The sequence below is a fragment of the Leptodactylus fuscus genome, chromosome 3 (genome assembly GCF_031893055.1).
Source record: "Leptodactylus fuscus isolate aLepFus1 chromosome 3, aLepFus1.hap2, whole genome shotgun sequence".
Lineage (NCBI taxonomy): Eukaryota > Metazoa > Chordata > Amphibia > Anura > Leptodactylidae > Leptodactylus > Leptodactylus fuscus.
The window spans coordinates 191,192,735-191,319,351 of NC_134267.1; the positions used below are offsets into that span (position 1 = coordinate 191,192,735).

The window sequence follows — 126,617 nt, forward strand, 5'->3', positions numbered from 1 at the left end:
GACTCCAGCTCCCTTATTTTTCTACAGTCCGACTACGACTCCTGCTCTGTTACATTCAAAAATGTCTGACAGCCATGGTCAGATAGAAGCAATAAAGATCCTCTAATTCTTTAAACAGCTAGTGATTGAATTCCTATGAAAGTAAATATGTAACAGACTATATATCTAACTAATTACACTATTAAAAATTGTATAATATAATTAAAGTTAATTCATAATTTTATTACAAAGCAGAGCGGAAACTGATAATTTTTTGCTGACTTTGATCCCGACCCCAAGTCTCTGACTAACTCCACGTCCCTATGTTGGACTCTGATGGAATCCTTCATACAATGGATTGACACTGCATTGTGGCTTTAGTTAAAAATAGATGGTAAGATGCAGATGTGAACAGAGCCCAAGACAAAATAGTCAGGCAAGCAAGATAATGCATCATTCTGTCCAGTAACATGATGAACCCCCAGCGGATCCTATTGCAGTGGCATGTTTTGTGTGGCATTGATACAATAAAGCAAAAATATTGGTTCTGATGTGAAAGTAGCCATAGGGGGCGTTCACAATTGGGCTGCTATCCGCCTTTTTTGATTTTGCAGAAAAGCAAATAAACTGCTTGGGGACGGCTTTCTGGCGGTCAGCTTAAAAACCCGCCAGTGTCCGTATGCAGCCTCTCCGGCGTCAAACCATTTTTTTTTTTTTGCACGGACACATATTCCTGGATGTCAAAGTTTGTGTTTGTGCAAAAAAACCCAAACAAAATAAAACCGGTTTCACAGCGGACTTGCTGCATACAGACACTGGCGGTTTGCTTTGAAATGAATGGATTTTTAAACTGCCAGCAAGCCGTCCCCAAGCAATTTTTCCTGGCTTTTCAGTGGAATGACAAAGGGCAGACAACAGCACAAGTGTGAACGCCCCCTTAGCAATATTTTGACAAAATCCCCTTCAGTTTTCAGACAGGGTTTTATGGTTGTGCTTTTTATAATCCAAGTTTTAATTTTTTTTTATAGAAGTTAATACAAGAAATCAATACATTTTATTTTTTATACACCTTTTCATTCAGTATAGGTTCAGTTCACACTGTAGTAACAGGGCCTTCAGCAGCAGTTCAGTCACATTTGATGGAAGGAATAATGAATGCAGCATGCCTCATTGGTCTAGCCATCAAACCGATAGCAACACTGATGGACTATGCGGTGGGTTTGTGAAGAGGTAAAAAGTTTTGCTTTAGGTTTACAACAGATTTCCTCTTTGTAAACTTAGTTGTGGTTCAGGAGTTCAGGAGGTCCGGTAAAATCTCTGAGGATTTTCTATTACTGCTTATTTCTTTCTTTTTTCATTAGCCCGGCCACCTAATGCTCTAGCTCTCTACTATTATTGGTCTTGCCATATGGGAACAATTTACCAAAACTAAGGAAATGTTCACAACAACATGGATGACTATTAGATTGGACGATCACCATGTTCTACAACAAGTGTCCCAATTAAAAAAAAAAAAAATCAAAGATAAGTTACTCAGTTTCCAATGGCCAATAATTGTAAGGTTGCCGACTCGTACATGCAAGTCAAACAAGACAAACCAGAATGTCATTGATTGTCTACAAAGACGATCCATCTGTGGTGATGGATCAGCTGAATGCAAGCTTTGGAATGTTCTGTAGTAATCTTGAGGAGCATAAGATACAATTCATATGTGATAAGATCTACTCACACAGGTATGTGACCTAAACCCTGACAGCATCACCAATGCAATTTTCTTCAGTCAAATTTCCCTGGTCCCAACACTTAAAAAGGGTCTGCACATTTTCTTTGTCCACAGGGAGGAGCTTTGGAAGTCAATAAGTTGCAGTTCAAAGGAATTCATATTCATCCATTCAAAAGCTGGCAAGTCCATGTCATTCATATTCAGCTTGTCTGGATGTAGAAGAAAGGAAAACATCGGCCATATTTCTGAAAATCTTGAAATCTTTTGGAGAATTCTGTCTGTAGCTCTCTCATGTACATACAAATATTAGCTGTCACTAGCCTTCTAGACCAGTTCAAGTGCAAGGAGGACTTTTTTTCTCTGCTGGGCTCAATATAAAATTGGCAGAAACCCAACTGACCCCATTAAAGTGTGAGGTCTGTGAATTTCCCAGTGTAAGTACTTTATTAAGCAGACAGGGTTTCCAGTTTTTGGATCCCCATGTAGACCTGAAGGACGAAAACCTGAATGCTAGTGTGAACCCAGCGTGTGCTGAATAAATGTCGAGTGCAAAACCCTCTCAAGTGCTTGAAATAGCCAAATATGCCCTTTTTTGTATCTTCCATATAAATATGAAGTTTGGGAGTGGAAATACTTTCCATGTCTCATACAGCTCCATTAGCTACAGCTTGTCCAGACATTGAGCTCATTCAAGTGTGATGTAATATCTATCAAAACCATACATTTTTCAAGCCACTGGACATGCTCTAGCTCTGGATAATCCTGGGCTTTTTCAACAAGAGAGGTTTTGATTACATCAATGCTGCTCAGGCCTCGTTCACATCTGCGTCGGTAATCAGTTTGGGGAGTCTGCATGTGGACCCCCGAATGGATTACCGAACGCCTTTGCAAGCGGTGTGCAGTGATAGCACACGGATCCCCATAGACTATAATGGGGTCCATATGCTTGCCGCGAGATCTCCGCACAGAACAGGCGGACAGGAAAGTACTTCACAATCTACTTTCCTGCCCTCATGATTTGTGTAGGCAGCGTGCAGCAAGCACACGGACTCCATTATAGTCTATGGGGTCACTGCACACCAATTGCAAATGCGTTCAGTAGTCTGTTCGGGGGTCCCCATGTGGACTGCCTGAACGGATTACTAAACACAGATGTGAACCAAGGGTGACAAAGCTTTCATGCACTTTTTTAGCCACCTGACATTGGAGTGAAGTGGTATGTCTTTGTACGCACACTCCATTTTTTTTTTTTAAGGAGTGCTTAGAACGACTCCTGGAAAAAAGAAGCGAGACGCTCATTCTTCAGGCCAAGTCGCCTCGCAATTCGGCCTGAAGGGACTCCCTCCTCTGGACTAGGCCCATTCATTGGCGCGTATCACATTGAAACCAATAGGGAAAAAAGCAGCCCATTCATTTCAATGGGGAGCGCACGTATGCTGGCTCCCATTGAAATGAATGGGATCTGCTTTGTACGTGCTGATTCTGCACCCTAACAGTGTTGAACCTGTCCCCCTAACATTAGCTGGGGGACTAAACGCCCCACAAGCCATGCCTTAAAAAGGCCTCCCCCCTTCCCCAAAGCATCACACACCATTTTCTATTGAGGTTTATGAACTTAACTTAAAGATATCAATACCTATTTGAGATAAGTGGAAACCCTCCGATCTGTAAAACCCAGGTAATACACCTTCAAGATCAGTATGTCTGTAAAAGACCTCCCAGGGAGGGCAAGTGTTTGAACATTGGCCTGTTCAGCCTTTTCTAATTCTATCTAAATAAACAGACTCTTTCCTGACCAAACCATTCTACGTATAATCTCTGAAAAGATCAGCAATTCATCAGGGAACATGCACTTGATTAAAGCCAGATCCTTCCACATTTGCCACATTAAATTCAGAGTTTTCACCTTAGCAAGGTCATTACCTTCTAGATGAAAAACAATTACATTGGGTTTAGGCCACAATAGCAAAAGCTTATGGATTTCTTGTAATAAGCCATTCCAAGAGAGCTCTCTAAAACCATACCTGTGAAGGAGAAAACAAAAGGAAGTTGGGGTAGCTCCTCATCTGTGCCCTCTATATGGCCCAATAAATAAGAGTAGTCCAGTATTGTCCATTAAATTCCTCATTCCTCATCCACTAAATTCTTCATGTTGCACCCATTGCAAAAAGCTAGAAAATGCTTCAAAGTAACAGCAGGAAAGAGAAAAAAAAACATTGGCAAACACTTACCAAAGTAAAATTGATTATTAAACTGAAAACCAAAAGAGTTACCGTATTTTCCGGACTATAAGGCGCACATAAAATCCTACGATTTCCTCAGAAATTGAAAGTGCGCCTTATAGTCCGGTGCGCCTTATATATGGATGGAAGCGGCGGCACGCGAGGAGTTAAGCGGCGGCCGCCGCCAAAGTCTGCGTGCCGCTTCCATACATTGCAATGGGAGCGTGCTATTCGAATAGTATTCGCTCATCTCTAACTTCAATTGTAACTTCTTACAATTGAAGTTAGAGATGCGCGAATACTATTCGAATAGCACGCTCCCATTGCAATGTATGGAAGCGGCACGCAGACTTTGCCGGTGGCCGCCGCTTAAAGGGATTCTACCATTAAAAGAAGTTTTTTTCTCTTGACCACGTCGGAATAGCCTTAAAAAAGGCTATTCGTCTCCTACCTTTTGCCATATCCAGCGCCGCCTTCTTCCTGAGCTGCGTCCTCCCTTTCTGTGTCGTCTTCTTTGGGCGTGTTAAATATCTTGTATTTGCCGGTGAGACTTGTGTCCACTGTTAAATATCCGGACCTGGCCTTGTCCACGATAGGAAGAAGTCAGCTTGTTATAAATCAGTGTAGAGGTTTATTAATATCTTGAAGGAAAACACAGGAACAGGGAAAATGTCCAAATAACACAAATATCAGTCAATTGTCAATAGCTTACATCTTCAGAGAAGTTAAATCATCTGGATATCTTGTAGTTACAGCTTGGTTCATGCTTGTCATCTGGTTGGTGGACTTGGGCTGGTTACGACGTCCATGGATGTCCATCTGCCTGGACCACCCACCCTGGTGTTCCCAAAGACAGACCTCCTGGTCTTCCCCCGGTCTTCCCAAAGACAGACCCAGACATGTGTATTTCTTACTCATTTATATTCATGAGTGGGTGTTACCTTCCATCTTGTAGCTATGTAAGGAGATTCCTAAAATGGTCTACTCTAACCGCACCCATGCACCCAAAATATAAGACTATGATGTCAGTAGAGTGTTAACCCCATGTCTGCTAGAGAATATTGTAAATATATAATATTTAACATTTCCCCCTTTTGAGAGTGAAATATCTGTTTGAACTCTCAAGATATACCATACAACAATATTCATTCAATTAGATTATATCTTCTTTCTTCTTTGCTGAATACTGGAACTTAATTTTCATTAATTGTCCATATAATAATTTCATCAATTTGCGATACATTTTGACATTAGTAAACGTTATGGTATGTTATGGTAAACTGTGATCAAAGATGGAAACAATTTGATCCACTATCTAACCTACACCTGATGAAGGCTCTTCTTTCATCGTCTGGTCTTCTGGTCATCTCTTCTTCCGTCATAATAGAAGGCTTATTACCACAAATGTAGTTCTTGACTTAAAGTCCTTTAGATTTCCTCCGTGTTGTGCAGATATTATAACATTGTCCATTAAAGTTCATATTGTGAAGATATTGATATAACAGCAAAGTCCATATGTTATGTTTCACTTTACCAAGACATAGACTGTAGTGGGGTTTCCTTTGGTAATTCCCTTGACCACCTGTCACTGTAGAATCATGTGACACTTCTGGAGCAATACTGCAAAAGCAAGGCAAGTGTGAATTCTGACATCATCCCTGCTGCTTGTCAGTAAGGTTCAGTCCTGGAATCTCAGTCTCTTGGATACACAATATCTGTATTCGGGTTTTATCATTCACAACCCTTTTGCTCACCAAACAACTTGAAGTCTTGAAATAGAGAGGATTCCACCAAACATTGATGAGGAGGACGTCTTTATATCTGTCCAATCATCCGCTGATCAAAGGTTCCAAACTCCAGTAATAGTTTTTAAACACAGTCCTTGGCATAAGCTTAAGCATATAGCATCATACCTTCAGATTTTGTCTTTTCCCGCACATCTTCTTCTTGTAACTGTTAAAGTCTTTTTATTAACATTTGATATCAAACTTTATCATAATCTTGGACTTGATTGAAGATAAGTTTTCTTTCCCTAATAGCTAAGCCAAACTAGGCAATTTACTAAACTATAATATCACAGTGTACCATACCACTCATTTATATATCATACTTCTCTTTATATTGTATCACTATTTATATTTGACTTTTAAAATATTGATATTCAATACATTTATCAAACTATCAGATAATAGTACTTTGGATACAATAATCTATATAAACATCATATATCAACATATATCTTTATATCTATATGTATGAATATATATGTGTACTTTACTTGTGATGACAAATTGCAACATGACTTTGAAATATAATGTGATTATTAATTACCATTCTATAGACAATCACTATATTTATTCTTTAGTTAGAACTTTTCACCAATTATACTAAACATATGTTCCTATATGAATGTGTTATCATACTTAATCATACATTTTCCTAAAGTTTAGTCACTTTATTTACCTTTTTTAATAAGAAATAATTTTATTTTGAACATTACTTTATTAAATATCATTGTGTTCTTTATCTGAGACACAATATTAACCCTTTATTCATAAAACGTATGTGCCTAAAGTTTCCTCTTAACACCTCGTCTCTTCACAGATTCCTGTGACCTTCTTAACCTTTCAGATACCTCCAATACCAAGAATAGAGACAACACTTGTGCCAACACACTCTTGTCTCTGTCTTAAACTTAACTGTATATATTCTTGTGTACTGGCTGTATATGAATACCATATATATGAAATAAGTATATAAACATAAACTTTTCAAAATATGTCACATCCTATAATCAGAAGTTTGAAGAATAAACCAGAGACTATCTCTCTTGATATCCCATATCCTTTGATGATATTATGCTTCTCCTTTCATGAAGATGATTAGCTTATCTCATTTGCATATAAGACATATTTTTCCCAATGTTTGTTTTCCCAATGTTTGTTTTCCCAATGTTTGTAGATGTTGATGTGTGTAAGTGTATGCAAGTGTGTGTGTACATGTAAGAATACATAATGAATAATAATACAATAAATCAATACTGCAATACTGGCTATAGCTAACTAGATTTTCCCACCATAACTAATATATTTATTATCCCATGATCCAATTACCACAATAAACCTTTATTATTTGTCAGGTTTGAACAAATATATTGAAGATTATCTGTATCTTCTCAAAAGCTACTTTTTCCTACAGAATGTTCACCTAAAATAACCTTGCTTTGTAGTGCAGCTGTCACCTTTTCTCTCAGCTCATGTGACTTAAACACTTGGTTTTCCTGTAGGTATAAACATATGAGGTTCCTTTCAATGGATTTCACATATATTTGCTAATTTCCCAATTTAATATAGAGGATCATATAAGATAAAAAATAGAAAAAATAAACAATAGAAAAAGAAAATAGAAATAGACGTCTTTTTGTTGGATAGATGTTTCTTTTTCCTTCTTGGATGCATCCTGATTTTCTTAGGCCTATTTGTGATGTCACAGATCTGTTGTATACACGAGTCGACTCGACACATAACACTTAACACTTATACTGACCAGCCCATCAGGGTCACAGGTCACAGTGTGTTGCTGTCAATCAACTGACCACATGAACGAACACTTAATTCACAGTAAGTAAGAGCTCCATGCCTAGTTGCATGCCTTCATACATAATGGATTATAACTTGAAAATCCTAAAAACATGGACTTTACATGAAACTATTGAAAAACATGCTTGAGGTAAGTTAGAACTTCTATCACTTTATCATGCATTGTTATTAGTCACACCATGTTAATTTGTTTACTCATTAATCGTTAGACACTCCATGCATTCTTTTAGCTAGAAGGAAAGAATGATGAATGAACGGACATCACTGATTGAACTGATCCATTTTTCCATATATGACATTTCTGATCTGAAAAATAGATAAACTTTAGCAAAAACCAAATTAATACAATATTGATTTTAACCAATGGAAAGTTTAATAACTTTATGGATTCCTAATACTATTTGATCATATTAATATATTGTACATATATTCATATACATGTCATATATTCATATATTGTATATAACATGCTCCTTCTCTCTCTGCATCTAGAGAGTGGACTATGACGAAAATCTGTCACCACACATGAGACTCTCCTCCTGTGTGTATATATATATACTGTATATAATATGATCCATAGTATTATTCACAATAGCATAATTAGGATTATTTATAAACATCATCACATAATCATGTGGATTATACCTGATCATTGGACTTCTCCTCATATAAAAGGGATTTCTCTTTATATAGCCAAATAGTACGTAAGTAAAACTCAGTAGACAGTCATTCCTTCAGAGATACTTTTAAATTCGACCCCTGACCTCCTTTCAGATATATATTTTTAAGTTAAACCCATGAACTTCCTGTCAACACGTCCATCCATAATAGCCTCGCCAGGTCATGAGAGAATGCCAAGCTTGCCCTTTTCCTAAGAATATAAGACAGGTCAGATGCCATTGGGTTACTGAAAAGATCTGACATTTTGGAGACAACTGGTACATTCCCAGATACAATCTTTTGACTATCAATAGATTTGGTTGGCTGCAATTCTTTAATTTCAGTTAATACTGGAATTTCAATTTGTGGACTTTCCTGCATGGCATATGGTTTATATGCAACATGTAATTTCCTACGTTTCTCATAGATTTTGTCACTTTGCCTCCTATAAATAGGGGACACTTTAACATGATTTGACAGATGTCTCTTAATAGGCTTTGCTTTTTGCTTTGGACATACTCGATTTACATTTGACATATGTTTCTGATGTCTTCTGGCCATGTCCAATAAACTAGCAGCTTCAAATAAAGTCTTCTTATCTGAGGCACTGGCAAGGGTGACTGCATCCAAGAATTTGAACTTTTTAACAAAACTTTTCACCATAGATGAAGAGTTCACCTTTTGAATGACAGTTTTGTATGTTCTCTCAAATTTAGACATGAATGCATATGTACATTCTTTTCTGCCAATCTTTATCTCATTCAGTATATCAGGTGTTGGCATGCTGTCACCTCTAGTGCACCAGATTAGTTTCTTTAATCTCTCCACATCACTGTCTTTTAACCATTCATTTGACTCATTATCATAAGACATTTTTGCAGACAAACGTTCTGTAAAATCAATAGGAAGCCATAATTTAAACAGTTTATTTCTCTGTTCAATATTTAGATCAAATTTCTCTGCATGGCTTTCAAAAATTTCTGAGTTTCTACACACATGGATCTTTACATCATATGTGGGAATGGCTTTACTCAGATTGATCAAATATTCCTGAGATTTTAATTTCAATTTAGTTTCTTGTATCATTTGTTCCTCACCATCTATGGCCATTACTGCCACATGGTGCTCTTTATCAACATATTGAGATTTCTCATCTGTCTGAACAGATTTATGCATACTATTACTTAATTTCTTTTCTGTTACCATGTCATTAAAAATCTTTACCAAAGAAGCTATATTCCTAAATACCTGCTTCTCTTTTGTAGAACAAATTCTATTTTCAATCTTAGAATTTGCCTGCTCACATTGTGTATACAAATCTTGCCATATACTCGCTAAATTGTCACTAGACACAATTTTAAACTCAACGTTACACTTTTTAGACAATGACTCTAATTTTTCCATACTTTAAAAGTAAAATCTTTACTCACCACTGTAGAAAGCTTCACCTTTAGCTTGTCCTTGGAACAGTTGGTCCCTGTCGTCAGAACGTCTCAGTACGTCTGGCACTTGTGGTCCTTCTGTATTTCCTCACAGGCTTTCCTCACACAGGCTTCCGTATAATATCACGTACAACAGTCATCTGTATCTCACCAATATAAGTTCTTTTTCGAAGTCTTCCTGAAGCTTGCAATTCATACAACTTGCAAAATACTCCTCTCTTCCCCCTTAATTGCAAGTGAACGGAACGAGAAAAACAGGAAAAAAAACGACCGTGCTGGCTCGCCACTGTTAAATATCTTGTATTTGCCGGTGAGACTTGTGTCCACTGTTAAATATCCGGACCTGGCCTTGTCCACGATAGGAAGAAGTCAGCTTGTTATAAATCAGTGTAGAGGTTTATTAATATCTTGAAGGAAAACACAGGAACAGGGAAAATGTCCAAATAACACAAATATCAGTCAATTGTCAATAGCTTACATCTTCAGAGAAGTTAAATCATCTGGATATCTTGTAGTTACAGCTTGGTTCATGCTTGTCATCTGGTTGGTGGACTTGGGCTGGTTACGACGTCCATGGATGTCCATCTGCCTGGACCACCCACCCTGGTGTTCCCAAAGACAGACCTCCTGGTCTTCCCCCGGTCTTCCCAAAGACAGACCCAGACATGTGTATTTCTTACTCATTTATATTCATGAGTGGGTGTTACCTTCCATCTTGTAGCTATGTAAGGAGATTCCTAAAATGGTCTACTCTAACCGCACCCATGCACCCAAAATATAAGACTATGATGTCAGTAGAGTGTTAACCCCATGTCTGCTAGAGAATATTGTAAATATATAATATTTAACAGGGCGTCATGGATGACGCATGCGCAGTCGGCTCTGGCTGCAAGAGCCGACTGCGCATGCCGGCCGGACTGCCGCTTTCAATTACATATAAGGCGCACCGGACGGCGCTGCGCCTTATAGTCCGCTGCGCCTTATATATGAACCTAGACAGGACTATAAGGCGCTCATGGGTAATGTGCCTTATAGTCCAGTCAGGAAACCAAAACCGTCAGGGTGCACTGGAAGCAATCTGAATGCAGATTTAATGTCTGTTTTTACCAGCAGTGCACCCAGACCAAAAGACCTCAATAATAACAAGGCATCATCAAAAGGTGATAGTGGACCGATGTCTCAGACTGTCATTCAATGAATTCAACGAAAAGGGTAAGACAAATGGTGTATCAGCCTGAAGTCACCTGGCTCTTTTTAGGCACCATGCCCAATGGAGACTATCTATAATTTTTCAAGGGATTCTATCATTAAAATTGTATTTTTTCTGCCTACCAAGTAGGAATAGCCTTAAAAAAGGCTATTCTTCTCCTACCTTTAGATGTCTTCTCCGCGCCTCGGAAATCCCAGTTTTCGTCAGTATGCAAATGAGTTCTCTCGCAGCACTGGGGACCGCCCCCAATGCTGCGAGAGAACTCTCCAGCGCCGCCTCCATCTTCTTCAGGAACGCCCTTCACGCGTCTTCTTCTGGCGCTGGGGGTCAAACTTCTAGGCCTCGGGCAGAGCCGACTGCACATGCCTGCGGCCACAAGAAAAATGGGCACAGTGCACAGTAAGTAAGCAGCCATTTTCATGTGGCCTGTGGGCATGTGCAGTCGGCTCTGCCCGAGGCCTAGAAGTTTGACCCTCAGCGCTGGAAGAAGACGCATGAAGAAGCCATTCCTGAAGAAGATGGAGGCAGCGCTGGAGAGTTCTCTCGCAGCATTGGGGACGCTCCCAGTGCTGTTTGAGCAACTCATTTGCATACCGTCAAAAACCGGGATTTCTACCAAACGGCGGTGCGGAGAAGACAACTAAAGGTGGGAGAAGAATAGCTTTTCTTAAGGCTATTCCTATGTGTTAATCACAAAAAATTGCATTTTAATGATAGGATCCCTTTAAGTAAAGAAGGATCACAAGAATGACATTCAAAAAAAAATGTTGAGGAATCGGTTTTAAGTGTCCAACTGGTTGGTAACAGGCTCTACCTCTCCTTGCAGGTGATACACTGCTGTTTTTTGGACTGGTTTCTAAGGCACCAGGACCCTTTAATGCTTACTACTTGCTTCAGGGTATAGAAACAAACTGTAGGCTATTGTTGCCCCCTCACTAGGCTAGCTCACAGCCAACTCCTTAGTAACAGGATCTACAACTCTTTACGCTGATGCTGAGTTTTTTTCTGCTTTTTTTCTTTCTCCTTTCTAAGGCATATACTGCTACGCTTTTTCATATTTTTTTTTACCGCTTCTACTTTCTGATGCATTGATTATCTATACAGAGACACTGCATGCCAGCAGGTTACTATCACGCAAGAAAACCTCAAGAATAAAATGCTGACCAAGACTTGTACTGAATTTTTGTTGTGTAGTTGTGCCAGATTATAAAAGTTCATTGAGGCAATGGGGAAGGTTTATAAAATGAATATGCACTGATACTTAAAGGGGTCTATCAGCAAAATCATGCTGATAGAGCCCCACATATGCGTGCATAGCCTTTAAAAAGGCTATTCAGGCACCGTAAATGTTATATTAAACTACCCCCCCCCCCGTTTTAAAATAATAACCTAAAAAAGAATGTTCTCTACTTACGGATCGTGCACGCTAGGCGGGCATTCAGGGTGTGTCTTCATCTTCTTCCCCGCCTCTTCTTCCTCCGATGTCTTCGGGTCCCGTCCTCCTCCGGCGCTCGCTCGCGGAGACTGATAAAAAAAAATAGCCTGGGCGCATGCGCAGTAGCCATAGTAGAAGCCGCATGCTACTGTGCATGCGCCCAAGCTATTTTTTTTATCAGTGTCTGCGAGCGAGCGCCGGAGGAGGACGGGACCCGAAGACATCGGAGGAAGAAGAGGCGGGGAAGAAGATGAAGACACACCCTGAATGCCCGCCCAGCGTGAACGTTCGGTAAGTAGAGCACATTCTTTTTTAGGTTATTATTTTAAAACGGGGGGGGGGGGGTAGTTTAATATAACTTTTACGGTGCCTGAATAGCCTTGCACGTATATGTGGGGCTCTATCAGCATGATTTTGCTGATAGAGCCCCTTTAAGCCCAGTTCACATCTGTGTTCGCTTGGAGACCCCCTGAACAGAAACCTATACACATTAAAAATCAGTTACCTAAAGGAAGCCCGTGGATCCCATAGACTATAATGGAGTCCGTGTGGTTTCCACACAAAACATGTGGAGAGAAAAGTGCTGCTTGCACTCTCAGCTGTATACTGAAACAGCTCTATACATAAACTGTGTTGGAGGTGACAGCCTGCCTGGCACAGAAAAGCAGGGGTGCATGTAGAGTGCTTTTATAGGCCCTACATTCACACAGCTATTTTGCACCCTAGGGGTGAATATACATATTAAAGCAGATATGCCATACCAATTGCCCACGTGTCATCTTGACAAGGGTTTCCGATTCCTCTTCTAAGACCATTAGTGCCAGGATACTTCTGATACTTCTACCTATTAATGGACACCCTGTCTATACAGCTATAGAATTATGTCTATATAACATATAATGATGGTCTTATTTATTAAATAGGAGCAGACCAAAGGCTGTAATAATAGCAGGCGTATTAGTTGTTATGGGCACAATCCGTGATGCCTATGGATGATGGAAAGAGATATTACTTTTTGTGATTTGACTTTGTATGTTCTTAATACTTGCATGGAGACATTTTCTTCCCTCTGCTGTGTTGTCACAGTGTCCATGGTGGTCTGTATAATTTCTGTCCAGCCACCTCACCCACTGGATTATCCCTGTACTGTGACATCACTCTGCACATTATCCCTCTGTTGTCACATAATGGTGCACAATATCCCTCTATGTGACATTGATGTGTACTGTACATTATTTCTGCACTGTAACACAAGCTCGGATAGAGCCAAAGGTGAATCCCCAGTGGGCCCCTGAGCCAGAAGGGCCCCTGCTCACCCTGGCATTGCACAGTGCACTGACTGTACTTCAAACCGATACCGATGTTCCGCATCTCACCCAGGTTGTGAGTTATTGGTTTATTTTTACTCAGTTTATCATGTGCTGTAAACTCACTGCATGGCTGAGGTCACATCTAGGTGCACAGTCAGGCCAACCATTATCCTTCCTCCCTTGGGCCCAGCTTTTCAATCACATTGCAAGGGCTATGCAGCAAACTACTACTGAATAATTTATCTATATTGCCCAAATTTTAGAAATTTGAGTGTGTCAAGTGATATTTGCATGTAGCTGTATAGTGAGCTCCAGAATGAATTTAACTGGTGGTCACTGCGGTGACATCACTGTCTGCATTGTCCCTGTACTGTGACATCACTGCATGCATAATCCCTTTACAGTGATATCACTGTCTGCATTGTCCCTGTACTGACATCACTGTCTGCATTATCCCTGTACTGTGACATCACTGTCTGCATTTTCCCTGTACTGTGACATCACTGTCTGCATTGTCTCTGTACTGTGACATCACTGCATGCATGATCCCTTTACTGTGACATCACTGTATGCATTATCCCTGCATTTTGACATCACTGAGTACATTATTCCAGTACTGACACATCACTGTACACATTGCCTCTGTACTATGGCATCAGTGTATGCGTTATTCCTGTACTTTGACATCACTATATACATTACTCCTGTACTGCTGCATCAGTGCTTGCATTATCCCTTTCCTGTCACATCTCTGTGTGCATTATCTCTGTACTATGACATCACTGCACATATTATCCCTTTATTGTAACATCAGTGTAAACATTATCCTTGTATTATGACATGACTGTGTACATTATCTCTGTATTGTTGACATGACTGTGTATATTATTCCTGTACTGTAATATCAACGTAAGCCGTTGCTCAAAAGCCACATGTGGTGTGCAAACTCCTTCTGTGCGGCTTGCAATGGTTACGGCTATAAGCACTGGTTACAAAGCAGAACTATTGGCAATAGTCACAATGTATCTGAACCACTAGTATTGGCCTATTGAATATATACGTTAAATACACTCAAACCAAATGCATCAAATGACATAGTGGAGATAACTGTATTAATAGTCCAGAGAGTTTCTTCTTTATCCAATGATGTCATGTTTATGTCACTTCCTTTGGTTTATATCTCATTGTCTGTATTTTTGTGTCTGTTGAAGTCAAAGGGATCACAAAACGCGTTGCACTGTATTGTATATAGTTTTTATTTTTGTTCAATAAATAGTTTTAACTTGGTTTACAAATAGTGCTATTGGTTGTGTTACGTCTACTGCAATGGGGCATTGTGACATTACAATAGGACACTGAGACATAACATTGGTTAGTTGTGACATCACAATGGGAGACTGTGACGTCACCAGGAGGCATTGTGACATCACAGTGGTTAACTGTGACACCACAAAGTGGCATTAAGAGGTTTGTAAGAACCAACTCTCTTTATCTCCTCTATCCTTGTGTCCTAGTGAGTTGATACTTGCTGGCATCTGCTCAGAGTCCTACTGTGGTGAGCACCAAGTTCCCCTGCACCTAGAGGACTGCAGGGGCCATGGAATACCTTTGGCGCGTTCTTCTACTTTGATGTGCTGAGTTACTAAGTTTGACTGATTCAGAGTCTCATATTGTTTGGTGTGTGTTTACATTCAGCAGTAATTTACTACAGAGCGCCCTCTTTTTTTGGGCTTGCACAGTGTGACATAGTGACTTCACAGTGGCGCACTTAGATATCACAGTGGTTAACTGTGACATCACAATAGGGCATTATTACATCACAAAAGGGTATTATAACTTCACAATGGGGTTATAGAGACATCACAATAAGGCACTGTGACATCATAAAGTGGCATTATGAAATCACTATGGTTAATTGTGACCCCAGTATGAGGCATTGTGTTATGCCACTGAGATATATGACTTGTAGCAGAATACTGGAAATATTGAACCTCTGTGCCAATGTAGATATCATTATAGTAAAATATCTGCAAGTGTTTGCAATTTTGGAATTTATTTCTCCAAATTAACTTTTTTTTAAATTTAAGATGGCTCTTGATCACCAGTCCATGTTGTAGCTCACATTGTTTTTATTATCCCTGTTCTACCATATGACATAATTGTTTATTAATCCATGTCCTGTGACATCATTGTTTATTATTCGTCCTATGACGTCATTGTTTATTTAGAGATGAGCGAACACTGTTCGGATCAGCCCATTCGAACAGCACGCTCCCATAGAAATGAATGGAAGCACCTGGCACGCAGACTTTGCCGGCGGCCGGCCGCTTAACCCCCCGCGTGCCGGCCGCTTCCATTCATTTTTATGGGAGTGTGCTGTGAGCGTGCTGTTCGGAACAGCTGTTCCGAACAGTGTTCGCTCATCTCTATTTATTATCCCTGTCCTGTGACATCATTGTTTATTATTCGTCCTGTGACATCATTGTTTATTATTCGTCCTGTGACATCATTGTATTTATCCCAGTCCTGAGACATCATTGTTTATTATCCTTGTCCTGTGACATCATTGTTTATTATCCGTCCTATGACATCATTGTTTATTATCCCTGTCCTGTGACATCATTGTGTTTATTATCCCAGTCCTGAGACATCATTGTTTATTATCCTTGTCCTGTGACATCATTGTTTATTATCCGTCCTATGACATCATTGTTTATTATCCGTCCTGTGACATCATTGTGTTTATTATCCCAGTCCTGTGACATCATTGTTTATTATCCCTGTCCTACCATATGACATCAGTTTATTATCCCAGTCCTGTGACGTCATTGTTTATTATCCCTGTCCTGTGACATCACTGTACATCTTTGAGCACATTATCCTTGTGCAATACAAAAGAAAAAAAAATATTGTCAAGCTTTTTCATTCCTAAATTTGGTAAAGTTAGTCCCCATTCCAAACTCTGCGGCCCCACGTTTGCATTTGACAAGGAGGCCTATACCAAAGTATGTTTGGCACCTAGGAACCTAGGTCAGTGGCCTCCTCACCACAGTAACTAGCCCCGGGGGTATCACAGAGCCATAATGGCGTCATTAGGTTACTGAGGTAATCTGCACCGCTTGTGGTAGTTGCGCTGCCCGCCCCGGGCCCTGCGCTCTCCTCTCCGGCCCCTGCGCCCTCCTCTCCCGCCCCGGGCCCTGCGCCCTCCTCTCCCGCCCCGGGCATTGCGCCCTCCTCTCCCTCCCCGGGCCCTGCGCTCTCCTCTCCCGCCCCGGGCCCTGAGCTCTCCTCTCCCGCCCCGGTCCCTGAGCTCTCCTCTCCCTCCTCATCTCCGCTCTTTCCCGCACTCTATTCCTAACTCCGCCCACCAGCGCTGCAGACAAACCTACAAGACCACGCCCACAGCCGCCATCGGCTTGGTTACTGTGGGGATAGCCCCGCCCCAACTGCCAATCACTGTCGCTGGCTTCCCTGTCCCCCTTTCTGCCGCCGCCGCCGCCGCTTTCTGTTACTAGGGTAACGGCCGGGGCTTCGGCGTCCGCTCTTACCATGGTAACAGTTAGCTCCGGCTTCTTGGCCCGCAGCAGAAGGTCAGAGCGCGGCGGATGGCGGAGCAGAGCGCAGCACACAGTGACACTATGGCCGGCGAGGAGGGTTCACCTAGGAAGCTGGAGGCAGTCATACAGGTAACGGAGCAGACTGTGGGATGAGGTAGTGATTACATAGCTAGACAGCCTACTCCATGTGCTCTTACTGTATTGGTGCTCCCCATAGTCCTACTGTGTTCATTTCAATAAACTTTATTTATAATCCTTTTGCAGTAGACAGGTGTGATTTGTAACCATTGGGGGTTCCTTTCCCTGGAGCCCCTTCATTGTCTTATGCGGACTCTGTGTAAGACCAGGTTCAGACCTGTATGAAAGTCTTCGATGTCTGTCAGAACTTGTCCAACGAGTCCAACTATTTTCTCTGTTGGTTTCAGTTACAATAGATACCCAGTGGACCCCATATAGTCAATGCCGTCCGTCAGGCTCTGATAGTGTCTGCCATTTTAGCAGTCCATTTCCGTGTTCTTCTGGACCTCTGAAGGACCAGAACAACGGACACCTAATATTAGTGTGAACCTAGCATCACATGTATAAAACTTTGGAAATTACCAACCAATGTCGGAGGCGTCCTAGTCCTTTAAAGAACACGACTTGAGAGTCCAGTTGTATTTTGTGTTCAATGTTATTGAGCAGTGGGGGGGGATATTGAACCGCAGAATAGGGGCTATTCAGGGACTTGGATATTAATGATTTGTCCTTAGGATAGGTCATCATGAGGTGATTGGTGGGGATCTGACACTAGGGACACCCGCAGGTCAGCTGAAGAGTCCACAGCGCTCACAATTTATTGGTCATGGTATAGCAGCAGCTCAGTCCCATTCAAGCTGCAGTACCAAGCAATGCCCTTACCTCAGTAGAGAGTCAGCAACGTTTACCTGAGCGCTGCAGCCTCTTCAATCCAACTAATCTGTAGGGTCTCAGATGTTGGACTCCCACCAATCACATATCCTAAGGACAAGTCATCAGTATCTAGGACAAGGACACTCTTTTATGTCTTATGCCTTGTTCACATCTGTTTTTGTATTCTGTCCGGTTAGAGCCCACACGGAGACCCCCCGAACGGAATACAAACACAATTGCAAGCGCTGTGCTGTAAAATCACACAGACCCCATAGACTATAATGAGGTCCGTGTGCTTGCCGCACACTGCCCGCACGAATTATGCAACTGTGCTTTCATTATTCTCAATTTTTTGTTCCTATAAAGTGACAGACAAGGGGAAATGATGGCACAGATGTGTACCTAGCCATAGGTGAACCTCTATAGGAGCAGTTTGTTTTATTCAGACTGATCAACTTTGCCTGGTGTAAAGAAATCACATCCTAAGGTATCAATTGTCATAGCAAACACAGTGCTGATATTGGGTCAGCAGGCATGCTGGGGGATTTCAGCTCTGAACAATACAGAATTGTGATTCCAACTGTGAACAATACAGTCCGGGTCCCCACGTGGCATAAACATTGCAGTTTGGCCACAGACAAAACTGAGGGGGTTTTACAGTCACTGCAAAGTGGATGACACCTTGTGGAAAAATACACGCAGCGGAACACACTACGATTTCCAAAGCCGTCGCTATTTTGGAAATCACAGCATGTCAATTATACCTATGGAAACGGTGGCTGTTTCCCTATAGGAAAACTCTGGACTTTCTCTGAAAAGTAGTTTGTCCCGCAGTGCTTTTTTGCTGCAGCCAGCTACTTGGGGCCTTAGGGTATATTCACAAATTTATTGCAGAAATTTCTTCCATTGGTCTAAATAGGGCTTGCAGAAATCCATATACTCAAAGCGGAAATAACCCCATTTAAATGAAAAGAAATGGTATTTAGTCACAAGATACTGAATCAGGTTGAGCTGCAATACCACACACCACCTTTGGACAGATGTGGTGCTGTTCCTGAAGGAAAGAAGACTTGATTTTCTAATCCTAAACACCCCTTTTTAGCGAGGAATAATACAACAGCTTGCAGCAGGCTAATGATTCACACCAATAAGGATAAGAAGGATAATTCACAAGTTAGGGGAGACATATAAAGCCAATGTAAAGTAACGTAGTTGCCGATGGTTAGGACACTACTTTCATTTTCCCAAATGGTCTCAGAAAAAGAAAGCTGCATTCCGATTGTTTGTCACGGCCAACTATTTTACTTTCCTTTGCTATGGTGTTCATATATTCCCTTTGAACACATTTTTTACATTAAGGCCTGGTTCACATCTGCGTTCGGTATTCCGTTCAAGGAGTCCGCTTGGGGATCCCCCGAATGTAATTCTGAACGCATTGACAAGCGGCGAGTGTACGAAAGCAAATGGACCCCCCGGAGTCCGCAAGGAACAGGCGGATTGAAGAATACTTTCTGAACTACTTTCGTCTCCACTTGATCAGTGCCGACACTGCGCGGAAAACACACGGACCCCATTATAGTCTATGGGTTCGTGTGCTTTCATTGCTCACTGCTTTTTAATGCGTTCGGTATTCTGTTCAACAAGCAGAGATCTAGAAAACTGTGAGGAATTGATACAGAAAATATATGGGAAAATTGTACAACTTTTTATTAGAGCTAGTTCACACAGGGCAAGAGGGGGCGGAGTTTGGCATGGAATCAACCTCAAAATCCACCCCCCCTCATAATAGAAGTCTATGTAGACCGCAAGCGATCTTTTTTTCCGCTAGCGGTTTGTTCCTGCTCGCGGAAAAAAGAAGCGAGCTGCCCTTTCTTAACGCATCAAGACAATCCATCCGGACTAGGCCCATTCATTTGGACCTACTCCGGAGCGGGAAGCCGCGACAGTCGCAGGTAGCTGTGGCAGGTGCATTTTGGTCCTGATTCTGACGCGCTTCCGGCGTCAAAATCAGGACCAAAATATGCGGTCACTAGCCCTTTGTGAACTAGCCCTTATACAAACAGTAACATTGGTCTCTCAATATTGGTTTGAAAGTGGCCAGCCCTTTTAAGTTAGTCACAGACTGAGGCAAGTGTTGGGTAAGTGGTCAAGAGGCCAGGAAGTAGAGACCAGTACAAGACCCAGGTAGTGTCGGGGGATTGCTGAGGTCAGTGTGACTTTTTTTATTGTACATTTTGTGTTGCATTTGATCATGTTTGAAAAGAAGAATTCTACAACCCCTTTAATTATGTATACAGTTTCCTTCTTTATGGAGGTTGTATACAAAGAACGCTAGCTTCCGGCTCTGCTTTCTGAAACCAAATTACTACCCTTGAGCATTAGGAGAGCTGAAAAAGTACAGTAAGCCTTATTGTAGCATGCCGGCCTGTTGACACCTGACAGGAAGGGTTCATTGGTTGACGCTGCTTCTGCCAAATTCTGCCCTTCCAATGTTTTTCCACTAGGTTGGCAGTTTTTTAAGTAATGGCCCCAGTGACCATGCCTCACTGAGATTGCATAATTTTCCCATTGTAACTTGGATTTACACTACAACTGATCCATGCAGAACTTGTTGAATAGTTTTCATTGATATAGGTTTCATGCTGCAATCCAGGTGTCTCTAATAAAGTGGCCATTGAATGTGTGTGTTTGTATATGTAGCTGCGGCTTGGGGCTGGTGTCCAGTTCTGAGAGTCAATGACAATCAGATGGGTACTTATAGGGGGTGCAGTGGTAGCAGCTGCTGCGGGGCTACCGCAGAACACCCTATACACTATACCACTATTCTAAATGGCACAAGGTAAGTAGGGGTCCTATTATAGATAATACATTGGGGCCCAGGGGCTTCAAACTATGTCTCTGCTAACAACTTAAAGTAGCAGTTCAGCATTTTTGAGGGAAGGGGGTTTAGCTATGCAAATGAGTCATTGATGTACATTGAAAATCTGCTATTACTGATAGAGCACCAATGTCTATTACCTGTACCCATGACTAGTTCTGGTTTCTTTAAAACAATGCAGAGCTATTGCTAAAATCTTTACACTAGGTTCACACTACAATGGTTACATCGGGAGACTAGCGGACCCCATGGATTATAATGGGGCCCCTCAGTTGTCTACTATTTTTAAACTGAAACTGGTGGAGGAAAAAGGCCTTTGTGCATGACTTTTCCTTTACCGATTGTTGGTGGACACTGTGATGGAGTCTCCAGCCCAGATGTGAATGTAGCCTTAGACTTAGACTATTAGGATGATATGACTTAAAGGTCCTGGAAGGACCTGCTAAAGCTTCACCAGTTGCTGCTGATATCACAGGGAAAGGTAATGCTAGAATGGGTAAAATAAGGTACTGCCTGGTATGCTGTAGATCCAGTAGGTGGCCCTGACAACTTTGACTGTTAGTATGAGGCACTACCAGCTAGGTCCCAGCTGGTTGGTTGGGTTTGCATATAGGAGGGGCATAATTAGCCTCTACTTGGACCACGCAGCACCCTAAAATGCAGAGGCTCTGTATACAGTAGCTGTGATGAGCTGATAGGTTTATCCTACACAGCTATTGCTCCTGAAGCCGAGACAGCATGATCTACTGGATCCAAACCACTCCATTCTAGATTCAACCAAAGGTAATGGGGCATAGTTGCTTTACTGGGAAATAGAGGTAACTATGGGAACGAAGTGATAGAGGAAGGCTATAGGTGGCAGATTATGTGAAAGGCAAGGGCAGAAGAATGGAGGGGGGCTTTGAAGAATCTGAGGTCACATGGTATTTCTCAATATCTCCAGAGAGAGATCTCCTGTTTGCACAGCAATCCATGCTAGAAAAAAATGGTCACACTGTGATCAATTATTGAAGAAGGTAAGATTAGGATAAGGAAAGACAGTCTGACAGACAGCTATTACTATTAAGTGGATGGTCTTATAAATTACCAAAACCCATTTAAAGGGTTTGTACAATTCTTTGAAGGGGTTTTCCCATGTCAGTGTTTCAGCCGCTTTGCAGCCTGCTGTCCCTTCTTCTCACCTCCTGTATTCCCCCCCCCCCCCTCTTGCTGAAGGGGCCTGAAAGGTCAAACAATACTTATGCAGGTCAGATAATATACAAATGTTCGTACAGAATGGACTCAGTGTTATCTGTGTGTTTACATAGATAACAGACCAGGCTTTATCAGCAAAACTGCAATTAGCTGAAGGATTGTCCTGCAGGCAAGAGCAGTAGTCACTTGTCCTATCGTATATATAGTGTCAGAAGGGCGTCATCTGTAGCGCTGTACTGTGAGAGGAGGCGTTCCTTACCACCTAGCGATGATGCTGAGCGGTGAGGAACGCCCCCTGGTATTACACCGCATGTACCTGAGTACGTGAAAGGTCCTCTTTCGAGTCCCAATGAAGCGGAATGATGTTTAACCAGACTTCACTCCTTCTAGTAAGAGAAAGCACACTAAATACAATATAACTTCTTGTTATTAAAGCTCGCTGACTCTGGGTACATACTGTCACCTCCATACAGTAGGGAGACAATATGTATAGCTGTCATGACCTCCGGGCTCAGTACGATCTTGCACATACTGCCTTCTACTGGAAAGGTGTGTTGGATTTGGGTTTACAGTCTCTTTGTTTATCTGTGTAGGCGTCAGACACTTATAGCTGATGTTCTCCTTGCTATATGCTTTTATCCTTGTGTGCGCTGCTGTATTAGCATGGTGCTATTGTTTTCAGTCTTCTGTGTCTTGGGAAATGGTTGTGCTTTTTTTGAATAAAATTGATCTTTAAAAAATAAAACAGAGAAAGCACTCAGTGACTGCTGAAAATTTTCTCAGGTGTCATCTGATAATAGAGAAGGGTATTTTTGAGTCCCTGCTGCTTCCCTGTCTCTTATATTATGTTCACATACATTTTGCTATAATATAATATGACTTTAGGGAAAGTGTCCCCACTAATTTCCTCCCTAGATTCAGACTTTGGTCTGGTAGGGTTCTATAGGGAAGAATGGCATGGTACTGCGCGCCGTTCCTCACTGCCCAGCATTGGCCCTGATGTGTAAGGCCGGCCAGTGGCGTAACTAGGAATGGTGGGGCCCCGTGGTGAACCTTTGACATGCCCCCCCCCCCCAGACGCTGAAGACCCCGACCAACCTCCCCCCCCACACACACACATTCCTGCATGCACTATTATGCCCCATAGTTGCCCCTGCACACAGCATTATACCCCATAGTGGCCCCATCACTCAGTATTATGCTCCACTGTGGACACCCATTAACAATTATTATACTCTGGGGTCTGAAAAGTATAATAATCGGAGACCGAGAAGAGGATACAAACATAAACACTGTTACTTACCTATCCCTGCGCTCCCCGCTGTCGGCTATCTTCAATGACGTCAGGGACGTCATGTGACCGGGGGCCTGCATCGCGACGCATAAGGACACAGGCCCCGGTCATGTGACATCTGAGATGTCACACAAGTAGGCCTCCTTCGCGGAGCGTGGAGAGGTAAGTAACACTGTGTGTTATGTTCGCTTACCTCTCCCAGGCCTCCAATCATTATACTCGGGAGCCTGAAAAGACCCCTGAGTATAATAATGATGTTTGTGGGGCCCGCGGTGTCACTTACCGATCCCGGCCCCTGCCAAGATCGGTAAGTAAGTAGGGCCCGTTACCGGCTGGAGTAACTCTAGCCAATAACGGCCTATTAAAAAAAAAAAAACCGCAGCGGTAGCGGCTGCTGCCAGGCCCCTAATGTCCCGGGCCCTGTGGCAGCTGCCTCTGCTGCTTCCCCGCTAGTTACGCCACTGAGGCCGGCCCTTCTGTCAGTTCAAGGATATTGTTGCTAAAGCTAATGGCACAGATATCTCTGAGACTGGGTTACATATTGGCAAACACCGCTAATGTCAGAGAATATCAAAGATCCTTTTTAAGCTATTTATGGCCTATCCTCTGGATAGGCCATAAATACCTGATCGATGGTCCGGAGCTAGCTCTCAGCCCCCAAATCAGCTGTACAGAGCCGCTTCTGGCACTCATCCTATACACTATAATGGGCTGGAAGCAAACAGCTCTATCACCTGTATAGTGGCCGGGCACCATCACTGCAGCTGGGCACCCACTCACTTCAATGAGCATTGAGCTGCAGTGACGGCTACTATACATGGGATGGCGCTTTCGGCTTCTGGTCCTGTATAGTATTTAGGATGGATGCTGGAAGCGGCTCCGTACAGCTGATCAGTCTAAGGACCATCTCTAAGGCCCCCACCAATCAGGATCATTCTGAGGACCAGCTCTAGGGCCCCCTCCAATCAGGATCATTCTGAGGACCAGCTGTAGGGCCCCCACCAATCAGGATCATTCTGAGGACCAGCTCCAGGGCCCCCACCAATCAGGATCATTCTGAGGACCAGCTCCAGGGCCCCCACCAATCAGGATCATTCTGAGGACCAGCTCTAGGGCCCCCACCAATCAGGATCATTCTGAGGACCAGCTCTAAGGCCCCCACCAATCAGGATCATTCTGAGGACCAGCTCTAGGGCCCCCACCAATCAGGATCATTCTGAGGACCAGCTCTAGAGCCCCCACCAATCAGGGTCATTCTGAGGACCAGCTCTAGGGCCCCCACCAATCAGGATCATTCTGAGGACCAGCTCTAGGGCCCCCACCTATCAGGATCATTCTGAGGACCAACTGTAGGGCCCCCACCAATCAGGATCATTCTGAGGACCAGCTCTAGGGCCCCCACCAATCGGAATCATTCTGAGGACCAGCTCTAGGGCCCCCACCAATCGGGATCATTCTGAGGACCAGCTCTAGAGCCCCCACCAATCAGGTATTTATGGCCTATCCTGAGGATAGGCCACAAATAGCTTAAACCTGAACAACCACGTTTAATATTAAAAATGTAGGAGAGTGTCACTATGTCACTTTATTGATGACTCAACTTTTACCCTCGATCATTTGATGTCTCACTTTTCACATATTATTGTGCTGTGGCCTGCAGTAAACTTTCTAGTGCTAGACTCCACTTTTACCAGCAGGTGGCAGTGTGTTCTTTTAAATGATGTGGTAGTATTGCACTAACTTTACATGACTCCATGAACTTCTCCATCACATAGGCAGCTATCTCTATTACTAAAATGTCTTGTATTTCAGATGTACTTTTACTTTGTAACTGGATGCTAATTCTCATCGTGGGAATGATGATGTCAACATATACTGAATATTTTAGGGATCAGATAATTTGCCCTTGCTTTACCAGCCACAACCTTCAGATTGTCACATGCTATTGGTCCATTCACTTGAAGCTATTGCCATTGTCTTCAGAAGCTTATAATGGTCCGTGAGCTTCTGAACTTATACAGATAACTCAGAGTTCGTCATAATATTGTAAGGTGATAACTAAGGATTTACAAAGGACATTGGGTAAAACATGGATCCACTGCAATCCACTGCAAGCTATTAAATCTAGAATAACAGAAAACCCACATTGTAGCTTTGTATCTTGTCCTCAATCTGTCACTGCAATGACTGACAGTGAGTGTCAAAGATGGGTTTACACAAAAGCCTACTGTCCACATATTAAAGGAGTTGCCTTAGGTCGTAAAAGGAGCCTGCACCAGATCCATACCTAAGAAAAGAAACAGCAGATAGCTTAGGGTCAGCTGAAGCCAACATTATATTCCCCTTCCAGGTTGGTTCCTCTTTTCCCAAGGTATCAGCATTTTTCCAAATATACAGATGAACTCTTTAGATAGACAAGAGTGCCACCATCACTCTTGTCTAGCTAAGGAGCCACACGTTCCACCTCTCAGTTCCCTCCTTCCTCCCTCACTCTTTGGTATAATTGATGTTACATGTACACTGACTATATTCTTATAGTTTATGATTAATTCCAAGAATATGAAAAGAAAAGGATGACTACACTGCCACCAGAAGGCAAAGATGATACTGTCTCTAGCTGACCACATGATGCTGTGCTGAGGAACCATGCACAGAGAAACTAAAAAAATCTTAGAGGCCCTTTCACCACTTTCAACCATTGGAATTTTTTCTCTAGCATCTAGATCTCTGCTTGCTTTCATTTGTTGTTTAATTCCAGTGGATAAAAATCAGTCCATGTCCATGTGATGGACACAAAGGTGCATGGATTGTCACAGCACAGTAATCAGACGTATATCTTGTAATGAGCTGTACTCCTGTGTATCCATCACATGGCCATGGACTGGATATCACATGACCATGGACTGGATATCACATGACCATGGACTGGATGTGACATGACCATGGACTGGATATCACATGACCATGGACTGGATATCACATGACCATGGACTGGATATCACATGACCATGGACTGGATATCACATGACCATGGACTGGATATCACATGACCATGGACTGGATATCACATGACCATGGACTATATATCACATGACCATGGACTGGATATCACATGACCATGAACTGGATATCACATGACCATGAACTGGATATCACGTGACCATGGACTGATTTTTATCCACTGGAAGTAAACAATGAATCACAGCACATAGACATCTAGAAAACCATGAGGAATTTAGAATTTACAGCACATATATAGGACAATTGTATATCTATATAGTATACATACAATAACATGTATTTGCTGAAACTGGATGACCCCTTTAACTATGCCAACCTTAGCGTATCATTAGATAAGCCCCCTCCTCCTTCTTCTCAGCCCGTGCCTAGAGAGCCGCTTTATATATCAGCAGGGGCACATTACTAAGTTCCCACTGATATAATATCAGGCTCTTTTTGGCTGTCAGTGATTTTTACTTTTCCACAACAGCTGTAGAGTCTCGACGCGCTGCCTACTTGTCTTGTGAGTCACTTCATGGTCCAATGGCCGGCCTGCGGTAACACTTGTGGAAGTTGTGCTTAGATGCACAGATGTTTCTGCTTCTACACTACTGGATCACTAGATACCTTGGATTGATACTTCCTTCCGTCACAGTGATCTGATTGTACGTGATGCTCAGTCTCATGGACAGGAGTATTCTTTAGCTATTTCATCTTCCTCTGTCACTTGGATCTTCTCTGCATGGCCTGTCATATACCGGACCCCTCTCCTGTACTTGTTTGCACTGTTCCCTTTGACCATTTCCTCTTGTAGCATATGCAACCCTCCTCTCTCCCACTCGTCGTCTCCTTCCTCTCCCTCCTCCCAGCTCTCTCTCACTCTTTTCTTCGTATACTGACTCTCTTGTTCCTGGGCTGGCACCTGCCCAGACTGTTAAGGGAAAGAAAACAGCCCAGGAACCTGCCAAATCTTTGAGCTAGGCTCCAGAGCTTGCCTGGAAGGGGTGGGGTGGCCTCCTGAGTCAACAACAGCCACCGACAGGTGCGGAAGCAATTCCGGCTAGGGTGGGGGAGGCAGAACCCCGAGAGTGGACTGAGTCAAAACGCCAGTACTGGGCTCCCTCCTGTAGCTGCTGCCTGCTCCCTAGGGATAGAGGAAGTCGGTGTAATTTATACAACGTTGAGTGCACATAGCGGATACACACATCACAGGATAAATATACAGTAACACCTGCCGACAAGGTCATGCAAGAATGTAACCCCTGTGTGGACTGGGTAGATCTGCAGAAATTTCCCGCAACATCATCTCCTTTCCTTTTACCACTATGTATATCCCACTGCTCTATAGTATAACTTTAATGTACAGCACAATACTCTTCAGGCCTTCCAACTATGTAAAAACTGCTGCATGGTTGGTAGCTAGGCAGTGGCGTAACTAGGAATGGCGGGGCCCAGTGGCGAACTTTTGACATGCCCCCCCCCCCTTCCTGACCGACGCTGAAGACCTCGACCGACCGACCCCCCCCCCCCTCCCCGCCGCATTCCTGCACACTGCTGCTCTGCTGCAGTCTTCAGTGGTTTTGTCCATCTTTAGTGACGTACTGACATCACATGACCTGGGACGCAGGCCCCGGTCATGTGGCATCAGGAATGTCACACAACTAGGCCCAGAGCGTGGAAAGGTAAGTAATACGTTTATTATGTTCCTTTACCTTTCCGGGGCCTCCGGTCATTATACTCGGGGGTCTGAAAAGACCCCTGAGTATAATAATAGTGCTTGTGGGGCCCGCGGCATCACTTACTGATCCCGTCCCCTGCAGGATCGGTAAGTAAATAGGGCCCGTTACGAGCTAAAGTAACTCGAGCCAGTAACGGCCTATTAAGAAAAGAAAAAAACCGCAGGGGTAGTGGCTGTCGCCAGGCCCCTAATGTCCCGGGCCCTGTGACAGCTGCTACCCCGGTAGTTACGCCACTGCAGCTAGGGGTTTACCAGTTCACATTGGAACTACCAGACAGAATTTTTTAACATTAGCCCAAATAGTGCTAGTCATAATTGTAAGCAAAAATTGCCTAAATACTACTGATCCTTAGGCTCACATTTCACATTCTGATAAGGCCCTACACACACTGCATCTGAGTCCTACATTTAGTGTATATGCCACAAAAAACTCTGTCTATACATTAAAATGGTTTTCCAGGCTAAAAATATTGATGACCTATCCTTGTTATAAGTCAGATCTGGGAGGGTTAAACACCACACACCGCCATCGAGGAACAGGATGCAGAGATCTCCTTTGTCGTTGTAGTGCCTATACTGAGTCATTGCATCTTAAATTCAATTCAAGTAAATTGGAGCTGATCTGCAGTATCTCTGTGTACCAGATGTTGAGAACAGCTGATCGGTTGGGGTGCTGAGTGTCACACACACACTGATCTGATATTAATATTGTATACGTCTAATTGAAGGCTGAGTAGTATCCTACTATGTAAGCCCCAATTGTAAAGTAACCATTATATGAAACAGCACAGTCTACTACATTCTTTAATAGTGTAAAAGGTACGCTAACACATACTATCCTAGTGTGTACCAGAAGGGCACTCTATTGGAATATGCCAAATAAATGGGGGTTATGTAAATGTTCAGCTTATATGGTAACAGCTTTCCCAGATAAAAACACTGTAGAGCTAAAATGAGATGTGAACAGGCCTTTACATACCATCATTGAGCAGAAGCTATATCCCTAATATACTGTACACTATGTGTGCCCAATCTATAGTTTATTGTAGTGTTGACAGGATAAATCCCCACATACCCATTCTTAAAGGGGTTATCCGGTTTCTAACATTGACAGCCTTTCTTTAGAAAAGGCCATCAATATTGGATCTACCGTGGCCGACACCCGGTAGCCCCAAGACAGCGTGGAAACAATACTGCAAGCCCCGCTGCTCACTTGCCATACAAACTGTAGTGGCGAGCGTAGGTACTGCACCGTTGCATAGATTTCAATATCGCGAACCCTGCAATCTCGGTACCAGTGAACTGCAGGGGTACTGGGTGTCGGACCCCTACAAATCTAATATTGATGACCTGTTCTAAGGGTAGACCATCAATGTTAGAAATCAGAAAACCCCTTTAGGTTAAATATACTCCCTATTGATACGCCCATTGTTCTTTAGGACCAGCAATCCAGGACTACATTTTAACATGGGGTACGCTATGTATATTTATATCTACGCGGCTATATTTAGGTTTTCCCATAGACCCCTTTTTGTTGCATATCTTCTGCAGTACTGCAGCTTCAGCGGCCTCCTTACTAAGGCGTTATTAATTTAAGGAGCCAAATCAACACGCACCAGGGTCATGTTGGGTAAAGTTCTCAGCCGGGTGAATGGATGGAATTGTGTGAAACTGGAAACACCTCGAGATGAATTATCAGCAACACATGAAGTGCAGGAATGAATTTTTACTTTTGAGTTATAGTTTAGTATGTTGTTGCTTTCATCGGGGGAACTGGTATGGCCTATAGCGGAGAATAAATTATGCTGCGGCTCTTTTAGTGATAAAGATGTACTTTGAGCTGTACTTGGTTGACTCATAGCTTAGCCATTCCTCCATTATAAATAACATGTATAAATTATAGGTCGGCTCGGCTGGTGAGCATATTAAATGCCATTAAACTATGTGTGTTTATAGGTTTGTATTTGGTATTTTGCAGGAAATCCGTGATAGAGATGTTCTACAAACACTATGCAAACCTTGCTTGGGTCAGGGTAAAACCAAGACTTAAAGGGAACTTATCCCATTAAAAATGTTGTCCAGTCTGTAGGCAGCAGGTTATAGAGCAAGAGGAGTAGAGCAGATGTATAGTTTTATTAGAAAACTAGCTTCTGCCTGTGACTTCATCTGCGTGTTGTTGGTGTCAGTGATCCGCCTGCTCCGGCGTTTCGGCAGCTCTCAAGTTGGCCTACCGCTGAACTTGTTCCTCGCGCCATGCCTGTGATTGTTCCGGCATCTCAGTAGCTTGCGGCGATGCCATATAATAAGCGTGTTGTTGACATCTATAATCTGCCTGCTCCAGCCTGATCTGCCTGCTCTAAGAGCCGCTTGATGTCTAGCTTGCTCAGTCCTCCTCAGCTCCGCTTGAGGATAAGTTTGTTGACTTCTGGCTACCTTCATAGCTCTAGTTTTTTGATAATTTTGCGACAAATTAGATTTTATTTTTCCCGACTTGTTTAAAATTGGGAAACTGCCAATTTGGATTAAAGTGGTTTTCCCATCTCATTTTCTCAGCACGCTGTGTGCAGCGTCTGCTTCTCACTTTGTGTATTTCTCTCCTCCCTCCTCCCTCTGGCTGAACAGGATACAGAACATTTGATCAGATAATATGCAGATGCTTGTACAAAATGGACTCAGTGTTATCTGTGTGTTTACATAGAGAGATAACAGACCAGGCTTTATCAGCAAACTGTAATTAGCTGAAGGATTATCCTGCAGGCAAAAGCAGTTTAATATAATATATTAACATAAATTGATAATGTTTGTGAGCTATGTCATTTACTGGGATAAAAAGTATCCTATGTGTTAATCCAGGCTACAATCTATCGATGTGCCAAATCCATTCAGTCATTTTTGCGTGATTGAGTAACAAACATCCAAACACACAAACTTTCATATTTATAATATTAGTAGGAAGTTCCTTATCCTTTATTCTTAAGGAAAGGGGTTTCAGAACTTAAATATTGGTGACCGATCTTGACGATATGTCATTCATATTAGCTCAGGGGACGTCTGCAACTCAGAACTCCTAACAGATCAGCTATTTGAAGCCAGGACAGGAGTGCTACTTCATAGGTCATGTGACATCATGTTCATCAGCTTGTGTAGCACCAGTGATCTGAACCCACCAGTGTGCAACCTCTCCCAGTACAAATGATGGCCAAGTTACCTTCTTCACACTCTGACCACTCCCTGCTTTCCCATGACCTGTCTGTTTAGTATATTGAACCTGTCTTGCCAGACCTGACCTTTGCCGGTATTCACACTCTGCTTTTGCCTTATCACCTAGTGCCTTCACCATAGTCCCCTGCCTAGTTAGTCGTAAGTAATTGTCCATTAGCTTCTGTTATATTAATCTGATTTCCACTGATCAGTTGATTGCTGTTGTGGGGCATGGCAGTCTACAAAGATGAGAATGTGCTGGGCAAACCTCACAAGGTTCATCTGATGCTTACATTCAATGCAAACCGGACCTCCTGCTATTATACTCTGGGGTCTCTGTAGACCCCAGAGTATAATTAGTGGAGGCCCATGGGAGAGGCGCAAACATAAAAAAAACATAGTGTTACTCCCATGCTGCCTCCTCCGGGCTGGTCCTTGGCCTCTTCCAGTCTCCTGAATGACGCCACGGATTGCTGAGCCCTGTGATTGGACCTCAGTAGCCATGTGGCATTATGGTGCTTGCTTCTATGGCATCATTCAGGAGTCTGGAGGTGGATGAAGACTCATGCCGCAGCCCAGAGGAGATAAGTAACACTCCTACTTGTTTGTTCACCTACTCTTGGGCTCCGATCATCATACTTCGGGGTCTGAAGAGACCCTATAGTATAATAATACAAGTTCCAGTTCAGATGGGTTCAGTCCAAATGAAGCTGCAGAACCTTAGAAAACTGTAATAAATGAATTGAAATAAACAAGGTGCACAAAATTATGTCGTTTATCTAGATTAAGGCTTGGCTTCAGCAATTTTTCGATTAATTGCCCAACCCTAATATACATTCTTTCTTTTTTTCAAAGCGGAATCCGTCTCAAAATCCACCTGCAAAAAGGCCTCCCATTCATTTCAATAGGAGTCTCTCGCTTTTTTTTGCCGTTCGCGATTTTTTTTCAGCTAACGGAAAAAAGAAGCAACATGCCCTGTCTACCTGCGGATTCCGTGGCTCAAGACACACTCCGGATTAGGCAGTGCATTGGCATCTCATTGTGGCTAGCTGCGCAGGAAAGGCACACTGTGTGAAAATACCCTTAGAATAAAGGAAAAATGTAATGTAAATGTTTTCCAGTGTATTCAGGCACATAGTACAACCAAATATTGCAAATTTGCCGTGTGAACATGTGATATAGCCACTGCTCATTCTGAGGTTAGGATTCCAGTGGGTGATCCTACTCAGTGATTTACAACTAATGAGGTCTATGGAGGGGCGAGGGGAAGCAGCTGGAAAACATGTACTCATACTGCAACTGCTAGGCTTTGCTACACTGTAAGTAAGATAGCTTTTTGACTCTACTATATCTAGTAAGGTAATGCTCTACCACTGCACAAAATGAGGCAATAAATCAGTTACTAGCTGGTACCAGACTCCTCCTTCCTCTCTCCATAGACTTCTGAGTATGAGATTTGAGTTTTTTATCCTCACCTTGTATTATTAATTTCTGAAAAGTTGGTTTGGCTGGGCCGGGATCGGTAAGTGACACCGCGGGCCCACAAAGACTATCATTATACTCAGGGGTCTTTGCAGACCCCCGAGTATAATGTTCGGAGGCCCGGGAGACGTAAGAAACTTAAAAAACTGTGTTACTTACCTCTCCAGGCTGCGGGCAGGCTTCGGCCTAGATGTCTGACGTCACATGAACCCAGCCTGGGTCATGTGACGTCCGATGTCATTGAAGAAGGAGGACTGCAGCGGAGACAGGGGACAGGTAACAGTATTTTTTTATGTTTTTATTCCACTGGGTCTCCGATTATTATACTCTGGGGTCTGAAAAGACTCCAGAGTATAATAATTGTTTATGGGTTTCCACAGTGGGATATAATAGTGTGTGTAGGGGCCACTGAGGGATATAATACTGGGTGCAGGGGCCACTAAAGGAAAAAAAATACTGTGTGCAGCGGCCACTAAGGGACATAATACTGTGTGCAGGGGCCACTAAGGGACATAATACTGGGTGCAGGGGCCACTAAAGGAAAAAAAATACTGTGTGCAGCGGCCACTAAGGGACATAATACTGTGTGCAGGGGCCACTAAGGGACATAATAGATCACACAGGAATGCGTAGGAGGGGGTCGGTCGGGAAGGGGGGAGCCCATGTCAAAAGTTCACCACAGGGCCCCGCCATTCCTAGTTACGCTACTGAGCCCAACCACACTTTTTCAGGTATCTTCTTCCGTGCTGTACTTGACCTCTGGATAGCTCTTTCCCAGGCAGTTGAATGCCTGTATCTTCACACTTACTACTATCTGTGTGCTGTGATCACGTTTTTCTCCTAGACCACTACATTATAGGCTCATTCAGTCATTCAGTCTTGTATACAACCTACTGTACTAGCCATTGTAGGTAGTCACCTTGCTAGTAACTATGGTTCTTTCTACAATGTATAACAACTGTCCTTTCTCATTGGCTGTGTTCACATCTGTATCATGCTTCCTGTAATAAATTAAAAGCACGGTGAAGTTGTAGGTTCTTTGCACAACAGGTACCAGCAGTAGGGGCAACACGGTGGCTCAGTGGTTTGCACTGCAGCTTTGCAGTGCTTGAGTCCTGGCTTCAAATCCCACCAGGAGCAACATCTGCAAGGAGTTTGTATGTTCTTCCCGTGTTTGCATGGATTTCCTCCCATTCTACAAAGACATACTTAAATAAAAAGAATAAAGAAAAAAAAAGTACATTGTGATCCCTATATGGGGCTCACAATCTACATTTTAAAAAAAGGAAAAAAACAAACAAACAGGTACCAGCAGTTTACGTAAAACTACATTCATTTATAATGGGATACACCAGATTCTGTTGGGGGTCTGAGTTGCTTTGCTGGGGAAAAAAAATAGCACTATCTTGCCCATCAAAACCAATGCAATCTGCAGCAGAGACTCCTAATGGAGCTTCTAAGGCAGATGTGAACAGCGCCTTATACTCTGAACACTCTAACAAGCAGGACCAACTCTCTTCATTGTCTTGGGAATACTCTGTTCATGGTTGTGTACAATGTTGGTAAATTTGGAGATACTTCTGTATTTTATGTAGAAGTAATTTGGCACTATAGATATAAAGAATAACAATTCCAGTTGTCAATGCTAGCTACAGAAGGTCAGTCCTTCACTGCTCACTAGTAGTTACGCTTATGGTCCTGCTGGATAGACAGAAGGTGACATATTATACAATAATGTACAATCTGACACCGCATCTGGTCCACTTGTGAAAATGTGAAGTGACAGCTTCCCGAGGGATAACGGAAATTGCAGCACCTCTTTAGTAACAGAGATAAGAGGCCATTAAGCAAAGCCTGTGCTGATATCAATGATAAGACCACTTGATAGGTCCCTGAACCCAGAAGCTGGGATACTTTCAGAGTCTTTCTACTAGTCCAGTATGGAGTCTAATTTATTGACACAGTCCCTATCTATTGAAAGACAAATTGGTTCCCAACATATTTCAGATGGCAGATATTATCTTATCTAAATATTATTAGCGTAATGTACTTCTCTGGAACTAGTTAACTTTTTATAGATCTGAGCTGTAAACTGATCCATTTCTTCCACTTATTCCTGCCTGTCCCGTGCACAGAGCGAGCCTCTTAAATCTAGGAACATATGGATTACAGATGCTAAGTGGGTGCAGCACAAAATAGCCTGCATATGTGTGTAATTTATATGTGTATATATTACGAATTATATGGATGATTTCAAAGTAGATGTCAGTGTAATGTCAGTGGAAGTGTTATACTGGAGTAACCGGAGCAGCTGGGCACTCAATCGTACAATGGGTTTGCCTGCGTTAAAAATATCGCATTTTTACATACTGAGTCAATAGAGTGGTCCATGGTTTAAGCAAGTAACACATCCATTTATTGCACATACCCATTGATTTAAAGAGGACCTTTCATGTCCTCTGGCATCGCTGAATTTAGCGCACTGTCAGCTTTCTAGCGGTATATATAGCGGTTGGATTTTTTTCTGGAGCTCCCACCATTCACAAGAACTAATTTCAGTTACTTTCATTATAATTATCCTGTCTATTGTCAGGTGGGCAGTCCCAGACTGTCTGCTCCAGCCCAGGACCTCCCACTTGATAATAAAGTGCTTACTTCGCATATTGGGTGTTAAAACGTAAAGCACTGATTACTCAGGAATGGTGTGGGCTAGAAAATCAATTACAGAAACAACTATTGAAGGATGAATAGAACTAGAGGTGGTGAAAGGTCCTCTTTATAGGAAACTGTGTAATGCTTCTTTGCTCATGTGGCGGCACTGCCGTGAAATTAAATACTTGCTCCAATTCATACACATTAATTGTGTATCAGCCATACCTACCGATATTAATGGACCTGCCCCATATTTAATGTATATGGATCTCCTTAAATGTTGAGGAAGATAAAGGTCACAATGGTGGAGTCAGGAGCTCTGTCCTTTCTACCAGTTCATAACACTAGCACTTTGGTGAGCCAGAAGAACATTTTGGCTAGTGATATACGCTGTCCTCTTGCCAAAGTGCCAACCATAATGATTGTATCAAGACTAGCTGATCTATCATTTTATATACTTGATTCGTCTACAAACGACAAATCTAGTCCAAATCCAATAGTTTTTCCAGTCTATTCAATATATCAATCCCTCTACATATCACGCGCCTGACTTATTTATTATAACTCACATCAGTTTTCTGGAATGATAATGGAAATCTACATCATTTCCTAACTTTGCAAGGTGGAATTTGTCTGAAGGTAGGTCCTCAAAAATTCTGCTGCAGAATCCACTGCAGAATTTGCAAAATCCACACCGGTCCAGACAGTACTTTTCCGACTCACATTCACTTCTGTAGGAGTTATCAGATGGGAAGGATGGATTAGATTAGCTAGAGGAAAAATCACCTTGAAATGAATGGGGGGGGGGGACGGATTTGAAGCAGAATTTGGAGATAATTTTGAGGTGGAATCTGCCTCAGATTCATCGCCAAATTCAGCCATGTGAACATACCCTAGTTATACACATTAGACTTAGATTTTATTTGTACTATTTTGAGACCCTTCCTGTTGCGGTTCCACGTGCTGAACTCCGTGGTCTACAGAAGGCCATCTTCCGTTTCATTTGGCAGGCTAAGTGTCACCGTATCCCTCATTTGGTTGTGCTGGCTGGTAGGGAATGTAGGGGTCTGGCTGCCCCGAACTTGTTGCATCAGTGTTGTGCTTCCCACCTGCGTTGTATTCTGTTTTGGGCTGTTGCCCCGGTGTACACCAGGTGGATGGAGATTGAAAAGCTCTGGTTGGCTTCCATGCATCCCAACGCTTTTCTATGGGTGGCCTCCCCCCCCGTTCCTCCCTCTCGCTACTTATTGGGCCCCATTTGCTTTACCCGCTCCATCTGGTCGACCTGTAAGACCCAGTTTTTCCTAATGTCCCCGCGATCGTCGATGGTCTCCATCCTTTACAATAACCTTCTACCCTCTGGCATGTCTTCCGCAATGGTCAAGCTGTGGTCCACAGTGGGTTTATTCTGCGTTGCCGATATAGTAGACCCGGTGTCGTTGGAGCTCAGGCCCTTTAATTATTTTGTGACTAATGCAAGTCTTCCCCGGACCGAATGGTTTGACTATTCTCAGTTCGCTCACTTCGTCCGATCTCTCCATGGATCCTCCAGGGTTTCCCTTCCCATGGCCTTTGAGAGGATCTGTCATGCTGGCACCTCCACCAAGGGCTTTATCTCCTCAGTTTACCGGCTCCTCTTTTGTCAGGCGCTTAGCTCCCCTATTCGGCACCACTATATGTCCAAATGGGAGGAGGCCCTGGGTGTTCCTATTTTTCAGGGACAGTGGCAGATTGTTTGGTCGCGAGCTTAGAAATCTTCCCAGTGCATCACTTTCAGGGAAACGCAATTTAAACTCTTGATGCATTGGAACCGCACATCGGCCCCCTTCCATGCTTTGAACCCTGCTCTCCCCATGAGGTGCTGGTGCTGTAACACTGCTGTGGGTACCTTGTATCACATTTTTTGGACCTGCCCCCTCATACTGGGCTTTTGACAGGAGGTTAGAGCATTAACGGACTCTCTTTTCTTACAAGGAGTTCCCTTAGGGCTAGTTCACACGGGAACAAGGAGGCGGTTTTTGACAGCGAATTTCGCCTCAAAATCCGCCTCCATAGAATGGTGGTCTATGTAGAGGGCTAGCTTTTTTTTCCGCTAGCGTTTTTTTTCCGCTAGGGGAAAAAAGAAGCAACATGACCTTTCTTCAGGCGTTTTCCGCCTGGAAAAAGCAATAGAAGTGAATGGGAAGCAAAAAAACGCATGTCGTGGTTTTTTGAGAAAAAAAAAAACGCGTGGAAAAAAAAGCGACGCAATTGTTGCTGCCCTTTTACTTTTACTAGAGGGGAAAACTGCCTGGCATTTTTTGGAAGTGGTTTTTACAAAAAAAACTCCACAAAAAGTGCGGCAAGGTCCAAAAGACGCTTCCTAATTAGGAAGCGTTTTTTTCAGGGCCAAAATAAGCCACATGTAATTTACTTGTGAACTAGTACTTAGATCCCCTTATCTATAACCTAAAGCTCCCACCTAGGCATCTCGGTAATAAGACTTCCAGACTGTTTCTTCACCTTTGCACGGCCACTAAGACCCTTATAGCCAAGCATTGGAGGAGTTCTAGTCCCCCCTCTGGCACAGAACTTAAGGATGTACGGAGCCTTGAATTTTTGACGGCTAGTCTTAATGATTCATTGGATGCTTTCAACTCCATTTGGTCCTCCTGGGACGCCTATTGCGCCCTGCGAGGCTTGTGACCTAGTATCCCCCCTCTACCTCCCCCCCCCCCTCGTTCCCCCCCCTTCTCTCTGTCTCTGTGTGTCTGTCCCCACCAGTATCCTTGCTCCTTATTGCATCTTCCTAACATGACTTTTTTTATGTACTGCAGGACTGGTAGTTTAGCCTTTCCCTTTTTCTTCGTCTCTTTTTTTGCACTTGTTCTCTTACTTGTTTTGTTAAAATTTTCAATCCAAATTACAGTTATATAAAAAAAAAGACTTAGATTTTAGAGGGATCATGATGGATTCATTGATGTGCTGGGAAATCTAACCCTCAGAACTTCCATATGATTTGTTGTATAAGGGTGAGTTCACACAGAGGAAAGTGGAGCGCAATCTGGCACGTATACACATGCCGGCAGATGACGCGCTCAAAATGCTCCCATTCATTTCAGTGGGAGTTAGGAGCGTATACGCCGCGTTATTTTGCGGCCGTGATTTTGCATCCGCGTCATCTGCCGGCACGTGTATACGTGCCAGATTGCGCTCCACTTTCCTTCGTGTGAACTCCCCCTAAAACATAATGGGCTCACTTATGGAGATGAAGCGGTATGCCATGCATTCTACAACAATGACCCAATATTATAGATGTAGCACTTTGGCTGAGCAAGAAAATACCTTTCATGTTTAGAAATAATTCATAGGAATAATTTTTTGCTAGGTGAAAACTGTTGTAGTAAAATTTGCACCATCGTGTGATATCAGACCCACAACTGTATTATAGGGGGGGAGAAAGGGGCGGTTGTAATAACATTTATGTCGGTAGGTCCGAGATGGGTGTTCACTAAAATGTATCTGGTTAGGGGAGTGAGAAGCTACTGGACACCTCTATTAGTGGCTTGTCTCATGGTAGAAGAATAGATCAGTCCTGTGCACCCATACATATATATAAGGGTTCTTCAGTTCCCGTAACCTGCTGACTCTACTGTAAAGCCAAGACCCTATGTAGCAGGCTGCAGCAAAAAAGCACTGCAGGAAAACCAAGTCCAAAGTCTATTATACCTATAGGGAAACTGCCAGTGTTTCCGTAGGTATAGGCTGCAATTTCCAAATCGGCAACGCAGCATGACCACAGCGCGTATTTTCCCATACTGTGGGGATTGTATTTGCAAGAATCCCATCCACTATACAATGACTTTAAAATGACATGTTTTTTTTTCACTTGGGGTCCTGGCCTAAAGCTGATCATATACAATGGACTAAACATGGCCAGAGATCTAAGGTGTGTGAATGGCATGTTAGAGTTTCCCTATTGAAAGAAAAATTCAGGCTTGGCGGATCTAAACAAACAAGTATTTGGGGTGAGTGCATGGCCAGCATAAGTTAACCACTTATTATACTACTACTGATTGACCCCCATGAAGATCTTTGCCCAAGGCCCCCATGAACTCTGATTTGGGTGTGTACGCTCCTACTCATTTAACTGGCTATGACAGGCTTCACTTACCTTCTATTTAAGTCTTTCTGTGTTTATTACAGCGTCTGGAGCATACAGTCCTGAATCCGGAAAATGCAGCTGAAGACAGAATATTGAGCGTTCGCAGTATGGAGGGTGAGAGGGATACACTCACTCCTGTACCTGCCCGTATCCGAGAAATTATCACCCAGAATCTGAGTGAAGACTCAAGCCAAAGTAAGCTTAACTTGTCTTCTGAAGTCATCTTATCAATTCAGTCTCTGGAAGTCCTGTGGATACATAAGGCCAGGTTCACACAGGGTTTTTTGGTCCGGATTTTGACGCAGAATCCGCATCAGAATCTGGCTAGCAGAGCGCTTTTGCAACTTTTTGTGTTTGCATTTGTATTTCAGCCAAAGCAACTTGCACCTGCATTTCTTGTTCATGTTGTTTGGCAGTGCTGACCAATTTTTGTGTGTTTGTTGTATTGTGCTTTTGGAGGCTGTGGCTAAACTCCATTTTGGTTCATGTACGCCACCCATGTATCCAAATAAAAAACAAAAGAGACACCGAGCACACTATATAGTGTAGAATGTCTGATAAATTTTGGTGAAAATAACCAGAAGATGTCATTTAAAAGGACCAAATGGCCTCTCACCTGATGAGGTTGTGACAATCGCTCACAACTACGTTTGGGGTTTACCGTCAGGTGGAGGAGGCAGCACGTCTGATGGACACCGGCCAAGGCCGGGGAAGATAGCGTTTTCAATGAGATGGAAAGACGGCGCGCTCAGGTCACAACAGGAGTTTATTGAATAAGACAATGATGCACAACGCTAAAAAATCGCCGTGTTTCGGGTACACCTGCCCTTTCTCAAGTGCTTAACTTCACACAAAGCTCGGTCAGTCCGGAAGATGTATACAAATTCTTGACTCCATGTATACAAGATGTATACAACCTTCTTCACTCCACTCTGATCTGCTCTTCAGACAACCACATCTAAGGCCCAGTTCACATCTGCGTTCAGGACATTCTGTTCCCCTATCCACATGCAAGCAGCACTTTTCTCTCCGCATTTTTCTTGCACCAAACACACATATGAACCAGGCTTAAGATTTCTACTGCACATACTCTATATTTTGTAACTCACAACCATAACACATAAGACTGTCCACCACAATCACAACCCTCAAGAGGACCCTGAAGACTCAGCTCTTCAGGTTTGCCGACAACCTTCAATAACCTGCAGAGACCACACCACCATCTTAAGGGTGCATTCACACTGAGTAAACGCTAGCTTATTCTGAACGTAAAACACGTTCAGAATAAGCGGCGTCTAAAGCAGCTCCATTCATTTCTATGGGAGCCGGCATACGAGCGCTCCCCATAGAAATGAATGGGATGCTTCTTTCACTCCGAGCAGTCCCTTTGAAGTGAATGGGGAGTGCCGGCGTATACGGCAAGCTCTGCTCATGCCGGAGCGTACACGCCGGCACTCCCCATTCACTTCAATGGGACTGCACGGAGTGAAAGAAGCAGCCCATTCATTTCTATGGGGAGCGCTCGTATGCCGGCTCCCATAGAAATGAATGGAGCTGCTTTATACGGCGCTTATTCTGAACGTGTTTTACGTTCAGAATAAGCTAGCGTTTACTCAGTGTGAATGCACCCTAAGTTAGTTTAGTGTACTTGGTTTTTGTGTTTGTGTATCTTGTATTAGTATGTGAACCTTCTGCAAATGTAAAGCCTCATGGAATTAACACTGCTCTAAACATAATAGTAATAATAATTAATAATAATGATGTTATAAATCTCTTACATGTTTTCTCATTTCCTAGGATACACAGATACATATCCTGAGGTCAGTTTGAGGGAGGAAAACAGATCTCTGCAAGATGAATTATTTCGTTTGAAAGACTTACTGGGGCTAACTCGAGCCGAGCGGGATGACCTTACCATTAAGAACCATGCCTTGAGTGAGAAGGTAACAAGAATAGACATAGTAGTTACATACATAGTAGATGGATGAAGACACAGGCCCATCAAATCTAACCTATATAACCGTACAGTGTAGATCCAGAGGAAGGCAAAAAACCCCATGAGGCTTATGCCTACTGCCCCGTGTCAGGGGAAGAAATTCCTTCCAAATTCCAATCTGTCAGTCAGTTTAAAACCTTGGATCAACTTGTCTTTACCAAAATCTAAAATCCATATCCTAACTGGTGCAGGTAGTTGATTTATGGAAATAAATACAGTCAAAAAGCTTTTTTTTTTACAATTTGAGTTTTTGGCTCAGGTACAACACTAGATGCCTACACATGACATTTATTGAAGGCTTTCTTCAGCGGTATCTATCAGAGAATTCCCTCCACATATACTGTACCTCTAAAAATAATCAGCTACCTTACAGGTACAGTATATGTTTAGCATAATAAGTAATAAGGAATTATTAATATGCTAAATATGAATTATAATGAATTACATTATCACAGATCCAGTGGCGTAACTAGTAATGGCAGGGCCCTGTGACAGACTTTTGACATGTGAGCAGGGGCTTGCTTCATGACACATAATGACGCAAACCCTGGCCCATGTGATGTCTGGGACGTCACCAAGTAGGCCTAAAGCCTTCCGGGAGAGGTGAGTAACAGTGTTTTTTATGTTTCTTCACCTCTCCTGGGCCTCCGATCATTATTCTTGGTGGCTTGAACAGACCTCCCCCTCGAATATAATGATAGTGTTTATGGGGTCCACAAGCCCGCGGGCTCACTTACCTATCCCGGCTCCTGCTCACAGCCGCCTCTGCTGAAGGAGAAGCGCAAGAGGCCATGAGCAGGACTCAGGATTGATAAGTAAATAGGGCCTGTTACTGGAATTACTCCAGCTGGAAACGGCCTATTGAAAAAAAAAAATTCTGCAGCTGTAGCGGATATGGCCAGACCCTCTAATGTCCGGGGCCCTGTGGCAGCCGCTACCACTGATACCCAGGTAGTTACGCCCCTGCACAGATCTGAAAAATAAAGAAACGGGTTTCATATAGGTTATAGAATTAAAAATGATATTAAAATGTAATGAATGCCAAATGAGCTCTCATTGCACTTCATTAATAGCCCACTAACCATTTATATACTACCCCTATGGAATGAATTCTCTATTGCTAAGTAAATGAGCAGTTCGCTACACACATAAGATGCCAGCATAGTGCGCTGGGAATGTTCATTACATCTGCATATATATATATATATATATATATATATATATATATATATATATATATATATATATATACAGATATCATAAGCAATAAGAAACGTAATATGTATCAAATAATTTTCCATTATGTTATGATGCATAAAAGCCACCGATTCACTGACAGTGGAACAACAGCATTATACCAAATGATCCAGGATCTCTGCCTATAGTGCTGAAATCCTCCAGGGTCAGAGTAAAGCATAATGCTATTCTGATGATCTGTCATAGAGAATCTGCAAGACAAAAACTGTTGAAAATGTGCGCCTCTCCAAGTAAGGGGGAGCATTTGAGTCACAGCTCTGTGGATTAAACCTTAGTCCAATAATAACTCTCCAGTGTTTTAACAAGACTGGCACTACTCTTTGTCAGTTCCCAAACTTCTCCCACAATGCCATCTGCTTGTCATCCACTTCTGGACTTAAGCTGAGACTGAAATCTGGGCTAGTGTGCTGTGTCAGTCTTTGGCAGAGCACCATAACCCCGCAATATTGAAGACAGGGCCCTTGACTGCTTTGTGACCTTGTCCCTCACACCAGATCTCATCATTCCCTCCAGCTGCACCTCTCTGCTCCCCCATTGGGGCCAGATTCCCACCTTCCCGAGCAGAATTAACGCTCTCTCATAACAGCACTAAATAAACTGTCTGGCTGTTAACAACCCAGTGGGAGCGCTGCCCTCCCCGCAAACACTTTCCCAGGGACGTGTGATCTCCGACTCCCATCCCTTCCCCCCAAAGCTCCCCTCAAGCAACACAGGAGACGTCAAGACTTCACACTTTCATACAGAAATGCTTATATAGTGACACATTTTATTGGACAACATAAATATTTCTCTACGGATTTGGTTCAACGTGAATGTTTTATATCAGATTGAAAGCTGTCAAGCTAATAATTATTTCCAAACACTTTTTAGTGCCATTTAGCCACTAATTGACCCCCGCGGCAATGTTTTTGTATCCTCTGGCACAAAAAGGTCGCTGTATATGGCTGCTTTAGCGGGCATTTCTCTTAAAGTGGGATTTTAGCTGTAAATTGCCCTGGGGTGGGGGGGTTAAGGTATGATTCACAAAATGTAAAAGTAACCATTAAGATCAATCTGTCTTTATGTGAGCATTAAAAAAGAGTACAACTTCAGGCTGATGGCGCCAGCGAGGAACTGAGGAAACATCAAATGGACCCTAATGGGTCTAAATATAGACATAAGGAGAAACAGACTAACTCAGATGTCCTGATGAGGTTTACTTAGGTGAGGGGGAGTTAGGAGAGAGACAAGTCATTCATGTGACAAGCACATAGGTCCAAGGTAACTTACAAAGACCGATATATGATAGGGATCTGGTGCTGGGGTATAGCAGAGACACCTGTCAGGGATCATTGGCGCTCCAGACATTGTAGAAACAGACACAAGACCGGTTCATAAAATGTTATTTGTCCCCAGAACCCAGCATGTCAACTCAGATCCGCAGATAGATAGGTTAGGCTCACCTGAATAAAATAGTGTTTTCCCCTTTTAAATTTGTGTCTCCATTACCAAGAGATCGCCATTTTTGTTAAAGTGCAAATGAGCTCCTTGCCATAGCATAGGGCAATGCCATGTCCCCAAAGAGGTAAGTCGCAGCAGTTAAAGAGGTTGTCCAGGCTAATATTATTTTTCTTAATTAGTCCCAGGGGAGGTGAAAAGAAAAAAAAAAGCATTCTCACCTGTCCCCGGGTCTTTGGTGTCCTTCCAGCACGGTCAAGTTCTTCTACTCGACTGTCATCTTTTGTCGGAAGTCCTCAGCAACTATGACGTCTGGCAGCAGGGACTTCCGCCAGAAGAAAACAACTCTCCCGACCTAATTTTAAAAAAATTAAGGGGCCACACGGTGGCTCAGTGGTTAGCATTGAGGCCTTGCAGTGCTGGAGTCCTGGTGTTCAAATCCCGCCAAGGGCAAAAAAAAAAAACATCTGCAAGGAGTTTGTATATTCTCCCCGTGTTTGCATGGATTTCCATCCCAAATTCCAAAAAAGACATACTGATTGACAAAAACAACACTATCTCACCAATGGAGTCACCATTTCACAAGGGGAAAACCTCCTTGCCTGATTCAGGTGACCCTAACCTACTGTATGTGTCTGCAGGACTCTGTTGGCACGCCAGGTTCTGGTGCCTTTAAAATTGTTACATAACTTCAATAGCTGAGAGTTGACAGACATCATCCCCAACTCTCCGATTTACATACATGCGCAGCTCAACATGCCTGATTCTTCTTTTCCCTGACATCTGTGGAAAGGCCAGACACCCCATGTACGTAGGATAGGTAGCTGATACCGCCATCTTTAGATCTCATCCACAATGCAGAAGGCTATGGCTTCTTACTATGGAGCAGTAGGAGATCTATCTATAACTCTATGATGCTCTGATGTAGCACTGTGTGCTGTTTGGGACAATATCTCTATGATACAACATGCCTTATGCTATTTTATATATCATCAATAAGACCCAACTGAAGAATCCTCTGTTTGCTATATATGAACACTTACCAAGATACAGTAGGGCCCCATTGAAATCTATAGATGCTACAATATTACTCCTTGCAACTCACAGGTTGGTTAGCACCATAATCTGACCATGTGCATGAGCCCATACAGTGAGAACCTGTCGAGAATCATGAAGCTGCAGAGAGATGGTGTTATAGAAGATAAATCCTAACACAACATTACTATAAGATAAGAAGACTCAGCCAAGGAGATTGCCGAAAGAACCTATTTCACTAACACTATAGAAAGAAAATCACAAATAGATTTACTGCCCTTTGACTCCTACTGACAGAGTACCGTTTGGTTCTACTCACACTGTATTGGGTGTATATGCCAGATATATAGAAGTGATATATACAGTTGTCTGCCTCTCAGTTGCATATGTCTGTCATTACATGCAATGGTGTCCCTTTTGAAAAGCAGAATTTTATCAAAGTGCAGACAACAAAACTTTTACAGTACAGTGAAGAAAAATCATTATACCACCGCATTCCTGCCATAGGAATGCCACAAGAACTTTGTATTGAATCCATATTATTATTATTATTATTACTTATATAGCGCCATCATATTCCGCAGCGCTTTACAGATATTGTCAGTCACTGTCCCATATAGGGCTCACAATCTACATTCCCTATCAGTATGTCTTTGGTGTGTAGGAGGAAGCCGGAGTACCCAGAGGAAACCCACGCAAACACGGGGAGAACATACAAACTCCTTGCAGATGTTGCCCTTGGCAGGATTTGAACCCAGGACTCCATCTCTGCAAGGCTGCAGTGCTAATCACTGAGCCACCGTGGATTTCGTCAATATATGTATACTAGTAACAATACACTGAATATGGTGTGAACATAGCATTGTTGTTGAATTTGACCAAAGAAAACAGAGGTTGCAGTTCTCCCCTGGAATAGTGGAATAGTACGTGTACACATGCAATAGTTCTTGTACACTTGGTATTTTCATCTTGCCACACCTAAGCCTGCCCGCCTGCTCATTCGTAGACCACTTATCTTTTTCTTGTCACTTTTCCATCACATACACAATCCATGTCTCAAGTATCTAAAGCCTTAACATCCTTTCCCATGTCTTAGTCATTTCAGTCCTTAAAATCTTTCTTTAAACTGTTTAATTCCTTTCATCTCCATTGACTGACGTGAATTTAAATGGAAAAAATACCATAATTGTCTGTTTAATAGTTTCCATTATCCTATTCGGTCTTTAATATGTGTTCATATTACAGAACATAGAAAAAGTTTAAGAAAGTTTTAAAACAAAGCTAGACTAAAGTTCTTCAGCTCCCAGGATATTACTGTAGCCGGAGGCGGCATAGTTTATTTTTTTTATATGGTAAATTTGTATATATTCTATACCACACTTTGTTATATGTTACAGCTGGAACAGCGTCAGGCGCAAAGATCAGGAGAAGGGGAAGCCATGCTAGATTTAAAACATCGCTTCCAGGAGGAGGAGATGGCGTATAAGCGCAAATTATCTGCTTACCAGGAGGGGCAGCAGAGACAGGCTCAGCTGGTGCAGAGATTGCAGAATAAGGTGAGTACTACTGCCCGTACGCTATCAATCACAGGTGTAACTTGAAGGACATGGGCCCCAATGCAAAATCTGTAATGGAGCCCCTACTTAATTTGTTCTATATAAAATAGTGGTATATTTTACTTGTCAGATGGATTTTGGGGGCCCCTTCAGGTCCAGGGCCCGGTAGGGACAGCTACCACTACACTTCCTAAAGCTGTGTGACTGCTGTCAATAATAATTGTGTGGACAACAGCTATTTCTCTTGACTGCCCCATATACATACTTGCTCAGTTTCTCCAGTGGTGTCTTGTCATTGGGAGAGGGGAGTAAGTTGAGGTCAGACACTTCTGGTGACAACTTAATACCTCTACAAACAAAAGAATTGGGCATTGAAATTTGGCATACTTCGTTTTTTTTCCCTGACATTATCTGTTGGGGGAGAGATGGGAGACACCTTAGGCTGGTCTTACACAACAGTAAGTTTAGTCCGCAAATGGTCCGCAATTGTCGGTTCTCAATTGCAGACCACTTGCGGACACATTGTATTCAGTGTGGCCTCTTACACCACTGGACATTTTATCCGTGGTGTGCCGGGCCGTGACCGAGGTCCGCACTGCATACCGCAGGTCGAATGTCTGCGAAATGACTTTTTGGAGTGTAATTTAGTGTTGCTGATCAGCAAATTGCGGTCCGCAAAACCACTATGGTCGTGTAAGACCAGACTTACTAGATATTCAGGCTTTTATCTTTTGTGTATGGGGGCCTTTACACTTCTCTGGATCAGTTATTATTATGCCAGTTCATTCTATAGATCTGAATATGACAGCCATGTTGACAAAAGAGAGCTCAGTTACAGTACTCTACATAGACCAAAAATGATGGGATAAGGACAGATGGTCATTGAGCTGTGGAGGTCAACTCTAGATCCACAGGATATGCCATAAATGTCTTATCTCATCTCTAAGACCCACTTATCTCAAGGATATGAGTTTTTTGAGTGGCATTCCTGCTAATAAGACAGCCACTGCATCCAGAGCGGTATAAACGTAGAGATGGCCATATACGTAGACAGCTCATTTCATGCCACTGCCTCACCAGAAGAAATAGGGACAGTAATAGGATGCCAGACATTTATGGCGTATACTGTAGATAGGCCATAATCATCTAAAATGGGGAACCCTCTTAAGTTCTCATTGTCAAGTCAGTAAAACTAAAGAGGTCCATCTAAAATAAACATTTTTAACACTATCTGATCCTTGTTCTCCAGGTCTTACAATATAAAAGTAGGTGTGGGGAGCTAGAACAGCTACTCCTGGAGAAAACCTCCGAATGTGAGCAGCAGAAGTTAGTGGTAAGTAGAGTTCCGCCTCCTCTGCAGAGTATAAAGTTATATGACCAAACAAAAAAGGAAATGTTAGACAACTGAATTGTTTCTGATCAGTAACTGGTTCATCCCATGGGCAGATTCCATTCATCTCTGTAGTATTCAAGCGCATAGCAAAGTACATCAGGTCATTGTGCTTTCCATATACAGCTTATAAAGATTGGATTCATTGATTCACATTTTTGAATGTGTGAAAATAAAATAATAATATACATGTTTTAGGCTGAGGCCACACGTTGCCAAAAAACAGTGTTTTTGTTGTGTTAGTGGCTTGCAAAGAAATGGAAAATATGAATGAAGCTCTTATACTTCTCTCTTCTGCTAAATCCAGTCCTGGCTTTGGCTTAAAAAAATGCAGCAAAATACATTTATTATTTATTTATTGTGCCTTCTTGTATGGTGCCATCATATTCCGTAGCGCTTTACAGACATTGGCAATCACTGTCCCATATAGAGCTCTCAATCTACTACTCCCTATTAGTATCAACATTGAGTTTCCTGCTGACAGACTCCGTTTAATAGGGAATCTGAAAGACTCAGATTAATAGCCACTGACCAAAACATTCTTTTGTCTTGATCAGTTGCCAGTGGATACGACCATAAATTCAGGAACTTTCTATGGTCTGGCAAATATCAGAAACCCAGCCATGATTTCCTTATTGTGGACAGGTTATCAGGCAAGGACACTACATGTATGAGAAGATAATCCGACCACAATAAGGGGATCATGGCTGGGTTTCAGACAAGTCCCAGTCGATAGAAAGTTCCTGAATTCATGGTTGAACGCAATAGCAACCGATCAAGACAACAGTCTGTCAACACTAAGATGGTTAGAGGAAATTTTTAACTGTTTATATTTGCAAAAGATGTTATTTTTTGTAAATTTAAATATGGTTATGTTCAAGGGAAAACCTCTGTATTACAGCTGTTAGTAATATCAGTCATGAACATCCCATAGACTTGTTACATGTGTGAAATGGTTACTTACATATAAATGGATGGGCTAGCAAATGAATAGGATGGATGGATGGATGGATGGATGGATGGATAGATAGATAGATAGATAGATAGATAGATAGATAGATAGATAGATAGATAGATAGATAGATAGATAGATAGATAGATATGGAGAAAGATGGTATGGCAGGCGACAAACTGAGGCCATTGCTGCAGGCTGGGCTCACTTATGTGCCGGAGTGTCCACAGAAGCTGTGAGAAGAGTCCTGCATGGACAGTTTAAAATGGCGGACAACCGGCGGACCCCATTATAGTCAATGAGGTCTGCTGGTGTCGGTGTGTAACTGCTGTTTTAGCTATCCTGTCATTCAGGTCCCTCAGCAGACCCAAGAATGGAGGTTCACACTAGCGTAAGCTAAATAGTGGCACTTGAGCAGCTGCTGTTTTAGCAGCACAGTATTTTATTTTATACCATTCCTGATCTGCCCAATCTGACCAAATTTTTTAAGTTCTGAGAAAGTCCCTTTATTAATTTGTGTACGACCCATGCAAATGGCCGTCTTGTGGCTATGTAAATGATATATATTTTTTGTCTCATACATAAGGAGCTTGTGCCTGGTGATCATGAGAGCCTTTGGGTCCATTCACACTGAGTTTTTTCGCTAGGATTTTGGCGCTGAATCCGTGTCAGAATAAAACTGCCTCTCCACAGATTTCTATGGGTTTCACTAGCGGAAAAAAAAAAGCTTCCTTCAGGCGAATTCCGCCTGCAAAAACCAACGCAGTCAATGGGAGGCGGAAAATCAACGTGGAATTGGCCAAAAATGCATGGAAAAACCGCTAGCAGTTTTTTCAAGGTCCATACACTGTGCTGGAGGAAAAAAACATTTCTTAATTCCTGAAACTGATTTTTCCTCGCCAAAAAGCTCCGTGTGAATGGACCCTTTAGGTTCTACTGGTCTTCTAATATAGGATCTTATCCTATTCATGGTCCTTAAATTAATATTCAGCTCTTGCACCACTAATACAGCCATGCGCCTGAGCCATAATAGTTTTTCGTTTGTATACATGGCCGTTTCCTCATCTTCTTGGGAACGAAGCAACTACGGTAATTCCTACAAGTCAGCTGTAGGCTCAGGGCATGGATGAGAGGTGCCAGAAAATACTGTATGGTAAGCCTGTTGCAAAGGGATTGTTGAGCTTATGTATTCAAAATGTTAGGAATGTGAAAAATATTTAGCAATATTGTGCTAAGCAAGTCTGAATAGGTTCTTCAGTCTGTCAATTACCAGGGTAAAACTATGTTTACGATTACACTTAACCGTCTTTGGCACCAGGATCAGCTCCGCCAGCTGCAGAAACATCAATGCCTTGCTTAAATCCTATCCCGCCTGCTCCACGGAGCACCTGTGGGGACTGAAGGCGCATGTGAACGTGCTAAAGCTTTCCATCTTTTGTCTTCTCATGTATTGTATATTCAGCTCGAATGCCTGACTCCCACCGCTAGGCTACAGGTGTGCTCAACTTGTAGTTTTTGGCAGCATAAAAAAATCTTCCAAGGTATTTTCAAGTAAAGAATTTTAGTGTGTACCAGGAAGTAGATGTAGCACAAAACATGTATTTAAAGGGATTTCCACTCCCCCTTCAGACACAAGTCATTTATAGCTTTAAAGAGGATCTGTCACCAGATCCTCCATATGTTTTTTCTGTAGTGTATATACTGTTGTGTATAAATAGTATTTGCCCCCTTACCAGATGTCTTCCATTGTTGCATATTTGTTACACTGAATGGTTTTTACACAAAGGGCAATATACACAGCGATCCTGAGTAAACCCTCAACAGTTTTGATGTATTACTGATGTATTCAAATAGCACTCATTTAAATCCTTCATTGCCCCTTTAATCCTTAAAGGGGTTGCCGAACAATGGGCAATTATAATTTAGCTATAGAAAAGGTGATACATTTCCAAACTATAGGATCTCCCAACTAGGACCGTAAAAATCACTGGAATGGGATTCCCGGCTCTTCTTTTTTCCCTAGTGAGACAGAATTTGGATGAAGCGGTGGTACGTGATATGTGACCTACAGTACTACTTATAGTCTGCGCCGCTACCAGGAGACAACCAAGTGCTGTACTCACCTGTGTAAATTCAGCTCTGATGTGTAATACAGTCTATAATCCTCTGCTCATATCTGGGTTTACATTGGAAGTCATAATGTGTACATGTCATATAATGGATCTCAATGGAGCACTGCTGACACTAATGCTCCCCTGCACTCAGGGTGGGGCATTCACCTCTATAGCCCTACAACTAGCAAACTATGGAAACATATGGTTGAGCAACTTAAAAGGCTTTCACTCCCCACTGGGCTCATACTTAGAAATTCTCTGAGGATTGCTCCTCCATTCTGCTGGGACATGAAACACGTTGGAAAGAAGGGAATAAGGGAAACGGATCTAATTTGATAGGGAGATACAGGGAGAGCTCTGGGGACTGTCCTTGTTAGGACAGGAGTCATTGTGGGACATACTGTAGGTGAGAGATAGGGTAACTACACCAGCCCTTCATCAGCAAATCTCATTGAATCCCCATCATCTTTTAGTACCTCCTATTAAGACCATTCCTCTTTTTTATCTAGAGCACGGTTTGTTTTGTGCACTTATATTGGTGATGTTCTTTGACCGTCTTAAATATTTATTGTTAGAATTTATATTAAAAGTTAAAGGGGTATTCCCATGAATATAATCATATCTATATTTGTAGATAATTAAAAGTTAAGCATTAGAGATGAGTGAGTACTGTTCGGATCAGCCGATCCGAACAGCACGCTCGCATAGAAATGAATGGACGTAGCCGGCACACGGGGGGTTAAGCGGCCGGCCGCCGTCAAAGCGGAAGTACCAGGTGCATCCATTCATTTCTATGGAGCATGCTGTTTGGATTGGCTGATCCGAACAGTACTCGCTCATCTCTATTAAACATTTTTGCAAATATAAGTAGTTAAAAATTCTGCAGAGATTTAAAGATTTTGTCTAACTTTCTTATTGGTGACATCAGTTGCCAATAGATACGACCACAAATGCAGAAACTTTCTTTGGTCTGGGTCTTGTCAGGAACCAGCTATGATTTTCTTATTGTACCTGTGTTATGAGGCAGGGACACTACATGTATCAGAAGATATCCCGGCCACAATAAGGAAATCATGGCTGATTTTCTGACTTTAGAAAAGTCCTGCATTCATGGTCGTATCCACTGGCAACCGATCAAGACAACAAAGTGTGACCACAAGATATTTAGAGAAAATCTTTAAAACTCTGCAAAATGTTTAATCCTATTAATATTATAAATGTGAAAGTTTGTGGGTTTGTGAGTTTGGATGTTCGGATGTTTGTTCCTCAATCACGCAAAACCCGCTCGACCGATTTGGCTGAAAGTTTCCACAAACATAGTTAATACACCCGATTGCGCAATAGGCTACTTTTCGTCACAATAGCGCACATACGTTTGTGCCAGGACCCTCACAAAACCCAAACTCACACCACCATCTCTGCAATCTCACACACTTTGGACCATAGCAAGCCCCAATATTCATATTACCTTCTACAGCCTCGCCCCTAACCTCACACAATCACATATACATATACTTTACCACTTTGCCCCTCACCTTAACGATACTCCAGGAGGCTCTCTATAACGCTCCGAGCAGCCATGTTTGCCGACCCCCACCGCTCTGACAATCCGCGACACCGCCCACCCATGTCAATACCCCTAGGCGGTCTAATAAATGCAAAAAAAAAGTTTTAAAAAAAGTAAAAAAAATATAAAAACAAATAAAAAGGATTAAAAATTCAAATCACCCCCCTTTCCCTAGAACACATAGAAAAGTAGTTAAAAACTGTGAAACATATACATGTTAGGTATCCCCGCGTCCAAAATTGCCCGCTCTACAAAGCTATACAAATATTTTTCCTGTTCGGTAAACGCTGTAGCGGGAAAAATGGTCAAAAGTGCCAAACCGCCGTTTTTTCACTGTTTTGATTCTGATAAAAATTTGAATAAAAAGTGATCAAAGCAATAACATTTCCCAAAAATGGTAGAACTACAAAGTACACCCGGTCCCGCAAAAAAAGACGCCCTATGCATCCCCGTACACTGACGTATAAAAAAGTTACGGCTGTCGGAATATGGCGACTTTTTTTAAGGGGTCAAAATGTAAATAAAACCATATAAATTTGGTATCCCCGGAATCGTAACGAAACACAGAATACAGGGGACAGGTCATTGTGGCTGCACAGTGAACGCCGTAAAACCAAAGCCCGTAAGAAAGTCGCAGAAATGCATTTTTTCTTCAAATCCACCCCATTCTGCATTTTTTCCCTGCTTCCCAGTACATTATATAGAATAAATAATGGTGGCATCATGAAGAACAATTTGTTCCAGAAAAATTAAGACCTCATATGGCTCTGGGAGCGGAGAAATAAAAACGTTATGGGGTTTAGAAGGACGGGAGTCAAAAGCTAAAAACCAAAATCACAAAAATGCCATCGGCGGGAAAGGGTTAACTTCAAATACTTCTGTCCCAAAGTCACTATGTAAAGTTTCTCACAACACCGTATAGCAGCTCAAATACAAAGTAACTTCAACACAAAAGTCTCACGTATTCTCTGAATTACAGCAAAAACAAGATACAAACTTACATTTCATATCCCATACCTTATACACAGTACAAAAACCTTACCCACGCCTGTATATACCCACTTCTACAATCACCGCAGACGAAGTCGCGGGTACCAGCTAGTTACTTATACTTGCAAAAATGTTTCAATTTTAATTATCTATAAATTTAAAAAATAATGATGTACATGGGAATACCCCTTTAAGTTTTATGTCCGTCATGTCCTCTGCTTGTGACAATAGAATGTTGGATTGTGAAGTTTGTTTGATAACGTTGTATTTGCATGCTTTGGCGATATTTTTGCCATTGTGAGAAAGTGAAGAATGTGGTTTGGAAAAACAGGTAACCCTAAAAATGTGCAAATAATGGAGGAAAAGCTCCAAACTGCCAGCAATGGTTAAAAAGAGAGGTACACAGGGGAAGGGGTAATGGGTATACAGGGGAAGGGGTAAAGTAGTTATCAGTCAGAAAACTACTTGTTCCAGTAAAGTTGCTGGACATCCCGTGATGGCTGTACATACATTTGTAAGGCATTGGTGATCAGAGTCAGTCATGCATTTAAGGCAGAACTTTTAGAAGGATGACCGTGTACTTCTATATTCTTCTCTATAAAATAATCTTGGTTTTATCAGTTACAGACAAAACTGGATTCTGCAGAATCTACTCTCCACAGAATGGACCAAGATCACAGCACTGAGGTGAAGAATACCCTGACAAGACTGGAGGAAGAGCAGCAGAGGTAAGAAGAGTTCTCTACACATCTTATATAGAGCAATATACCCTTTACTGCAAGTCCTGAATAAGATAGCGATAAAAGTGTAAAGCGGTATAGAAAACAGATCAACACTACGGATGTGGAGAATCAAAATCAATTGTTCTTGCACAAACTCATCTAATAAATTGGATGAAAAGTTCTTCCCTTTCTAATGGGAAAAAAGGAATGAGACAATTGCCACTGGTGGAGTAATAAGAAACAATATATGAAGAATACAGACTATGGTAGCATCAAGCAAGGTTTGGACAGACTATGATGTGATCCTGATGCTGGTGCCTAGGTGGTAACAAGATGCCATGGTCCAGAATTCTACTGGATTCAGGATGTCTGAGAGCACGAAAAATATGGGGCACTTCACCTAGAAAACAGCTGATCACCACCTTATCATGCAGGGCAGTCTCATGTCACTGTCAATACTATCAAGCTAGATTCAGATGGAGACCAAGTAGCCTACAGGACGTGACTAACAAACCTACCTTCTACTGGTGGGGCTTAGAGACAACCATGCTTCCTGACAGGAGCTTCATCTAGCACAGGTCATATGACTTTACAGGAGCCATAGGCTAGTTATATTAGGGAATTCCAAGGGCAGTACCTGCAGGTAAGTCAGATAACTGGATCACTATCCTCATGGAGGGCAGGCTGGTGGCATTATTGACTGTTCCAGAAGCAAACTGGGTGCATGTATGGTCCAAAGAACATACAGGACATGACTAGTGTCGTGGTTAGACCTAGGCTCAATGTTTGTATTACTGAAACAAGCTAATAAAAATGGCTTCCAACTCATTTGACATAATTCACTAGTCTGGTGTGTTTTGACATATCCCTAATGTAATAATTCATGTCTGCAGGAGCAGCAGTCTGGCGCAGCTCAATATGTCTCTGCGGGAGCAGATGGACCAGCTGAAGCTAGCAAATGACAAACTCACCGAGGAAATGAGGAAACTGACCACCGACCTGCACAGATCACAGGATGAGTTAGAGCAACGAGAGTCCGAATGGCGGAAAGAGAGAGAGGTGATTTTTTTTTTTTTAATGAGAAAACCAATTTGTTATTGCTGTCATTTTTTGTTTGTGTGGTTATTTGCTTGAGACTTTAATAAGACCCTTTCACTATCTCCACCAACTCTTTACATCCGTCACTACGTTCAGCTCCACCATTTCTGGTGCAGGCAGATTCCATGTTTAGTCCCTACTGTTCCTGAGAAATCTGTGCTGTTAGATTCAGCACTAGAGATGAGCAAACACTATTTGAAACAGCCGCTTCGAATAGCACGCTCCCATTAATTTCGGCTGTTTCAGATAGTGTTCACTCATCTCTATTCAGCACCCAATATGGGAATTAGGCCCTCTACTGTAAGGACCAGGTCAGAACTGCCCACCTGACAATAGAGAGCCTATCTAGCATAATGGGTGCTGAAATTAAAAGTATTGATTGCTCAGGAATGGTGAGGGCTTGAGAAAAAATTCCGACTGGCCCAGAATGTGGAGCTGCCCATTGAAAGATGCAAAGAGGTGGAAGTGGTTAAAGCCTGTTTAGGCTAAGGCCCCATGTTGCGAAAATATTATCAGGGATGCAGTTTGGTAGGAAGTAATACCGGATGAATTTTAAAGAGCATTTATAAGATGATCATAGATTTAGCTATCCTCTGCTGATCCCCTTTAAAGCTTAGCCCCCATGTTGTGGAAACACAGCATTTTTTGTTGCAGATTTTGCTGTGGTTTGAGCCAAAGTCAGGGGTGAAGTTAAGAGCAGGGAAATGACTTAAGAACTTACTTTAGATTTTCTATTCATTTCAAACCACTCCTGGCTCAAAAAAAAAAAAAAAAAAACACTGCAAAATCAGTAACAAAGAAACGCTGTATTTCCTCAACCTGGCCTTAAAGAAGACCATCAGAGGATAGCATCGTGTAAATGCTCTTCACATTCATCTGCCATTACTTCCTACCAAATTGAGTCCCTAATAATATTAGGCCTTCAATACAATCTCATTGTAACAACTTAAACCTATACAAATGTCAGTATTTGTAGGAAGATATTATTTATGGGAAACATGGTGGCTCAGTGGTCGGCGCTGTTGCCTTGTATTGCGGCATCCTGTGTTCAGAACCAGCTAAGGGCAACACCTGGATGAAATCTGTAAGTTCTCCTAGTGTTTGCGTGGGTTTCCTGGGGGTACTCCAGTTTCCTCCCACACTCCAAAGACATACCGATAGGAAAGATTGTGTGCCCTACTTGGGACAATGCTAACAATGTCTATAGAGTGCTGCGCCAGGTAAATAATAAATGCAATACATTTACAACATTGCTTTGTATCCCCTATTGTTTACATTAGATTGGACACTTTATACATTACATAAGATAAGATATGATATTCCTTTAATAGTCCCACAATGGGGAAATTTCAGTGATACAGTTTCATAGATGGTACAGTAGTATATAACAAGAGAGAAACACATACAAGCTCATGGCAGATAGAGAAATCCTGGGAATCATAGCAACTAAAAAAGAAAGAAACACAGCAGGATCATTTAGTTCTCTGTGCGGATTGATGTTAATAATAAGTTTCATTGTGTGACAGTATAACATCATACATTATTAGTGTTTCTTACCTCTTCCTTTTTTGACCCTTGTAGACTTATTCCTCATACCTGGGCAGTGAGCAGAGCAGTATGCTGACCTTATGGCGGCAGACAGCAACACTGCGCAATCAGTTTCTGGACTTGCGATCTATGGCTGAAAGGTAAAAGCTATACTGCATTGTGATAGTCATTAATATATAATGGATACTATAGGGGGTTATAGCATAACAGAATGACTGTGAAGTGGAATCATACCGCAATATAGTTTAATATTAAATGGTGATATACTTCATTATTTTATAGAATGTTTCTTTGCAAATTTCAGGGGTCTTGCTGAAATGAAGACAGACATATCTCGTAGCTCACGGCGCATGCACACAGCCTGTCTGAATTTAGACTCAAACCTTCGCCTTTCCCAAAATGCGGCTGGGGCATCTCTTCATACAGCTCGCCTGGAACAGCAACTGCGAGACAAAGTGAGGCAAATGATTCAGCTGCAGAGCCAGTGGGATGCTGAGAAAGTGGAACTGAATTCCAGGTAGCAACAAAAAAATATTAGAGCCTTGCCAGACCAGACATATATCTTGTTATGGCTGTGTAGTGGTCCGCCATCAGCTTGGAAGCTTGCCAAGATTGCCCTTGTTGGCAACAATAAAATGCAGGCCACAGTTTTGTCCGCAGACTGTTTACAGGAACCAACTCAATACACTCACCGGCCTTATAACATGTTTCACAGGGTCTGTGAGCTTGGATCCCTGACAGAGATTGATATCACTGGAAATCTCTGACATAGTTCTCTTGCTATTGCTCCTTTCACTTTTAAGGTCTTTAGAGTTCAACCTCACAGACCCCCCACCCCCACTCCTGAATAACAGCACCTTCTGGATGACTGTACAAAATGTCAGAATATTATTTGATGGTCAATTTTTGCTTCATGTATTTTTAAGGAATTTTCTGCAAATTTGGAAGTAAACTTGTACTTACATTTTAAAGGGGTCCATGGGATATGGGATAACATGTAGATCAGTGGGCGTCAGACCGCTCAGACCCCCAATGATCAGGAGTGAAGGAGACTTTCTGAATAAAGAGATGGTTGGCCACCACGTGCATCGCTTTATTTATTTTAATGGGAGTGTTGGAGATAGCTGAGTGGTTCCCGTGATCCGACCTCCACTATGGATAGGGGATAACTTGCAATAGTCTACACAAGCAGAACTGCAGGGTAAAGCATGGATGCCAGGGTAACAGCCTGAGCTAAGCAGCCAACACTAAGGAAATAAAATGGCGTATAGTAAACAGCATGTTATTGTTAGTACCATAACTGTATATTCACTTTAAAAGGCCTCTTCAATTCCAAGAATTAATGCTTATAACTGGCCTATATCTCAATATAGCAGCCATTTCTGTTTCGTATGGAATACCAACCTGAGGACATTTGATCTATTGCGTGTGACAAAGTAAGCTGTAATCCTTAGTTAGCAGGCCGGGTATTAGCCTGTATAAGTAACAGCATTGATACTAACCTCTTGAACCCTACTGAGTGATGAGGACGTATACAGAAGGGAACATGAAGGCTTTCCACACGTCTCAGAAGTTGGATAAATAGATCCCTTTGTGTCTTAATCATAGTCTCTGAATCCAGGAGATGGTATTATCGTCGGGTGATTCATTACACGTCACCATCATTTGTTTAACAAGTAGACCAAGCATCTTAATCAGAGAAGGTTAATGCCGTCTTAGGCGTTTTATTTCACCGGATGCTTGAAATGAAAAAATGTAGACAATGTGTTGGCGTCTCACATTCCACAAATAGTTCCGTGTTATAAGCCTAATTTCCATAGCCTCTGACACCTGCCACCGCTCCCTGTCCCCACAAGCTATGGAAGCCGAAAGTTATGAAAGTTATGCCTGACAGTGAATGTCGGCCAGATATTTCTTGGAACTTCAACAATGTCACTGATAGATAAAGATCGTGTACCTAGGTTCAACCAATGTAACTTTGACAGCACGCAGGTGAAGTCTGAAGAAACATAACAGCACTCCAAACAGGTGGTAAAGGGGTTGTCTGAAGATTAAACATATCACCTATGTACAGGATACACTAGGTGATAAGTGTCTGATCCCTGGGGTCCCACCGCTGGTGCCCTAGCCACCCGATATATAGCACCCTACAATTGTTCGAGTGAAGGGGTCACTATGCTGAATCATCACTACATCTAGTGATATACTTTATAGATAAATTGAGATATATCCTTTTTATTATCATTATCAGAAGATCTCAGCTTTCTGCTGCTGCTGGTTTGTAGATAGGTCATGTTTTGACCAGAGACATAGGACCTTAACCCAATACTTTTCTAAGGATGTGTTCGGTGCCCATTAGTGCAATGGACCCCGCGCACACTCTAGGACATTAATATCATGTAAATCATATAAATATAGATATATTTATTTACATGATTTTAATAAGTTACTACTTTATGGTAAGAAGTTTTTTTATTAGCAGAGCAGGGTAGTAGAGCTAACCCTGTGTTCACCTCTGTGCTGCTATGTCCACTGTTTTGGTCAGTCGGTGAACCACAACAATGGATACATGGATTGATAAAATAGTGGACACCAATGGCGCACAACGTACCCCATTAACTATAATGGGAATCATCGGGTGTTCTTTCTTTAAATCTGAAACCGCAGAAGGAAAAAAGTCAGACTTGCAGAAATGTTTTGATGCACACTGTGATAGTCTCCAAACAGAGCGTAGCCTTACACTATTATAGACCATTACATGATTTTAACACATTATTGTCTTACGCTGTGTCCTTACAGAATAAAGGAACTGTCAATGAAGGTTGACAAGCTGAAAGAAGAGAATGGTAGGATGGAGAAGGAAAAGCAAAGACTGGTAAGTTAACTGGGTCAAAAGAAGATTTCACATTCACCAGATTTTCTTTATTTTTTGGGGCTGAGTCACTTTGTTTTATTGTTTGTGAGACATTTTTTACTTTACAACTGATCTAAACAAAAATAAAATATAGTAGTGCTACTAAAGACTGGTGAAGCCCCATTAGTAACCCATGGAAAGCACAAAAAGTGCTAAAGGTATCTGTGTATCCTATTTACATCTGTAGATCCCCATCCCAAACTCCTCTTGGCGTCTATGGTTCGACACTTTTCAAATGAAGCCTTCCCTCAGTTTACTACAGCTAAAGGTCTAGAAGGGAACATCACTTCTTTTCAAACATATCTTTATTAAAGCGTACTGAACATACTGAAAAATGAACTTTTTGTAAACTATTAGTAGATATGAATATAAGAAACCTGATAATGTATATTGTGAAATAAATATGTTTCCTTTTACACTTACAGTATCAGGCTACTCTCTTTCTCATCATTTTCAATCCATTTATCTATATGCAGTCATCTCCATGCTGACATCAACACACAGAAGTCTATGGAAGAGGAGGGCTAATTGATTTATTGCCATATTCTGTGCACTGTTTGTGCGTCTTTTCTAGCAGCCTCTTCCTCGCCCTTTCCGTTCCATAGACTTAAGATAGGTTATCAATATCAGATCGGCAGGGCTCTGACAACCAGCACTTCAACAATCAGCTGTTTGGAGAGATCGCAGCATTCAAGCGACTTCTGTGGCCTCTCCCCTGCATACTTAGCCCAACGCCTTACATTGCATAGTGACTGTCCATGGTATTGCAGTTCACTCCCATTCCTCTTCCCTGCATACCTGTCTCTGGTATTGCAACTCACTCCAATTCGTAATCTGCAGACTGAGCTCCTGCCATCCTCCAAAACTGATATTTATTCTGAAATCTCTGCAGAATCTATTGTAAACTCTCAAAATGTACCGTCAACTCACTGAAGTATTAATTTACAAGTGCCTATGGATGTCTATGGGAGGGAGGCACAAGTGAGGAAAGCAGAGATACTGGCAGACAGAAGCTGCTACAGTTTCTGTTTCGCCTCAAGTGCTTTATTCATATCTATACCGCTCAATACTTCTCTATAACCTCCTCTGGGTAAGTTACCTGCAATATATGGCAGACATCATAGCACCTAGTCTACAGCCAATAGCTCAGGGACAAATGAGAATGAGAGATAGAGCCTGCTAATATAAGATCATATAATGACCAGAGATAGTGATACTCCTCGTGTACACATGTATGTTAGTATGTTAGTATGCTTTAAGGAATAATTCCTATAACATATCCATATATTCACTTTGCAGGCCTTTGTGCAGTTGCTTCTTTCTGCCATCAGCATTCAGGGGGTTAAACGGAAAAGTATTTAAATATACAGAGCTTGTTACTATATACCACACCATTAACTTTCACCCCCCACCCCTGTCAGATATTTGCAGGTGTTTTCTGGACCCTCATAGAGGGCTCAGCTTATCCATGATATGGTCTTCACACTCGGCTAATGAACCAGGACTAGAAGATGTATTCACTGTGAAGTCCTGTAAGCGGTCCTGAGAGAACCTTATATTCCTCGCAGCCATTACTTTTTTTGACTGACACTTTCCAACATCGCTCTCCAGGGATTTTCTGTTAACACTGTCACTTGCAGACACTTAATAAAATGGTCATAAATCTGAGGCAATGAGTGAAACAAGGTTTTCTGTGTAACATTAAGTCACTCAGAGCTGACATTTTCCTCCAGGTGAAGTTGTATATGGTGACTTATTAGAATCTAATCCTGGAGAAAAAGAGGGCTGATGCTATTACATTCACCTTCTTAGCAGAACTACAAGGTTTACCCAAGTATATAAAACCTATATAAAACATACAATTAAAGTAATGTTAATGCTGCGGATAATACAGAACAGCTAAGAATGTCATTCCTTCTAGATCATTTGCCAGTGGGTTACAGTTGTTATCTTAGAGGGATTTTCCCCCTGAACATGATGATATTTAAATTTGTAGACAGTTAAAAGTTAAACTTTTTTTTGCAAATTAATCATTAAAAAATTTGCAGCGCTTTAAAGAGTTTCTCTAACCTTCTTAGTCTTAGGCTGAGGCCCCACTGGGCAGAAATGCAGATTTTTTGTTGCATTTTTTTGAACCAAAGCCTGGACTAGATCGAGTAGAAGTTAGAAGTATAAGTATATATACTTCCCATTCCTTTTGTAGCCATTCCTGGCTTTGGCTCAAGAAAACGCAGCAAAATCTGCAACAAAAAAAAAGCTGCATTTCCGGAACATGGGGCCACAGCCTTAGAGTCCATTCACACTGAGTTTTTGGCAAAGATTTTGGCGCTGAATCCATGTTAGAATCCACGTGGAAAAAACGCCTCCCCATAGAGTTCTATGGGTTCTGCTAGCTTTTTTTTTTCCGCTAGCGGGAAAAAAGCTTCCTTCAGGCAGATTCCACCTGCAAAAACAAACACAGTCAATGGGAGGTGGAAAATCCACATGGAATTGGCAAAAATCCACGTGGAATTGGCAAATTTCCTAATTGCTGAAGCAGATTTTTTCCTCGCCAAATTCCTCGCCAAAAAAATCCGTGTGTATATTCACACTGAGTTTTTTGGCGAGGAAAAAAATCTGCTTCAGGAATTAGAAAATGGTTTTTTGAAGCGCTTTTTGGAGCAGTTTTTGAGACTTGTTTTGGTTTATCCCTCCAGCATAGTGTATGGACCTTGAAAAAAACAAGAAAGTTTTTTCCGTGCCTTTTTTGCCAATTCCGCACCCAAATCCGTAACGTCCACCTTCCGCCTCCCATTGACTGCGTTGGTTTTTGCACGCAGAATCCGCCTGAAGGAAACTTTTTTTTCCCGCTAGTGGAAAAATTCCTCGAGTGGAAAAATAAAGCGAGCGGAACTCATAGAACTCTATGGGGAGGCGGTTTTTTTCACGTGGATTTTGATGCAGATTCAGCGTCAAAATCAGCGCCAAAAAACTCTGTGTGAATAGACCCTTAGGCTGAAGTTCCAGGTTGTGAAAACGCTGTGTTTTACATGACCTGCAAAGTGAATAGGATTCTGGTTAATCCCACACATTGCTGCACAAATCTGCAGCAGAAAAGCAGCGTTTTCAAAAACGCTCATGTTTTTGAAAATCACAGCACGTCAATAATAGGGGCAGAAAGTTCACAGAAGAAAAGTGCGAAAACGCAATGAAAAAGGCTTGGGAAAAAATGCATTTTTTTTTTTTGCTGTATTCTTGATTGATTGCCATCGAATGAGCTTCAGAATATAGAAAGTTCCTGTATGAAAATGAACAAAACAACAGACTGTCACTGGGGAAAATCTTTAAAACTCTGCAAAATTTTTAACTAATTATATTTGCAAAAATGTGCAAATCTTCAAATCTATATATGGCTATGTTCATGGTAATACCTCTTTAATATAAGATGGAGATTTGAAGCATACCCATCTTTTCCCTGTCATGGGGTTTGGGGTTCCAAATCTCCTCTTCTCCATTATTAGAGATGAGCGAACACTAAAATGTTCGAGGTTCGAAATTCGATTCGAACAGCCGCTCAATGTTCGTGTGTTCGAACGGGTTTCGAACCCCATTATAGTCTATGGGGAACAGATACTCGTTAAGGGGGAAACCCAAATCCGTGTCTGGAGGGTCACCAAGTCCACTATGACACCCCAGGAAATGATGCCAACACCTCTGGAATGACACTGGGACAGCAGGGGAAGCATGTCTGGGGGCATCTAACACACCAAAGACCCTCTATTACCCCAACATCACAGCCTAACAACTACACACTTTACACACTCAATACCACCTCTCTGACAGTAGGAAAACACCTTGAAACATGTGTATTTGGCACTTGCAGTGAGGAGAGCTTGTCACCAGCAGTGAATTTGACCCTTGTAGTAAGTTGAGGTTGGCACCAACATTTGTTTTGAAAATCAGGGTGGATTGAGCCTCTAACCAGCAGAGTTTGGGCAAATTCATGGTGGAGGGAGCCTCTAAAAACCCCAGTTTGGACCAATTCATGGTGGAGGGAGACTCTAAAAACCCCAGTTTGGACCAATTCATGGTGGAGGGAGCCTCTAAAAACCCCAGTTTGGACCAATTCATGGTGGAGGGAGCCTCTAACCAGCCCAGTTTGGGCAAATTCATGGTGGAGGGAGCCTCTAACCAGCCCAGTTTGGACCAATTAATGGTGGAGGGAGCCTCTAACCAGCCCAGTTTGGACCAATTAATGGTGGAGGGAGCCTCTAACCACCCCAGTTTGGACCAATTCATGGTGGAGGGAGCCTCTAACCAGCCCAGTTTGGACCAATTCATGGTGGAGGGAGCCTCTAAAAAACCCAGTTTGGACCAATTCATGGTGGAGGGAGCCTCTAAACAGCCCAGTTTGGGCAAATTCATGGTGGAGGGAGCCTCTAACCACCCCAGTTTGGACCAATTCATGGTGGAGGGAGCCTCTAAACAGCCAAGTTTGGACCAATTCATGGTGAAGGGAGCCTCTAAAAACCCGTTTGGACCAATTCATGGTGGAGGGAGCCTCTAACCAGCCCAGTTTGGGCAAATTCATGGTGGAGGGAGCCTCTAAACAGCCCAGTTTGGGCAAATTCATGGTGGAGGGAGCCTCTAACCAGCCCAGTTTGGACCAATTCATGGTGGAGGGAGCCTCTAACCAGCCCAGTTTGGGCAAATTCATGGTGGAGGGAGCCTCTAAACAGCCCAGTTTGGGCAAATTCATGGTGGAGGGAGCCTCTAACCAGCCCAGTTTGGACCAATTAATGGTGGAGGGAGCCTCTAAACAGCCAAGTTTTGGGAAATTCATGGTGGAGGGAGCCTCTAACCAGCCCAGTTTGGACCAATTAATGGTGGAGGGAGCCTCTAAACAGCCAAGTTTGGACCAATTCATGGTGGAGGGAGCCTCTAACCAGCCCAATTTGGACCAATTAATGGTGGAGGGAGCCTCTAAACAGCCAAGTTTTGGGAAATTCATGGTGGAGGGAGCCTCTAACCAGCCCAGTGTGGGCAAATTCATGGTGGAGGGAGCCTCTAACCAGCCCAGTTTGGGCAAATTCATGGTGGAGGGAGCCTCTAAACAGCCCAGTTTGGGCAAATTCATGGTGGAGGGAGCCTCTAACCAGCCCAGTTTGGACCAATTCATGGTGGAGGGAGCCTCTAACCAGCCCAGTTTGGACCAATTCATGGTGGAGGGAGCCTCTAACCAGCCCAGTTTGGACCAATTCATGGTGGAGGGAGCCTCTAACCAGCCCAGTTTGGACCAATTCATGGTGGAGGGAGCCTCTAAACAGCCCAGTTTGGGCAAATTCATGGTGGAGGGAGCCTCTAAAAAACCCAGTTTGGACCAATTCATGGTGGAGGGAGCCTCTAATTAGCCCAGTTTGGACCAATTAATTGTGGAGGGAGCCTCTAACCAGCCCAGTTTGGACCAATTAATGGTGGAGGGAGCCTCTAACCACCCCAGTTTGGACCAATTAATGGTGGAGGGAGCCTCTAACCACCCCAGTTTGGACCAATTCATGGTGGAGGGAGCCTCTAACCAGCCCAGTTTGGACCAATTCATGGTGGAGGGAGCCTCTAAAAAACCCAGTTTGGACCAATTCATGGTGGAGGGAGCCTCTAAACAGCCCAGTTTGGGCAAATTCATGGTGGAGGGAGCCTCTAACCACCCCAGTTTGGACCAATTCATGGTGGAGGGAGCCTCTAAACAGCCAAGTTTGGACCAATTCATGGTGAAGGGAGCCTCTAAAAACCCGTTTGGACCAATTCATGGTGGAGGGAGCCTCTAACCAGCCCAGTTTGGGCAAATTCATGGTGGAGGGAGCCTCTAAACAGCCCAGTTTGGGCAAATTCATGGTGGAGGGAGCCTCTAACCAGCCCAGTTTGGACCAATTCATGGTGGAGGGAGCCTCTAACCAGCCCAGTTTGGACCAATTCATGGTGGAGGGAGCCTCTAACCAGCCCAGTTTGGACCAATTCATGGTGGAGGGAGCCTCTAACCAGCCCAGTTTGGACCAATTCATGGTGGAGGGAGCCTCTAAACAGCCCAGTTTGGGCAAATTCATGGTGGAGGGAGCCTCTAAAAAACCCAGTTTGGACCAATTCATGGTGGAGGGAGCCTCTAATTAGCCCAGTTTGGACCAATTAATTGTGGAGGGAGCCTCTAACCAGCCCAGTTTGGACCAATTAATGGTGGAGGGAGCCTCTAACCACCCCAGTTTGGACCAATTAATGGTGGAGGGAGCCTCTAACCACCCCAGTTTGGGCAAATTCATGGTGGAGGGAGCCTCTAACCAGCCCAGTTTGGACCAATTAATGGTGGAGGGAGCCTCTAAACAGCCAAGTTTTGGGAAATTCATGGTGGAGGGAGCCTCTAACCAGCCCAGTTTGGACCAATTCATGGTGGAGGGAGCCTCTAAACAGCCCAGTTTGGGCAAATTCATGGTGGAGGGAGCCTCTAAACAGCCCAGTTTGGGCAAATTCATGGTGGAGGGAGCCTCTAACCAGCCCAGTTTGGACCAATTAATGGTGGAGGGAGCCTCTAAACAGCCAAGTTTTGGGAAATTCATGGTGGAGGGAGCCTCTAACCAGCCCAGTTTGGACCAATTAATGGTGGAGGGAGCCTCTAACCACCCCAGTTTGGACCAATTCATGGTGGAGGGAGCCTCTAAACAGCCAAGTTTGGACCAATTCATGGTGGAGGGAGCCTCTAAAAACCCCAGTTTGGACCAATTCATGGTGGAGGGAGCCTCTAACCAGCCCAGTTTGGGCAAATTCATGGTGGAGGGAGCCTCTAAAAAACCCAGTTTGGACCAATTCATGGTGGAGGGAGCCTCTAATTAGCCCAGTTTGGACCAATTAATTGTGGAGGGAGCCTCTAACCAGCCCAGTTTGGACCAATTAATGGTGGAGGGAGCCTCTAACCACCCCAGTTTGGACCAATTAATGGTGGAGGGAGCCTCTAACCTGCCCAGTTTGGACCAATTAATGGTGGAGGGAGCCTCTAACCACCCCAGTTTGGACCAATTCATGGTGGAGGGAGCCTCTAACCAGCCCAGTTTGGACCAATTCATGGTGGAGGGAGCCTCTAATTAGCCCAGTTTGGACCAATTAATTGTGGAGGGAGCCTCTAACCAGCCCAGTTTGGACCAATTAATGGTGGAGGGAGCCTCTAACCACCCCAGTTTGGGCAAATTCATGGTGGAGGGAGCCTCTAACCAGCCCAGTTTGGACCAATTAATGGTGGAGGGAGCCTCTAAACAGCCAAGTTTTGGGAAATTCATGGTGGAGGGAGCCTCTAACCAGCCCAGTTTGGACCAATTCATGGTGGAGGGAGCCTCTAAAAACCCCAGTTTGGACCAATTCATGGTGGAGGGAGCCTCTAAACAGCCCAGTTTGGGCAAATTCATGGTGGAGGGAGCCTCTAACCAGCAGAGTTGGTGGAAATCAGGGTGGAGGGAGCCTCTAACCAGCAGAGTTGGGGGAAATCAGGGTGGAGGGAGCCTAGTATTAGCAGAATTGTGCAACGCTTATGGTGGATGAGTATGAGGATGCGGAGGAATTGGAGAGGTTGAGTACAGACATGGAGTTTCATGTTGGGGTGCTTTACACAGGTGGGCACAAAAATGACAGCTCTACCCAGTGGTGGTTCATTTTTATCAAAGTGAGCCGGTCGGCACTCTCAGCTGACAGACGGGTGCGCTTGTCAGTGATGATGCCACCGGCTGCACTGAACACCCTCTCAGATAGGACGCTGGCGGCAGGACAGGACAGCACCTCCAAGGCATATAGGGCAAGTTCAAGCCACAGGTCCAACTTCGACACCCAATACGTGTAGGGCGCAGAGGGGTCGGAGAGGACAGGGCTGTGGTCGGAAAGGTATTCCCGCAACATGCGCCTATACTTCTCACGCCTGGTGACACTAGGACCCTCCGTGGCGGCACTTTGGCGAGGGGGTGCCATCAAGGTGTCCCAGACCTTAGACAGTGTGCCCCTCGTTTGTGTGGACCGGTGAGAACTTGGTTGCCTACTGGAGGAACTGCCCTCCCTGCCGCCAACGTCACATGCTGGAAACATCTCCATCATATTCTGCACCAATTGCCTGTGGCAAGCATTGATGCGATTGGCCCTCCCCTCTACCGGAATAAAAGACGAGATGTTGTTTTTATACCGGGGGTCAAGGATAGCAAAGATCCAGTACTGGTTGTCCTCCATGATTTTGACAATACGCTTGTCGGTTGTAAAGCACCCCAACATGAACTCAGCCATGTCTGCCACAGTGTTAGTTGGCATGACTCCTCTGGCCCCACCGGAAAGTTCAATCTCCATTTCCTCCTCATCCTCCATGTCTACCCATCCGCGCTGCAACAATGGGACGATTCGAAGTTGCCCGGAAGCCTCCTGTATCACCATCACATCATCGGACAACTCTTCTTCCTCCTCCTCCTCCTCCTCCTCCTCCATTAAACGCAGTGAAGCGGACAGATGTGTGGACCTACTCTCCAGCTGTGACGGATCGGATGCTATCCCTAACTCCTCTGTGTGATCTGAGTTATCCCTGATGTCAATCAGGGATTCTCTCAGAACACACAAGAGCGGGATTGTAAGGCTCACCATCGCATCCTCAGAGCTCACCCTCCTTGTGGACTCCTCAAAGACCCGTAGGATGTCACAAAGGTCTCTCATCCATGGCCACTCATGGATGTGAAACTGAGGCAGCTGACTTTGTGGCACCCTAGGGTTTTGTAGCTGGTATTCCATCAAAGGTCTCTGCTGCTCAACCACTCTATTCAACATCTGAAACGTTGAGTTCCAGCGTGTGGGGACGTCGCACAAAAGCCGGTGTTGTGGCACATGCAGGCGTTGCTGGAGAGATTTTAAGCTAGCAGCGGCTACTGTCGACTTGCGAAAGTGGGCGCACATGCGCCGCACTTTCACCAGTAGCTCTGGAACATTGGGGTAGCTCTTTAGGAAACGTTGCACCACTAGGTTGAAGACGTGGGCCAGGCATGGAACATGTTGGAGTCCGGCAAGCTCCAGAGCTGCTACCAGGTTCCGGCCGTTATCACAAACGACCATGCCTGGGCCCAGGTGCAGCGGCTCAAACCATATTGCCGTCTCATCGAGGAGGGCATCCCTCACCTCGGAGGCAGTGTGCTGTCTGTCCCCCAAGCTGATCAGCTTCAGCACAGCCTGCTGACGTCTACCAACGCCAGTGCTGCAACGTTTCCAACTCGTAGCTGGGGTCAATCTAACAGCGGAGGCGGTGGCGGAGGAGGAGGCGGTGGCGGAGGAGGAGGCGGTAGAGGAGGAGGAGGAGGGGGGTGTTCTTCTCGTGTCCCTGCCAGGAATGTTAGGCGGGGAGACGAGGTACACCGGGCCAGTTTGGGAAGCAGTCCCAGCCTCAACTACATTCACCCAGTGTGCCGTCAGTGAAATGTAGCGTCCCTGTCCGCATGCACTTGTCCACGCGTCGGTGGTCAAGTGGACCTTTGTGCAAAGCGCGGAACTAAGGGCCCGCCTGATGTTGAGTGACACGTGCTGGTGCAAGGCGGGGACGGCACACCGGGAGAAGTAGTGACGGCTAGGGATGGCATAGCGAGGTGCCGCAGTTGCCATCAGGTCCAGGAAGGCGGGAGTTTCAACAAGCCGGAACGCCAACATCTCCTGGGCCAGCAGTTTAGCGATGTTGGCGTTCAAGGCTTGCGCGTGTGGGTGGTTAGCAGTGTATTTCTGCCGCCGCTCCAATGTCTGAGAGATGGTGGGTTGTTGTAAAGAAACGCCTGATGGTGCCTTTGATGGTGCAGGAGAAGGAGATAAGACAGGACCAGGGGAGGATGAGGTAGAAGTCAACAAAGTGGCGGAGGCAGATGAAGTGGTGTCCTGGCTCGTCCTCTGGAGTGCATCGCCAGCACAGTCAGCAGTGGCAGTGGCAGAGGCAGAGGCAGAGGCAGTGGCAGTGGCGTGAACGGCAGGCGGCCTTTGTCCTGCCGTTGCTGCCTGCCACTGATTCCAGTGCTTGGATTCCAAATGACGGCGCATTGAAGTGGTGGACAGGTTGCTCTTCTCAGAGCCCCTAATCAATTTCGAGAGGCAAATTGTGCAGACAACACTATATCTGTCCTCGGCGCATTCCTTGAAAAAACTCCACACCTTCGAGAAACGTGCCCTCGAGGTGGGAGTTTTTCGGGGCTGGGTACGAACTGGAACATCTTGGGAGATTCCGGGTGTGGCCTGGCTTCGCCTAAGCTGCTGACCTCTGCCTCTGCCTCTAGCTACCCTTTTTGGTGCTGCACCTGCCTCAACATCCACACTACTTTCCCCGCTTGACATCCCCCCTGTCCAGGTCGGGTCAGTGTCCTCATCATCCACCACTTCCTCTTCCAACTCCTGTCTCATCTCCTCCTCCCGCACAATGCGCCGGTCAACTGGATGCCCTGACGGCAACTGCGTCACATCATCGTCGATGAGGGTGGGTTGCTGGTCATCCACCACCAAATCGAACGGAGATGGAGGAGACTCTAGTGTTTGAGCATCTGGACACAGATGCTCCTCTGTTAGGTTCGTGGAATCGTGACGTGGAGAGGCAGGTTGAGGGACAATGAAAGGAGCGGAGAACAGCTCTGGGGAGCAGGGACAGTTTGGGTTATTGTTCTGTAAAGCTTCGGAATTTTGGGAGGAAGGAAGACAAGACTGTTGGGTAATAGGAGGAGAGGAGGCAGAGTCTGACTGGCTGCTGGACAATGTGCTGTAAGCGTTCTCTGACAGCCATTGCAAGACCTGTTCCTGGTTCTCGGGCCTACTAAGGTTTGTACCCTGCAGTTTAGTTAATGTGGCAAGCAACCCTGGCACTGTGGAGTGGCGCAATGCTTGCTGCCCCACAGGAGTAGGCACGGGACGCCCTGTGGCTTCACTGCTACCTTGCTCCCCAGAACCATTCCCCCGACCTCGCCCACGGCCTCGTCCACGTCCCTTTCCGGGAGCCTTGCGCATTTTGAATTCCTAGTTAGAAATTGGCACTGTATACCAGTAGTAAAAATTGTGGGTGCACGTAACCCCAATATATTCTTTGAATTCCCAGTCAGAAACTGGCACTATATGGCAGTAGCAAGAAATGAGGGTATTTGTATTCCCAATATACTCTTTGAATTCCCAGTCAGACAATGGCACTGTATACCAGTAGTAAAAATTGTGGGTGCACGTAACCCCAATATATTCTTTGAATTACCAGTCAGAAACTGGCACTATATGGCAGTAGCAAGAAATGAGGGTATTTGTATTCCCAATATATTCTTTGAATTCCCAGTCAGACAATGGCACTGTATACCAGTAGTAAAAATTGTGGGTGCACGTAACCCCAATATATTCTTTGAATTCCCAGTCAGAAACTGGCACTATATGGCAGTAGCAAGAAATGAGGGTATTTGTATTCCCAATATACTCTTTGAATTCCCAGTCAGACAATGGCACTGTATACCAGTAGTAAAAATTGTGGGTGCACGTAACCCCAATATATTCTTTGAATTACCAGTCAGAAACTGGCACTATATGGCAGTAGCAAGAAATGAGGGTATTTATAACCCCAATATATTCTTTGAATTCCCAGTCAGACAATGGCACTGTATACCAGTAGTAAAAATTGTGGGTGCACGTAACCCCAATATATTCTTTGAATTACCAGTCAGAAACTGGCACTATATGGCAGTAGCAAGAAATGAGGGTATTTGTATTCCCAATATACTCTTTGAATTCCCAGTCAGACAATGGCACTGTATACCAGTAGTAAAAATTGTGGGTGCACGTAACCCCAATATATTCTTTGAATTACCAGTCAGAAACTGGCACTATATGGCAGTAGCAAGAAATGAGGGTATTTATAACCCCAATATATTCTTTGAATTCCCAGTCAGACAATGGCACTGTATACCAGTAGTAAAAATTGTGGGTGCACGTAACCCCAATATATTCTTTGAATTCCCAGTCAGAAACTGGCACTATATGGCAGTAGCAAGAAATGAGGGTATTTGTATTCCCAATATACTCTTTGAATTCCCAGTCAGACAATGGCACTGTATACCAGTAGTAAAAATTGTGGGTGCACGTAACCCCAATATATTCTTTGAATTACCAGTCAGAAACTGGCACTATATGGCAGTAGCAAGAAATGAGGGTATTTATAACCCCAATATATTCTTTGAATTCCCAGTCAGACAATGGCACTGTATACCAGTAGTAAAAATTGTGGGTGCACGTAACCCCAATATATTCTTTGAATTCCCAGTCAGAAACTGGCACTATATGGCAGTAGCAAGAAATGAGGGTATTTGTATTCCCAATATACTCTTTGAATTCCCAGTCAGACAATGGCACTGTATACCAGTAGTAAAAATTGTGGGTGCACGTAACCCCAATATATTCTTTGAATTACCAGTCAGAAACTGGCACTATATGGCAGTAGCAAGAAATGAGGGTATTTGTATTCCCAATATATTCTTTGAATTCCCAGTCAGACAATGGCACTGTATACCAGTAGTAAAAATTGTGGGTGCACGTAACCCCAATATATTCTTTGAATTCCCAGTCAGACACTGGCACTATATGGCAGTAGCAAGAAATGAGGGTATTTGTATTCCCAATATATTCTTTGAATTCCCAGTCAGACAATGGCACTGTATACCAGTAGTAAAAATTGTGGGTGTATATAGCCCCAATTCTATTGCTAGGGGACTTGCAGGGTATTTCTGGGGTGAAGGTGGGGGGGCACACCGTTGGAACGGGTATCGGGGTATATATCGGGTATACGGGAATACACTGACAGTGTATTCCATTCAGGATCCTGGGAAAGCTGGGTTGCGGCGATTGAGCCCGTCAGTGCCACGTTACACTGACAAGCTTCTCCCTGGAATTTAGCTCTTACAAGAGCTGTTGGTTGTCTTCTCCTTCCTATGCTAGCCTGTCCCTGCCTACCCAGAATCTAAGCCCTAGCTAGCTGGACGGAAACCTCCGTCCTCGGTGAATTGCAAGCTCAGAATGACGCGAAGCTGGGCGTCGCTGTTCTTTTAAATTAGAGGTCACATGTTTTCGGCAGCCAATGGGTTTTGCCTACTTTTTTCAACGTCACCGGTGTCGTAGTTCCTGTCCCACCTACCCAGCGCTGTTATTGGAGCAAAAAAGGCGCCAGGGAAGGTGGGAGGGGAATCGAGTAATGGCGCATTTTACCACGCGGTGTTCGATTCGATTCGAACATGCCGAACAGCCTAATATCCGATCGAACATGAGTTCGATAGAACACTGTTCGCTCATCTCTATCCATTATCAGTCGGAGAATTAGAATTTTGAGATCCTTTGGCAGATGTTTGTTGCAAATCGCATAAAGATTTATACAGCTCTCATTGACTCCAATAATATCTATACCTCAAGTCAATTAAAGGGAATTACTATGAGCAAAGAGTCAGGTTCTAATGTGAAACGTGTATCATTCCAGCAAAAACATAGTCTTAAAAAGCCGAGTATGGAGAGAAATGTCTACTGTATGGCTGCACTCCAGCTTCTTGCCATTTGATTCATTGACAGGTCTCTCCCTATATGCAAGTAATATGGCCACATGCATAGGCTTGAACTATAATAAGTCGAAAAATATCATACTACATAGATTATAACACTGATATCATATGTACATAAGTCATCTATGTCCCATTTGTTGCAGGAAAACACTGGCTGTAACACCTGGCAAGAGCTGGAAGGTGTCAGAGAAGAATGTGAATCCCTTCAACAAATCTTAAATACCATCAATCAGGTATGTAGTATATTAATACATAATGTACAAAGAGCTTTATGCACAAAGATTTTGGAGCTTAAATGGGGGTACAGTTCTCCTTGTGGGGGGGTACCATAGGAATCATACACATTCTATGCCAGGCAATGCACCCTGGGAAAAAAGGAGAGGTGAAAAGGAGAGGTGTGTTGAGACGTATAACGTAGGCAGGGGCATAAATGATCCCTGAAATATATGCTAACTGCAAATGCACAGCCTGGTGGATAAATGCAACCAAGCGCTCGGCACTGTATTGAGGTAGCAGCTGCCTGCAGTTGAGGTACTTCTTTGGAGATGGCTCTTGCTTTGGCTAATATAATTAGTTTTATTGCAGATTTTTGTGATTAGCCAGAAACTCATTCACTTTGCAGGTACTGTAAAAGCAGTGTTTTTTGCTGCAGCATTTCCTCAGTTGCACAAATGAGTCGAAATTGACAAGTCACTACAATCTGTGGCTGTGCGATGTGTGTTGTGGTCTATGGTGCTGTTCTAGCTGAAATGTTATAGGGATGTGTCACTTGTCCTCACATGTTTGTTAGTAAATTCAATACTTGTATGCGTCATAAAAAAAATTCTGCACATCCTTTCTTTACTGTGCCACTCTACCCGAAAAGGTAGGAATAAACTGGCAACTGGGTGTAAGGCCATTCATCTGGGTTTAGTCAGTGGCAGAAAGTTGCCACAGGGAGTCAAGGTCCGGGAAATAAAGAGGAATCCAACACAGATGTCTGCCTCAAGTCAAACCTTGTCAAGGTGATATGTCACTACACAGCCACCACTGACTGGACAGCGTAAGAGTGTTAACACCCAGTTGTCAATTTCATCATACATTTCTAGGAGAAATAACAGAGGAATGGTAATGTCATGGGGAATATGGACAAGTCAGGCCAGATGAGGGAGTCTCTTGAATTGTCACCTAATAAATATTCATACTATTTTTTAATAGATATGAATATCAATTCCTCACAGTTTTTAAAGGGATCCTATCAGTCAGACACAATTTTTTCTAGGTACCATGTCGGCATAGCCTTAAGTGCTCAAACAGCACTGGGGGCGTCCACAATGCTGCGAGAGAACTCTCTACAGTGCCGCCTCCATCTTCATCAGGAGCGTCCTCTTCAGCCTCTTCTTCCAGCAGTGGCTTGTAACTTCTAGGCCTCGGGCCTTGGGCAGAGCAGACTGCGCATGCCCACAGGCCACGAGAAAATGGCCGCTTGCACAACTAAGATATAAGCAGCCGCTCCTGGCATATAATATTTATAAGCAGACCTATAAACTGAACTATTGCCATACTCCGGTTTGTAAACTCCATTTCTCTCCAGTTGTTTGATCAGACACCTCCTTTTGCTTTGCCATTGTATTTAAGCGTTCCTCTCTTTTTAGTTGTGTGAAGGAGATACAAGGCCTGATACTATCAATGCAGAAGAAGACAGAAGTGCTACTGATGATACGCGACGTTCTGCATCTCCGTCCAGCAGGAGGTCTCCAACTCGTATGTGTTCACCTCATAGACAAGACACAGCCATTAAAGTGGTACAGAATGCTCTGCAGAGGCGCCAGGAAAGAGAGAAAGTAAGGCAGATCATATACAGATTAACTATGGAACAGTTTTACATAAGATAATAGTGAAAATATAGATTTGTCAGAAAGCCTTCGAATGTGCATCCTTCTGATATCTACCTTTAAGGGAGTCTGCCACCGCCATCACCTCTTCTAAACCTCTTATATGGTGTTGTAGGGGTATTTATGTTAAAGTACAATCTTGCTGTGGTGTGGTGCCACCCAGGTTATGACTGCAGCATGGACACAACATGTTCTCCGGACTTTGATTTTTTTTCCCCTTATTTCTGTCTGTGCAATAACAATACAAAACTGCACCGCCACTAATAAAGGAAAGCTGGTAATCCTTCAATACTTACTTAAGTTAAGGCACTGGCGACTGCAGCTGGTACCCTATGCGGCATCACCCACAATCTGTATGCAAGAGAGTTGTTTGGTGTACCCTGGTCATCGCCATGCCTGCTAAAGTCATTATTTTCATGTGTGGTGGGCAGAGCTAGATGGTTTATTAGCCATTTTGGAAGTAGCCCACTCCCTTTAATATCTAACCTAATCAGCCAATCATGTGTCAGCAACTAAAGGGTTATTCCTATCATGGCTGACATGTCAATACAGGGATTGATTTTCTACTTACCTGACCAAGACATTTGGAAACAGCCAAACACAACTGTTCTACGCTGTTTCCATAATCCTATAGAAGTTAATAGGAGTTACGGAATCAGCTGTGCTGTGGTGTTTCTATCGCTCCGGACCACCTCAGGGGGCTGAGACAGAGATATTCTGTTCTCAGGTAAGAAAGGCTGTGATGAATATACCCCATTAAATGGTGTAGGCAAAAACTGCTAGACTGGTGCAAGCTGATGGAAAAGTGCAATAACTTAACCTATGTGTTACAGCTTTGTAGATGAATATGGTCTTTCATCCTCTTATACCAATAGCAATCTGAGCCTGCAAAGAGTACTGGACTGTAAGAGGGCAGAGAAATATTTCCTTTGGTAAATCTATTTTTCTGCTCCATCGGGAGGATAATAGATGGTTGAACTTTGGCATAAACGCCATAAATCCATCCTGCCACCAAAAATGGTTCAAGATGCTGTGGAATAATGGTGTGAAAGAAAACACTCCTATTTCAGTATTTCCTGAGTCCCTACTGGTCTCTACTTTCTTGTCACTATTGACACACAGGAAATGACTGCTCAGCCAATCACTGGCTCAGGCAGAAATCTATTAAGACCACGGATTGGCTGAGTGTTCATTTCCTGCCTGTCCAGAAAGTGGAGACCAGCAGGAGATGCAGAAAGTGTTGGAACAAGAGCCGCAGGGGAGCAGTGGGGTCCCATTATTGTAACTTAGTATTTTTTAATAAATCCCTTTACTCATCAATAAAGTACCGCAGCCTGGGTGTTATCACTGAACGTGTATATTCCTTACAACCATGTATCTTCATGCTGGATCCCTGAGTATTTATTTCATTATTCTGGAGACAATGTTGTACTTGAATGTTAGGCCTGAAAACTGTGACCACCAATGTCAAAAACTATACAGCCAAGTATCACAATACCCTGCTCATTTTTTAAATAGAATTATTTCCTATTTCAGACAATTTTATTATCAGCTGTCTATATTTCTAGTTCAGTCCTAGTACTCCTCCGTCTCCATACTATATATACTATATACAGCTGTAATTTTCTTTATTTATCACACTAGCAAGTTCACAGCATTAGGAATATTTTAAAGAGCATTTTAGACATTTTCTCTGGCTGTAGACCAGTTAGTGGTTGGTACGCACAATCCTATACATAGCAATTCACCGTACTTGTTCTTGTGCAGGAGCTGCTCTCTGAATTGGCGAGTGCACTACAGTCTGTGGAGGACACCAAGAGGCAGCTGTTGGATAGTCTGCAAGACTCAGAGAGAAGAAGGCTTGAGCTAAAGAGGGAGAAGGATGAGATCAGCAATCTACTGGAGAGCGTAAGACAAGAATCTCAGAAGTGTCAGTCCAGTCTGGAATCTCTAAACAGGTACATTAGTTTGGGATGGTGACAGCTCACGTCTGCTGTTCACACTGAGAGGTGGCTTTTTTCCAATTCCAAAGTCATTTATAGTTTGTAGAATGAATATGAGAACTAAATACTGTTATTTTATTTCCTCTGCATTCACATGCACTGGTGGGGTCACGTCTTAGAGGTAAGTTTTTAATTGTAATGTCAGTATGAGAAATATAATATTCCTTACTTTCCAGGGGTTGTTTCATCCACTTTCCTTATTCAGAATGTTGTTCAACTGATCGCAGCAGCTCACAAACCAGGTATCGCTAGGACAGGCTGCTGCTGGTTGTATGGTTTCCCTGTAGTGGCCACTACAGGAGAAATGTGGTATTACATGCTAGGTATTCAGGTAAACGGTGGACCTGATAATATGTGGAAAGGTTATGTCCACCACTCTCCTGCCCCATCTGTGATGTCTTACTATATCATATGAAAAAAGAGTTGTATAAGTTGTTTTCTAAAGGCAGATAATACTGGAAAATAATAAAATGACCAATACTCACCCATGTAAATCCTTAACTGGCCATCCCCACCACATCAGTGCTCCCAACCGATCTCGGATTACTTCCTTGCAACCAATCACATGCTGACTAACCACTATAATTTTTTTTAAATTTTTTACCCTATCAGTATGTATTTGGAAGGAAACCCATGTAAACACACAGAGAACATACAAACTCCTTGCAGATGTTGTCCTTGGCAGGATTTGATCCCAAGACTCCAGCGCTGCAATGCTTCAGTGCGAACCACTGAGCCATCGTGTTGCCATGGCCACTATAAATTGTCCACTATAGAACTGTTTTAGGGTGCATTCACACAATGTCTTTTGGTTCGTAATCTGGCACGTAGACACTGCGGGAGCTTTTGCGGGCCGTATACGAGCCCATTGATTTCAATGGGAGCCGGGATCGTATACGCGGCGCTATTTTGCGGCCATGATTTTGCGGCCGCAAAATAGCACCTTGTATACGATCCCGGCTCCCATTGAAATCAATGGGGCATATACGGCCCGCAAAAGCTCCCGCGGCGTCTACGTGCCAGATTACGAGCCAAAAGACATTGTGTGAATGCACCCTTAGGATTTTTTGGCCAGTAATGGAAAGATCTAGTTTTTATGAAAAACTTTTCATTCCCAAATGAATTTTGAAAGTTTGTTCATCTTATAGTCGTTCATTCAGCAGTTGTTCTATTGTCAGCCTACTTCTATCTAACGTGTATATAATCTTTTATCTCACCACATTGTTTCTAATGTGTATGGCCAGTTTTAGTCCTCAGTACAGTAAATGCATTAAAGCTGTGGAAATATTATTTATTTATTTATTTTTAATTTTAATTAAAGGTGTTACCCAGTTTTTAATACTGATGGCTTGTCCTTAGGATAGGTCACTAGTATTATATAGGGTTGAGGGAATATCATCACTCCATAAGGAGAGAACCATCATTTAGGTGTGTGGAGTCTTATTAAGCCATGAGCGCTCCACTGTGCAAAAGAACATGGGAAAAATATGCAAATCTGACTTCCATGATGTAATTAGGAAACCAGTGCCTCAAGAATGCACACCAATAGAGGGCGCTCACTGAGAATGTGCAAGTCTATCTTCCATGATGTAATTAGGAAGACAGAGTCTCAGTCAAGCAAACCAATAGAAGGCATGATGTTAAAGGGAGCGCTCTCTATTGGTTTGCTTGACTGAGACTCGGTCTTCCTAATTACATAATGGAAGATAGACTTGCACATTCTCAGTGAGCGCCCTCTATTGGTGTGCATGCCTGAGGCACTGGCATCCTAATTACATCATGGAAGTCAGATTTGCATATTTTTCCCATAGTATTATATATGCAAGAATTTGACAGCCTTGACCCTGTAGATTTGCTCTACGTACGGCAGGTTTTGGTACTACATCTTTGTCCCATGGACTTCAAATCACTACAAATTGTGTGTGTAAATATTGCCAGGAGCCACAGTGTAGCCTGATGGGTTGACTATTGGACCCTTACAGGTAATACTATCCTGACCTATGAGCTTACATGATGTTCAGGAGAGCCAGAGAAGGATCAGAAACCAAACCAATCAGATAACCAGTCTGATGGATTTTACTGAGACCAACATGCAGCAGCTTGCAATGTAATGTGAAGCATAGAAGCTGCTCAAGCTTAATAGAACAACCTGTCTAATAAAACCCTGTTGTAAAATGTCTAAAATAGTGGTTGTCACCCACAACAGACATTTATGGTATATTCACAGGATCTGATAAATGCAGATCTCACCTCTGGGACCCGCACCTATCTCTGGAGGAGGCCATTTTTTATATCACCACATTGTTTCATTGTAAGAGCCCTTTACTGTATAATAGTGTAACTATGGACTCGCTGAACAGACTGGTGTCTTTAGAGTGAACCTGACCAAATTAATTTTGTGATACTTAAGATAATAAAGGAAAATATGTTTGTTTGTTTTTTCGTTTTTTTATTCTTTGCTGAAATGTCTGCCTGTATGTCGAGATATACGATAAACTTCTAATGGGGATCATTCTGTGAGTGAAATGATATAGCAGCCAGTTATACATCATGGTTTTGAGTTTGATGTTTGCAAAAATAGTATATATTTTATTAGAGATGTGCCATTGTGTAGGTTCAACCTGCTTTTCTGTCTGTATTGCATAGGAAACAGTCAGTAGGTAAACTGCACATAGTTGAGAGTTGGGTAGGGGTGATCTGTAGGCTGTTGTCTTTGTCATTGTCACCCTCTGCTGGAAGACCTAAACGCTATATGACCCGCTCACCATGACCCTGTAAACTTAACATATACTTGCCGACGTGATGTTGTCACCTACAATACACTTGTTTTTATTTTATATAGATTATACTGTATTTCAGTACTGGTAAGATACAGGGAGCATTCATTATATGTTTTTTTATGTCTTCTTAGAGAGAAGGATGCGATAGAAAATTCTTTAGAGACAGCAAAGCAGAGAGCAGAGGCATCCCTGACCGAGATTGAAAGACTGAAGGCCGTGAATACAGAGTTACTGCGGCAGAGGGAGGCTCTGGAAGAGCAAAAGGAGGAACTGACCAGGGAGCGAGAACGTAACCAGAAGGAGCTGGAGAGAGGGTGAGGAAAAGGAAGCAGCAACTTCTCATTTAGTGATAGTTTTATGAGAACACGTACTTAGCACATGGAACTAACCCCGCTACGCTGAAATAAGGAAGCTAAATATAAAGCCACGGAAAATACCGTGTGGCACGGGCACCATGCATCAACAATCTACTCCTATTATAGGTCGATATCAAATATCAAGTTACTTTACTTATACTTTGCAATACTTGAGTTACATAACATCATTTTCTGAGCTGCCGTTTATTCCCATTCCAGAGTCAAACACGTGACCTAAAAGCTGAGCTCCGACGCTGTATCTTTTATATGAGCTCCCACAGCGCACTCCAGTCTAGTAATAGGAATCTGGACACTTTCTAAAAAGGGGCGAGATTTATCCTAGTGTGGGTTTAGTTGTCAATCTCCCAAAAAGTTTTTGTTTTGTGTATAAGGGTGCATGCACACTACGTAACGCCGGGCGTGTTTGAGAGCCGTACACGCCGGCGTTACAGCAGGGCTGCCGAACACTTCCCATTCACTTCAATGGGAGCGCTCGTAAACGCCGCTGTTACGAGCACTCCCATTGAAGTGAATGGGAAGTGTTCGGCAGTCTGCCGTAATGCCGGCGTGTACGGCTCTCATACACGCCCGGCGTTACGTAGTGTGCATGCACCCTAATATAGCATCTTAAGCCACACCTATTTTCAACAAGCCATGCGCACTTCCACAAAACCACTCCTCATGGTCAATCAAGGCATAGAAAGTATCGTTAACAATTAATAAATGTGGTGCAATGTTTGTACGCCTTTTATGAACCAAAATTCTGGCCTGTTTTCAGGTTCTAGGGATAATATCACTCCTTAAGGAGAGATCACCTTCACAGGCGTATGGAGACTTACAAAAGCCTTTTTTGCTTCACTGGGGGATTATGGGAAAAATATGCAAATCTGTTTTCCAAGATGTAAATAGGAAAACAGTGCCTCTGTTTGCTGCCCTCTAGGGGCAGCCCCCTTAAACTGATTTGGCTAAACGCCGCATCATAGCATTAAGGCTTGTTGAAAATGTCGGGCATGATGTTTAACGGGGCTGCCCCTAGAGGGCAGCAAACAGAGGCACTGTTTTCCTATTTACATCTTGGAAAACAGATTTGCATATTTGGCCTATTTTCATTAATATATCTTCCCTATTGTAAGGTGGTAGGTGTAGGCTGTCATTAAAGGGGTTGTAGATGATTTTTTTTCTTTTTTTCATTTATGGGCTATCCTTAGGACAGCCCATATGATCTGATCGGTAGTTGTTCATCTGTGTACTATACAGTGCATGGAGCCAGAAGCAGATAGCTCCATGCTCTTTATAGTGGCCCAGAGGTGTTACTGCAGTTCATTGAGTTCAATGGAATGAGAGTACCAGCACCTTGCCACTATGCAGGACACAGAGCTATCTGTTTCTGACTCCATACACTGCACAGACCGGACCCACCTCCGAACAGCTGATGCGAGCAGCTCTCATTGACTTGAGTGGAAGCAGAGCTGCGGTATTGGCACCCAGCCATTATACAGGCAATAAAGAAAAAATCATGGACACCTCCTACTTATGTTATATCCCAGTTTGTGGTGGATCTGATCTACCATTGGCTTTGTTTGCTTTGTTCATGGGTTACACTGAATTTATAAGACTATGGGCAAAATTGACATTGAAAAGAATAACTTGCTATTTGGTGGGTTCTGCTTTCACAACCCTGCAGGATGGACAGCATGCACTGCTCTATTCATTTCACTGGGAGTATCAGAGATAGCTGACTACTGGGTTTCAGATATCTCCGGCAGTCCCTTTATAATGAATGGAGCGTCATATACTGTCTATCCTACCACCCCATTCAAGACTGGCATATAAAACACCCCAGTTGTCATGATTGTTTGGACCCCCATGATCAGCAAATAATTTGCTCCTACTGGAATATTCCTATAGCTTAAAAAGTCACAATAAGTTTTAGGCTGCACTCTCCATGCTTCCCATACAACCAGTCCCTAGTTTCACATTTCTCACATGTGGTCATGTCCCTCCCAGTAACATATGCTGGATGTGAGGTTGGTGCATCTAGGATGGTGTTGACAGTCTTAAACAGATTTACCAGGATAAAAATGTTGATAACGTATACTAAGGATAGTATCTATGTTAGATCAGTAATATCAATAATTTGAGAATGGAGGAGGAAGCAGACAGCACTGTTCTTTGTATTGTGGCAAGACCAGGTACTGCAGTTCAGCTTCCGTTCATTTGAATGGGCACTAAGCTGTAGTAACTCAGTTCAGCCACTACACAGAGAACAGTGCTGTCTGCTACCTGCTCCATTCTCTGTATCAGCTGCTGAAGACACCTGATTGATGGTGTGTTGGGTGTCATACCCCACTGATTTTATCTTAGTGACTTATCTTAATATTTTATTCTTTCTATTGTATTATAGGCAAAGAACCCAAGAGAAATTGGAAGAAAAAGTTTCAGTGCTGAAGAAAGACCTGGTTACTGTCAGAGAGAGCCTAAGTCAGATGATGCTTGAAAGAGATGTCCTACAAGGAGAGAAAGATGCTGTATCCAGTGCTCTCAGCAAGGTAAATGGACAAACAGCAGGTCGGGCCTCTCTAACAGGAATTCTGCCTCTGATAATAGTGAAATGAATAGGGATATAAATGAATGCTGAATTATCCGTTATTGAAGCCAAAACCAGGTGTGAATTATAAAGGGTGAGAAGCTATAGAGGACAGATGGGACCTCTCAGTTTTCAATACACTTCAGCTTTTGGCTTCAAAAACTGCATCAACAAAACCTGAATGTGTGTCCTTAGTCTGAGTCCAAAAAGAGTGATCACTGGGGCATGCCACATCGACTATCTCACTTGGTCCAAGAACTCCGCATGAGATGCATAATATTGATCTAAGTACAGTACACAGTGTCTCTGGTGTTGATTGTGTGTTTTTAACACGGATTTCCATGCCAGGCTGAGTCTAGCAGAGCAGAACTAGAGCTGGCGCTCAACCAGATGCGCAGTGAACGGGCGGCACTAAGTGACTCGTTGGCCAAAATGGGTGCATTGAACGAAGGTTTAGCACAAGATAAAGTGGCCCTGAATCGTCTGATTTTACAGGTACACATTACTCATAACACATTTATGTTAAACATACATTGACTGTATCAATTCTATAATATTGTACGTGTTTGTTACTTGTCACCCATCCATATGTGCTATAATATTAAACATTTTTCATTGTGATCATTACAACCACGCTGTCTGGCATGACTCAAAAAGCTAGACTGACATTGGGACTGGCATTATGCTGATGAGTGAGAATGAGAAAACCATACTATTTTCCATTTCAGGCTTCAGTAATAAGGAGAAATTTCTAAAAATAAATTGGATGAATCTTCTCTTTTACTATAGATGGTAGACCACCAGGGAATAAGAGAGTAAACACAGATACCCTAGGTATTAACTCGCATTTTACTCTAGACCAACAGGGAATAAAATATTAACTTGTACCATGGACCACATGGTCTTGATCCCACCTCACCCCCTGGACTGTAGGTCACCAAGAACCACAGGAGCTATTGACATTAACCCCTCTATTACCTTTCACTTGTCTAACTCTGGATGAATCCCATAGTCCAGTGTATATTTTAGGTTAAGTTCACCCATAGCAAATGCGCTGATTTCTGTTTGCACCACCAAGGTTGAAATCCAGAGCAATAATTGACATACTGAAAGACAAGTCACTTGGCATTGCAGGTTTTTTGTGTAGCAAAGGGATGGGATTTGGTTAAACCCACCTACTATGCTGTAAATGTAAATGATCACAGGTCAGCAAATTTGCAGCGGCTAACCCTCAGGGATTACGTTATGTGTGTCTCCGGCCTTTTGGAAAATCTGGTTGTCTATAGAACCTGTAATTTATTCCTAGTGCAGTGGATATAACAGATAGATACAGGTGCTACAGTATATACATAAGTCTCACAAAGAAAGTAATGTCAGAATATTTCATATTGGTGGAACAAGAAGGAATCATGTTGTTCCTTTTTTCATGTCTCCTAATACAGCTGGAGGCTGAGCGCAGCTCGCTGCAGGAGGACAGGCGTGTTAGCGAGGCGAGCTGCGCTGCATTGCGGGAGCAGCGAGAAGCTTTGGAGCTTGAGGTATCACAGCTGCAGACAGAAAGAGCCGGGCTGGAACGGAGGTGTCGGGAGACTGAAGAGAAGCAGCAGAGGATTGAGGAGCAGCTGCACAGTGTGCGCAGAGAAAGAGCTAAATTAAAGGAACAGCTTGCTCAGGTAAGACGTGGCCTCACAGCCATTGGTCTGCTGTTAGTTTAGCTAGAAGTGACTGAGCTATTGGAAGAACACCGAGCCGATCCTCGCGTATTACCTTAGAGGTAATATGGCAAAAGGTACAGACAAAATGTCTGCTCACCTTAACGGGTTGTGAGGATGTCACAACTCATTAGCATGTAAATGACCAATCCAATGGTCTGGATAGGGATATGGGGCAGCAGCTGCTTCACGTCACAGGAACGTCAGAGTAATGTATAATGGACCACACAGGAATGAATACAAGACTTCTTTATTATGAGAGGACAACACACAACATGTTTCAGTCCTGGCCCTTTTTCAAGTGCAAAATATTCTTCAGTGGTTGTGAAAAGGTCACAACAACCAAAGACCCTTGTAAACACCTTGGGTAATCATACTACTATACAACCATTTGCACTTGAAAAAGAGGTTTTCCTTCTGTATGCTGCAATGCAATGTCAATGCTGTATCCTGCTGCCACCGTCACCTGAGGTGTTTACAAGGGTCTTTGGTTATTGTGACCTTTTCATAACCACTGAAGAATACAGTATTTTGCATTTGAAAAAGGGCCAGGCCCAAAACGCGTTGTGTGTTGTCCTCTCATAATAAAGAAGTCTTGTATTCATTCCTGGGTGAGTGCTGTTCCCTTTCCCTGAATCGCTGGCTTAGGCTGGTCCATTATATATTGATCTATTGGTTTATCTGTAATTACAAAAATTGTTAAGTTTCTCTTAGAATGAAAAGACTACCATGTAGAAAAACACTTTTCCAGTGTGAATTTATCTTCACCTTGTCTTAACTGTCCAGCACTACTGGCATGGCCAAATGTACATACGTTAAATCCCACCACCCACAGTAACCCAATGACCGTATCTTGTTGTGGGTAATACCTGTTACACCCAGATATAGCGGTTACATTATCAGACTGATGGGTTTGGCTGCATTTTTCTCTGTGCTTTTTTTCTTCCCCTATTAAATCTACAGGGAAGACACTTGCAATTCCACAGCTAAAATTAAGATGCTGTACTTTTGATAAAGCTGTTTTTCCACAATATTTGAATGAGATTACTCAAAATGTCATCCACTTTTCTGGTACTGTAAAACACAGCATTTTTTCCTACCATGTTTCCGCAGCAGCCAATAATGCTGTTTGCTGACAGTCAGTGAGAAACGCCCTTCCTCACAGTAGCGCCTATAACGCTGTACTGTGATAGCGGTGAGGAACGCTTCCTCGCCTCCTAGTACGTGTCCATAGAATTCAGCTCACTGCCGGCTTTCTAGCGGTGTATTACACCGCATGTGCCCCAGATGGTGAAAGGTCCTCTTTAAGGAGTATCACAGTAAACTGGCCATGTGTTGTCTTGCAGATGTTTTTTGCATCTTGTTTTGGTCCTGTATTCACATAGCATATCTTCCATTACATCTAATTCCTTATAAAAAAAAAAAGTTTATATACATTTTCCTTTTTTCTTTCGCTCTCCATCAGGCCAATACATTAGTACAAACACTTCAGGATCAGTTGGAAGAGAATCGCAGGGAGTTGGACATACAGGCATCGGCCTTGCAGCGCGCAGGACAGTGCATTGAAGAGCTGACCAATCACAATGCTGAGCTTGGCGTGCAGGTAGCAGCTCTGGAAACTGAAAGACAGGAACAAGAAGATGAGGTTGCTGAGCTGCGGTGAGGCTCTTTTTTACTGCTGGTCGGTCATATCTCTTTCTGCCCCTTTTCTCTATGACTTAAGTTTTCCTGTCCTGGTCTCCTAGGGTGCAAAAGGAATCTCTAGAGAGCACCTTATATGACGCACAGCGCCGGGCGGCACAGCTGGAAGATCGCAGAGAGCAATTGGAAGGAGAGATACACACACTTATGCTTGCTAAACAAAACCTTCAAGGTATAAACCCATTGCCTGACCTCTCTATAATAAATGTTATGTCTATGTGGCCTCGGCTTGGACTGTGTTCTCATTTCCAAATAGTTTAGGTTAATGTACATCTGGATCATAAAATCACCAAGGATCGCTCCCATAATAGAGACTTGTAGGAGCCATAGTTTGTCAGTGAATAATCTTCTGTGTACATATATCAAGATAGAAGGCTTTTAAGAGGCTATACTCACCTATTGTCTGGCTGCAGCACAGCAATACTCACATGTCTTTATGTATGCACAATTCAGGAAAGGTGTCCAGGAAGGGTCATGCCGGGTTGACAGCCTGGCACAATTTTACTAAATATTCTTCAGGGTCCATTTAAGAGGTAGTAAATTATACAGCGGCCTAATAGATTCTCAGAAAATCAGCCAGCTAAAGATTACTGCATGCAAAATTAAAGTCTTTTCCTATTCTAGACACAACATTAATGTGAATTATGTTAAACACAGATAATCCGCTCAGTACTCAGCGTAACATGATGACATGATACTGATAAGTGAAGTCCGAAACAGTACAAATGTAATCTAATGTATCTCGCTGTATGGTCGGACATGGTCTTAGCAGTTTTGGACAGTTATTTTAGTGCATCATTTATCAGCTACATAAAAATTGCTGATAAGAGCGACCAAAGATATGTACGGACATTTAGTAAAGCAGTGCTAGTACTTCCTCCTATAAATAAGTGATTTATTTGCCCCTTCTAGAAATTGTAGGGTTTGTAAGGATCATGTCAGATTGTAGAAGATTGTTCTTGATGGAAATAAAGACATATAAGATAGCTGTTGGTTGACCAATGGTTTGACTGACGAATATCTCTCCTGACACCTTCATAAGTATGCACGCTTGGCCAAGCAAGACACTTGTAATGAAGTGTCAGAGGGAAGAAAGGGACCGAGCAGTTGATATCCATCTGCCTGATCCCATCTGTCTATAGGGAGAATCAGGAGACCCTCCTAAATATTAGAATATTAGATGGATGGCTGAAAATATCCAAGAACCTGGGTTCGGTTTATAGGCTATAGGCTCTTTTTGTTTCTCTTCTTAGTGACAGTGCCATATCCTGCACGTGATGAACACTGATAGTGTCCCACTACTATATTTAGTGACATTAATGGCTGGGGCAAGCCACATCTCCTCAAACAATACCCTTACATGAGGAAAGTGTCTTATAGAAGGAGATCCTAAATTGGACACTGCCCACTATATCCATATGCGCTATGAAAATGAGCTGTCATCTTGAGATAATCCTTTGAGATCTGGATTCCAATTCTTCAAAATGTGAACAAGCAGATTGAGTAATAATGACTGAAGGATAACATGGAAATATTAAGGAAGTCCTAAAGGGTCTTTAACTGTGGTGGTAACTGGATTGATCATTTGTACAAATGTCTGTTTCTGATCATTGCCTCAGTATGCTCCCCACTACCATATCACTGTATTATTATTCATTTGTCTAGCAAAGCATCCATCACCCAATTACAGACCCCACTTGCATACTTGCAGCCAGATTTTGTAGTTTTTTTGTGTATTAATTGAGACTCTTTCATGATAGCGGAGGCTCAGCACCAAGCTTTGGAGGCTGAAGAAGCCCTGGCCGAGCTGCGGCAGCAGAAGGTCAAGGTAGAGTTGCAACTAGCACAGACCGAGCAAACGGCGCAGATGTCTCTCAGTAACCAAGCCCAGCAGCACCAAGAAACTCTCGAGCGGCTCAAGCGGGAGAAGGTGAGTACATTTATAAGTTACAAGTACATTACAAATCACCTTGGTTAATTTAAAGGGGTTTTGTGGGGCCTACACATGGATGGATGTCATCAATATGTGATTGGTGGGGGCTAATATCCTAACGTTCAGCTGTTAAAATGCTGATGATGTCACACTCATCGGTCACATGGTGTAGCAGTGGCTCAGTTTCATTCAACTGAATAGGGCTGAGCTGCAATACCAAATACAGCCCCTATGCGACACTGTGCTTGGTAGCAGGGTTGCAGAATGAAAATCGGGGCCAGTTTTGTGTGGAGTTGAAGTTAGGAAAAAGTTACTGACTGACCCATCAAAATAAAATGATTAATTATTTAATAACTTATTATACAGTTATTGATATTGTATCATTAATAAGTTGAAGAGCTTGTCACATATTTATTTTCTTAAGAAGTCAATCACTGTTTTTTGGGGGGATTTAGAGGAGCTTTACCGTGTCTGTCTAACCATGGCTGTCATCCATGTAGGAGTCGCATCCGAGTTGTGTGGTTTAGCCTTCCAACTCCAAAGGCCACGGCACTCATCTGAGCACTCACCCATACACTATGGCCTCTTCAGCCATCTTATTGGTGGGGGGTCCCGGGTGTCTAAGGATAGGTCATCAATATATAAGCCATGGAAAATCCCTTTAGTGGAGATAAATAAGCTCTAGATATTATACTGTCACATACTTTGTAGCTCATGGCTTTGCCTGACACCTTTTACTTATGTTTAGGAGTCACGGTTGCTGGCCATGATGGAGGAGAAACAGGAAGCTGTCCAACGTATGGAGAAGGAGAAAGAGGAGCTTTTATCCGAGTGTGAGAACATGAGGCAGAAACTGAGTATGGAGATTGTTCGCCTGCAAGAAGAGAGGGAAGAGAGTTTACTGCGGGTGGAGACTGAGAAACAAAAGGTTAGCAGATCTATCTATGCATTCATATTGTAATACTGCCTCCAATACACAGCCAGAGGTTTGGCTTTCTGTGTTGTAGGAGGCTTTTTAATAACAGGGACAAGATGGATTGTTGGATGGAGGGTAAGATGCTTTGGTGAGGACAGAATTCACCCCCCCCCCATCCTGTCTACAGTATATGTCATTGCTACTATTCTTTGTCAATAGGATCACTAAGGAAATTCTAATTTCAGTGATGACAGGGCAGTCTGAGGCTGTATGCACACTAGATTGGTATACCCATAGTTTCTTTGTGGCATACAGCACCAGCTGAAAAGTGCGACTTTTTAACTTTGACCATCAGTGGAAGACATATACAGCTACATCTATACGTATGTATGTATAGCATACAGATACATATGTCCAGGCTACAGTGTATGTCCATCATATATGCCGGGAATTCAAATCAAATGTGACTAGAGCTTTATTTTGTGCTCTTCTCCTGCTGTGCTCTTGGTGACCATGTCACTTTCTTAACCCTTGTCTTGGCTCTAACATGTCTCTAAAAAATTGTTAGTGGAACACACTCAAGACAGATAATAATCTATTTACTAAAGTCCACCACCATCTCCTTGGTCTTCCCAGCATTAATCCTGAAGTGGTTCTGCTGGCACCATTCAACAAAATCCCGATTTAAGTCTCTGTATTCCCTATCGTCACCATCAGTGATAACTCTGCTATAGTAGGCCTCATCAATGATGGTGACGATAGGGAATACAGAGACTGTGGCGATCCAAGGGACTTTCATTTAGATAGTCCAGACCTATAAGTATCTGGGTGTGTTCCTCAATAATAAGCTGGACTGGGCTGATCACCTGGAGGCGCTGCACAGAAAGGGCCACAGCAGACTCTACCTGCTCAGGAGGCTGAGGGCCTTCGGAGTCCAGGGGACACTTCTTAGGGCCTTTTTCAACTATGTGGTTGCTTCAGCCATCTTTTTCGGTATGGCCTGCTGGGGGAGCAGTATATCAACCAGAGACAGTAATAGACTTGACAGGCTGATCAATAGGGCCAGCTCTGTCCTGGGGAGCCCCCTGGACCCAGTAAAGGTGGTAAGTGACTGTCTATGGTGAGCTCCATGCGGGAGAATAAATCCCACCCCATGTATAAGACCTTGACGGCATTTGGCAGCACTGTAAGTGACCGTCTGCTTCACCCCAAGTGTGAGAAGGAGCGCTATCGGAGGTCCTTCCTCCCAACCACGATCGGGCTATATAACCAACATCAGACCAAGCGAAGATCACTCCACACAGAGAACTAAATGACTCTGAAGTCTTCCTTCCTTCTTTTCTTACTTAGCTGCTTCGGACTCCTAGTATAGCTTCTTTTTCTCAGCTTATGTGTGTCTACTTCCATAATATATTACTGTGTATTATCCTGTATCTGTATTACTATGTTGCTGTAACATACTGAAATTTCCCCACTGTGGGACTATTAAAGGATTATCTCTTAATATGTGTAGAATGGGCATGTTTCAAGGAGGGAATTTAAACTGGTGTTTTAAAGTCCCCAGTTTAACCACAAGCTTCATTGGTACAGAAATGTGCAACTTTTGGCTGTTTTGCAGTTCTCCCTGCAGTTTACAAAAGTATCCAGAACAGTGGGCAGGGTTTAGCGGAGGGGGTACGGCCTCCTTAGCCTGACACATTAACTTCAATTTATAAAAGAAACTGGTGTATATTATAGCACAGATCACTCAGTTGTCAGCTTAACTTCGCCAAATTAATTAACGTGTATATACCTTTTACTAAATGTGTTGCATCTTACTACACTGCTTTTGACCAGAATATGAAAACCCAGGCTTTGGCCTTATATATACGACCATGTGCCATCTGTCATTGCAGAACTGTATTAGTAGATTGCATAGACCCATTCATTTAAATTGCTCCATGCACATGAATATATGTTTTATGGATCTGTATGGAGGCCATTGGAATAACAAATAAAAACTGCAGCAGGTTCTGTTCTGGTCTTCTTTTGCAGTTCCCTCTGTCTATTCTATTGATAAAGTCTGTGGAAAACCTGTACTGCACATGGGTGTCATCCTTTTGCAGTCCATTCCATTTTTCTCTGACCCCCTATGGCTGTGTACGAGGCCTTAATATATTTCCCCCATGTGACTATTTTTGTGTCTATTTGTGAGAGCTGAGTTCTCTTAGTAAAGACTCATCTTTTTTTCAGGCTCTGCTCCAAAAAGAAACCGAGAAGAATACTTTGAGTGAGAGGCTGATGCAGACCCAGAGGGAGCTTTCTGACACCAAACTGGAGGCTGAGAGATTTAGACGGGAAACTCAGATTAGGCAAGACCAGGACAAGGTCGGTTTATGCAGCGCACACAATACACAATTACACAATGTGTTCCAGGGAGATTAAGAGCTCACATATGATGTATATGGTGTATACATGATTGGGGAATAGTTGTCTGATGTGTTATACACATGAAATATATGGCTGCAAGGGAGTCACAGTCTTGGCATATGTTAGTGGGCATATTATAGTTCCGTCTGAATAATAAACTAATGCTTTAGAATTGATTCTTGTAAATTGATCAGGCAATGCTGGACGGAGTCTCTTTGGAACTAAAAGCTTTACAAGCAGAATTTGAAGACGCTGTGTCAGCTCACTCTAAAGAGAACAAGAGTCTATGTGAGCGTGTCAAACAATTGAGTCAAGACAGAGAAAACCTGACCAAGGAGGTAAGCTGCGTTCTTAGCAGTTAATGAATCAGATATTTATTCCCATCATTGCTGTGCAAAATTATATCAGCTCTGGTCATTGGACATTTTCATCCTCTCCTCATCTGTAGTCAGGAACAAAGAAACACATTTTAGGATCCATTCACACAGAGGAAGTTGGCGCTGATTCTGACACAGACCCCGCATCAGAATCAGCGCTGGAAAAAAAAGACTCCCATGACTTCAATGGGATCTGTTTTCCATGTGGAACCCATTGAAATTAATGGGAAAAATAATCTCTCATTGATTTCAATGGGTCCTGCTCGGAAAACGGAATCCATTGAAGTCAATGGGAGTCTTTTTTTTTCAGCGCTGATTCTGACGCAGGGTCCACGCCAGAATCAACGGCAACTTCCTCCGTGTGAATGGACCCTTAGACTTCTTTTTCTGAAGTGCTAACGACAATTAGGCAATGCCCATGGGAATGCATGTGGGCACTTGTAAAATTGCAGAATTGTGATGTCTCGCAGCAAGTATTTCCCTATAATAAAGGTGGAAGCAAGGTCTCAGCAGTACAAGTTTACAGTGAATCCCAAGGAACAAACTGAAGCGTTTGCCGTAAAGGAGTTTCCCAGGATATTAATATTGATGATCTAAGGATAGATTCTAAGTAACAGATCAGTGGAGGTTGGACAATCAGTAACCCCACGAATCAGATGTGGAGACCGCAGTATGACAGCATCTTCACTGAATAACAAGCACATTGCATAGGGGATTGCTTGGCATTGCAATTTAGCTCCACTCACTTGAATGGGACTGAGCTGCAAAAAAAAGGACATGTGAGCGATGAATGTGGCCTTACATAGCTTATTAAGTAGTTTATGCAGCTGATTTGTAGCAGTCCTACATATTGGACCTCCACTGATCAGATGTCGATGACCTATCCTAAGGGTAGATCATCAGTATTACAATCTTTTTTGGACAGTCTCTTCTTGTAGGAAGGATTCCTTGACAATTAGCTGATCACAAACTCTCCAATAGATGTGGCTTTTCAACAGAGGATTCCCTCTATTATCTTGTATATCTATAACAATGGTCTTTCTAAACTGGACCCCCTCTTTTTAAGAAGATTTTTAGGACACCCATTATAGAGGCTAATAATCTTCTTTTCCTCACTTGTGGAAATTATTTATGATTTTTCTGTCCTGTCTGTAAAGAAATTCAGCTTCTCATGCAATGATAGGATTTTAGGCCTTTGGATTGGAATCATAGTTGTTCCTCCTGCCCTCCTCCATACATATGGATGCTTGACAGCCAAGCATGTACATTTTCTCATTGAAGAGGGGAGAATAAGGCGTTTCAAGACACATCTGAAAACTAACAGCCTGATCCTTCTTTACCCAATAACTTCGATCAGGGAGGAAGATAGTGGGACACCCCCATACACATTAAAGGGTTGGCCAGTTCACAATGGTTATATCCACCTTAGAACAAAATCGTAGAATTGATAATGTTCCTTGTTCTTATTCAAACCTGTTTTACGTGTACATGTGTAGTATTTGTATACATTATGGCACCTTGTGTAGAGTGGTTTGGTATCTGCTGAGTATGACTTTATTGACATCCTATAAGAATTAAGGATGATAACAATTTATTCATGAATTTTTGAATTAATCATCGTATCAGATGTGTGGAACAGGAGGCATTTTGCCCTATGTGGGCACAGAGACTTGCACAGGGTAATATACAGCCATGATACATGTACATGGACCTTGGCTTTTTAAGTATTACGTTTAACAGTAGCCAGAAGTTTCTTCAGTTTTCCTTCCAATAAATGGTGCTGTCCTATACAGTTGGAAGAGCTGAGAACACAACTACGTGTAGCAGAGGATGCCAGGGATGGATTGCGTAGGGACATCATTGAAGTTCAGCGCCTGCTGCGGGAGACTGAAGAAACATGTGAATTGCAGAGGAAGGAAGCTTTAGAGTTGCGGCGAGATCTTGGCGATCTGACACGTGAAAGAGAAACTCTGCAGAAATCTAACACTGAACTGAGAGCGTCCATCAAGAAAACTGAGACAGAGAGGAGCAGGTAGGTTTACAACAGTAGAATCAGTGCTTAAAGGCCATGTCCATCCTTAAACTCCATTTATTTTTTCTTACTTTAAATAAATCTAACATTCTGGCCTGATTATTTTATAAATCTATCTCTACAGGATTTAGATATCATTTTTATGACACAGATCTTTGAATCTCCTGCAATCCCCTCAATGAAAATATTCAGTTTGTTTTCATCCACTAAGAGATGCTTAGGAGCTCTCTGCATACTGTTTAAAGGGACTCATCATTAAAATCCCATTTTTTTTCAATCATACGTAGGAATAGCCTTAAGAAAGGCTATTCTTCTCCTACCTTTAGATGTCTTCTCCGCACCGGCGTTCAGTACAATCCTGGTTTTCGTCAGTATGCAAATGAGTTTTCTTGCAGCACTGGGTGCGTCCCCAATGCTGCGAGAGAAATCTCCAGCGCCGCCTCCATCTTCTTCAGAAACACCCTCTCCCGGCGTCTTCTTCCGTCCTGGGTTTCAATCTTCTAGGCACGCGCAGTCGGCTCTACCATCAGGCCTCGGGCAGAGCTGACTGCGCATGCCTGCAGCCACAAGAAAATGGCCGCTTACATAGCTTACTGTGTAATTGGCCATTTTCTTGTGGCTGCCGGGCATGCGCAGTCGGCTCTGCTCAAGGCCTGATGGTAGAGCTGACTGCGCATGCCTAGTAGATTGAAACCTAGGACGGAAGAAGACGCTAGGAGAGGGTGTTTCTGAAGAAGATGGAGGCGGCGCTGGAGATTTCTCTCACAGCATTGGGGAGGCCTCTAGCGCTGTTTGAGCACTGGGGACCGCCCCCAGTGCTGCGAGAGAACTCATTTGCATACCAAAGAAAAATGGGATTTCTACCGAACGGCGGCGCGGAGAAGACATCTAAAGGTAGGAGAAGAATAACCTTTCTTAAGGCTATTCCTACGTGTGATCGAGAAAAAATGGGATTTTAATGGTAGAATCCCTTTAAACATTGAACTTAAAGGGGTTGTCCAGGGCGTTTTATTTTACTTACTTGCACCAGACATGAGGTACTGAGATGCCAGACATGAGGGCTCTTTGCTTGACTTTTCTCTCTCTGACAATTTGAAGAGGATTCTGTGGTGGAGTCTCCGTAGGTAGATGCAAGTGTGAATCCAGCCTTAGGTTGGTATATTCTTCTAGATTATGCTAATATAAGAATTGGAATTCTTTTATAAAATGTTCTGGATGTTGCCCCTCTGCTGTTTTTTCAATTCCCTCTCAGAACATTCACCTACCCCCTAGATAATGCCACTTCTAATGTGCCAATTCTTGTTAGTTGGCCTGAAGAATAACAGGAATCACATCATTACACAAGGGCTGGCAGCGGGACTGAGTGACTAGGCACCACTGGACTCATTGGGGGAATTAATATCCCTCTACACCAGGAAACTTGCATGAATGGGAATAGGTGTGGCACATCTTTGGCCAACAGACCATTTTTGCGCCAAGGATGTGCCAATTCCCTTTCTGCACAAAAGTGATCGGAGTAGGGCGGAGAAAATTGGCAATCATTATACAGGAAATCTACACCAGTTCCTAAGTGGCGTCGATTTTCAATCTAGTTCTCAGAAGTTTAAGAAGCCTCTTAATAATTCAGATGCGGCTAGTGCCAGTCGGAGAATGGACAAAAATTCGCCTATATAACACCAGTCTTAATAAATTGCCCCCATTAGGTGAATTTTCTCACAGAATATTGAAAGAACCCTATTGGGGTGTCATAAGGCATATGTAACGGCAACAGCTAGACCGGCTTACAGGGTGAGAGCTGCTTACACAGAAGTGAATGTGAATACTAAGAGCCAGAGGGGAAGATGAATTTGACTTTGCACTAAGAACTGCTGATCTTTATCTAAGTGTGGGCCACACATGTTGTTGCTCTGCTTGGCACATGGGCAGGCAAAAACTGAATGTGTTAGTGTATATATTATATATACAGTATATATATATGGATGTGCCGCGATTGACATATGGAGATTCTGCCTCCCAATACTCCAAGGTTAGAGCAGTGCTGTACTAAGCTGTGAGTATTGTGAGTATGGGTATGAAAAAGTAATGCAATTATTTTGTGAATATTACTCCTCCAGCCTGCAGGTGGCAATAGAGGAGAAGCAACAGCGCCTTGCCGTACTACAGGAGGCCAAATCATGCATTGAGCGGGAAGCAGCACAACTGAGAAATAGTTTGCGTGAGATTGAGCGATCACACATTGAGGCCCGCAGACAACTTCAAGAGCTGCGCAGACAAGTATGTCAGAAGGCTCCATTATTACATTTCATACACATTTTATTGATTCAGTCTGCAGATAATAAGTAGATAAAAATTATCCAAAATTGCAAACGTTAAAAAAAAATTACATTTCATACACATATTGATGTCTCAAGCTCTAGATTATGAGTACATAAAAACTGAACAATTACAACAAATTAGAAGCTACAAAATATTGTACGTCAGAATGTGAATAACCTGCCCTCTGCACACAGGTGAAAACACTTGGCGGAGAGAGCAGTCAGAAGGAGCAAGAAGTGGCTGAACTTCAGGCCCGGATACAGCAGGAGGAGCAGAAAGAGCAGCAGAGCCGAAGGGAGTCACTTGAACTGAGACAACGTATAACAGAGAGCGAGGCCGAAAGAGAGTCTGCTCGCAGAGAGGTGTGTATCATCAAAAGCGGTGACAACTAAAGACCCAAGCAACAAGTTAAGTTAAAGTTTTTGGTCACAATGGACAACTCCATGTTTTTTGCACTGGATATTTCTTAATATGAGTCCTGTGTATCCATGATGACGGTGCTGCCCTCAGTAATGAATGGGTGTAGGTACACATGGGCTAGCTATGAGTCACTGACAAGAAAAGTGGCTTCCTCATAAACGCACTGGCTCATAAACTACGTGTTGAATGTATAATACCGAATAAGGGGAGATCCATCTTGTAACCCTTACGTGGGCACCACAAAATGTAGCATTTCTCCTTTGGGTGCACTATGGGGAACTTGAAGATTTGCTGTCTCATTTCTCTCCAGTTAACTGTTCATTTCTGGGATTTCCAGCCACCGGACACCATATAATTTCAGTGTGACAGGTTCGCTTGATGTTTAGATTTTAGCTCGCTTCACTTGGTTCACAGTTTCTTGAGAAGACTAAAAAATTTTGTCAAACAATTCCGATTGCCAGATTTCAATAAATGGATGGAATACAGCTAACATTCTACCACTTTTTCTCAGATTTTGTCTCTTCAGCAGCGTCTTGCAGCTTTAGAGTCTTCATCCCGCCAACGTGAGAGGGATCTTGAGCAGAGACTGAGCGAGAGCCGTGCAGGAGAGCAAAGGCTACAGGAAGGATCCAAGACACTTCAGGAGCAACTGCAGCGGGGAACCACAGAGGCAACTGATCTTAAACTTAAGCTTGGGGCTTGTGAAACTCGGGTGCGAGCTCTAGAAAGTGAGCTGAATCGGATTCAGACAGCACGAAGGGAGACGGAAACCCAGTTAAATAGCCTACTCTCTGCTATCAGACGTACATTAGGAGTCAGAGGTCGCAGCCCCTCACCTCGTAGAGGCATGTCTCCCAGTAAAGGTGAGAAATTGTTACCACGGACCCTCTGCACTGACAGTCTTATAAGTCATTTGGTCATTAATATCAATATGATACTATTGGGTCTGGACCTTGGCAGCTTGAAATGTTCCTAGTGTTTCAATTGGGTATTTTCGGAGAACAGCTTGTTGTAAGCCTACATCTTGGTAAATGCTTAACATGTCTAAAAGGTGAATAAGGGGGGCAACACGGTGGCTCAGTGGTCAACACTGCAGCCTTGCAGCACTGGAGTCCTGGGTTCGAATCCTGCCAGGAACAACATCGGTAAGGAGTTTGTATGTTCTCCCTGTGTTTGCGTGGATTTCCTCCCATTCTACAAAGACATACTGATAGGAAAAAATGTACATTGTGAGCTCTATGTAGACCTTACAATCTACATTAAAAGAAAAAAAAATAAAATAAAAAAAAAATAAAAGGTGAATAAGTATATAATTCTGTGAGAGTATTCATTGAATAGATACTCTAGGAATTTGATAGGAGAAATATCTATATTGTAATATCTTGCTTATTATAAACTTTTATGCGGTGTTCACACTTGCACCACTGTCCGCCGTTTGGGGTTTTCATCCTAATCCCCGGAGAAACTGCATAGGGGACGGCTTGCCGGCAGTCAGTTTAAAAACTCATTCATTTGAATGGGTTTTTAAAGCAAACTTCATGTGCCCATATGTGGCCTCTCCACTATGAAACTGCTTGTTTTTGCATGGACACAAATTCCTGCATGTCCGACTTTGTGTCCATGCAAAAAAAAACTGTTTCACCGCCAAAAGGCTGCATATGGACATTGGCAATTTGCTTTAAAAACCTATTCAAATGAATGCATTTTTAAACTGACTGCCGGCAAGCCGTCCCCTATGCAGTTTTTCCGGGAAATAGGACGGAATCCCAAAGGGCGGACTGCGGCACAAGTGTGAACGCCGCATCAGAATGTTCCATCTAATGCAAATATTTTTATATAGGCCTAGATGGCTCTGTGAGCGCTCTTTTGGATGGACGAAGGACACCATGTTCACGAGGAGGGTCTCCTGACCGTAGCCGCTCCCCTTACCCAGAAATTGAACCTGAAGGCGTGATTGTAGCTCTTAAGGATCTTCTGCAAGAATTAAGGGCGACTCAGAGGGAGCGGGTGAGGATATAAGGGCATTGTCACTGCTGTTACCTACTTTATCATTTTATCCTTGATTGTCAGTAAAGGTAGAACTATCAGGACATATTCACTCTCTTCACAAAGTGACACCAATGCAGAACCTAACACAAACCATCATAGCTCAGTGAGATCCATCTGATGCCATTGGTGTGTTATATGACATATCTGGCACATTATTATCATTTTTCTGTTCCTATGTTGGAAAACAGAAGTGTGAACAGAGCCTAACTTGTTGGATATGTTTTACAAGGTTACTGGGAATTTTTATTGTTCTAAAGAGCATGAAAACCTTGTACTCCAATAAAATGGAGCCAAGCTCTGAACACTTCCTATGAGGTTAGTAAATATTCCTCCCAGCTACTCTTGAAAGGAGGAAAAGTGTTGTTTTCCTGCAACTGTTCAGTTGCCAACACAAATAGGTATAATGCATAGGAATAGCTACAATGTATTACTGAGGAGGAATATATTTCATTTTATTAAAAATAATAATAATAATAATAATAATCTAGGTATGACTGCAGTTAACCTCAGTGTCCCCAAAGTCATGAAGGGCTAGAAAAGCTGAGATACAGAGTATTGTTTGATGGGAAACATAAAAGGAAGAACTTAACACTCTTCTCTTTCCCGCTGGATCTACAATTGGCTTTGGCTCAGAAAACTGCAAAAAAAAAAGAAAAGTGCAACAGTGTGTCATGGGTGCATTGTGTGAATAAAGCATTGCAAACATTCACAGGGACCGCAAAAACAACTCTACATAATAATCTAGTCCTCCCAAACAAACATATTTAATCTTCACAAATCTAATTCCTTTGAGCATAAATTGGAACACTTCTATCATACCTACAATTAAAGGGGTCTACCCACTAGTAACACTTATCTGTGTGATAGGAGATAAGTGTTTGATCACTGGGATTCTGATAACCAATCACAAGAACTCCCAAAGTGTGATGGTGCACATGCTTGGCCATAGTAACTTCTTTGGGACTTCTAGATTGGAGATCTCTGTCAGTCCCATAACGTGAATAGAGCAGTGGCTCTGTTCACATGAAGTTCTTGTCCCAGCAGACAAACACTTATTTTGTATTCATAGAATACAGTGTTATTTGTGTAAAAAAAAAAAAAAAAAACCTTTTAAAGCTGAAGCCCCACATAGCGGCCGCAGCAGAAAGCGAAACATCTCATTTTTTCTCACAGAACTTTTCACAGAAAATCCTCTGCGGACTCTCTGCTTCAATGATACCTATAGGTATAAAGGACATGCTGCGATTTCCAACACTGTAACAACTTCGGAAAGAGCAGCGTGTCTGCTGCACATATTTTTCTGCAGCGTTTAGGCCACTTGTGGCCCCAGTCTAAGATGGTATTTGCATGTCAAGAATCGTATTCAGAGCTGTAGCTTAAACTAACTGAAGTGTTTTACATAATACATTGCTTTATCTATTTTGCTCCTTCTGTCAGGTATAGCTAAATCTCTGTGCCCAATGTTTACAGCTGTTTGCCTAGGTTATAGACCTGTTCTCACGCCTGGTTTCATGTATTCTCTTCTCTCCCACTCTTTGCATGTAGCTTTCAGTTGTTGAGACCTGCTAAAGGTTAGATAAGATTCTTGAGTATTGCTTCTGTATGTAAATTCAGACATTACGGTACTTCACTTTACAATAAATACAAGCGCCATGATGGACTGAACTAAAAACCAGAAAATGGAGGGGAGACAGGACGGCAGCTGAAACCTCGAAATGAGAAAACCCCATATAAGATAAAAAGAAAAGTTAGGGAAAAATAGTTCTGGAACTTTATACTGGTAATGATGGCATTTCTAGAAGGAGTAGAAGGAGCCAATGGACTACATGTTGAGCTATGGCTCCATACAACTGAGCGGTAGTTTTAATGTACCATGTAAGGGAGGGTTCACACAATGTCTTTTGGCTCGTAATCAAAATAGCGCCGCATATACGATCCCGGCTCCCATTGAAATCAGTGGGAGCGTATACGGCCCGCAAAAGCTCCCGGGGCGTAGACGTGCCAGATTACGAGCCAAAAGACATTGTGTGAACCCTCCCTAATAGGGCATGCTTAGATTTACATCTATGTATCTATGATTTCAACATTTTGCCTGGTGGGTGCTGTACAAAATTGGCATAAATATTTGTGGACAGCACCATCAGCAGTATTGTGGCTATAGGTTTCTTCTTGTGCCGCCATACAGCCGCCAGCACAAGGCTGTGCCCATGAGGACAGTATCTGTTAGTAATATAGAAGTGGCTTTGTCATTGACCATTATCTAGGCTGCCGTTTAATATAGATAATACCATATAATGGCTAAATAATGTCGCAGATTTAGTGAACTTTGAAGACAAAAGCTCCCCTTGTTCTGTAAGCGATCTATGTCATCTAAATGTCATTTTTGCTCCTTTTCATCCTGCATGTTTTTAACATTTAGCATCATATTCTGCTATCATTAGGATGAGGCTGGCATACAGATTCTGTCTCTACGTGGTCAACTAGATGACAGCACCAACCATTGTGAAAGATTGCAGAACCAGCTGCAGAAACTGCAGAGACAGCTGACTGAGCTCCAGGAAGGTATCTCTTTTCTCCATGCGTAAAGTCAGAAGACAGAATGATAATAAATATATATCTCATGTATAGTGTAGAGCGTCATCATCATTTGGTCCATTTGTTAGCTCTTTGTTTTGCTCACATTACTGTTATTGTCAGCTCCTGACTTTGTGAATTTGTTGGTGTTTGTATTACCCTAGTGTAACGCAGGGTCATATTTGTCCAGGAAATCATCTACAGGATATGGGTACATTCCATTTTCACTAAGCAGCGTGTAAAGAAACAAACAAATATGACTTTACAGTTAATGGTCACGAGCAATGGCAAAAAAGAAGCAGGTATTCATACAAAGAGGAATGAAGATGAAGCCCCAAACTGCCAATGTAATGAGATGCTGTAAATGCTGCTTTACCTGGGGCAAAGATACAGTGTGCTCAACCCCAAACAGACCCACACAGACATCACCAAATGTATACCCCTTCTAAAATGTAGTATACCATACATACTACACACATACATGGAACCAATACCACACACATTCATAGTACTCCTATACTGCTGTATGATATGTATATGATATGCCATACACTCACTTCCACACCCACCTATCACACTAGGTTAAAGGAATGAAACAATCCCAGCATACACACACATCCACGCCAATGGCTACCACCACCCGCCACTTATGGTAGACAAAGGCAAATATACCCATACCTCGCACGCATGCAACCTCTGACCCACATAATAAGCCTCTAGCACACACTGGCACAGAAAAGGGTTAAAAAGCAAAACAGTACTTTCTTTCTTTGGAATTGTGGAGGGTTTAAAGTCAAGGACAATGCAAAATAAGAAGGGATTACAATTGAGTTGTTCCATATTTAAGGATCAGGCCATATCTCTGGGTGGGTTCCACCTAAAGCTATGGTATAAATGGATATTTATGTGAACTACTTTTAGAAGTCCAGGCATACCAAACATACAGGTTAATTTGGGTTGACTATTCTCACTCAAGGTCCAGATTTTTTACATCACTGACTTATTGTGGTTCCCTGGCCATATTGTTGCATATGGATGGTTATAAAACATGAATTATGACATCCATGCTCCTAATGTAATGTTTCTCCCTTTGATATAAATTATCTTGGCCTCAGGTTGAAACACAAAGTCGACCTGTCTGCCCTAGAAGATACACAAAGGCTTGTTAATTGAATTGGTACCAATTGAATTAACACCGAGACTCAATTCAATATCAGAATCCTGGCCAGAGGATGTAAAATAAAATAACAGACTCTAAAGACACAAATACACAAGAAATCAACATGACCTAATCACTACACTAAAAGAAATGGATAAGCAGAAGATAATTCCCAACTAGACACATAACGCACAACACAGTATTCATAATATACATAGTTCCTCACACAAATTAGAATTAGAACAGAATGCTACAGGGCTAAAAATCTGAATACAATGACCACAGGTATTCCAGCTGTTTAGTCAGGGAAGCAATTGTTTTTGGCCATTTAAGGCCATGTAAGGTTTGGGTAAATTTCATTGGACCCGTTATGTTATTATAGGCAATCCGCAGGTGATAGAACAAGCTAGGATGAGCAGATTGATTTATAGTTTTATGGGAAAAGATTCAGCATAAGTAAAAATTGATTCTGCTTATTCTGGACATAAAAGTCCAGCGGGTGGCCCTATTGAATGGCCCTACATCTATCTATGTACACAGTCATTGTGTAGGCCCCACCTACTGAACCGTAGGCCAGAATAAGCAGAGATTTATATCAGTACAATGTAAGTTATTCTGAGTCTTTTCACACAATCCTATACATCAATCTTCTTTACTCTTGGCAGACTGGCTGCATTTTTCATGTGCCAGGGTCCCTTTAATATAGCCTATGCCAATGATAAAGTTTCTTTATACGCTATAATGTAGACGTCTGATGTAAAGAACACAATAGGATCCATTTGTAGAGGATTATATTCTTACGCCTGCTAGCTTTAGACACCTCTTCATGTCACCCTTTCTGTGCTCTGTGCTGTTTATGAACAGTTCTCAGAACTAAAACTTCCCAGCCTGGGGCTACGTTATAAAAGGGTGTAACCCTACTGCCATAACAAGGAGCTGGGAAGGGAGGGAACCTTATCCTATTTTCTGTACAAGAAGCTTCACAAGCTGTAACATAATGGCATGGATTATCTCAGAAATGGGGAACATCACTTTCTGTTCTTGAAGATCCATCCTCAGTAAAGAACGGCGCGATATAAAAGACACGATGACAGCTTTTTACATTTCATGCTTACAAAGGGATGACAGCTAATTTAGGTCTGCGTGCAACACCCCGCCTCTGTAAAACTCACTTCGTGTCACACAAGGTTTTATTTTTGGGAGCAATTCTTAGTACTGTTAGTTAGAAATAGAAATTTCTATTTGCAGTTTTACACAGTAGCATACGGCATCTGTATACTGTATACTGCAATTCAGACAGTACTTGGGAGTCTATATGAAATAGGCCATATTGCTGTCCGTGAACTCCCATGTATCTTGGTATTCTCTTCTAAAAGCACTGGCGGAATAGAGAGGTACAACATGGACCCATAGAATAGTATGTGTCAAGCATGTACCAGAGCTATTACCAGCTTCTTTGGATCAACAGTATTACAAGCAAATCATAAGTTAAAAGAATAATAATATATAGTCAAAGGCATGTAGCATCGGGGCGTGATATCATGGGAATATCAAAACCGCATTAGAGAACCCTCTAAGACTTAATTTTTAATAAATCATGTAGATAAAAAAGTCGTATAAGTATAAAAATTAGTAGAATATATCCAAAACACCCAATGTATTGCACACATATAGTATATCTTAGGCCATATAGTAAATTACCCCACAAATGTGCAACCAATGTACAAAAATTGGAACAGTCTTACCATGTTATAGCACATGGAATTGGACATCTTTGCTGCATTGGGTTCCAGACAGAGAAAGTATGTCTATTTTATACCATGTGTTGTGCCCTATTTGACCCACTTATAACTCCCACCCTGACAAGGCCAGTCCCAGTACTGCACCCTGACACACCCCTAAACAATCTGAAACTGCACCCCGACAAATCCCTAATCTAATATTTTATAGAAGGGATTTACTTCTAAGAACCTTCTTCTGTTAGCCAAAAAGGAGAGCTGCACGAGGAGGGCCATCCATGTCTCATGAAGATAACCCTTAACCATATGCCCTATTAGCGTGTACGGATGTCATAGTGGGAAGTTTCCAATTGAGGACCCCTTCTATGAACCAGAATCAAGAGCACATTTTGATCCTCCTGTTGTGGTGGACTTGAACTACCCTTGTCTTACACTGACAGGCATTCTTCTGAATGGCTACCAGGTTTTGCTACTACAGAGGACATGTCATGTGTATTAGACATTCACCAGCAGTGCCTTCATTGGGAAAGGGGTTGTCTCTGATGAGACAATCCCTTTAAGAAATCACAGGGTCAAAGATGCTTATCCACAGTTTGTGTGCCTGTTTTGAGGAACCTAATTTCCTTTCGACCCTCACAGTATTTTGATGTTATAAAAGGGCAACAGAAAATGGAGGAACGCCTTGGCACCACTCATACAGAAATGCGCCTGCTGCAGGACAACTTGCGTCAAGTGGAGATAGACCGACAAGCTGCGGGAGAGCGAGCCTTGAAATTGGAGCACAGTTTACGTGTCAGCGAAGATGAGAAGAGGGATCTACAGGTATGGAGAAAGTCAATAGACTGTGTCAATAACATGAATGCAATACCATGAAAAAGATTGTGCGATGAATGTTATACCTATGGTGTCCTTGCCCTTATTCCAATTATCATTGCTATACCTCAACCTTGTCACATGCTTACGCCTACGGTTTATGTTACCTGAACTGGGCGTGTCGGTAAACAGGAATGTCTACTGTGGAACAAATCCTCTCCACCCATTTATTTGGATGTGTTCTCTCAAACATTTGCTGGGAATGCCCTCCCGGGGACCCCGAATGACCTTTACTGCTGTCGCTACCCACAGTACCTACAATATAATAGGTGGAACATATTCTTGGGTATGCTAAATCCATGGAAGTACTCATAACTAAGCATCCAGGGGGTTGCATGAGATTTATTAGACATGTCTGCTTCCCTTCTGAAACAGTCACTCCTTTTTTCCATGGTCTGTGTGAGGTATTGCAGTTAAGCCAAGGAAATGGAGCTGCAATACCAAACCTAGCCTCCAGACAAAAGTGGTGCTGTTTCTGGAAGAAAGCGGGCAGAATTTTCTAATTGTTCGCAACCTTTTTAAAGGGGTTGTCTAACTTTTTTAATATTTAAAAGGGCTGTAGATTGGCTCATGAACATAAAAACTTTTTTCACCTTTGTGCGGGCCTCCATTTCCAGCATCGCCAGGTAGGGTCTTTAGTTTACAGCCATCCCTGTTGTTTGTGCCAGGTTACCGTCGCAGCCAATCACAGGCCTCAGCCATCACCTCTTCACTAGCTACACGTCCCAGCACTCACATACCTCTGAAGAGGTCACTGCTGAGGCCTGTGATTGGCTGCAGCGGTAACTGTATATAGAAGAATAGAGCTGCCGCTGGAAGTGGAGGCCCAGGGAGAGGTGAGTAATGGGGTTTTTTGTATCTTCATTGCCCCATCCGTTTAATACCCCTATTTCACAATTGTAGTAATAATCCATTGTAATTGTGACTGTTAAGTAGCTGAAGTCCAACTACTTTACTTCTAAGTTGAAAATGTGCTAACAAATTGACAAATATGTACATTTATGTACACGTGGCACATGTTCTTATGGGTGATGCCTCATTGATTCTTTCAGGAGCGACTGTGCCGGTCTCGCACTGATGAAGGCAGGCACGAGCTGGAGTGCAAGAGCCTAAGAGACGTACTTGAAGCTTCAGAGAACCGTGGCACAGACTTGGAGCTAAGACGCCGTTCTCTGGAGGGCGAACTGGAGAGAACACTCCTATGTCTTGCAGAGAGGGAAGCAGAAGTGCAGTCACTGCAGGACAGAACACATTCCTTACAGGACCACCTGAAGGAGAGTGAGGATAGGGAGGCCGCTCTACAGAGGGAGGTGCAGCGGTTAAGCCTTGCATTGTCCAGGTCACAGGATGGTGAGCGGCAGCTGCAAGAGAAGTCACAGGGGCTCTCACAGGCACTTGGAGAAGCAGCAGCTGGTAGAGGGAACCTACAAGATGATGTGAACAGGCTACAGGGAGCATTGACAGCCGCTGAGCAAGACAGACGAGTGTTACAGGTAACAGACATACACTAAGGAGCCTCAGTTCAGCAAAACGAATCACCTGCACAGATAATGCATACCTGGATGTGGTCCCAGTTATCATGGGACAGGTTTGGGTGTGCAGCCATTTGTATAATCTGGAATGTTGGCTGGTATCCTAATGGTTTTCTTTTCATATGTTCACAATGTGTTATTTATCGCCAGGAGCGGCTGGATTCAGTACGGCAGGCATTGAGTGACAGCAAGAGACAGAACCTGCGCCTTTCACAGACAGTACAGGAGCACCAACAGCAGCTGGGAGAGCTGCAGCTAACCTGCAGGGAATATCAGGCCAGATCAGAGGAGCTGCAGCAGGTGAGGTGCAAATATGGTATAAATAAATGGCGATTCCTCAAAAGTGTTATCATTCCCTTTAAAAGAAGATAAAATTCTATAAGAACTTTGTGACAATAAAATAAATGCTGGGGGAAATCTATTAAAAGGTTTCTCCATGGAGGGCTTCTATACTCATTTTCCCAGGGTTCTGTTACAGATAAGCCACGGGTTTTCGGGCTTATTTCAACATGGGCCGTATGACTGGAAGCAGCACCTAAGTCGCTCGTCCTCCTCTCACTGCCAGTTATCTGTACTATGGGGATTGGCTGAATGCATCTTATAATAGTAAAGGCAGCCCCCATAGTCCAGGTTAATAACTAGCTGTGAACATGTACATGATCACATGATTCAGGGTCAGAAACAAGGCCAGAATCTTGTGGTAGAACTCGGGGAAAAGAGCATAAAACCCTAATGACCTCTTTACGGTTAAGGCCTGCAGAGATGACTTTTTCCGTCGTTGGTTTTAGTTTTGAAACGACGGACACCCAATGAATCCCATTATAGTCAATGGGATCTGTTAGACTCTGTGATACCACTATGTTAGCAGTTTGCCTCTCCGTTGTTCTGGACCTCTGATGGACTGTGGTATGTGCGGCTGTGTGTCCATCACATGACCATGGACTGTCACATGACCATGGACTGATTTTTATCCACTGGAAGTAAGCAGAATGAATGACAGCAAGCAGAGATGTAGAAAACCGTGAGGAGTTTATACAGAGAGCATACTGGTAAATTGTAGAACGTTTCATTATACAAACAATAACATTTTTGCTTTTCAATATGTGTCTGAAAATTGGCAACCCCTTTATAAGTGTCTTAGAATTAGAAGTTTCTAAACTCGAAAATTGCAGTTTTCATGATATGTCTGAGAAAAGCAAACTTTCTATTTGGTTGTGTCCCCTATTCAGGCTCTTCTCAAGCATCAGCAGAGGGAGAAGGACCTGACTGTTTCACTGGCTGACCTGCAGGAAAGACTGAAGGTGCTGCAAGGGGACAAGACACAGGTCGAGATCAATAAACAGGAAATTCAACATTCTGCCTCACTTCTAGAGAAAGGGAACAACTCTCTGAGAGCTGCTCTGGAAAAGGTAACAAGATTCATGTACAGTACAGTTAGGAATAACATTACAATTAGGTTGAGGATACACGTTGCAAAAACGCAGCTTTTTTTGGAGCAGATTTTGCTGTGGTTTTTTGAGCCAAAGCCAAGAATGACTACAAGCCGGAATGAGAAATATCTAGAAAGTTTATACTTCTCCCTTCTGCTCAATCCGCTCCTGGCTTTGGCTCAAAAAAAAAAATTACAGCAAAAACTACAACAAAAATGTTGCCTTTCGGCCACATTAGGCCTTAGCCTTCAGTTGGACTGCCACAATGGATTAATGTTGGCTAAACCCAATGATATCAGCAGGACTGCCCAACTATCTAATGTGTATTGGGTTGTGATTACCGTCTGCAAAAAGGAGGAAGGTAGAAAGGGCTACTGGAATTGAACATGCCTAATCCTTTTGTTTGCAGGAGAGATACGCTGCCAGAGGTTGCAGCAGCTTCTCTCTTCCCAGTCAGAACACATGCATGCTTAGCCAACTGGCCATACTTATTGGATAGCCGACAGCTATCTAATGTATATGGCCTATATATATATATATATATATATATATATATATATATATATATATATATATATATATATATATATATATACAGCCTTATCATACAAGACTTCAGACACAGACTAAGGGAAACACACCACAGTGTATATTAATATGTTAACCTGACCTGGGGGCACCTCCAGCATTTACATTTTGCAGACTTATGTTGTTATTCACATTGCTCTATCCCTCACAGGTGAAGCGCGAGCAGCTGCGTTTGGAAGGGGAAACACAACGGCTCAGCGTAGAGAAGGAACAATTAAACCAATTGGTGACATCCCTAAAAAAAGATATGACAGAGGCGCAGAGACAGAATCAGTACTTAGAGGTATATTACACATCGACCACTACTGACTCCAGCTAGACTGTTATGTGCACTTGTATTAATTCTACAAATGGTCTGATATTGTGATCATCTCCTGCGTACTATGAAGCCAAAAATAATCCATCTACTCATCCCACACCCACATGGCATCCCTTACTTGTATATGACACAAGTCCAATAGTATAACTTGAGAGGAGCACTATGACTTGAATATTATCTTCCATGCTGGAACCAGATACAGCAAAGTTTTTTTATTTACCTGATCAGTGATATGTTTCACATTGGGACATTGTAAGAAATCCTTGAATCTGATTCTGTCCCTATGAGTATACAATGATGCTTCATAGTATTTATCATCTTTCTGACTAACTCGTGAGAAACATTTATTACTTCTAGAACTAAATCAGATATATTGTCATTTATTATATTAAACCAGACACAGATGACAGAGATGGAACGTGCTCATTCTCAGCGACTTATGGAACTGAGTATGAGACATCGCCAAGAGCTGGATACGGAGGGTGAAAGACTACGCCTTAGTCAGCAACAGGCAGAAAGTACACTGGAGACTAGAGAGCGAGCCCACAGACAGAGGATCAGAGGACTGGAGGAGCAGGTAAATACTTCCGACTGGTATCAAATACTATCGTAACGTTAAACAGAGTCTAAAAGCCATAAAATGTAGTATGTTGTATATCCTGACATATAGGCATATGGAGATACTATAGAAAATCTGCAAACTTCTTACTACACTTGAAGAGCAAAGCCAACATGTATTCAGATGCTGCAGTTACATTAGAAAATTTATGCTATTTTGCTGCAGTTTTCAATGTGATTGTGGCTTTGAAGCTAAGGCAAAAAAGTGCTGCAGGGAAAACCGCTGCAGCAACGCATCACGTTTTTTCACACACAGCACTTTTAATAGAAAGTCCTGACAGGAAACCTGCTTCCATTATAACTATACAGAGACCGATGGTGTTTCCATAGGTAAAACTGTCATACTGCGATTTCCAATACTGCAACAGTGTTGGAGATCGCATCGTATCCGTTGCATGTATTTTTCCGCAATGTGTGGATGAGATTTGCTAGATTCCACTCTGCAGGGAATGTAAAACGGTAGATAAATTTCCATTTGGCTCTCTGACATAATATATATTGTGTATTTTTATAAATGTTTAATGAATGTATTACATTTGTGGGGTTTCGGTGCCTTTGGTTTGAAGTATTGATATATTTTGTACACATGATATCCATATAATTTCAGGTAAACACACTACAAGAGCAGATCGAACTGGAGGTGAAACGCAGACAACAGACCTTACGTTCTGGTCATTAACCTGAATATAAAGAAAGAAACTTCATCTGAATGTACCTACTAGAACTACTTGTAGCTGGACTAGTCATCTCTATGGAGAGTCTCGGGCTCACATTTCTAGCAGGCACATAATAAAGTTACTTGGTAAACACCAGCTAAGGCCACTACAAAGTACTGTAAGTTATGAAATGATAAATACTCATTTGGTTTTTGATCTGTTGTCATAAAACATATTTTATATGCCGTACAGTCATAAATTTATTACAAGGGGATATTCTCTTACGGGGCAGATTAATCATCACATGAAAGGAATTTACAGCCAGGAATAAAATCCCTATCTTGTATGATTGATGTTCTCCTTTGATTCAGCTGAATTGTTCTTTCAGTAGTGGCCTATGAAATATTACTGCAGATAACATTTTTAAGACTAACTACACTGTGATGGTTGGTAAATGCCACCTACTCACAGCCCACACTATGATGACTACAGCTAAGGAGATGTTTACACTTACAACTTTAAAGGGGAACTCCAGCCAGAAGCTTTATCATCTGTCTGCTGGATAGGTGATAAATCCTAGATCTGTGATTATAAGAATACCCCTACCCCTTATTCCCCAAGCAGTAAGACTGTGACTAGGAAGGGACTGAATGGAGCAGCAGTCGTGTCTTGCTTTCATAGTCTGTGTCACTGCCATTGCCGTAGCTTTGGACGGAGTGATGGGTGCAGGCTCTATAAATGCTTCTTGCAGGACCACCCCCAGAGGACCTTTCATCATCTGGGTCACATACGGTTTAATACACTGCTAGAAAGCCAACAGTACAGCGCTATAGGTGCTGCTCTGAGCAAGGGCTTTCCTGACTGACTGTCATAAACGCCCTTCTGACAGTGAAGAACTACAGTACCGGCACTTGGGGCACAGATCGTGAAAGCCGATAGCTGAATTCAGTGCAGTATAGGCTTTCTAGTGGTGTATTAAACCGCATGTGCCCCAAATGGTGAAAGGTCCTCTGACAATCCCACCCTAAATGAAGACTGTTCAATGGGTTGTCTGACTTTTTTATGTTTAATAGGATTGCTGAAGGGGCGGTGAACATAGAAAACTTTACCCAGCACTCCTCAGTCCTCCATTTCCAGCAGTGGCAGATCCGGCCTTCTGTTTACAGGTCTCCGACTCTATGTACCAGGTGACCACTATAGCCGATCACAGGCCTTAGCGGTGATATCTTCACAGGTTTCACGTTCCAGCTCACCGCTGCGGCCTGTGATAGGCTAGCACAGATGTGACATCACTGCTGACATCAGCCAGCGGATCTGTATACAGGAGAGCAGAGCTGCCACCGCTGGAATCAGAAGCCCAGGGAGAGGCAAATGTAGTTCTTCTGTCCTACAAGTTTATTAAATCCTACATTGTGGCTTTGGTGCTTTGTATTGTATGGTGCCCACCTCTTGTGGCCAATAGTGAAGTTCCATTTTTATGTTTTTTATTTCTTATTTTGAAACTTATTTGCCCCTCACAGTAAAAAGGTTACTTTATAAATCATCTACAAAAATGGAAAACTGCAAAAAAAATTTGTTTGTAGTCTGTAACCATGAAAACACATAGGCCTGCATAGAATTTTAGACGTACTGAAGCAATAAACCAATGGACATTTCAGGACTTACATATTGGTATAAGTCATCAATATGAGATTGGGGCAATAAATGGGGACTGAGCTGTAGTGACCAAGTTACTACATAGTATTTGGAGCTATGTAGTTCATCTCCTTACACTGTGATACCTCCAGCATTGTGGCTCTTGCTACTGACTGGTGGTGGCGCTGTGGGTCAGACAAGCCACCCCCAATTTACATATAGCATTGGATAGTACATATACTATTGGCTAGTCCATAATGTGGAATTCACCAGTTTCTGTACGTACTCTAAAAAATCTTTGTGTTGTTTCTGCTTTGATTCTTTGACCTTTCATAATCTGGCACCATTCAGGATCTGTCATGGCCAGATGAAGAAACTGTAGACTGAATACACAGTATTATACATAAATAGTCTAGGTATATGTATGTTATATTTAAGAACCACACTCCTTAAAGATTTTTACCTCTATCTTATTATTTAATGAATATTATTTGCTATTATTCGAGGTGTTCAAGAATAAATGAAAGGTTATGGTGTTGTAACTAGATCTGAAATATATATATGAATATTTTACTAGAGATGGTGAATTAAACACATTTTATTATTACTTTTTACAGGATTTTTATATTAATAAATTACTTTTTAATATGAAATAATGTGTGATTTTTCTCTATGACCATTTTTCCTCATATACACTGGATAATATAGAGAGAGACACAGACACACACACACACACTGGGATATACATATACAGTACAGACCAAAAGTTTGGACACACCTTCTCATTCAAGGAGTTTTCTGTATTTTCATGACTATGAAAATTGTAGATTGACACTGAAGGCATCAAAACTATGAATTATCACATGTGGAATTATATACTTAACAAAAAATTGTGACAACTGAAAATCTGTCTTATATTCTAGGTTCTTCAAAGTAGCCACCTTTTGCTTTGATTACTGCTTTGCACACTCTTGGCATTCTCTTGATGAGCTTCAAGAGGTAGTCACCGGACATGGTTTTCACTTCACAGGTGTGCCCTGTCAGGTTTAATAAGTGGGATTTCTTGCCTTATAAATGTGGTCGGGACCATCAGTTGTGTTGTGCAGAAGTCAGGTGGATACACAGCTGATAGTCCTACTGAATAGACTGTTAGAATTTGTATTATGGCAAGAAAAAAGCAGCTAAGTAAAGAAAAACGAGTGGCCATCATTACTTTAAGAAATGAAGGTCAGTCAGCCCGAAAAATTGGGAAAACTTTGAAAGTGTCCCCAAGTGCAGTTGCAAAAACCATCAAGCGCTACAAAGAAACTGGCTCACATGAGGACCACCCCAGGAAAGGAAGACCAAGAGTCACCTCTGCTGCGGAGGATAAGTTCATCCGAGTCACGAGCAGCTCAGATTAGAGACCAGGTCAATGCCACACAGAGTTCTAGCAGCAGACACATCTCTACAACAACTGTTAAGAGGAGACTTTGTGCAGCCGCCGCCTTCATGGCAAAAGAGCTGCTAGAAAACCACTGCTAAGGACAGGCAACAAGCAGAAGAGACTTGTGTGGGCTAAAGAACACAAGGAATGGACATTACACCAGTGGAAATCTGTGTTTGGTCTGACAAGTCCAAATTTGAGATCTTTGATTCCAACCACCGTGTCTTTGTGCGACGCAGAAAAGGTGAACGAATGGACTCTACATGCCTGGTTCCCACCGTGAAGCATGGAGGAGGAGGAGGTGTGATGGTGTGGGGGTGCTTTGCTGGTGACACTGTTGGGGATTGATTAAAAATTGAAGGCATACTGAACCAGTATGGCTACCACAGCATCTTGCAGCGGCATGCTATTCCATCCGGTTTGCGTTTAGTTGGACCATCATTTATTTTTCAACAGGACAATGACCCTAAACTCACCTCCAGGCTGTGTAAGTGCTATTTGACCAAGAAGGAGAGTGATGGGGTACTACACCAGATGACCTGGCCTCCACAGTCACCAGACCTGAACCCAATCGAGATGGTTTGGGGTGAGCTGAACCGCAGAGTGAAGGCAAAGGGCCAACAAGGGCTAAGCATCTCTGGGAACTTCTTCAAGACTGTTGGAAGACCATTTCAGGTGACTACCTCTTGAAGCTCATCAAGAGAATGCCAAGAGTGTGCAAAGCAGGAATCAAAGCAAAAGGTGGCTACTTTGAAGGGCCTAGAATATAAGACATATTTTCAGTTGTTTCACACGCTTTTGTTAAGTATATAATTCCACGTGTTACTTCATAGTTTTGATGCCTTCAGTGTGAATCTACAATTTCTTTATTTTTTTTTAAATGTAGATTGTGAGCCCCACATAGAGCTCACAATGTACATTTTTTTCCCCCTATCAGTATGTCTTTGGAATGGAAATCGATACAAACTCCATGCAGATGTTTTTTTGCCCTTGGGATTTGAGCACCAGGACTCCAGCGCTGCAGGGTTGCAGTGCTAACCACTGAGCCACTGTGTGGTTCCCCTGAATCTACAATTTTTATAGTCATGAAAATACAGAAAACTCTTTGAATGAGAAGGTGTGTCCAAACTCTTGGTCTGTACTGTATATATCTCCATATATCTTCTGGTCTGAACTGGTGCTATCTAGTTTTCATTTTACAGATTGCTACATTTGATGTAAGTGAAGTTAAAAAGTAATAGATTTGTACATAACGTAATAAACCGCGGTGTGACTTAGCAACTACTACATGAGTAAAATTCAACCTTCAATACTAGTTACTAAAATAGGTTATATGATCTGAAAAAAAAATACCATATTAGGAATCGCAACTTTTTTTGTTACAGATTTTGCTGTATATTTTTGAGCCAAAGCCAAGAATGGCTACAAAAGGAATGGGAAATATATAGGAAGTTCTTATACTTCTACCTTCTGCTCAATCCACTCCTGGCATTGGCTCAAAAAAACTTAACAAAAAAAGCTGCATTTCCACAATGTGGGGCCTCTGCCTAAGGGGGTTTTAGGCTAAAAAATAAAAAGGAGTAAATTAAAAAAAAAGAAAAGTGATGAATCACCTCGCCGATTTACCAGCTGGGTATTAGGATTCTTGCTAGGCCTCTGCTGGTCTTTAACTTCCAAATCTCATCACACCTCAATGGAAAATACCTACTCAAGTGATCACAGGCCTCAATTGCAGCGTACAACCCCGAAGAGGAGATCGGTGAGTGAGAGTAAGGGCTAGTTCACACGTGAACTGCCCGCGCGGGTTTTGACACAGAGAGAGACGCGGCGAGCCGCGTCTCTCTCTTGTCAAAACCCGCCCGCCGCGACCATCGCTGTCGCGGCTTAACCCTCTGCTGTCGGCTCAAATGAATGAGCTGACATAGGAGGGAGCTGCGGGGGGCGGAAGCCGCGCGACTGATACAGCGCGGCTTCCACCTGAAGAAAGGACATGTCCTTTCTTTTCTCCGCTAGCAGCAGCTCGCCGCTAGCGGAGAACAGAAGCCCGGCGGTCTCCATAGACCACCATTATAAGGGGAGGTTTTGGACGCAAAATCCGCTGTCAAAAACCTCCCCTTATACTCACGTGTGAACTAGCCCTAAGGACGACACTGGCTGTGCCACCTGCTAGGCTGGGGATGCTCCACTCTCACCCCACTCCCTTTCCACGGCTGTGCGCAGCCAAGGGGGGGTCCTGCAGCACTATCTGAGGGAGATGATAGTGATCCTGTTTCCCCTGGGGCACTTCTAGTTGGCAGAGGGAACCTCTCTTAGCTGAGCCGGCGTTATGGTGTTCAGAAGGGCCCTTGATGTTGATGCAGGCAATGACTCAAGAGTCCAGTGTTGCGGGGTAAACCAAAGAACTCTTTTATTAAACAGCTTAAATAGATTCACTAGCAGCTTGCAGATGGGTACAAATACATTTCTAATTCCCCAAATCCTTGATCTTAGGAGGTTTAACCAGGGATCATACAGACTCTGCAGCAATACACTTCGCCTGCTCCTCCTTTCTTACCACTCCCAACATCAGTAGATAGGGGCCGAAGCGGGGCAAAGAGTCCTGATAGAGATCTGAGTACCTGAAAAACTAGGCCCGGGTGAACTACTCCTGTCAGGCACCTCTGTTGCTCCTACTGGCACGGGCGGCAGATGTCTCTCGGAAACGCACCAAACTTTTTCCCTATCTCAGGGGCTGTCTCCAGCTGAAACTGGGATACTCAGAGATGCATCAAACTTTCTCCCTATCTCAGGGGCTATCTCTGGACAAACCTGGTTTAATAAGATTTCCTCCTAGAGGCTGGACTGGTGTATGATGGAACCTTAGTGGAGTTCTCCCACTGCTCAGCACAGCATGGCACATGCAAGATGAAACCTCAGATCTGCTGCAACACTACTCTGGAGTGTCCTGTAACTCCCAACAGGGGACTATAAACCCTCTCTTCAACCCCGCCCAGTGGTCTGTGATTGACCATGAGGTAGTATGGCAATATTCATACTGTAGAAAGTGCAAACACTAAGAAAATAGCACATATTCCACATTTAACATATTACATAGAGGACAGGACAAACAAGACAACCCCGAGGTACAAGTGATAAACATAAAACATATAGCAGCTCACTCTGGGATGCTGCACAGTGAGAACCTACCTCAAGGATTTTGCTTTCGGCATGTTACTTATGGCACATCTATCATCACTTACACTGGTTTTCTGGCATAAACAATGACTGAAGCCAGATATGGTGTAAATTTCTATTTCTGTGCATTTATTGTAGGGAGATATACCTACTTATGGTGAGGCCTGGACATTGTCCTAAATTAGGCACATTCTCGGCTAAAACAGACCGGTGTGGAAAACCCACAAACTTGTGTCCCCCACAAACTCTTTAATAGATGATAGATTCACCATTTAGAACTCTTATTTATTAGCCAGAGCATAGAGCGTCTACAAAATCATCTCTCTTACATGGACATCTGTTGATTTCCTCTCACTTGCTTGTATAGCACCTACATATCCTGCGTACTCAAAGCAGAATGAAGAAGAAAAACACTCGGAATCCTTTGTCTGTAAATACACAAGAGATGTCATATCCGTGTTACACTGACCCTAAGTTTACTTGGGACCATTAAGCATATAAATATTAATCCCATAATATATAACTGAGCTCCTGCCAATACCACATTTCATAGCATTTCATAGAGCCAAGATGTTAGTAGTGGTAAACACTGTCAGGAAATCCTCTGATGGTTTCCATGTCATTGGTCCTTGTCTTGCAGGCTATCAGTAGTAAGTACAGGATCTCCGGCCTCTACAGATGTTTGGCATATTTACTAACACCAAACTACATGCAGTAAATACCCAAGTCCATAGTAAAACAGTCACAAGTCGCTCTAGCTGCAGTGAATGGCTGTGGCATGTGAAGATGATTTAAGGAATGGCGCTGCTGTGTAAATATCGACCCCGCTGCTTTACACAGTTCACACATACACGACACTACAAACTCGATGAGAGCTGTCAGAGACACGTTGAATAAGTCGCTCTACTCACCTTCCAGAATAACACACTGCCCTATTCTATCCATCCAAGTTCACGGCACAGGACGTTTCACATTCCATCGTTTACCCTCAATGACTTGAATATTGAATCTTGAAAAATATTTTCGCCTTATTGCGCCAATGTGACATACAGCACCTAAGCTAGATGCTATTAAATTATTATCAGTTCCATATTTAGGTAATAGTTTGGGGAATCTCGAATTCAGGGTAATAAGCCCCACATAAAGGGCTCTTTCAGTCCAGTAGCTATTTTTATCTGGAAGTACAGCTCATTTATGTCAAGTATACACACAGCTAGAGAGGATATAGTACTGGTATGGAGGGAGCAGCGGTCTCAACACACAACAGACAGTAGCTCCAAATCTACTATTCATCTTAAAGGGGATATTCCAATTCCCTCCCTTATGGAACCATGCCATAAAAGTCTGATAGATATGTGTCCGCCTCTGGGAGGCTGCTTGCCTGCTCGAATATATAAGTAAATGGAGAGACTCGCACATGCTCTGCCCTCCTCCATTCACTTGTGTCTGTGAACTTCACCTCATCCTCATGATAGATGTCGAATGGGAATCAAATCTGTCAGGAATATATGGCATATCCGCAGTGGCGTAACTACCGCCGTAGCAGCAGAGGCAGCTGTCACAGGGCCCGGGGCATTAGGGGCCCGGTGACAGCCACTACCACTGCTATCATTATACTCGGGGGGTCTTTAGAAAGAGTGGTTTATCTGACATATGAGAGAACACCATACTTATGCAGCAAATGCAAAAAGTCACAGAGTCACTCCGTCAGCCTCAAAAACAACAGAAATCATAATGAAACATTTTTCCACATTTTGCAGTATTTTTCAGTATTGTGTAGTCTTGTGAACATGTCACTCATTTTGGTGCAAAAACTACACTTCTGTTTTCCTGTATTGGCAGCACTTTGTCTATGTGCTGTGCGCCATTAACATAAATGTAATGAAATTTGTGCAAAAAAAAAGCATAACATGCACTAGAAAAATAGAGTTAGTATAACTCCTAATGATAACTGCCCCGAAGTGGAAGTTCTCTTGTGGTGTTACCTGACTATTGGGGCAATACGACATTGCTCAGTGCTCCAAAGAATATTGAGGGCGCACAACTAAAACACTCAATATATCTTAATAGGGATTGTAACTTTTACATGGTGGCTCAGTGGTTAGCACTGCAGCCTTGCAGTGCTGGAGTCCTGGGTTTGAATCCCACCAGGAACAACATCTGCAAGGAGTTTGTATGTTCTCCCCGTGTTTGCGTTTCCTCCCATTCTACATAGACATACTGATAGGAATAAAAAACATGTACATTGTGATCCCTATATGGGGCTCACACTCTACATTAAAAAAAAATAAAAAAAAATTAGCATAGCAAAAATTAAGTTTTAACTAAAATAAAATTCAACAACCTCGCATGACAGATGGTAAGGGGCCGGCAATGCTCTGGCTATCCATGTGATCCTCATTTCACCCCAGTTCCATCCATTTGATCCTATGAAAGAAAAGTATGCACTTTTTCTTAGGAAATAGCTCCTTTTGTCCCGATGCCAATATCAGTTCCATGCCCTGGATTTTTTAAAACCTTAGTAATGCCCTGCCCTATGGAAAATGATTCCCATTATTATTATAAATACGATGTTATGTAGCGGGAATGGGTAATGTGAAATATTGTGGAATTGGGTGGGGGCTTCTTACAGTCAGCTCGCTCTGTATATATTTATACATACAGTATATGTATTAAAAAAAGTATAGGAAATATTCTGTATGATCAAAGCCATACTGAGTTGGCACGAGAGATTGTAAAGTGTTTTACAAGTGTATGCAGAGCACATGCTTTCTACAGTACAAATACCTATAGTGCTCCTCTGGCTTTCCGCTTTGCCGTCAGCATTTGGGCTTGAAAGAAGTCAATTATGAAATTATATTTGATTTTAATTGCAGATAATTTTCCGGATCTCGTGGTGTTTGTTTGCTGCGGTGTATCTCAGCAGGGTCACTTTTACAGGTTTCCTGTTCTGTCCACTTTATGCCACGTGTGATGTTTTGTGACCAGGAGTAACCTAATGAATAAAGGAGTATTTATTAGTTATACCTTTACCATCTCTTTTTCCTTTCCATTTACCTATGTACAATGGTCCTAAAATTTACAATATTAATTGGTTCCAGGGGCGTAACTTGAGGGGGTGCAGTCGCATCGGGGCCCAGGAGCCTTAGGGAGCCCATAATCACTGGCACCAGTATTGAGATTGCACCTTCCATCTGGCCCATAAGCCAAGGAGACCCACAGATTACCCGAACCACACTAAGGTGGATTACACTGCTTAGCACCCGTAACCATCAGTATCAATAATTCACTGTAGGGATGAGGTAGGGGGCCCGGACAAAAGACTGCACCGGGGCCCACAAGATGTTAGTTACACCTCTAATTGGTTGGAGCCATTGTAACCTGAGACCCTAAGCCTAAATTCACACAGACGGCATAATCGTCCGTTTATTCGTGCAGCTGATTAAATTCCATTCATGTGAATGGGGATTATTCACATGACCAATTTTTTGACTGATAGTTTTAATGGACCATCAGAAAACAGGTCATGTTCTATTTTTGCGCATTTTTATGGATCCCTTTATAAAAATGGACATAAAAATGAATAAAGTGGAATAAAAAGAGACATGGCCAATGGGCACAATGTTCATGTGAAAAAATTAAGATTACTGAAAAATACCGTAATCAAAACCCGCCCCCTCTTGCCCTGTGTGAAGAAGCCCTTACAGTGGTCCAGAAAAAAACATTGTATGTAGAAAATATTGTAGCCTGTGGCCATTGTAACGCTAACAATTACTGTATAAATAATAGGGTAAAAAAAAAAAATATTTTACTGTATTTTTTATTATAGTTTTAAGACAAGTGCTTTGTGAATTTTTTTAAACAAAGTTTTTATAATATCAAAAGGAATGCGATTTTATATGTTTTCCTAAAAAAATTGGTATAAATCTTGCGGTATTGTGACTTTTTTAGGCACACTGTTTGTATTCTGCGCATTTTAAGACATGCTTTATGCCTACACTCCGTACATACATATATACATACTGTTCTGTGTGCTCCAAATTATAATTATATCCAGTATATAGAAGATGCAAGTGCTGCAATAGATAAGGGGGTTGTCCAGGAAAATACAGTTTTTTTCCCTGGAGGCCAGGGAAGGTGAAAAAAACAAAAAAGCATACTCGTCTGTCCCTTGCCCCTGCCCGATCCCACCGTGCCCTGGTGCTTGTTCAGTGGAAGATGTCACCGCCCATGACTGCTGGAAAGGATATGGAACGTCACGTATTTTAGTGAAACCCTTAGTTGTTTCTGTAGGTCGCTGACTGGTGAGGACAGGCAAGGACTTCTAGCAGGACAAGCCTACTGGACCCCCACAGATCTAATATTGGTGACTTTCGAGGACATGGGTGCATCTGGTCAGGATTAGTGTTGTAGTTTAACATATACAAATAGTGGGTAAGTTCAGCTGCTATCCAGCTCGGACCGTTACCTGATGGCAGTAATAATAAACGTAGCCCTGAACTAGATAATATTAGCTATACACTGTACTACATATATAACATTTAATAGACAAGTAAATATGGATGCATAAATATGGATCACAATTACAATAAATAAAATACATGTCATTGCCACAACAATTATGATGATTATTACTAGCAAAGAGATCAAAAACTAGACCTTAAATACTGTTACCTATGTTATATTATAGCAAAACACCAGAGGGAGCCCATCTCATCTACTAGCCTGTACACTCTGCATCTAGAACAGTCCATATAAACCAATTCAGATCCATAAAGCATGGCTACTAAAACACGAGCCTGCAGTCTCCTACTTTCTGTAGCCACTGGGATTGTGCTGGTGGTTCTTTCTGAAACAATGTCGGGTTATTACTCTGTGAGCAACACAGGCCGGTCAAGCTGCCAGCGGAAGACAGACAGCTGAGGACCCTTATGCAAGAACAATTATGGCTGCCTTGTTTTCTAATATCTCAGCATAGACAGCACCTCCTTATATTATGTCTCTAACAAGCCACCAGTAATAGTAAAAGTTCATTAGCTTAGGCAATTACACACAAGCTAATAGACAGTAGAAAGCTTCTGTTAAACAGGCATTCCCATCTCAAGAATCCTATCTATACTGCTAGCCTATGTAAATTCAAGAATTCTCCTAAATACAACGCTTTAGCAATTCTGCTTCATTTGCCTGCTATGCCAAATTATTCCTCCCTTTGTTTGCACATCATCATTGTCAATTCACCAGGCTGTTATCTGATCTCAGATGATGTGACTCACTCACTACTCCCTGGAGCTGTTACTTACTGCAATCAGTTCAGCTAATTGCAGTTTGCTAATAAAGGATTGGATGATGTCTATTATCTCCTTATATAAACACAAAGATAACATTGAGTTTAATGCAAGTCCATTGTCTATACTGGGAGGATGTAAGTGTTCTCCAACCATATGTAATATGATATACATTTGAAGAGCTCAACGGAAAAATGGCCTAAGTCCACATTTTGTCATATTTCAAATTATTACCTAGAAAGCTTCTTTGTACCTCGTTCTATGCATTGGGTTTACAAGGTACCTAGGATTAATGACCTAAGTCCATATATTTCAATGCAGAAGAATTTACATTCAATGGAATAATGGCCTAAGTCCAATACAAACTTACTTACTTCACTCTCGTTGGTCATTTTTTCATTGAAATCGTGACTTCCGGTCTGTTGTTTATATTAGTGTAAAAACTTTGTCTTATTGTTTAAAAGGCTCTAAATCGACTTTTGCACATATTTAGCGCCGAAAAGGGAGGCAGGTAATTATTATTCTTCATCGTTTAATAATAGTAGTAATTAAATAATTATATTAAATAAATAATATTTATACATGAAGCTGCAATTTTTTTAATAAATAATACAATTTATGATTAGGATTAACGGTGTTCATTAGCTGATTACATTGGATAGATATATTCCACAATAATGCCCGTTTGCTTTAGGCTAAAACTTTAAATTTCGTTTTTCTCACAATATTGATTTTTGGACTTAGGCCATTTTTCCGTTGAGCTCTTCATTTACTTTACATATTATTTGATCTGCATTTATATTAGATTTCTAGTAAGGATAATAAATATCTGATTGTAAAGGCAAAGTCTATATCTACTGAGGTACTTCATAGTGTCCTGTCCATAAAGCAGTCAAAGCCCGTCCAAAAGCTTGTTGAAGAATACAGGAAGTGGGAAGAAGAGACAGTACACAAACTGCTGAGAAAGGGAGATGAGAAAACCCAGTACAGTTAGGAGTAGTCTGCCCACTCCCCTATCAGTTACTCCTACTGTTCTACCATACTGCCAGGAGAAACTGTACAATTGCAAATAATATCTGAGAAAAGCCCAAGCGGCCATAATATAGAAGATCCAGGAAAAGGCAAATACATGGCAAATACATTCAGCTAAGCAGAAAAAACAATCTATGAGCACAGTAAAGCTGCTCACTATCTGTGAATAATATCCTATCTACAATCAAACAAGAAAACAGAAGTAGATATGTTACGCTAGGCTCACATCTGTGTCGGATACCTCACAAAAAAGGGTATGGCCACTCTTATTTTCTAAATTTCGTTCCTTTAATTTCGTGCATGTTGAATTGATATCCTGTTGTTGACCCCCAGCTTGGGGATGGATATGTGTACATATATTGTAAGTCACCATTACTAGGAAGAGCATGTAGGACATATACAATAGAAAGAAAAACATACAAATATTATTATTATTGTTTATTTATATAGCACCATTAATTCCATAGTGCTTTACATAAATACCAATGCTCCATAATAATGAGATAACATGGAGTGATATCGTAGTCGTGGCAGTGGTGGTGACACATTCACACCTATAACAACACCAAGAAAACACACAAGGAACAGGTGGGAAGTCCAAAAGCAAACATGACCTGATGTCCGAGCTAACAATATCCGAATATGAGCGAGCTCACAGCTTATATCAGATCATATAGAGTCTTATTATCCCTTGACCTCTCAGAGACCTGGTGTGTGGATTAGGAGCTGACATGTCACCTGCTCATGGCAGACAATAGTAACATTTCATGCTGTTTCCAGTGTATGAGGAGAGCTGGGTAATATAAGATGCTGATCTGATGCATGAAAACCGGGACTAAGGAATACCACCAGAAGAAATGTAAAAGATTGATTGGTAACAGATGAACTATCTGGTCGCTGAGGGAAGAAAGACAAAGATTTGCACACAGCGCCAGAATATTGGCAGAAAGAATATCTATATCTACAGACTTTGGGTTCCCAATTCTCATCTCTGAAGTCTAGGCCCCCACAATTAGCCAGAGGTAGCTATCACAACAGAAGCCAATCGTGACCCAAAGGCTTCTCTACAATATGAGAAGTCAACAGTGTTATAGATAATACTTGGTCCTGGCGGTCCAAGTACTTGGTACTTGGGGGTCCTGTTCAGGGCTATTTTAACACATTGGTGGGCCCTGGGTTTCATAAGTGGGCCCATCTCCACCACTTAAAAATACTTGACCTGCACAAATTATACTGCCCCCTCAATGGCCTCCACATAGTAGAATGCCCCTTAGTGGCTCTCACACAGTATAATGCCTACCTAGTGGCCCCATAAAATGTAATGCCCCACATTTTCATGTCCCCCTCCAGGTTACCCCCCAAAAAAATTATTTTCCCCCCATCCCCCTGGTTGCCCCCACAGTGCCATGTCCGCCTCAGGTTGCCCCCACAGTATCATGTCCCCCCATCCCCCAGGATGCCCCCACAATATCATGTCCTCCCAGGTTTCCCCCACAGTTTCACGCCCCCATCAAGTTGCTCCCTCAGTGTCATGTTCTCCCCACAGGTTGCCCCCACATTTTTATGTCCCAGGTTGTCCCCACAATATCATGTCACCCAACCACACAGGTTGCCCCCATAGTTTCATGTCCCTAACTGTATATATCAAAGAGAAAAACAAATCTTAAAACTCACCTTTCCCCCGTTTACTCCTCTTTGGTCCTGAAGTCTTTAAGGAGTAACAGGCTCGATGTAAGTGACGTCACCTGGAGCACAGACAACGGCTGGGTGGTGAAGCAAGGAGCAGATGGCTCCCTACTTCATTACTATCTTCAACTCATCTGTGTCCTCCTGACGCCGATGAGTTGGTGCAGCAAAGACCCACTGCCCTGGACAGTGGGACAGCAAATGCATGACTGTCCTGCATTGTGCACCGTTGACCAATGGTTAAAGTGGCCCTGGTCCTGTTACAGACTTTGCAGTGGGGTCCAGGAGCTTCAAGTTATGCCTCTGTTCCCAAAACAAACAATTATATAATAACGGCTTAGTTGCCAATTCTCCCAAATTTACTAGCACTGTCCATAATCTTTGGCATATTCAAGCAGCCCTGACATGGGTAGTGAAAACCCATCACAAAGTGGGAGATCCCATCCAGTTTAGTGTTGGGTCCAGGAGGACTGGGAGGAACTTTTAGCATCCCTAGTTGATCATGCAAAATTAGTATGTATCTGCAGGATAAGACCTAAATGTCTGATAAATGTGGGTCCCACCTCTAGAACCGTCACCTATGTGGAGCACAGGGTTCCCCAACCTGCCACACAAGCTGGTATTTTGGTTTTGTCTTTTTGCAGATTGTGAGCCCCATACAGTGGCGTAACTAGGAATGGCGGGGCCCCGTGGCGAACTTTTGACATGGGGCCCCCCCATCCCAACTGACGCCGAAGACCTCGACCGACCCCCTCCTCCGCACTCTATTATGTCCCTTACTGGCCCCTGCACACAGTATTAACCCCAATAGTGGCCCCTGCACACAGTATTAACCCCAATAGTGGCCCCTGCACACAGTATTAACCCCAATAGTGGCCCCTGCACACAGTATTAACCCCAATAGTGGCCCTCTGTGGACACCCATAAACAATTATTATACTCTGGAGTCTTTTCAGACCCCAGAGTATAATAATCGGAGACCCGGGCAATAAAAACATTAAAAAAAAAAAACCACTGTTGCTTCTTACCTGTTCCCCGGCTCCTGTGCTGTCCTCCTGTGCTGACCACCGGTCGCGTCCTTCGTTAATGACGTCGGACGTCACATGACCCGGGAAGCATGCCGGGTTCATGTGATGTCAGAGACGTCAGACAACAGTAGGACGGAGGCCTGGCAGGATCGCGGAGAGGTAAGTAACACTGTTTATGTTCCCTTATTTCTCCCGATCCGCCGGTCATTATACTCGGGGGTCTGCAAAGACCCCCGAGTATAATGATAGCCCTTGTGGGGCCCGCGGTGTCACTTACCGATCCAGCCAGGATCGGCAAGTGAATAGGCCCGTGACAGCCTATTTTAAAAAAACCGCAGCGGTAGCGGCTGTCACCGGGCCCCCTAATGGCCCGGGCCCTGTGGCAGCTGCTACTGCTGCTACTACGGTAGTTACGCCACTGGCCCCATACAGGGATCACAATGTAAATTTTTCGCTATCAGTATGTCTTTGTAGTATGGGAGGAAATCCATGCAAACACGGGGAGAACATACAAATTCTTTGCAGATGTTGTTCCAGGCAGGATTCGAACCCAGGACTCCAGTACTGCAATGCTAACCACTGAGCCACTGTGTTGCCCACTGGTATTTTGGTTACAGCAAATTAGGATTAACTT

The 126,617-nt window shown here is 42.8% G+C and overlaps 1 protein-coding gene across 1 annotated transcript; it reads left to right on the plus strand.

Annotated features, from left to right (window-relative positions):
- The first annotated feature begins 36,843 nt into the window (after nt 1-36,843).
- Nucleotides 36,844-111,257, plus strand: LOC142198549 (uncharacterized). Its single transcript, XM_075269582.1, has 36 exons — nt 36,844-37,108; nt 39,633-39,806; nt 41,409-41,554; nt 46,734-46,892; nt 48,142-48,225; nt 54,527-54,633; nt 55,521-55,686; nt 57,307-57,413; nt 57,578-57,790; nt 60,073-60,148; nt 73,908-73,997; nt 75,399-75,587; nt 77,406-77,596; nt 80,553-80,735; nt 83,182-83,326; nt 83,713-83,859; nt 84,807-85,037; nt 86,542-86,735; nt 86,822-86,949; nt 88,538-88,707; nt 89,459-89,638; nt 91,859-91,993; nt 92,230-92,373; nt 94,206-94,444; nt 96,559-96,718; nt 96,955-97,122; nt 97,692-98,043; nt 99,021-99,187; nt 101,671-101,791; nt 105,360-105,523; nt 106,627-107,067; nt 107,257-107,406; nt 108,336-108,515; nt 109,276-109,407; nt 109,841-110,020; nt 110,669-111,257. The coding sequence occupies exons 1-36, from the start codon at nt 36,844-36,846 to the stop codon at nt 110,738-110,740; spliced, it is 6,150 nt and encodes a 2,049-aa protein (XP_075125683.1). The 3' UTR covers nt 110,741-111,257.
- The last annotated feature ends 15,360 nt before the right edge of the window (nt 111,258-126,617 follow it).

Coding starts and splice junctions, on each gene's coding strand:
- LOC142198549 (XM_075269582.1), top strand. CDS start 36,844: ATGGTCAAGCTGTGGTCCACAGTGGGTTTATTCTGCGTTGCCGATATA. Junction 46,893..48,141: donor TGCAGAGATTGCAGAATAAG/GTGAGTACTACT, acceptor CTTGTTCTCCAG/GTCTTACAATATAAAAGTAG. Junction 101,792..105,359: donor GCTGACTGAGCTCCAGGAAG/GTATCTCTTTTC, acceptor ATGTTATAAAAG/GGCAACAGAAAATGGAGGAA.